At 34.0% G+C, this 106,867-nt stretch overlaps 3 protein-coding genes across 3 annotated transcripts in view; 2 read left to right on the forward strand and 1 right to left on the reverse strand.

Annotated features, from left to right (window-relative positions):
- Positions 1–13,557, reverse strand: part of LOC136029269 (viral IAP-associated factor homolog) — a 21,368-nt gene extending 7,811 nt beyond the window's left edge. Inside the window, exons 1-2 of the mRNA XM_065707515.1 lie at positions 13,403–13,557; positions 3,937–4,298 (exon numbers count right to left, since the gene is read on the reverse strand). Coding sequence (XP_065563587.1) covers positions 3,937–4,298; positions 13,403–13,408 — 368 coding nt within the window. The 5' untranslated portion in view covers positions 13,409–13,557. The remainder of the gene's footprint in view (positions 1–3,936; positions 4,299–13,402) is intronic.
- A 4,886-nt stretch (positions 13,558–18,443) lies between these two features.
- Positions 18,444–60,539, forward strand: LOC136029268 (E3 ubiquitin-protein ligase CHIP-like). Its single transcript, XM_065707514.1, has 6 exons — positions 18,444–18,669; positions 24,508–24,706; positions 32,625–32,752; positions 37,060–37,173; positions 43,156–43,329; positions 59,168–60,539. The coding sequence occupies exons 1-6, from the start codon at positions 18,526–18,528 to the stop codon at positions 59,291–59,293; spliced, it is 885 nt and encodes a 294-aa protein (XP_065563586.1). The 5' UTR covers positions 18,444–18,525; the 3' UTR covers positions 59,294–60,539.
- An 11,865-nt stretch (positions 60,540–72,404) lies between these two features.
- Positions 72,405–99,382, forward strand: LOC136029270 (MAU2 chromatid cohesion factor homolog). The gene is made up of 3 exons (XM_065707516.1): positions 72,405–72,495; positions 90,342–91,819; positions 98,941–99,382. Exons 2-3 carry the CDS (start codon positions 90,349–90,351, stop codon positions 99,273–99,275), a joined length of 1,806 nt encoding a protein of 601 aa, XP_065563588.1. The 5' UTR covers positions 72,405–72,495; positions 90,342–90,348; the 3' UTR covers positions 99,276–99,382.
- The last annotated feature ends 7,485 nt before the right edge of the window (positions 99,383–106,867 follow it).

Genomic DNA, 106,867 nt, shown 5'->3' on the forward strand with positions numbered 1-106,867 from the left:
ATAACCCACAAACAACTTATTTTTATATATATTTATTCATATTTTCTTAGCTTTCTTTTTCTCTTTTATTTTTCAGTTTTTTCCTTTTTTTTAGTTTTTTTCTTTTTTAGTTTTTAGTTTTTTTTAGTTTTTTACCTTTTTATAGTTTTTTTTTAGTTTTTTTAGTTTTTTAGCTTTTTTAATTTTTTTATTAGTTTTTATTTTTTTTGTAGTTTTTGCCTTTTTTTATTTTTTTCAGTTTTTTTTTAGTTATTAGATTTTTACCTTTTTTTAGTTTTTTAGCTTTTCTAGTTTTTTTTTTTCTTTTTAGTTTTTTTTGTAGTTTTTACCTTTTTTAGTTTTTTTCTTCTTTTGTATTAGTGTGAAATAATTCAGACGTCATATGCGAACAAACATGACGTCACCTGATCCACAGATCCACACACAGACAACTTATTTTTATATATATAGATTATATGAAATAGCACAGGGCAAATTGCACTAATTTTATTCAAACGCTAAGTAAATAACGATGAAAACGACACTGCATTTCCACCATGCAATACCTTTAAATCAAACATCTCATAATAGATACCTTAGTTCCAAGTCTAACCATCCTCTACATGTTAAAAGGGGTGAGGTAAGTTAACTATTGAAGTTACATGTAGAATAAACACTTTATGTAAACAATGGGAAAATTTCATAGCTTTCAGCCCTTTCCTCGGGCACTGTGGGGGATTAATTCGTCACTAAGACATATTTATTAGAATTGTCGACTGACTAGGTTGAACAAAATGGCTATTTCAAAAGTTTGATCCAGTGACTTAGGGAAAAAAATGAGCGTCGGGGGGCCTAGTTGCCCTCCAATTTTTTGGTGATTTTAAAAGGACACTAGACAATTATTTTTTAATTTACTTTCAATTTTATTGAAGTTTTTAAAAACTTTTTAAAACTTTTAATTCAAGAAAAAGCAAAAAACAAATAAACACGCATCCATGATCTTTCTTCTGGTAAAAAATACAAAATTCCAGATTTTTACAGATAGGAACTTGAAACCCCTACATAAGGGTTCTCTGATGCGCTAAATCTGATGGTGTGATTTTCATTGAGATTCTATAGCTTTTACAGGGCGTTCCCCCCTTTTTTCAAAAATTAGGCAAAATTCCTGTGGGCCGTAACTTTTGATGGGTAAGACTAAACTTGATGAAACCTATATATCTAAAATAGCATAAAAATCCGATTCTTCTGGTGTATCTATTAGTGTCAAAATTCCATTTTTTGGAGTTCCAGCTACTATTGAGCCGGGTCGCTCCTTACTTACAGTTTATTACCACGAACTGTTTGATTAGCCATGATAATCCCTCAGTTTTACAAATGTAACTTCAGAATAAAGGAAAAATTAAAGATCTGAGACGAAATACATGCAAAAGATGTTTAAAAAGGTCGTTAAAAGTCTCAAAAGTCCTTAGAGGTTAAAAAAGACATTTTCAAGGAAAATATAAAAAAATATACTTTTAAAATCTTGGGGGGGGGGAGGTTGAGTTGCAGAAAAATCTAAGACACTATTAAAGGTTGACTGTATGCAGAATTGGTGAAAAAGAAGTCAATTGACCTTTATTTTTAAGATTTTAATTACAAAACATAACAAGTTATATTTATGTCGCGAAAATTTCGTAAATTGAAAGTAGCAGATTTATTATGCAAGATAAATATATTAACAAATATTAGTCCAACATCTCGGTTAATCAATAAAAGGATTAAGACAAATTGTTATTCAAAAATATGAATTATCAAATTTAAAGTAGTAAATTCCTTTTTTCTTACCCAGGATGTCTTGATAACTTTATTCGGCGAGTCTGTCAATTCGTAAGGGCTATTCAAGTCAATTATTCATTGATTTATTGCTAATCAATAACCAATTTTAGGACCAGCAAAATGAAGCACTTCGAGACATAAAAATGCTCAATATTGGCAAATCGACGTTGCATTTCATTGTTTTAAGCTTTTCAACAAAATTTATGCCGCAACATCAAATATTTTTTTCTTGTCATCAAACGAAACCTATGTGCACCTCAGCCTGGCCGGATAAAATGGCACATATGTGTCTAAGGCTTAGACATGTTTGCACTCACCTAGGGTGCAAACAGAAGAGGGTGGTGTAAAAATTTTCTTTCCCCATAAAAACAATAGTAGTGCCATACCACAAATAATAGGAATGTTCGTCAGCTTTGAATTAAAGCCATATCAGTTAGGGTTCAAAACACTTGTCATTTTAGAGTCCAATCCCACTTTCAACTCTCAGAAAAAACTAATCAAAGAGTTCGTGGTAACGAACTGTAGGTAAGAAGCAAAACGACTTAATAGTAACCAAAACTCTAAAAAATCAAAAGATGTGTAAAAAAATTGGCTTGTTATGCTGATTCCAGATATATAAAATTCATCAAGTTTAATGTTACCAATCAAAAGCTACAAACCTGAGAAAATTTGCCTAATTTGGAAAAAAATTGGGAAACACTCTAGAAGTCAATGGATCTTAATGAAAAGCACATCATCAGATTCGGCGTATCCAAGAACCCTGTAGTACGAGTTTCAAGCTTCCATCTGCAAAAATGTGCAATTTTGTATTTTTGCCAAAAGAGATCACGGATGCGTGTTTATGTGTTGTTTTTTTTTGGTTTGTTTTCCCCACGGGTGATTGTATTGACCCAATAGCTCTAGAATATAGAGAGAGTGCTCATTTGAACGAAAATTCATAGTTCTAGTGCCCTTTCTACGTTTTACCTTTTAGATTGGAGGGCAACTAGTCCCCCTCCCAGCCCCCTTTTTTCTTAAAGTTGCCCAATCAAAATTTTGAGATAGCCATTTTGTTGGAGAGGCCCAATAACTATTTTAGGGTAGGGGATGAATTTTCTACTTGGGGGATCTTCTATGGGGAGAATTTTCCATGGGGAGGGATGTTTTCATGGTAAGGGGTGAACTTTCCAGGGAGGATTTTCAGCTAGAATGAAATTGTCTGAAAAATTATTTTCTGATGAGGGGGGGGGGACTTTACGTGGGATAACTTTCAGTGGAGGGATTGTCTGTGGGGAGAAGGAATTTCCCATGATAGAGGAAAAGGATTCCCGGCATTACTTAAAAACAGTAAGAAATTAAATGAAAATAACAAGTTTTTTCAACTGAAAGTAAGGACCAACGTCACAACTTAAAACAAACCGAAAATTATTACTTATATGAGGGGGCTGTCCTCTTAACAATACCTCGCTCTTTACGCTAAAGTTTCACTTTTTGTCCAAATTCTTTAAGAACAACTCCTGTAATACACGGGCTTTTTATTTGAATAATAAGGATTTTAAAATGTTTGACAAAAATAAACTTTGGCGTAAAGAGCAAGGTATTGAGGAGAGGGCAGCCCCCTCATATAAGAAATAATTTCTGTTCGTAATAATAATAAAATCGTAATAAAATAATAAGTTCTGATGTTGCTCCTTACTTTCTGTCGAAAAAAACTTTTTTTATTCAATTATATCTAAGCACTGGGCCTATGTACATCTCTGGTTATCAGAAACGTGTCAAAAGGTTGGACGTGTTTTCACCTAGGGTACAAACAGAAGAGATAAAAAAGGTAAAGGATATAGCATTAGACTCTACAGTCCCTACTAGTGGTGCTGATCTCTGTTTCTTGGCCCTTCAGCCACGAATTACAATGGGGGGCTGGGGGCCAACAATCCTGTGCTTTCGCACACCCTTCCTTTTAACCTTCCCCAGATTTCTCAGGTACCCATTTAGAGCTTGGTCAACTCTGGCTAAGATTACAGAGTCACGCCACTGACCTCCATCCAGAACTGAACAATTGGGTACACTGGAATTCGAACCCGCGTCCTCTCTGACAAAAGATCCTGAATCCAGCGAGAAGAGACTGGTTGAAAAATCCTTTTACCATTAATAGAATAAAGGTACCTATGTTGATAGAGATGCAAAACCACCCAAACTTCTTCCCCTGCATTATTCACTTCTTCTTTATATTCTGGTGCAGATATTTCTTTAACATCACCAAACTTTGATTTTGCCATTAATGCCTTGATTTCAGCTATTCTCTTATTCCTGTATTCCAAAAGTATTCTTTCATCTTCTTCGTCTTCCAGAAGGTCAAGCTCATCTAAACCTAAATCGGCAATATTGCTTTGGCCATTTGAATGCTTGGATGCTGCTTGGTCAATTAAGTTGACAATCTGATCTTCAGTGACTTCAGCCTCCTTTTTCTGAGGTATGATTCCATGTTTCCTTAGAGCATCATTCCACTGAGTATCTTGATTAGCATCCTGTAAAAAATCTTATATCAGAAATAAAATATAAACCCCAAAAATATCAAAAAACTTAATAATTTTGACAGAAATCTAAATATGAAACAGTGCAATAGATAACATGTGTTGAAATGATCACAAAACCTTTAGTTTTGTTTGCAGTTGTTTCAATGCGTTCACAGACTAGTAACTGTGCAACCATATTCTTCATGCTTAGATTCATACCTTGATGTAGAGAAGGGGCGGGGGCTAGGAGATGCACGTCCCTTAAGTTTTTCAACATCCCTTAAAAAAATTGGTCTATAATGCACTTTTTTTGTGACTACCCAATCCCTTGTCATTGTAAGTATTTTTTCATAAGTTAGGCAGGATTGCTTTATTCAGACGACAAGACTGATACAAAAACTGGAATGAAATGACCCCCCCCCCACCTAAAAAAAAGTTCTAAAAGGCGAAGTATACCAAGGTTACTTAAAAACAGGAATTTGAGTTGAGCAACTTCAACTTAGCAGGAGTCCATATAGTTTATGTAGCAATCCACAGCCCTTGTCAAAGCTATAGCTAAATAGTATATACTAGTTTTGAAATTTACAGTTCCTATTCCAGATATTTTTTTTTTAATAGAACTTTATTTATACTTTTTGGTTCCATTCAAAATTCCAAATCTTTAATAAATCAATTTAGTGTTGATTGAATATTGGTTTGAGGCATAGGCATCAAAGGGAGTGCAACAGTTCAGTGAACCAAAATGTGCCTCCCATGCATTATTTGTTGATCTAAATTTTGCCAAACCACTTCTGTATGGGATTTCTGGAGTTTCAACTTTGGCCATTCCAGTGATATTTATCTTTTCATCCAACAGCATTTTCAAGGGGTATAAGATACTTTTTGAATTCCCATAATTTGCCTTCAGATTTACATTCTACTATTGAGATTAGCCAAAATAATAGCAACCATTCCTTAATCAGCACCAAATGGCAATTTTTTCTCACAACACAATTTTTTTGAAAATGAGATTTTGGTCACTGTAGGCTGTGGTTTGCTCTTTACTTAATTGTATCCACTGCTCTAACGATACTTTGAGATAAAAATTGGTTAATTCTTTCCCCTCCCCCCCCCCAAAAAAAAAGAAACAACTTTAAATTCCCCTGCCAAACAATCCCCTTCTTTCTCCAACAGAGCCTGGAAATTTCAACTTTATTTCCAAGTCATTCCAAAGATGCTGCAGACATGCATTTTCAAAGAACTGTGATATACATAATGTCTTTCAATTTACCTCCCCCCTCCCAAGTCAAAATTAACAGCCAACTTGAGACTCCAACACTCCCTCAAAGTTTCTACTCAACCCCTTAGGCCATCCCCAAAATACTACAAAAAAAAAAGAAAAATAAGATGCACCTAGCATCTTTTAATTTACTAAATAAGAATGTTGTTTCCAGAGTATACTTCTAGGAAACTCAGGGAATTTTGCCCTATGAGACAATTTGTGAGAGTTCATTCAAATACAACTTGTAGGTAACAAACTTTTATGGTCTATTTTAAAACCCCCACTTCCTCCTAAAAAATGAATAATTATCTAAGCCCAAAAACTGGGTGAGAAGAAAGGCCATGTGAGAGGGGCTGGTTACCCTCCAATCGCTTTAGCAATTAAAGAGTACACAAGAACTTTGAACTCCCCATTTCAATGACTTACTTCTGTTTCTGGGATGTAGATGTCCCCACATGGTGTCTTTTACACAGATACTAAAGTTTTAACTTAATACACTTAAAAACACTTGAAATATTGCAGGAGCACCATTTTGACTACCTGAATACACATAGTGTCTTTAGATTTAGTTCAACTTCCCTTCAATGTTTTCTAAGAGTTCCATCTTAGTACCCTAAGACATTCTTGAGAAATTGCAGATTTGGTCTTTTGGCAAAGTGGATGTGCTGAGTGTCTTTTGATTTAACTCAACATTCCCTGAAAGTTTCAACTTAATATATATGACTTTTTTGAACACCCAGGATCACACAAGACCACCTTTACCTTGTATCACACTTGCTAGTGATATAGATGAATCCAGTGTATGCCAGTTAGTGATGATGAGACCGTGGGTCATTGAAATTGGGACAACATTTCCCAATAGTGAAACATGTATGTAAACAACAGGCAACTTGTAAAATTTATAACTATTGCCTCAGTGGTAGTGGAGGATCATGTTATCTCTAGAGGGATATTTATTTGATCTTCTCTTTATTTTGAGAAAAAGACTCAAATGGCACAATCTCAAAATTGTGATTGTAGGTTGTTTGAAGTTAGGGAGCTGGTTCCCTTCCTGTCACTTAACACTATTGAAGGGGCAATAGAACTTTCAATTTTCTACCAAAAGAGTTCCCTCTGAAGTTTCAACATCCACTGTTTCCACACAAAGGAGCCTAGTGAAAATCAAAAATAATATTACCATATTACCCTTTACTTGGGCAGTACTGTTCTGCTGGTAATATATTCTAATTCTAAAATTACTTCTTGGAGAAATTCAAGAAGAGTGTGAAATCCCCCAAAATCAAGTCTAATAGCAAGTATTCCAAGAACTTTATCATTGCCCAGAATCCTTTGATAGAAGCTTACAGTCCCATATCTTGAAAAACAAACCATTCTAGCTCATAAACTTATTAATTCAAAGGTACTTCCTGATCTCTTTCCTCTGGCATCTCAGGACTCTTGTACAAGGGGACATAACTTACAGTTATCTAGGGATTTCTCCTCAAAGCAGCAACATGCCTATTTTCTGACTAACTGTGTTGTCAGCCTCTGGAACAAATTACTGCCAGATACCAATGCTGCCCAAACCAGAAACTGCATTAAGAACCATATTGACAACAAATGGTCAACAAAAGAATGAAAGTATAACTGGGAAGCACTTGAATCAGCAACATCAAACCACTAGTGTAGAATACTCACCTTGCTTTGCTTGCATTAGTGTCTTATTTATAGTGTGCCTTTATTTATTCTTCCTTGTGTGAGTGATTGCTTGCTTGCTTGTACATATCGCTTTTTCTTTTATAGGTGCTTGAGTTATAATAAACAATTAAACATCTACATGGTGTCAGAAGTAACCAAGTAAAGATGGATTCAGTTCATTGCTCAACACCAACGATCAACTGGAATTCACAAAACTTGAAACATGCATGGAATAGATTTAAGCAGCATGCAAAATTAATGTTCAGTGGCCCCCTTAGTGGTAAAGCAGAAACTGTAAAATGCTCATACTTGCTCATATGGGTTGGTGAAAAAGGCAGGGATATATTTAACACCTTCACTATTGCTAACTCAGAACAGAATGTATCTGCATACCTGGCAAAGTTGGACACTTATGTGGAACCAATGGCAAACCCCATTTTTGCCAGATACAAATTTCACAAAAGGAAACAGGATGCTGTAGAGACAGTTGAACAATATGTAACAAGTCACAAGATCTTAGCAAAAGACTGCTCATTTGGGAGTTCAGAAGATGAAATGGTCAGGGACAGGCTAGTTTTTGGTATAAGAAATGACAGAATCAGAGAAAAATTGCCTACACAGGGATCAACACTCACTCTCACTACTGCCATTAACACAAGCCGAGCAATGGAAGAAACCCAAGCACAACTACTAACTATGAATGAAGCTGAGCACAAGACAGCTATCAAACAAGAAGTCGATGTTGTGAGCAAATATCCTGAATGTTATATGTGTGGTGGACAATATTCCCATGGACACAAGCGCCCTGCAAAAGGAAAAATATGCTCCAAGTGCGGTAAGATCAACCATTTTGCTAGAGTTTGCAAGAGTAAAACAGTTCACCAGCTAGGAATTGCAGGAACAAGCTCTGGTTCTCAGGCTATACATGCATTAGACTTCTCCCCTTGCTTGGGAAGTGAGTTGTATATTGATTCAATGAATCAAACCAAATACCATCACAATGATCTGTACTTCAGTACACAGAAGAAGTACATCAGCTTCAAGCTTGATACAGGAGCAGATGCCAACATACTTCCATTAAAGGAATATGAGAGATGTTGTCCCCGTCCCATACTAAACAAAACCAACAGTATCCTGACAAGCTATACCAATGGGAAGTTGAACGTATATGGAGTGTGTGAAGCTGAAATACAATATAAAGATAGGCCTGGACAGAAGCACAAATTCTTCATGGTTGACACTCAGAAAGTGCCAATAATTAGTAGGCAAACCAGTGTTGATCTTGGTCTTGTCAAATTCATATTTGATGCGAAAACAATGCAACCTTGCCCTGATAGAATCAAGATCATGATAGACCAATATGCTGATGTCTTTGAGGGTATTGGCCAACTTCCTGGCATGTGTAAGCTGACGCTGAAGGAAGGAGCAGTTCCTACAGTTCAACTCCCAAAACGTGTACCATTTGGATTTGAGAAGAGATTAAAGGCTGAACTCGATCGCCTGGAACAGATGAAAATCATTGAGAAAGTTACAAAGCCTACTGACTGGGTTAATTCTGTTGCAATAGTGGAGAAAGCAAATGGGAACTTAAGGATATGTCTGGACCCTGTGGACCTGAACAAGAACCTAAAAAGACCACATTATCTGATCCCAACATTCGAGAGCATCACCCAGAGGTGTGCTGGAGCTAAGATTTTCTCCAAACTTGATGCCACTAGTGGATTCTGGTCAATGATGCTTGATGATGAATCATCTGACTTGACAACTTTTAACACCATCTATGGTTGTTACAAATTCAAAAGGTACCCCTTTGGCCTAAACTCTGCACAAGACGATTTCCAGAGAAAAATGGAAGAGGCCTTTGAAAACCTCAATCTAGGCCTAATAGTCGATGACATAGTCATTTGTGGTGCTGATGATAGTGAACACGATGAAAGACTGAAAGCAGCGCTAGAACCTGCACGTGAGAAAAATGTGAAGTTTAACCAAGAGAAATGTGTGTTTGGTGCAGAGAGCATCCCATACTTTGGGCATCTTCTGACCTTGGAAGGAATAAAGCCCGACCCCAAAAAACTCAGGCTATTACAGAAATGCCACCGCCAGAAAACAGCAAGCAGCTTCAAAAACTTCTAGACATGCTTAACTACTTGTCGAGGTACATACCAAACTTGTCCTCATTAAACAAAAGCCTAAGAGAGCTAGCACGGGCTGATGAGTACAAGTGGAAACCAGCTCATGAAAAAGCATTTTCAAAGGTAAAATCAGTCCTTTGCAGCAACTTAGCATACTTTGACCCAAAGTGCAAAAACATAGAGATAAAAGTAGATGCATCAAAGCATGGTCTAGGCACAGTACTAGCAGTTGACAATAATGTTGTCGCCTTTGGCTCATGTTCAATGAGTGAAACCAAGCAGCAGTATTCACAAATAGAGAAGGAATTGCTGGCAGTTGTATTTGGATGCAAGTATTTCCACCAGTATATATATGGCAGAACCGTAACAATAACAACAGACCACAAACCTCTAGAAAGCATCCTTGTAAAACCAATATCCAAAGCACCACCACGGCTACAGCGCATGATGCTGTCAATACAGCCATATAGTTTGAAATTTGTATACAGACCAGGTTCTGAAATACCTGTGGCTGACACTCTGTCAAGGTTGCACACACCTGACCTCAACAATGAAAACAAGAAACAAGCAGAAGTCTTTGTCCATACACTCTTCAAAAACTTACATATATCTAATGGGAAAATGGAAAAAATCAGGAATACAACCTGTACTGAATTACGAAAATTAAGCTAGACTATACTTGATGGATGGCCCCTATCTTGACGACAGTGTGATTCCAGCTGTTTGACTTTCTGGAACTACAGAGACGAACTTGTAGTCAACCAAGGCATAATCTTGAAGGGGACAAGAGTTGTAGTGCCCCCATCCATGCAGCATGAGATCCTTCAATAACTGCATGTATCACATCTTGGCATCACCAAAACCAAGCAGCGCACTAGGACTGTCGTATTCTGGCCTGGTATCACAAAAGATATCACTTCCTATATATCCCAGTGTGATGCTTGCAATGCCTTTCATGACAAGCAGCAGCAAGAGCCACTTAAATGCTCAGAGATCCCAAAGCTGCCTTGGGAACACATTGCCATTGACATCTTTGACTTGCAAAATCGCCAGTATCTTATCACTGTCAACTACTATAGTCGATTCTTTGAGCTTGATAAGCTTGACTCATTGACATCATCAGCTATCATTGTGAAATTAAAGAGCCAATTTAGTCGCCATGGAATACCAAAATTACTCACATCTGATAACGCTCCAAATTTTCTGTCATCAGAATTTGAGCAATTTGCCAAATTATGGGACTTTAGCCACAAAACGAGCAGTCCAAAATATCCACAAGCTAATGGACTTGTTGAAAAGACAGTCCAAACTGCCAAAAAGCTCAAGTCAAAGGCACTAGAGGACAAATCGGATCCATACTTAGCAATTCTTGAATATTGGAAAACACCAATTGATGATGGTCACCACTTACCTGCAGAATTGCTGATGAGTCACCAGCTTCATTCTGTACTACCGGTGATTTCATCACAACTCAAACCAAAAATAGTGCCTTACTTGTTGTTTGAATTCAACAAACAAAAGAAACAAGGAATTCAGAAATCTTACCATGACCAAACAGCAAAATCATTGACTGCATTGAAGGAAGGGCAACCAGTTTGGGTCAAACTTAGTGACAAAAAGAGGTGGGAAAGAGCATTGCTAGTCAAAGTTTTTGGAGATGCCCCCCACTCGTATCTGGTGAAGACTCAAAATGGCTCAACTTATCAGAGGAACCAACAACACATCAGGCCCCAAATGAGTCCAAATGATGATCCTCTAGGGACCAAAAAAGATAATACTCTTCATCCCTCACCAAGACCCATCTCCAATGGCACATCATTTGAAGCTGGAAACGTCTCACCATTTGGAACCACACCTTTGCCACGAGTACTCTTGGATCCATCATCTCCAGAGCAAGCATTAACATCTCCTCTTGCCCTTAGAACTCCAGGGCCTATAGCTGTACCTCCACAGAGCAATGAGGATGTCTCTACCCAGATGCTGAGAGATACCAGACATACCACTTGTTCTGGTTGGTTAGTCAAACCTGTCATTCCCTTGGATCTTTGAAGTAGTAGCTTATAAAGAAGAGGAGATGTAGAATACTCACATTGCTTTGCTTGCATTAGTGTCTTATTTATAGTGTGCCTTTATTTATTCTTCCTTGTGTGAGTGATTGCTTGCTTGCTTGTACATGTTGCTTTTTCTTTTATAGGTGCTTGGGTTATAATAAACAATTAAACTTCTACAACTAGTCAAGTAGGCTATACATATTCAACTATGTGTCAAGAATTATTGACTCTGGAGTTTCTACAAGGAAAAATCCTTAGATTGCTCCAAGAGCTGTAATTTAAAGTAAGCAAGCCCACTTTACACATTTTTATTTTGCCCCATGGAGGAGGAGGGTCAACCAGAAACAGATACACTTCTAGAGTTAGCACTTCTAAGTGCTTTAAACTGAAAACTATGCTGCTATACAGCATAGTTTCCAGTTTAGAACACTTGGAACAAAACTAAACACTTACCTCTGAATACTCTGTTAAACTAGATGTTTACTTGATACATTAGCCTAAGAAGCCTAGGCTATTTTCATTTTTTTTAACTGTTTGCATAATTGGTAAAATTCTAGTTAATTGACTTCTTGCTATCTTGGAAAGGGTTTAGGCTAGGAAAATGAAACTTTCAGGGATGAATCTACAGACTAAAGTATGTCCTGGAAAGGTATTTTGAAGCAACTACCTCTACTCCTTCTCCCTGTAGAGGCCCCTGACCTTTGATTACCTTTAAGAATATGTGTGTTATAAAAGTGAAACCTTGCAAAATAGGTTTTCTGCTTAATTGAAGTACAACAAAATTGTTTTAAGCTTCATAACTTTGCTCAATTCTACTTTATAAGGTTTTAAAGATATCCAAATGCATTTCCTAAATTAAAAAAAAAACATTGATAGGGCTCAAAATTCTACTCAGATAACAGGAATTGTATTTTCAGAACTAAAGACAGAGAAAGGGCAGCTGGTAACTGAACATTATGGAAAAATGTTTTTTTGTCAAAATTTCAATAGGTAATAGACCTGTCATGTAGGCAAATTTCAGGGCCCTCTACAGGGAGAAGGAGTAGAGACGAATAATTTAAAATACCTTCCTGGAACATCCTTTAGCCTGTAGACCATCCCTGAAAGTTTCATTTTCCTAACCTAAACACTTTCCAAGATAACAAGAAGTCAATTGACTAGAATTTTATAATGTTACTTTCTACGAAGGAGTGATTGAGGTGAAATTCTAGTTAATTGACTTCTTGCTATCTCGGAAAGGGTTTAGGTTAGGAAAATGAAACTTTTAGGGTTGTATCTACAGACTAAAGTATGTCCCAGGAAGGCATTTTGAAGCACCTACCTCTACTCCTTCTCCCTCTAGAGAGCCCCAACCTTTTATGACCTTTAAAAATATGTGTGTTATAAAAGTGAAACCTTGCAAAATAGATCTTCTGCTTAATTGAAGTACAATAAAATTGTTTTCAGCTTTGTAACTTTGCTCAATTCCATTTTATAAGGTTTTAAAGATGTGCAAATACATTTCCTAAATTTTGAAAAAACACATTGATATGGCTCAAAATTCTACTCAAGTAACAGGAATTGCATTTTCAGAACTAAAAGCAGAGAAAAGGCAACTAGTAACTGAAAATTAAGGTGAAATGTTGTTTTGTCAAAATTTCAATAGGTAATAGACCTGTCATGTAGCCATATTCCAGGGCCCTCTAGAGGGAGAAGGAGTGGAGGTGAGTACTTTAAAATACCTTCCCAGGACATATTTTAGCCTGTAGACCCATTCCTGAAAGTTTCATTTTCCAAACCTAAGCCCTTTCCAAGATAGCAAGAAGTCAATTAACTAGAATTTTACCGTGATTGAAAATTAGTACCACCAAGCTCCTTGGTAAAGCTCCAAGCAGCAGCAATCACTATATTTGGAGAGCACTGGAGGGAGAATCTTAAGATGGACTTATTTTTCTGTCTGATTTCTACCATGTAACACCCCTTTTCTAAGATTTGCTGGTCTTATAGATACTATACCTGCATATTTAGAAAGCAATTGGTTTGATTACAGCTAATCTATTGAGGGTGTGTTCCAGCTGATGCTTTTTCAGTAACTGCAGTTACTGCGCGGTAACTGCCCATTTCTAACTGCAGTAGAGCCAGTGGGAACGGCACAGTAAGCTGACTAGCAGTAGCGTCATTTTCGAATTAAATGCACGTGTTTAAATTTAAGGGACAGTTTAATGCTGATTAGTATAATTTTTTTATTCCTTCTGTTTCAGAGCTTCCCTGACTTCTTCTTCTTTTGTTTCAGAAATCAACGGTTTTTCAGTGGAGACTATTCAGCTCTTTTCATTTTGATTCAACGTGTGAAATGAACAGAGCTACTGATTTGGTTTTATAGATAAATATCTATAACCTGCTCAGATTTCTTTCAGCGGATCTTTTGACTCCAGGAGTTGAAATGTAAGAAGATAAACACTGATTTCTAATCTCTGTGCGTAGTTATTGTCAGATAGACTCTTAGCTGATAGTAAGATTTTGTGGTGGTTGAAGCACTTTAACAGTTTACATCGCAGGATACTCTATGCAGACGTCAGCATATTACTTTCAAATAGGCGATAGTCAAATGTTTCATTTTTTAATTACACATACCTGCAAAGAGGGGAAGAGGGAACCTAAGCCACTTGAATTAGGGAATTGATATGAAAACGCCTGAAAATTTAGCCAATATGAGCCAGACCGAATTCTATGATAAATTAAAAAAATGCTTATTGGGGAAGGGCGATAAAATTGGATTGAGAAGACAATTGGGAAGAGTCTCTGATTAATAACTTTTATTTTTTCAAAAATTAAATTACATTAGCCAAGTTTGATATATGGCACAGGTTCACATGGGTACTTAAACAACAATAATACTTTACAATTTTGACTGACAAAAATAGCGCCCAAATACTGACAACTTAATTTTTAAACACTCATTCAACAAGATTGAAATACAATGAGATTTTTCAACTGACGACACTAAGCGCTTGATTAAATAAAAAAAAACAGTTTTTTTTAGCTGAAAGTAAGGAGCGACATTAAAACTTAAAACAAACAGAAATTGCTTCATATATGAAAGGGGCTTTTCCTCCTCAATGCCACACTCTTTACAATAAAATTTGACTCTTTCTCTCAACTCTACTTTTTAAAACATTAAAAAACTTTAGCGTAAAGAGCGGGGCTTTGATGAGGAAGGAGCCCCTTTTATATACGAAGGAATTTCTGTTCGTTTTAAGTTTAATTGTCGCTCCTTACTTTCCGTTAAAAAAAACTTTTTTTTTTTATTTAATTTCTGAACGTTTTTGAATCAATGCATGGTTTAATTTTGATTCTCTGTAAATGAATAATTGAAACGAAATTGGAATATTTATGTTTTTGGCTAAATGGCTTTCTCATAGTTTTGATCGAATGATTTTAAGAAAAAAAGAGCGGGGGAGGAGGTTTAGTTGCCCTCCGGTTTTTTGGTTACCTAGAAAGGCAACGAGCACTTTTAATTTTTTACGAATGTTTTTATTAGTAAAAAGATACACGTAACTTATGAAATAGCTTAAGTAACAAACTTCTGTATTTTCATGTTTTTATTACATATATGAGGGGGTTCACTCCCTCGTCAGTACCTCGCTTTTTACGCTATCTTGTCCCAATTTCTTAAAAATGAACCCTGAATCACAAAAGCCGTAGAATAAATAGTTGGAATTACTAAAATACTTTAGTGTAAAGAGCGAGGTATTAGGAGGAGGAGGTGAGCCCATCATATGCGTAATAATTTCTGCTCGTTTTACGTGGTTTTAATTCTGCTCCTTACTTTCAGTTGGAAACTTTTTCATATTTATTTTTTCACTGTTTTTCTAAATAATGCAAAAAAAAAAAATCCTGCGCTCCCTTCGTGGAAATTTTCTTCCCCCATGATAAATTCCTCCAAGGAAGGTTCCCCTAACATATCCCCCTCTTTTCAACCCTCCCCCCCAAACCAAACAATCCCCCTGAAAATGTCTGTACACTTCCAAATCACCATTAATATATGTAAGCACTGGTCAAAGTTTGTAATTTGTAGCCCTTCCATCGGGGACTGTGGGGGAGTAAGTCGTCCCAAAAGACATTGTTATAAGGTTATTCGACTACGCTAAATACAATGGCAATCTCAGAATTTTGATCCGGTGACTTTGGGAAAATAATTAGCGTGGGAGGGGAGGTGCCCTCCAATATTTTTGGTCACTCAAAAAGGGCACTAGAGCTTTTCATTTGCGTTAGAATGAACCCTCTTGCAAGATTATAGGACCACTGGGTCGACACCATCACCCTTGGAAAAAAAAACAACAAAAAAACAAACAAATAAACACGCATCCGTGATCTGCCTTCTACCAAAAAATTCAATATTCAACAATTTTGTAGATAGGAGCTTGAAACCTCTACAATAGGGTTTCTGATACGGTGAATCTGATGGTGTGAGTTTTGTTAAGATTCTATGACTTTTAGGGGGCGTTTTCCCGTATTTACTTAAATAAGGCAAATTTTCGCAGGCTCGTAACTTTTGATCGGTAAGTCTAAACTAAATGAAAATTATATATTTAAAATCAGCATTAAAATTTAATTCTTTCGATGTAACTATTGTTATGAAATTCCATTTATTAGAGTTTTAGTTACTATTGAGCCAGGTCACTCCTTACTACAGTTTGTTCCCACAAACTGTTTGATACACATTAGTAGAAAACTGACAATTCTATTTCAGCAGTCAGTAAATCTACAAAACAGCTCATCCAAGTTTTAAAACATCTAAAAAACACCGTACAGCCACAAAATGTAACTATTATGAGTCCAGCTAGGTACGCTGAGTTCATACTTGCAGTACCAAAAGAACAACAATCAGATTTGCATTTTGTCAGAGGGGGAGAAAAGTTTCTGAAAAAGATGCTAAAAAACATATAGCGCAAAAAAAAACACGTTATATAGCCATGTTATGAATATGCAACATGTTTCCTCATTAGGGATTTATTTTTATTTAACCAGTCTGAAACCGTTTACATCACTTCGTCAAGTGGTTTACTTCAAACTCTTGACATTCCTATTTGCGATTTTTAGCTACGTTGATTACCTCTTGTGAATAATTAAATAAAAAAAACTAGTTTTTTTTATTGAAAGTAAGGAGCGACATTAAAGCTTAAAACGAACAGAAATTACTCCGTATATGAAATGGGTTGTCCCCTCCTCAATGCCTCGCTCTTTACGCTAAAGCTTTTAATTGTTTTAAAAAGTAGAATGTGGCAAAGAGTCAAACTTTAGCGTAAAGAGCGAGGGATTACGGAGGGGACAACCCATTTCATATACGGAATAATTTCTGTTCGTTTTAAGCTTTAGTATCGCTCCTTACTTTCAGTTAAGAAAAACTTGGTTTTTTTTATTTAATTTCTGAACGTTTTTGAATTAATGCATGTTTGAATTTGGCTCTCGGCACATAAATTATTTTAATGAAATTTGTATATTATTTTTTTGGCTAAATGGCTTTCTCTTAGTTTTGATCAGACGATTTTGAGAAATAAGGGTTGGGAAGGAGGCCTAGCTGCCCTCCAATTTTTCGGTTACTTAAAAAGGCTACTAGAACTTTTAATTTTTAACGAACGTTTTTATTAATAAAAAATATGCGTAACTTAAGAATTAACTTACGTAAAAAACTTTTATATTCTTATATTTTATTATGTGTACGAGAGGGTTTGTACCCTCGTTAATGCCTCGCTCTTTACACCAAATAGTAAATTTTGTCCCAATTCTTTAAGAATGACCCCTGAATCAAAAAGGCCGGAGAATAAATAGTTGAAATTACTAAAAAATACTTTAGCATAAAGAGCGAGGTATTTATCGCCTCCTAAATACTTCGCTCTTTATGCTAAAGTATTTTTAGAACCCCTAATATGCGTAATAAACTCTGTTCGTTTTAAATTTCAATGCTATTCCTTACTTTCAATTGAAAAAACGTTTTCATGTTTATTTTTTCATTGTTTTTTTTTTATAGTAATACTAGAAAATCCTGCACCCTTTTCATTGAATTTTTCTTCCCCCATGACATATTCCTCCAATGAAAGATCCTCCCACATAGCCCCCTCCCATCAACCCCACCCCCAAACCAAAAAATCCCCCTGAAAACGTCTGTACACTTCCCAATGACCATTACTATATGTAAGCACTGGTCAAAGTTTATATCTTGCATCCCCTCCCCCAGGGATTGTGGGGGAGTAAGTCATTCTCAAAAACATAGTTATTATGGTTTTCAACTATGCGGAACAAAATGTCTATCTCAAAATTTTAATCCGTTGACTTTTGGAAAAAAATGAGCGTGGGAGGGGGCATAGGTGCCCTCCAATTTTTTGATCACTTAGAAAGGGCACTAGAACTTTTTATTTCCGTAAGAATGAGCTCTCTTGAGACACTCTAGGACCACTTGGTCGATACGATGACCCCTGGGGAAAAGAAAAACAAACAAACAAACAAATAAACACGCACCCGTGATTTGTCTTCTGGCCAAAAATATGAAATTTCACATTTTTTTAGATAGGAGCTTGAAATTTTTGCTATAGGGTTTTCTGATACGCCGAATGCGATGGTGTGATTTTCGTTAAGATTTTATAACTTTTAGGGGATGCTTCTCCCTATTTTCCAAATAAGGCAAATTTTCTCAGGCTCGTAACTTTTGATGAAAAAAACTAAATTAATTGAAACTTATATATTTAGAATCAGCGTAAAAATTTGATTCTTTTGATGTATCTTTTAGCATCAAAATTCCGTTTTTAAGAGTTTGTTTACTATTGAGCCGGGTCGCTCCTTACTACAGTTTGTTACCACGAACTGTTTGATTGTTTTTTAATTATAATCAAAATACATCCATTTTATCTTTTTGAAAACAGGCTCCAAAAAATAAATGAAAAGACACACAATCGTTCATAACGGCAGTCAAGGAATTTGCCCCATTCTTTATGTTCCCCTTTGTTTCATTTAAATAAACTTCCGGAAATGCACCAAAAAACGTATTTTTTCTTTAATTCATAACTGACAGTTTTAGCATAATATTTGAACGAGTCATGTCAAAACCTTGAAGAATTTTTGGAAGTGGAAGAATTAATGATATGAAAGAGAAGGGTCCCAAAAGTGAATCACCTAAAAGAAAAAATGTTAAGGATATGAGTGACAAGGACTTGAAAGAACAAGGGAACAGATATTTCCAACAGAGAAAATATGAGGATGCTATTTCCTGCTACTCAAAGGCTATTGTAAGGAACTAAGCCTAAAGCCCAATTTTATATTGCATGACATCCTGTTTTGTTTTGGTTGTTAAGTAAAAATGGTAGTGATAAGTTTTTAGGCTTGGTAATTCCCTTTAATTTGTTATTTTTCATAAGTTTGTACATTTCATCACAACCTAGATCATATTTATCTAGGAAGAAAGTGAGTAGACCTACATCACTTCTAGCTATTCTTGGTCAAAGCTTTGAGTAGGGGCTATTGAAAAGGAAAATCTCAGGAAACCAATTCTTACTTTATAATATAATTTTAGAAGCTACTTTATGACTACAGATACACTATATTTTAATCCCAACCTCATCTAATCTGGAAATATGTAGCCCAAATTATATATTTATCATGGATTCTGCCAAAGCTTAGATTTTTTTTCAGCCTATATACCCATAAATTGAATCAATTATGACAAAACTAGAAAAATAAATATGCATTAGAGTATGCATAGGAAATATATAATTTGGGATAGACTATACATTTGCACATGGGGGGGGGGGAGATAAAGTTCAGTGGAGCTGCAAAATTTCATTCTAAAATTCATTTTGATTCCTTAAAGGGGATGAAAACAGCTTTTTATAACCTATTGGTAAGATTGTGAAATTATGGCTCTTCCAAAAGAAAAATATAATCAAATTTAATATTATCCTACCATTTGATTCCTTTGCAATTGTTTAGTTTCATCACAAGTTAAACTAGAAACTATGCTGCAAAGCAGTATAGTTTCCATGGTGTAGCACTTAAAATGCTAATTCTAGAAGCATATCCATTTCTGGTTGACAGTAAAATACTACTTTAGTAACTTTTGGCTATCTTGGAAATGGGTTAGGTTGAGAAAATGAAACTTTTGGGGATGGGTCTACAGGCTAAAGAATATCCCAGGGAGATATTTTTGAATAAACTCCAATAACTTTCACAATATAATTTAAGTTCAGTCAACTTATAATTCTTAGTTATTGTTACATATTTAATCTGCTTTAGATGTTCACTTGTTAACAACTGAATGACTACTGAGTATGAACATAGTATGTTCAGATTCTGATTCCTCAACATTTTCACAAATTTTCTCTTCAATACTCTCAGCATTGGTAGTACTCAAATACATGAACAGTGTGAAAGTAGTTTTAGTAGATGACATAGTAGCAGTAGTGTCATGAAAATATTGACTTTTTGGTCAGTTGTTCATTCCTGTTACCATTTCCTGAAAGTTTCAAATTAATGCATTGTCTTTCTTGAGTTATGCACTTTTGACAAACCTTATGGTCATAACATGCCTTGGTTTAGTTCACAGCCCCCTCAGTATTCTCTAAAAGATTCACCTAAACAACCTTTGTTTTTTTGGACAATAAAGGTCAACATGCCAACCTTTCTCAATTGCAAATGCTATATGTAAACAAAGGATCACAAGACACCACATCAGGGATATGGTATAGTGGATAGCCCAAAAGACATAGTTACTGGACATTTTAACTATACTGAACAAATGAATATCTCAAAATTTTGATTAGATGTGTTTGGGGAAATGATTGGTGCAGTAGAGGACAATGGTTTCCCTCCAATCACCTGCCATTCTTAAAAAGGGCTAAAAAAGGAACTAGAACTTCAGCCTCCAATCAAATGAGTCCTGTCTAAAGTTTTACAACCAACCCCTCCACAAACACCCTCCAATATGTTAATGATAGGCAACTTGAATAAGTTACAGCCCTTGCCCCTGGTGCTGTGGGGATTTGTTAAGGCCTGAGTTATAGTTTTTTTATAGTTTTGGGCTTTTTGAACAAAATAGCTATCTCAGAATTTCAATCAGATGCATTTGGAGAAAAGAGGACATGAAGATACTGGTGGATAGTTACCTCCTGATCATTTTTGACTCTTAAAAGGGAACTAGAACTTTCAATTTTCAATTAAATGAGCCTTCTCTAAAGTTTATACAATCACCCCTTCCATAAAAACCTTATGTGCCCCTTGGGCATAACTTACAACCATTGGGCCATGGCTCAAGAGGGGTGGGTGGTTTGTCCACCCAAGAGGCCTTATTAAATGGTCTTTGAACTGTTGTGAACAAAATGGCCATATCAGTATTTTCATTGAATGTATTTGCTAGGAAGGCTAGTTGCCATCTTATCACTTTTGATTCTTAAAAAGGGCACTTAAAGTTTTTGATTTTTAATTGAATAAGCCCTCTCAAAATTTATGCAACCACCCTTTCTATTGAAAACCTTATATGTTAACAATTTCCAAATAGCATAACTTACAGCCCTTGCCCTGAAGACTTGGGGGAGGTTGACATCCTCAACAACAACATAATTATTCAATCACTCAATTGTGCTGAACAAAATAGTTATCTGAATTTTTTGGTTGGATGTTTTTGGGGAAATGAAGGGGGGGTGTTGGTCTGCTTATCCTTCAATCACTTTAACTCTTAGAAAGGGTACTAAAACTTCCAATTTCCAATCAAATGAGCTCCTTCTGAAGTTTTTATGGCAACTCTTTTAATACAAAATGCTTTGGTTAGAAAAAATTCATTGTCCCTACTTTGCTCTTTACTTAGGCAGCACCCAGAACCTCTGTTTGCAGGGGCAATGGGGGCAGTTGCCCCTTGCCCCCCAATAGTGTGGAGAAAAATTATTATACATCCCATGTCCCTTGACTTTCCAGATATGGAACCCTCTTCCCCCCACCCAACACAAAAGCTGGAGACTGGCCCCTGGCAGCTCATTTGCACCATCTATGATGTAGAAAGTAAAGATAGAATTGAAATTATGCTTGTAATAAAACAAGACCTTTCAGTCTGGCCTGTGAGCAATTTTGAATAGCAACCTACAATACAGTACAGTAGTAAGATGTTTTTGTTGATGAGGGTAGACCTGATCAGGCTACAAAGCAGTCTTGATAACACTAGGGAGGGGTCAGCACATGACAATCTGCAATTTTGTCTAATACTGTTTTTATTGCAGGAGGATGGCCTCAAGGAGGATTCATGTATTGTCTTGTGGGTCTTAAATTCTCTTTTTTAATCTATAAGTACTACAAGTCAACTGAATTTTTTATATATAATGTTAAAGGCAAAGAATAACTTGTTGCTACCTTATTTCACAAATCAAGCACTTTGTAACTAGAAGCTTGCAGTTGGATTGCAGCAAATTTTGAAATTTTAGCCCCCCCCCTATAAATCGCTTGAATCCTTAAATTAAATATGGAGTTGATTGGATAGCTAGTATATACAGAGGAGAATCCATCAAACAATTTTTTTTGGGAGGTGGAGGAACTGAGGGGTGGTACTTCTACCCAAAAAGAGGATGTGAGGAGACTGGTTGATAGTTACCTCCTGATCATTTTTGACTCATAAAAAGAAATAGAACTTTCATTTTTCAATTAAATGAGCCTCCTCTAAAGTTCATATGATCACCCCTTCCATAAAAAACTGATATGCCCCATGGGCATAACTTTCAACCATTGCGCCATGGTTCCAGAGGGGCAGGTGATGTGTCCACCCAAGAGACCTTATTAAATGATCAAAAGGATAACTTAAGTTTTTAGAATATAAGGTGCATTCTTTATTGAGACAACACATTAAATATGTAATTATGTAATAAAATCAAGCCACCTTTTTTTGATGTGGGCTAGTTCATGTAAAACTTCTTCTACATTGACTAGAATATCCCTGCATAAGGATAATAAGGCCAATCCATTAAGTTGTTCTTGACCTGAGGCACTCCTGGCATAATATTTTGTTCTTCTCAAGGTAGAAAATGATTGCTTGTGCGTAGCTGTAGTTACAGGAATTGTTGCACCAATCCTCAAAAATCAATGTAGAGTGGGGAAAATGTGTCCCGACTGTATCCATATTTTCCCCCACTGAGCTAACTCAGCTTCCAAGCCTCCCCTATATCTGCCTGCATCAAGATACCAAAAACTAGTCAGAGTATCCAATATATCCTTTGTTTTTTCTTCTTTGAAGGAAATACAGTGCTGAGGAAGTAGGTATTACGGTGACTCTTGCAACTTTTTGTGACTAAGGCATCTCTGATACAGTTGCTGCAGGAAGTAGTCCATAAACAGGATAAACACAGAAAGTCAATGATATTTTTCAGGAGACTCTTACACTTTCCCATAATTATCCCTATACGTTTGTTTTAGAGTTCATTTGGACACTATAATTCTGATTTCAGCATCTTGACACAGCTCAGTTACTTCAGCAAAAAAAGGATGAAACATATCTTCACACATCTCTCTTATGTCTCTTACCTTTGCTCTTAAGATCATCAGCAAGTTTAAGAAAGTATACAAGGTCCATAATTTCTGATTGCAAAGATGTCAACAAATTTTGTGAAAGACTAAAAACTTTACTGACAGTAACCATAGTTGCAACAACACTGCATCTCTCAATAACAGACAGCAAAGAAGAAGCTTTGCTTGAAGATTCAGAACCTGAATCAGGATGTTTTTGAATGTGCCTCATAACCTTATATATAATTACCAACATCTCTTTAAAAAAAAAAATTTCAATCTGGTTCTTTTTGTCCCTGTGACAGGGTCGCTTCCTTGAACAATTTGTTTGAAAGTTGCAAACCGTTTAGGTGAAATTATAAGAGATTTAATGACTTCTTTCAAATTTCCTTGACAATTCCTTATAACAGGTATGTTGTACAAATGACAAAGGGCTGAAGGAGGCCCTAGACGTTCAATCGTTTTGATAAAATTGTCCGTCAATCCATTGACATGTGCTTCAATCAACAGTCCATTGACCCTTCAATCTTGACAAAAGCAAATATAACACATCGTTTTTGGTTAAATTAATTGTGTCATTCGAATTTTCTATCAATACTGACAACACTTGACTCAAGGGTCAAACAAGTTCCTAGTCAGTCAATGATGCTTGAGTCAGTTGATTGATGGTAGCTATTGATCAAACTGATTGACTGTCTAGGGCCTCCTTAAGTTTAAGGAGTGACTTGCACTGTTCACATTGACTGCATGGAGAAAATATACACAGACTATTGCAGCACAACCTTGAAACTGGATGCTCATAGATGAAGCTCCATCATAACCTTGTCCACTTAAGTATTTTAAATTTATTTCCAATTTCACAAACCAAGGTCGGCTATCAACTAACTGTTTCTTTTTGAAAAAGTCTATAACTGTTGATTTCCATTTTGACATGATGAACAATTAATTAACAAACAGGGGAGTAGAGTTCCATATAAACACTGAAAAAGCACACACGTGATTTAAATGAAGTTCAACAATCTAAAGAGCCCAAGGATACACCAGCACATGGCATACTTGGCGGCAGCCTGACATTCTTCCCAACTATATTTTCACAAAACAAAAGGTTTTGTGTAGTGATCATCATACATTACCTACTTGTTGTGCATACATTCCTTTATTCAATTGGATTAAAACCCATAATAAATTTGGTTAGTTTTTAAGACAGTTTAAACTATGTTTTAAATTTTATTTCATAAAATAGATAAAACATGCATTTTTTATCCTCGTCAAGATAAGATCTGCAACATATATTATCCCTCTATATTATTCCTAAAGCTATAAGAATTTCACTCCTACAGGACAAATTTCATGAATTTTTTGGGGGATGTATCCTCGTGACCCCTGTTTATATTAGGCATCTCAGAAATGTTCCTCCCATCAAATATGTCCAGCATTATATTTATAGTTATCAAATTTCACTTTTCCTGAGGAAGGGAAGATTTTTTTTCTATTTTCAAGTACTCCTTAATAAGTGTAAAGTTCTTCTTATTTAAATGTAGATATGCTACAAGTCAAATAACCTTATTCCTATTCTATTTTAATTTTAGGCAAAGAATAACCTTTTCCCACCTTATTTCACAAATCGAGCACTTTGTAACTTGAAGCTTGGAAGGTGGATTGCAGCAAGCCAAGACTGCAGGCAAGCACTGGAATTAGATTCACTCTTTGTGAAGGGTCATGTGTTCCTAGGTCAGGCCCTAATGGAACTTGAACAATTTGATGAAGCTATCAATCATTTTCAAACTGGTAAGTCAATCGAAAATATAACAGTTCAAAACAGAGATGAAACCTTTTAATCAAAAGTGAAACAAATATAACATTTTTAACTGAATGTTTCGGACACATACACAGTGTCCATGATCAGCAATCGTAATATTCAGTTAAAAATTTTATATTTGTTTCAATGTCGATTAAAAGGTTTCATCCCTATTTTGAACTGTTATATTTTCTTCATGGAAAGGCAGTGTGGCCATTAAAGTTATCTATGGTAAGTCAATCATTTGAGCTTTTCAGAACAGATCAATTAACTTCACTTTCATGATTTTAGAGTCCACTGTCGTAGCACTTGGCAGTCATTAACATATGCCAAAAAAGCCTCTAAGATAATACCCTGTTATTTAAATAATATCAAAAGCCAAAATAAATTTTGGCCTTTGAATGGTACAAATTTCTATCTTAATTGCTAGCTTTTTTAAAAGCAGTCCCAGGTTAAATGAAAATACTTACTCTTTCTTGGTTCTCAAACTCAAAAATGAAAAAAAAATATGAACAATAACCAAAGTGAATCTTGCAATTACTTTGCTATCACGGATGTGAATAAGCTATGTAAGCAAAAAGAAAAAAAAATATATAGACAGAAAAATGGCAGAACCTTGAAAACGAAATATACTTTAAAATAAAATATAAAATAAAAGATGTAAATATAAATAAAATAGAATAATGTAAAATAGCAATATAGTTAGTATAATTTTCTTATGTTTGTTAAATTAAAAGAAAAATTACCAATTACTCCTTGCTCTTAAAAATTAATGGCGATTTCAGTTTCTAATTGGGACTTGCTAAAGGTCATTTACTTGTAGAAAAATACTAGTTTTAAAGTGTATTTGTGTGAGATAAGATAAGAAAATTTGTTAATTAAAGAAGGCTATAGCAATAAAGGAATTTCTAATTTGCACTTTTTGGTATATATAAGAAAAGAGAAAAAAAAAATTGTCACTGACAAAACTCTTTTGCCAATATAATAAACACTAAATAAAACCATAGAGTATTAGAATACACAAAAATAAAATTATTTTCAACCTAATAGCAGTGACATAGTGACAATTGATGTGTCCTCATGCACTATTATTTAATGTCTATATTTTGCATCCTAATCGTATAGAAAAGAAGGTCGTTGAAAATTGGGAAAGGTCTCACTCAATCATACATCAACAGTTCTAGTGCTCAATTTATGGCACAGTCCAAACAAGGGCTAGCCCTATGCCCTTTAAATGCCCCAAAGAATCCCGAAGCCTTAGGATTTAACATCACATGTAATTTCACGAAGATAGCCATTTTGATTGAAACGGTCAAGAAGTCCAAAATGTGTGTGTTTGGAGTGATGATCTAGTCCCAGAAGTGAAGGGCCACAAAATTATGCATGTATCCCGTATAGAACAAAGACTTCATTGATACATTTCGTCTGCCTTTTTCTGCCTTAAGAATGGTACATGTTCCACGTTATCTCAGGTCCAACATGAGGCTATACCCTGCTTGCGCCCAATCCCCAACCCATTTGACTAACAGTGCGTACGTTCTTTGTTTGATCTCCTTAGGCCAACAGTGCATACGCTCTCTCCCTAATTCTCTTTGGTATACAGTCTACGCTATGTCTTCAACTTCTTTTGATCAACAGTGTGTATGCTTTGTGTCCAATCATTTTTGGCTAACAATGCATATGCTCCATCTCTAACACCCTTTGGTCACAGTTCAAAAACTCTATCACCAACCCTCTTTGGTCAACTAGACTTGCACTCCATCTCTGATCCCCCTTATTCAATAGTCTATGTGTTCTGTCTCTGACTGTTTTGATTAACGGCACTTACGTTCCACTTCCAACGCCCTTTGGGCAACAGCGCTTGTGTGCTGTTTATTATTAAAGTTAGTCGGAAACAAGGAAATCAGGTTAAGTTTGCATTGTTTATTTGCAGAAATGATGATTTTGTTCCATAACACTTTAAGGAAAGATTTACTGAAAATAAATTGCAAGATTTTCCATCAACAAAGGAAAAAATTGTTTATTTTGGAAAGTCCAAAAACTGCTCAGCATCTTGAGAATCTAATCAGATGGTGGAGAGCTTCCTGTATGTAAGATTCAGGGATGCCATGAGTGATTCAGTATTGATGTGTTTGAGCATTCTTAGGCTTCATATCATTGAGCATTCTCAAGGGCGTAGAAATCTAAAGCAAGGATGTTGGTAAATATGATTACTCCTACTTATAATACTGCTGATAAGTGATCGGAGTACTAAGCTGTATGAGGCCTACACAACCGCCCCTTCTTCTCCGCCCCACTTTTGATAGCTTCACTACTTTATTATCTTCCATGAAGTTTCCTCAAAAGCTTTTCATGTGTTCTCTTCTTACCTCATTTTAGGATGTCCATGCTTGACGTCTGTCATTGAAGTCGCTTCTAATATCCTTGTTTAATTCTAATGTGTATCTGCCTCTTCTTCCAAGCCCATTTAGACTGAAAAAAAATTTGTGCACTGGTTACTGTACTCTTTATATTTTCAGTGTATCCACCTTCCTTGCTAATAATTTTACCTAATAACGTTTTATATTCTATTTAATTAATATACTGTATTTATACTGTACTGTATTTTTATTCTATTTGGTTACTGTACTCTTTATATCTTCAGTGTATCCACCTTCCTTGCTAATAATTTTACCTAATAACGTTTTATATTCTACTAGCTGTTGGGGTGGCGCTTCGCGCCACCCCGACACCTAGTTGGTGGGGCGCTTCGCGCCCCCAAGCCCCCCCCGCGCGCATAAGTCGTTACGTGCCATAACATGCAACGTACAATTGTCCATGGGAAAAACAATCAGTATTAAGATCTATACCACATTTTTCTAATGATTGACCTTGAGCTTTGTTAATGGTGGTTGTAAATGCTAATCGAATTGGGAATTGCAATCTTTTAAATTGAAAAGGCAGATCCGTTGGAATCATGGGAATCTGAGGAATAAGAACAGCCTCACCCTCAAAAGGCCCTGTCAAGATTGTGGCCTCTATTAGGTTTTCCATTGTTTTTTTTTACGGCAAGTCGCGTGCCATTGCAAAGCTTTGGTGGGTTGATATTTCTTTAAAGTATTATTGGTACGCCTATTTTTAGTTGTAGCACGTGTTGTGGAAACCCTGAAAGATCCACGGAATTTAAAAATTCAGATGGATAATTAACCGCTTCATTTGGTTCCAAAACTGTGTTGACTGACTTGTAAAGGACTGCCTGGTCTCGAATCTTGGTCAAAACAATATTGTTGATTTCGTGGACGTCTATATTTTTGGGTGCGAGAATCGCTCTTTCACTTAGCCATTTATTATTTTTATAATTTTTTAGAATATTCGGAAATACTTTTTCAATCAATTCATTTTTGGACGTCACTAAATCACAGAAATCAGCAGGTAGTTGTATACGTCCTGAAATTGAGTCTACTGGGAGCTTTCCGTTTCCAATTGCTAGCAATTGATCTGAAAATGTTTGACCAGAGTCATCGTTTTGCAATCGGACACGCATATTTGTAGTTAATTTTAATGTTTTTACGTGTGCCCATAAATTAGAATTTTTCAGGCAAGCATTCATTTCGTCTGCAGGAGTTGATCTAGGTATTATAGGTAATGTTTGCCTGAAATCTCCCGCAAGCAATATTAATGTGCTGCCAAAGGGTTTCGACTTCCCTCGCAAATCTTTCAAGCATTGATCCAGAGCCTCGAGCGATTTTTTGTGTGCCATTGTGCACTCATCCCAAATAATAAGTTTGCATTGCTGCAATACTTTACCCATCCCAGATGATTTGGAAATATTGCATGTAGGAGTTTCTGTAGAATGCAAATTCAGAGGCAATTTCAAAGCGGAATGAGCAGTTCTTTCACCAGGCAGCAATGTTGTGGCTATTCCGGACGACGCAATTGCCAACGCTATATCATTTTTTGATCGAATTGATGTCAGAATCTGATTTATCACAAACGTTTTACCAGTACCTCCTGGCGCATCCAAAAAGAAAATTTCTCCAACGTTGTTATCGACACAATGCATTATCGTATCATAAATGTCTTTTTGTTCCGACGTTAACTTGGAAATGTTATTTTGTACATACGACAATAGATCACTCGTACTGTAACTTTGTTCACGATCCAATTCTACACATGTCGAAACAGCAGCGATACGGTTCGGTGAAGGCATTCCCAAATCCTGAAGAGGTTTGTTGCCATACGTATGCACAAATCTTCTATAATAACTAAAGTGTAGTTATAAATTTCTGATGTAAAATCAAAAGTCATATCTGACGTCTCTAACTGTTTTCGATGGAGTATATCTTCGGACATTTTTGACTTATATTTTTCCCATAACTCTGTAGGAGCTGATGGAGAGCAAGTTGTTAAAATGATGCCAAACAATGCACGAATTTGACTTGGGGTTGACGTTTCGCACGCGTCATTGATGCAGTTATCCCAGTGTTGGTCATTCTCCAATAAATTCAGAGCTTGGCATGCACTACGGTAAGTGGCATGTATAGTACCGTTTACAGTTCTCAAATACTCAAAGGATGTCGGACCGGGTACATTCACCAAAAGCAGATATTTTCGTGGAAAAGATGTTGCAATTGGGAAACGATTGTCCTTTCAACGTTGGGAGAAATTTCGCAACGTGCATTCAATTCAGAATTTCTATCACTGATGAAGTACAATTGTAAAAATTTATGATTCTCGCCTGAGAATGGTAGAAGGGACCCTGCTCTATGATAAATTTGCCCTTTTACTTTGAAAGTAGATATAAATTGATCTGGATTTTCGATTTGGGCTCCAAACGACGTCATTTGGAAACATGAATTATATTTTCTGATTTGTGACAAAGAACGCTTAGATTCTGACGTAGTTCCAGTAAGGAAAGTCTTCAATGGCTCTGGTGGTGCAGCCAATAGAGGAAGTTTAACTTTTCCTGAGGCGCAACACATTCCCATTGTTTCACCATTGAATTTCAAGGCCTTGCAATAGGGACAAATTTTAGACATAGTCCCGATTTGAACTCATCTACTCAAGCTGTAATCATCGACTGGGCTGTACCTGAATGCCAGGCGATAACTTTCAGGTTGCTCTGATTCCTCGGCACGCTTTCTTTTCTTACTTTCTCTATCAGCAACAAGCCTGATTTCTTGCTGTTCTTGTGATTCCTCGGCACGCCTTCTTTTTTCACTTTCTCTTTTAGCAGCAAGTCTGGTTTCATGTTGCTCTGGTAGTTCCTCGGCATGCCTTCTTTTTTCACTTTCTCTTTTAGCAGCAAGTCTGCTTTCGCGTTGCTCTGGTAGTTCTTCGGTACGCTTTCTGTTCTTTCTTTCTCTATCAGCCTCAAGCCTGTTTCCTTGCTGTTCTTTTGATTCCTCAGCACGCTTTCTTTTCTGACTTTCTCTATCAGCATCAAGTTTTTTGGCATAGACTCTTTGAGCATCTTCCTCGGCTGTTGCCATTGTAAGTTCATCAGTCATTTTAAAGTTAAACATTAATAGATTTCTACGTGAACGCATGTCTTAAATATCTTTAATGACGTCACCGTCATAACAAAAATGACGACAACTAACTTCATGATGTCAGTCAACACAAAAACATGACGTCACCTGACAGACACATCCACAGACAACTTATTTTTATATATATAGATAGATAGATAGATTTAACCTTGCTTATATTATATAACTGCATATTGTAATAACCGCATATTTTTATGACGTCATTATTTTATGACATATTTATGTTGACGTCATTACTTTTTGTTTTGTTAAAATATGCAAAGATTCTGCTTCAATATCTGTCGGTAACTGAAAAAATTATTTTGTCAAAAGGTTACCAACTCAGTTATGCATAGATATAACCACTGTATAATTATTTCCGCTATATATTATTGTATAACCTCATAATCTTGCTTATATTCTATGTAACCGCACATACTGATAATAATGTTTTATACTCAATTTAGCCTTGCTTTCCTTCACCACTCTGAGTCAGTACTTTTTATTTTGTTAAAATATGCAAAGATTCTGCTCCAATATCTGTCGATACCATAAAACATCCATTTTGTCAAAAGATTACTAACTCAGCTACGTATAAACAAGTCAATATGTGTTGGTAACTGAACTCCAGAGTTTTGGTATTTTGGTTTTCATCTTTTTTTTTGTCTGACGTCTTAGCAAAAGCTTTAGGGCCCGTTTTACAATTAAATTTTCACTAATACCTTGATTTAGCAAGCAGTAATTTGAGTCAATAAGAATTTTTCAGCTATTAAAAAATTCTGAGAACATCCGATTGACTCATATTAGCGCTAGTTCAATCTCAGTATTTGTAAAATTTTGTTATGAATGGGCTTTAACCAAAATACGTGCACTTTTTCGACTTTTTTCACAGCCTGAAAAATCTTTCTCGTCTTTGTTTCTTTGATTATTATGTCTAACCATTGCGATCTCAGAACTTCAGGTGTCAAAAGAATCTTTATTTTGCTTTCAGTAATTTCAACTTATAAAAATCTTTGAAGGACCCTTATGGAATCATTTGGGAGACTTCCCTATACACTCGTGAAAATTTTCGAATTCGTGAGATATGGTTGAATTCCCCATAAACTCGGAGAAATTCCTGAATACATCAGGGACATGCAGCTAGAACGTCTTTTGTTTTCCTTCACTTTTTTACTAAGTGTCGATGTAACTTATGTTTATTTTCATGATGAATTCAAAATTTTCGACCTACTATCCTCGTCCCCTCTTTTTCTCTCAACAATTACCCTTTATCATAAAGAAAAAAGGGGGGGCTCTGTAGGTAATTGCGTTAAAAAAACTGATAAATCCGCTCTTTGCATGGGGAGGGGGGAGCCTGAAGTGTCCCCTTTTTACTTGCATGGGTTCCTGTCCAAGGACGGCGTGGACAAAGAGTCAACATCAATATTGCTTGCGCAAACAGTTAGACATATCTTTGACCAAACGTTCAAGAGAATCGGTATGTCTTGTCCAACGATTTTGTTATAAACGAGGTACAGCTCTGCCCAATCCCTCTGTAATCTTTTGATCTTGGTATTTTTTCCGTAAAGTTACTACAAATAATCGGTGAGTATCCGGAACTCTAAGCCAGTCACTATTCTGGGACTTAAAACCTCCTGTTTGGGACAGGCTTAGAAAATATTTTTTTTCCAGTCTTCGCAAAAGAGTATAACACTATGCTTTATTAGGTTTGAACCTTGAAAACGAAATATACTTTAAAAGAAAATATAAGATAAAAAATGTAAATATAAACAAAATAATGTAAAATATAAATAAAGTTGGCATAATTTTCAAGGGCAGACTCATTGGCTAGTTCCCAATAAATTCATATGATCTGCCCATTGTAATGGTGTTGTGAAAAGAAAATACTGTGCATTTGCCTGAATATGATTTACTTTATTCTATAATATTTTATAATATAATATTTATATATATAAACATAGTTATATATATAAAATACATGGTTATAATTTATGTAGTTATAAATTATATATGTTACTGTTAATGTCCCAAATTGGTGAATGTCCGAAATACCTTTCTTCTCCTTGAATTTAGTCAGTGTTGCGATTCAAATTTTCAGTTTAATTTAAGGTTTGATGGTGACAGGTTAGTTTAAGTTTTTAACACATTTCTGATATTTATACATAACCCAACCTAGCTTTAAATTTTATCATCAAAACTCGCATAAGACTGAAAAATCTGATTTGCAAAGCCAATTGAATCCAAGTAGAGAAAAGGGAATTTCAGACATTCGCCAGTTAATGTCGACATTAACCAGATTTCGGACATTCACAGTAAGATATATAACAAAAAGTAAAATATATAATACTATAAAGGCAGTTAAAAGCCTTGTTTATTCAAATCTTCTTTGTGTTTTTAGCTCAAGATTTAGCACGCGATCAAAAGCTTCTGTTTGGCGATGATATTACGTCGCTTATTAGGGAATCGAGAAAACGAAGATGGAACGTATTGGAATGTAAACGGGTTTCAGAAGAAATTGAACTTCAGGTAAATTGTTCAATTCCTAGTTTCTGAAAATGCTAATTTGCACATGAAATCCATAGTTACATTCTAGAAGAAGCTGATAGAAATCAGTGACGTAGAAAGGTCTTCTTACACCCGGTGTGTAATTTCAACTTGTCACCTTCCCCCCTTTTTTTATTTATTTTCCCGAAAGTAAGTGTTGAATTGACAAAACTCATTTGAATTGTTTATAATATGGAAATAAAGCAGTTATAGGAAATTTAAATTGTGCAATTCAAAGAATTTGTACTTAAGATTTTAATGTAAATTACTTAATACGTATTAAAGTATAAACAAAACGTAATATTTTTTAAACATAGCAGCCCTATTAACATTATTATAGCATCGGTGCTAGAATAATTGGGATTGCTGTATGTAGAAACTGATTAATAATTTACTAAAGGATGTCTTGTTGATTGATTCTTTGATTAATACCTTTATTTTCGTCAATTCATAACATTAATACAACACTGAAATGAACATAGCCGAATGACCTGCGTGGAGTGGCTAAAAAGAAATGCTAAAAATTAATAGGTAATTAAGTAATTAATAGGTAATTAAGCTGCTACCAATACAATCCATGTTAAAATGAATAAGAGTTGGTAATGTAACTATTTGAAAGCAGCGTTTCTTGAAGATATTCAAACTGACTAGCAAACATGAAAAACAGAGAAAAATCTTTTTAGATTAATTTTTCAGTCACCCTTACAAGGATGACACCCTGGTACGCTCTCCGAACCCCCTGATCCTATGCCACTGATGGGGATACAGGTACCAAGGACAGTAACTAGAAAATTAGATAATTCTATTATATTATTCTTTTTTTGAATTTCTTGAACGAAAATATAAAAAAATGCATTTCAATAAAAATACCAGCAAAAAAAAAATATTTTCAGAATCTAGGGGGCAAACCCCTCCTGATTCCTCTCATTTCCGCCACTATGGAAATAAGAATATTTGGGTATCTGTTTGCATAAGCCCCATTGGTCATGTGACAGGAGGTAGTGTGAAATCGACGAGTAAACTCATCGCACATCTAATTGAGAAGCTTAAAGAATAATCTCATAGCGTGTCTCAAATTACTACTGAAAGTGAAAATGGAATTTTTTTTATTTGATTTTTCAATTTTTTGATGTTGAAACTTAAAAAAGCCATATACATATTAAAAAATTAGAAAAATCCTGGAGTTTTACTTTAATGACAAAGGACTTCATGTAGATTTTATTATGTAGACTTTGATAGCAGCGGGTGCCAAATTAAAAAATAAAGTGAATGAAAACCAAAAAAATATGCCATAAAACAGCTTTAAAAAGGTTTTGTTGTCTATGGGAATCAACAGGTTTTTAATATTTGAGTTTTAACAGATGAAAAGCATTGTTAGATTTAACTAATTGGTTTTGCTTATTTATTTTCACGGATCAACGTGTCAACACTGATGGGTACTACCGTTAAAACTTTATAATTTGAAAATATTACAAGAAAAACTAGAGAAAATTGGGGTGATCAGGTATGAATAGACCTAAGATCAGGGTACCATTTGAAAATATATCAAAGAAGAATATCTGCAAAGAAAAGGAGTACGTTTTTCGGCTTTGGTCATTTTTTGACAATGTCATTTTGACATTGGGATTTTTACCATTTCTAAGACGTTAGGTTTTTTTTATTATACTTGTATATTTTTATTGTGCGTATCAAAAATTTCGTATAAATAGACCTTTTTATTTATAACGTAACCTTTATTTTCTTTTTCATTTATGCAGGTAGCCTTTTAAATGTAAAGTTTACTTATTTTAAAAGGTAACCTTTATTTGTTAATTTATTTTTATGATAAACGTTCTTATTATAAGGGTAAAATAATTAAATAAGAAAATTGCAAGCAACAAATTGAATTGTAAAAAAAAGTAGATCTTTTCGCATAATTAATTTTCTATTAATTTTCAAGATAAATTTTGTAACATTTTAATTAAGTTAGTATATATTGTAAAATAACTTTTCGTATAATTAGGCTAGTAAAAGTACAAGTTAACTTTGTTAATGACGATTTAAACATAGATACCGTTTCTAAATAACCTGGAACAAAAAAAGCCCCGTTCTAATGAGCAAAATATTAAAATAATTTTGCCTAATTTTTGAATCCTATTTCAAAAAGCGTAATTTTTTATACTTGTTTAGTGTTCTGTACTAGAGTCATGGTTGTGTAAGTGTTCTATATTCGTTAAACACAAAAATGAGGAAAATTTGTTATTTTCTGTTAAAAGGGAAGGACAAAAGTTTAAAGGAAGAACGTGCAGATCGCTTGTCTTTTTGGGGGTGTTTCCCCTCTTTTTCCAAAATCAGACAAACTTTTTCAGGCTCATAGCTTTACATAGGTAACGTTAAACTTCATAAATTTTAGTAAATGTATAAATAACATTATAAATTTTGTATTGGGAATTAGCATCAAACGTCAATTTCTTTTATATAATAGTTTTCAAAATTCGTTTTTTTAGAGTTTTAGTTCGTATTTAACCGAGTTTCTCTTTACTTACAATTCATTACCATGAACTTTCTGATTAGGCAAAATCATCTTTGCCTTTAAAGTCCTATGTCAAGGACGTTGAAAGTAAAACCTGGTCATTAGAACTGGTTAAGGGAAAGTTATGCAGTTTCAAACATATTACCAACTTTTTGGTAGCAGCGGGCACTAAAAAAAAGACAACGAAACAAAAAAAAAGAAAGAAAGAAGAAAAAAAAGAAACATGAGCCAAGAATCAGAAAAATAGGCCAAAAGCGTACGTCATGAAACAACTCAAAAAGTTATCCTCATTCAAGATGTGGCTACCTTTGGAATCAATAGAGTGTTTATGTTTGGATTTTTACGCATAAAGCATCGTCAAATTTAACTAATTAAGTTTACTTATACATTTTAGCCATTCAACGTGGCAACACGTACAAAAACGTGGTACTGCCCTAATGCGAAAATTCATAATGCGAATCAAGCAAAAGGAAAACCTTGCAGTTTTCAGATATTAATAATGCTAAGTAGAAGGTTTGTTGAACAAGTGAAAAAGAATTTGTTCGCATTTATTATTTTGTTTTTCCGAATTTTTGGAAAGTTTGTTTGTTTGCTTGTTACAAACAATATAAATATAAAAGAAGAAGAAAAAAAAAAACACCAGAAAAACTAAAAAAACAACAACACAGAAATACAAAAAAAAAACTCAGGTTGAGGGGGGGCTAAGGGTGAAACTAGCTGATACTCCACGTATTGCTGGAGCGCGCAGCGCCACAGCAACGCGTGACAGGGGTCAGAGGGACCATTATAATATTAACTACGAGCTACGAAGATTGGAAGTCCTGCCTAGTCTTTACCCTTCTAACTCTGTCCCTCCTGAGTGTTGACATTCACAGACATAATTTACAAACCAAAGAAGATGTAAACAGTGCTGTCAACGGCAGTACTATTGTGCAATGAAGAAACAATTGGTTCGGATTTCTGTTTTATAACGTTCCGTTATTGTTTGAATCTAGGAATTGTTACCATTATTACATATTACTTATATAGGTAATAATATTTTTACATAATATACCTTTTTACAGCTAAGCTCAACAAATACATGCTTATCCCAACATCCTATTCTTAGGGCTGAAACCCCAAGGAGAGGAATCCCTGCTTTGTCTTCTCCCTTCTAACACTGTCCCTCCTGAGCGTTCACAATTACAGACGTAATTTATAAAGCAGTCAAATTACAAACAAAGCTGTCAACAGCAACGTCATTGCGCCATGGAGAAAAATTTACTTCAAGTACCCGTCGTAGAACGTCACATGAGGTGTACTTTTTTAGAGCTTCCTTCTAACACTGTCAATCCTGAGTATTCACAATTACAGACATAATTTATAAAATAGTCAAAAACAAAACTGTGAATGGGAGAGCCATTGTATTATGAAGAAACATTTACTTCAGGTACCCGTTCTTGAACGTCACACGAACATTTTAAATCAGGGATTGGTCTTATGTTGCCAACATTACTAATTTATCGGTAGATATAATATATTTACTTGATATACTTTTATGGGCGATGTTTAGTACGGGTAACGTACTTTTCCCAAAAAGTCAGTTCCCAGACTGAACTTCTAAGATTTTGGGGAGTGGTAGCCCAAGGTGCACTCCTGTTTAGACACCAATGGCCTTTTGAAAATGTGTCATCTTCCCTTTAACGCTATACCACTTTTATATGTTCAGAATTACAATTCACAATTGATTCATGTTATAGCTTCGTAAAAATATATTGCAAACTTTACTTTTTTTCAGACATATTTGAATCGCTTGATTCTTGAAGATAAGGATAGGCAGATTGAGAATATTCACAATGGAAGAGACTACAGTGAAGTCCAAGATGAAATTGCCTCAATGGAAGAAAAGAGTGTAAGTTTTGCACTCAAATTACATTAAATTTTAAATAACTCGTTTTTCTCAAGTCGCCGACTTTTTTGTGTTTTCGTCAAAATTACAAGACTTGATAGCGAAGTGGTAAAAATAGTTGCCTGTGGCTGAGGTAACCTAAGTTCTAATCTTAGATAAGACACATTTTTAAAGGAACTACAAATTGAATTCGTAATCAAAGTGGTTGCAATTGGAAACTGAGGGGGCATAGTAGTTAGATATATGAAGTGCATAATTGTTTGCATAAGAACGAACACAATTTGATGTTAATGCGCTGACAGACACTTACGCCTATAACCGCCAAAGTGAAGTTTACTATGTCGCATGACGGCAAAAGCTGTCCAAAACGATATGACTGTTTTTAGGCACTACGACAATAGCAGCACAAATGTGTATTTATCGCCGTACAAGTAGAATCTCAGTGTCATGTTTTGAAAACATTTTTTTTGGTTCAAGTTTGTTTAGGTTGAAACCCTGTTATACCCACGTGTTTGCTTTCCACCTGCTTCATTGTGCACTTGTTTATAAAAGCAAGCGCATAACACGTGTGATCAGATTTTTTATTGAATTTATAGTTGTTATTGATACATTCATTGTTTATATAACTACAATGGTAAGTGCTTGTTTATTATTGATGTTACACATTAAACAGAAGAAAAAAAGAGTAAAATTTAGCATTTTAGGTTAGTTTTTTTTTAGTTTTTTACCTTTTTTTTCGTTTTTGGTTTTCATTTTCTTCTTAATTTTTCAGACGTCATATGCAAACCCTCAAACATACAAAAAAACAAACATGCTTTAATTTTTTTTCTTTTTTAAACACAGGGAATATAAATGACGACCGGGACACTCAAAGAGAAATTACAGACTGGGACACCGGGACACAGGGAATATAAATGACGACCGAGACACAGGGACACAACTACAACGGCGACGTCGGGGACACAGGGGGGGATATATAAATGCCGATCGGGATGTTCAAGAGTCGGTAAACCTGACAATCCCGGGACACAAATGACGACCGGGACACAGGGAATATAAATGACGACCGGGACACTCAAAGAGAAATTACAGACCGGGACACAAATGACGACCGACCGGGACACAGGGAATATAAATGAAGACCGGGACACAGGGACACAACTACAACGGGGGCGCCGGGGGGCACAGGGGGGATATATAAATGACGACAGGGACACAGGGAATGTTCGATTAGCAATCACCATCAACAAAGCTCAAGGGCAATCATTAGAATAATTAGGTATAGATCTGAATACGGATTGTTTTTCCCATAGACAATTATATGTTGCATGTTCAAGACTTGGTAAACCTGACAATCTATTTATATGCACAGACAATGGGACAGCGAAGAATGTTGTATATTCGCATGTTTTACGTAGTTAAAAACATATATTTATATCTAGAACATATATATATCTAAGAACATATATATATCTATCTATATTCACAAGTGGGACAAAGGGACACAACTACAATGGCGCGTAACTAATATGGCGCGTAACGACTTAAGCGCGCGGGGGGCTTGGGGGGGGGGGGTTGTGAAGCGCCCCCACCAACTAGCTGTTGGGGTGGTGCGAAGCCCCAACAGCTAGTCTATCTATCTATATATATAAAAATAAGTTGTTTGTCTGTTGACTGACGTCATTTTTGTGTGTCGACTGACGTCATGTTTGTCGACTGAAGTCATTATAAGGATTGAGCTGTATGTCGTCATGAAGTTGTTTGTCGACTGACGTCATGTTTGTCGACTGACGAAATTACAGACCGGGATACCGGGACACAAATGACGACCGGGACACTCAAAGAGAAATTACAGACTTGGACACCGGGACACAGGGAATATAAATGACGACCGGGACACAACTACAGCGGGGACGCCGGGGGCACAGGGGGGGATATATAAATGACGACTGGAACACAGGGAATGTTCGATTAGCAATCACCATCAACAAAGCTCAAGGGCAATCATTATAATAATGAGGTATAAATCTGAATACGGATTGTTTTTCCGATGGACAAGTATATGTTGCATGTTCAAGAGTCGGTAAACCTGACAATCTATTTATATGCACAGATAATGGGACAGCGAAGAATGTTGTATATTCGCAAGTTTTACGCAGTTAAAAACAGATATATATCAATCTTTATTCACAGGTGGGACACAGGGATACAACTACAATGACGCGTAAGTAATGTGGCGCAACAAAGCTAAAAAAAGAAAAAACCTAAAAAGAAAAAAACTTAAAAGAAGGAAAAAAAATAAAAAAGGTAAAAACCCAACAGCTTCCTTTTTTTGTTTTTTTTTGCATTTTTAGTTTTTTTTTCTTTTTTCAGTTTTCTTTTTCTTCTTTATTTTTCAGATGTCATATGCAAACCCTCAATGCAAACATACATACAACTTATTTTTATATATATATAGAAGATAGTGTAACAGACAAACAACTTATTTTTATATATATAAATCTATATTCACTGGTGGGACACAGGGACACAATTACAATGGTGCGTAACTAATATGGCGCGTAACAACTTACGTGCACGGGGGGGGGGGCATGGGGGCGCAAAGCGCCCCCACCAACTAGGTATTGGGGTGGCGCTTCGCGCCACCCCAACAGCTAGTATAGATATATATATATATATATATATATATATATATATATATATATATATATATATATATATATATATATATATATATATATATATAAATAAGTTGTTTGTTTGTTTGTCTGTCTGTCTGTCCGCATATGACGTCTGAATTTCATCATATACCAATTCAAAAACGAATGTATTCAAGCCGAAGTAGCTGAGTTGGTAAAGCGTTATGTTCCAGATTCTAGGTCCGAGAGGTTCCAGGTTCGAACCTTGGCTGTAGCATTAATACAAAAGAAGAAAACAAACTGAAACAGGTAAAAACTACAAAAAAAACTAAAAGAAAAAAACTAAAAAAGGTAAAAACTACAAAAAAAACTAAAAAGAAAATATTAAAAAAAAAAACTAAAAAAGCTAAAAAACTAAAAAAAAAACTAAAAAAAGGTAAAAAACTAAGAACTAAAAAAGAAAAAACTAAAAAAGGTAAAAACTACAAAAAAACTAAAAAGAAAAAAAAATAAAAACTATAGGCCTACTGAAAAAGAAAAAAACTAAAAAAAGGAAAAAAACTGAAAAATAAAGGAGAAAAAGAAAATTAAAAAAAGGTACCCAGGGAATTAAAAAAAAAAATAAAAAGAAAATACTAAAAAACTAAAAAAAGGCAAAAAAACTAAAAAAAGGAAAAACTAAAAACTAGAAAAGAAAAAAAAACTAAAAAAACGGTAAAAACTGCAAAAAAAACTAAAAAGAAAAAAACTAAAAACTAATAAAAAAAACTAAAAAAAAAAAAATTAAAAAAATTAAAAACTAAAAAAGAAAAAAAACCAAAAAAATGGTAAAAGCTACAAAAAAAATGAAAAAAAAACTAAAAACTAAAAAAAAACTAAAAAAACTAAAAACTGAAAAAGAAAAAAAACTAAAAAAGGAAAAAAACTGAAAAATAAAGGAGAAAAAGAAAACTAAAAACAATAAAAATAAAAAAAAAACTAAAAACGTTAAAAACTACAAAAAAAACTAAAAAGAAAAAAGAAAAAAAACTAAAAAGGCTAAAAAAAAGGTAAAAACCAAAAGAAAAACTACAAAGAAAAAAAGGAAAAAAACAAAAAATTTATTTCATCATATACCAATTCAAAAACGAATGTATATACAGACCAGGACACAGGGAATATAAATGACGACCTGGGACGCTCAAAGAGAAATTACAGACTGGGACACCGGTACACAAATGACGACTGGGACGTGTGTGTCGACTGACGTCATGTTTGTAGGTCGACTGACGTCATGTTTGTCGACTATAAATGACGACTGGGACACAGGGACACAACTACAACGGGGACGCCGGGGGCACAGGGGGGATATATAAATGACGATGTGGACACAGGGAATGTTTGATTAGCAATCACCATCAACAAAGCTCAAGGGCAATCATTAGAATAATGAGGTATAGATCTCAATACGGATTGTTTTTCCCATGGACAATTATATGTTGCATGTTCAAATATATATATATATTCTATATTCACAGGTAGGACACAGGGACACAACTACAATGGCGCGTAACTAATATGGCGCGTAACGACTTACGTGCGCGGGGGGTTTGGGGGGGGGCGCGAAGCGCCTCCCCAACAGTTAGTATATATATAAATGTACTGTCCGGTTGTCCGTCCGTCTGTCTGTCACTAAGTATGACGTCAATATATAAAAAAAGATAACTAAAAAAAAACTTAAAAGAATTAAAAACTATCTTCTATAAAAAAAAAAACTAAAAAAAAAACTATAGAAAAAAAGAAGAAACTGAAAAAAGAAAAAACTAAAAAATAAAAAAATAAAAAAAGGTAAAAAACTAAAAAAGAAAAAACTAAAAAAGAAAAAAAAAACTAAAATATGACGTATAAAAAAAAACAAAAAAAAAACTAAAAAAAAGGAAAAACTGTAATAAAAGATAAAAATCTATAAATGACGTCATGTTCGCAACGCGAAACCAGGCTTGCGGCTAATAGAGATAGTAAAAAAAAGGCATGTTGCTGTATTACAAAAGCAATGCGTGTATAATTATCCTACAATATCATCAGAAAGGGGAACACCAGAGCAACGCAAAACCAGGCTTGTGGCTCAAAGAGAAAGGGCTAGATTAGGAATGTCCAATTTACGTCATCAATTCGATCCAAAAATGACATAGTGTTGCCGGGACCCAGAACACAAGGGACAATGAGAATCCATATATAGAAGCCTGCCGCGTGCCATGCTGGGGTCAGCCGGCGAAGCCGCCGGGACCCAGCTAGTAATGTATAAAATTCTTAAATTTAAAACACTGTAATTTCAACAATTACCGGCATTCTGATCATATATTAGACGTTTTTAACATATTCGGTAAATCATCCCATTCTAAAGAGGCTGTACATATTTAATACTAAATCTTGATTTAGTGTAGTAAGAATAAACAGCGGTTCACATATCAAAACATAATTTATAGTTACATAATCATAAATAGATGATGCACATCTATTGCACATATTGTCTGCTGAAATAGAAAATTGTTAAAAATAAAGTTAAAATAACTATATTATTTAGCATAAATCGGTAGAATATATTATTTAACATAAATATAATAAGCTATATTATATTTAACATAAATCGTTAAAAATAGTTAATACTATAGAAAATCTCCTGAAATGTGGTCGCATTATTTTTGCCAGTTCTATTATAAAGCATATTTCAACTGCAATCTGAATTGGTAATACTTGTGTCCCGACTGTAGTCGTGTCCTATATTCAGTTGCTGTCCTAAAGTCTAAGATTGTGTGGCACTTTTTTTCAGGACTGATGTATCGGGGGACTTATATCCCAAGCTAAAGCAAAATTATAAGAGCCATATTTATGCACACTTGAAATACTATAGCTTCTAATAGCTACAGTATTTACTTTGCTATTAGTAAATAACATTTGTGTCCAGAATTTGGTTTTTTTTTTTGAAAATTTTACTATAAAACGAATTTTAGCAGCAGCCCAAAGTGATAACACTTGCGTCCAGATTTTTTTTTTTTTTTTTTTTTGATAATTATTCTATAAAAACGAATTTTAGCCGCAGCCTAAAGTTGCGACACTTGTGTCAGAATTTGGTCGTTTTTGTTTCTTTTTTTTTTTAACAATTTTACTATAAAACAAATTTTAGCCTCGGTTCGAATAGGTAATATTTGTGGCCGAAATGTGGTCGTATTGTTCTAACCAATTTTACTATAAAACCCATTTTAGCTGAAATCCGAAGACCCAACACTCGTAACCAGAATATAGTTGGATCCTAGATTCGCTTGTGTCTCTAAACTATTCTGAAGATTTTGTGGTAATTTGTTTTCAGGATAGATATGTTGGGGAACTTGAGGCATTGTTCAGCAAGGTCGATGAACGTCGAATGAAAAGGGATGTTCCCGACTTTTTGTGTGGAAAGATAAGTTTCGAAATTCTTAAAGACCCGGTGATAACCCCGTCGGGTATCACTTATGATAGAAAGGATATTGAAGAACACTTACAGGTAAGGGAGTTTCCTTTATCGGGCTAGTAAAGAGCATGCTATCATATCATAGTAACCTTGAATTTGAAAACGCTTTTTGAAAAAAAACCGTCAAGTGAGGAATTTTTTTTTATTTAGATGTGACTCAATAGTAATTGTTATAATGTTGGTTTATCCTAAAATAAAAAAATTATTGCGAAAAGATTTTTTGAGAAAAGAGCTTTTAATTTCTCAAAAATGCCGGCAGATCTAAATGAAAAGCGCACCATTGGAATCACAATCTCGGGACTTCAAGATCGTATCTTGAAAAACAAAGAGGATCGCTTTGTGTATGGGCAGTGGTGTCCTCCTGTTCCCGTTCATTCTCCATTTTTTTTTACTATGGCTAAATCGAGATCATGGAAATTTTTAGTGACTCAAGTAAAAGCTACTTCTTCTATATACGTGCTTTTATTAATTTTTATCATAGCTCCAAATAGAGTAAGAAAAAATATAGATTAGTAAATTTATAGAAGAACGAGCAAAATTGAAGATTGCTTCTATGCAAGAAAACTAATCTAGAACTTAAACCGAAGAAGATTCGCTTGATGCGCAATGAGAAAATTTCAATGGGAGTATTATAAATTCTTAGTCAAAAAACTGTTCAGAGTGATTGATGCAGCTTATAATTTAGCTAATATACATCTTTAGATTGAGGGGCCATTTTTAATGGCCCTCTGGGCTATAGTTTCGAGATTTGACCCTATTAAAACTGTGGGACTCCTCCGTCAGAATCTGTTTAAAGCCTCCCTCTTTACAACCTCCTAATAAGTTTCAAATACATTCAAATCCTTCCTTACAACCTCCTACCCGATTCAGGGACGACCTGCTTTTCGTTTGACCCTAGATGGTTGGCCTAAAGGATGATCTTTGGTAATCGGTTATCCTTCATCCGCTGAACATATCATAGCCATCTCAACCTCTATCATTGTAGGCATAGAAAGCTGGATCGAACCATATATTTTGTACATCTTACTGTTTGAAATACGGCCAGTCAGACGGGCATCCGAAACAATCCGTAGGCAATTTCTCCGGAAAACATCTGGTAAATCTTCATCCACTTATTGGAGCGCCCATGCTTCAGAGCCATATTTGACCACTGTACCTTCCGATATTTGATTCTTTTGATGTATCTATCATTATCGCGACTCTGTTTCTTACAGTTTTGCCTACGATTTAGCCACGTCGCTCCTTACTCACAGTCGGTTATCACGAACTGTTTGATTATTTCTTTTCGTTTCAAACTTGGAGTACAATTTCTTGCAATTCCTCTGTCTTTTGGAGCAGCCATGTTTCATGGCTGCTCTTGGCTTTCATGGCTGCTCATGGCTTTCATTTCAGAACCTTACTTAACCGATGTAGCCTTCAATATTCTAATTGTGGTTCGCAGAATTAGCTTCCTATTCTTCAAAACTTTTTTTCAACCGAAAAAATACCCTGGCTATTCGCTTTTAATATCTTCACTGTATCTACCATCTTTACTATCGTTTTCGTTTCATCTTTTCGTTTCAAACTTGGAGTACAATTTCTTGCAATTCCTCTGTCTTTTGGAGCAGCCATGTTTCATGGCTGCTCATGGCTTTCATGGCTGCTCATGGCTTTCATTTCAGAACCTTACTTAACCGATGTAGCCTTCAATATTCTAATTGTGGTTCGCAGAATTAGCTTCCTATTCTTCAAAACTTTTTTTCAACCGAAAAAATACCCTGGCTATTCGCTTTTAATATCTTCACTGTATCTACCATCTTTACTAATAATACTACTTAGGTCACTTTTACAACGACTGTTGGAGTGCTAAGTGGTTATACTTTTAGAGAATCATTGAAAAGAAAAGGAGGGACGTGAGCAAAAAGAAAAAAAACTGAAAAAAAGAGATTATCATGGAAAAAGAGAAAAAAATCTAGAGGCTACTTCATCACGAGGCTAAAGAGGTGTCAAGTTAAGGTGCCAAGCACAGTTAAAATTAAATCCAATCAGTTGAATTGGTTAATAATCAGTTGAAATATCTTAATAATTTACTTCCCTCTTCTGTCGAAAATATTTTATCCCTTAATAGTGATCTCTGTAGTCATGATACACGAGAAGTATCGAATTCAGTACATCAATTTAGAAAAACGACTAGAGCTTCTTTTGTAAAAAGAAATTTTATTACTCACTGTGTATCGGATATAGTACCGGTTGCGATTTGAAATGCAGTCATCTCATAACCTTCAAGATTGCAACCAAAAGATTTTTCCCTGCAAAAGAATAGAATTTATGTATGTGTTTTATGTAAGTAGAATATTTGTTGTATATTTGTGGATTTAGTAATATACAAAGTAGAATAGCATAAAATATTGTTTTTTAGAATATTTCGAATAGAAGATTCCCACCTGCTGCCAACAAGCCTTTAGGGGTTTTCTTGGAAAATGCAGCAAAAATGTTCTGTATTTTTTTTTTCTTTTGTCAAATAAGATTATCTTATCTTAAAATTAATTATATTAAGTTGAAGCTTACGTATGCAGTTATTGGTAATAGCAAGTGCCAAATAAAAAAAAAATACATATATAGCACCAAACAGCTACAGAAAATGTATCTTTTCTTTGGTGATGTTTTGTTTGGGAAATAACAGGTTGTTAGAATTTGAGGGTTGCGGACAAAGAACGTTGTCAAATTAAACGGTTTAGTTTTGATTATTTATTTTCACGGTTCAATATGGCAACACTGACAAAATGTTAGTGTCCGAAAAATTTTCTTATTTTGAAACAACCAAAAGAAAAATCTTTTGCCAGTATGAATAGACCTAAGTTAGACCGATGGGGAAAGAAATGTTTTATTTTATGTTCTAGTATAGAACTGGCCTTCCGAGGCTGAACCTTCACTAAATTTCGTTACAAAAATAAGCATATTTCTTAATAGATCACTACAATTGTTACTTTGCCTTTTTCTGTTCACTGGTAAGAATAGAATTATTTACTAAGCTGTGGCTAATAATTACCTGAAACTTGATAATTGGGTAAGAAATTTTAAAATGAATATTAATTATAAGCTAAACAGCATTTACAGAACGCTATTAATGCGCTCGAACATGCCAAGATTACTTATTTGACGAACCAGTTTGCTTATCCTTCGGGTTTCATGAGACCTAGATGACGTCAGTGCTTCACTGGACGATGGGCATGAAATTATTTAATAAATTGTTGCTTGTAATTAGTGGAAACTTGATAATTGGGTAAGAATTTTTTAAAATGAATATTAATTAAAGGATAAACAGCATTTACAAGACACTATTAGTGCGTTCGAACATGCCAAGATTACTTATTTGACGAACTCGTTTGCTTATCCTTCGGGTTTCATGAGACCTAGATGACGTCAGTGCTTCACTGGCCGATGGGCATGAAATTATTTAATAAATTGTTGCTTGTAATTAGTGGAAACTTGATAATTGGGTAAGAAATTTTTTAAATGAATATTAATTAAAGGATAAACAGCATTTACAAGACACTATTAGTGCGTTCGAACATGCCAAGATTACTTATTTGACGAACTCGTTTGCTTATCCTTCGGGTTTCATGAGACCTAGATGACGTCAGTGCTTCACTGGCCGATGGGCATGAAATTATTTAATAAATTGTTGCTTGTAATTAGTGGAAACTTGATAATTGGGTAAGAAATTTTTTAAATGAATATTAATTAAAGGATAAACAGCATTTACAAGACACTATTAGTGCGTTCGAACATGCCAAGATTACTTATTTGACGAACTCGTTTGCTTATCCTTCGGGTTTCATGAGACCTAGATGACGTCAGTGCTTCACTGGCCGATGGGCATGAAATTATTTAATAAATTGTTGCTTGTAATTAGTGGAAACTTGATAATTGGGTAAGAAATTTTTTAAATGAATATTAATTAAAGGATAAACAGCATTTACAAGACACTATTAGTGCGTTCGAACATGCCAAGATTACTTATTTGACGAACTCGTTTGCTTATCCTTCGGGTTTCATGAGACCTAGATGACGTCAGTGCTTCACTGGCCGATGGGCATGAAATTATTTAATAAATTGTTGCTTGTAATTAGTGGAAACTTGATAATTGGGTAAGAAATTTTTTAAATGAATATTAATTAAAGGATAAACAGCATTTACAAGACACTATTAGTGCGTTCGAACATGCCAAGATTACTTATTTGACGAACTCGTTTGCTTATCCTTCGGGTTTCATGAGACCTAGATGACGTCAGTGCTTCACTGGCCGATGGGCATGAAATTATTTAATAAATTGTTGCTTGTAATTAGTGGAAACTTGATAATTGGGTAAGAAATTTTTTAAATGAATATTAATTAAAGGATAAACAGCATTTACAAGACACTATTAGTGCGTTCGAACGTGCCAAGATTACTTATTTGACGAACTCGTTTGCATATCCTTCGGGTTTCATAAGACCTAGATGACGTCAGTGATTCACTGGACGATGGGCATGAAATTATTTAATATATTGTGGCTTGTAATTAGTGGAAACTTGATAATTGGGTAAGAAATTTTTAAAATGAATATTAATTAAAGGATAAACAGCATTTACAAGACACTATTAGTGCGTTCGAACATGCCAAGATTACTTATTTGACGAACTCGTTTGCTTATCCTTCGGGTTTCATGAGACCTAAATGACGTCAGTGCTTCACTGGTGAGCAGAGAATTATTTAACAAATTGTTGCTTATAATTAGCGGAAACTTGATAATTGGGTAAGAAGTTTTAAAATGAATGTTCATTATAAGCTAAACTGCATTTACAGGACACTATTAATGCATTCAAACATGCCAAAATTACTTATCTGACAAACCCGATTACTTATCCTTAAGGTTTCATGAGACCTAAATTATGTCAGAAGTTAAGAGCACTACTACATGAAACGATTTGGATTCGCTGTTCGGAAAAACCTATACATAGAAAACGGAAAGCGATAGCAATCATGAATGGGACAAACCTTCAGGGATTTGTAATTAAGGAATGTTTAAATTGAAGTGCACGTGATTAAAGTTTAGTCGCCTAGTTGTCTTTAGGGTTTCAGTTGACAAGTTGCCAGGTAATTATGTATTGTAATTTGTACATATTACATCCGAGGAAGTTAGTTTTAAACCGACAAATTGGATAAGGGATGCTTGAATATACTATAGGTTGCTGAAAACATGTGGATTCTGAGGTGTTACAATTTCTCTTTTCGATTGTGTCCTCAATTGACAGGACCATTTACTGTCATCAAATTATCATTAAATGGTAACTTTTAATGATAATAATGAGTGTATTGTTAAATGAAGAACTCAGAGTTACCAGCACTACCACTAATACCGTTATTGTCATTGTACTATCATCACCATAATTACCATTACTACAATTAAAAAATACAATGCAAAAAAAACACCATTACCATATGATAGGTTACTGTTACCCACAAACCCACTCACAATTCGTTTTGTCGAACCGTTCTTACAGGTTAAAAACGTGTTGTAATTTCTCTTGTGGATCGCGTCCTTAAAATTTGCTTGGGGCCATGTACCATTATTTAATTACCATTAATTGGTAATTTGCCAACTATTTGTCTTAGGCTAGTGGTTGGCACGCTAGACTTCGACATTTCTTCTCCATGAGGACATGCGTTCGAGACCTGAGGTTTCCGGCTATTTGATTTGGAACGGGGGTCAGTAACGTGACTCTAAGCCCAGTCAATGGTAACTGGGCTCTAAATGGGTACCTGGAGAAATATGGGTAAGGTAAACAGGAAGAGTGTGCGAAAACACTGGATGGCTGGCCCCTAACCCCCCATTGCACTTCTTGGCTGAAGGGCCATGAAGCAGAGATTAGTACCACCGAAAAAGGATTGTATATTTCAGTGCCGTATTCTTTACCTTTACCAATAGTGATTATTATACTTTATTATTATACTTTACAATTATTACGATAACTACAGCTTTACCATTAAAACCGAATGAAATTTAGGGTGTTACTAATATTTAAATAATTTCTTAGACCACACTGCTTTTCCATTTACGAAACAAATAATTGAAGAAAAAACGGGTTTAATTTTTTTAAATAAAGCAGTGACAACAAAATAAAATAAAAACTACACTTTAACTAACAAAAAATAAAAATACTCCGAATATTTCGGCCCCACCTCCGGGAGCCTTTCTCAACGGGAAAAAAAAACAAAAAGGGAGAAAATTTAAAAAATGCCACGACAACTAAACCAAACTAAAAATATAAACAATCAAACATAAAAGAAACAAGAACTCACATTTTTAAAACAAACACTCCCGCACTTTACTGTAACTTTAGAAAAAACTGCAATAATTGTTTCTATTGGCACTTTCCTCTGCCACAATCGCTGTATAAATGGGGATCTATCAAAAATGAAAAATATAAATACTTGTAACAATACGAAAAAGAGGTCACCCAACCCCCAAATCCAATCAAAATCTTACAGGTTAATGAAACACAATTATGAATTATAAATTGAATGGATTTTTTCATTTGCTATTTTAGCTGCCGTCCGTTGACTTCTTACAGCATTGACCATGCTTTGACCTCCGTTCGCAAGGTTATTACTTGTTTCAGGACAATTATGCAAACCAAGACTCATTGAAGTTTTTGACTGGTCTTTAATTAAACTATTATAAATTGAATTTATTTTAAATTCCCCCTCATCTCTATTGATACTAATATTATGTATAATATAAAAACAGCTTTTAAATCAGGACAAAATATAAGCTCATGGCTAAATAACGGAAAAGATAAAGTTCCAAGAAATATACAACAGGGGGTATACAAAATTCCATGCTCTTGTGGTAAATTTTATGTAGGTAGAACACAGCAGAATTTAAAAAATAGGCTACAGCAACACAAATATGCGATAGATTGCTCGCTAAGACAAAATAAAAAACCTGATACTTTTGAATCCGCTATAGCTGGTCACGTGTATAATTTTCCTCATCATAGTATTTTATTTGATCAGACAAAAATTATTGATAAGTCTGTAGGACTTTTACAAAGATTCAGAGAAATTATAGAAATAAAAAAGATTATCTATGGGGGTATTAGTATCAATAGAGATGAGGGGGAATTTAAAATAAATTCAATTTATAATAGTTTAATTAAAGACCAGTCAAAAACTTCAATGAGTCTTGGTTTGCATAATTGTCCTGAAACAAGTAATAACCTTGCGAACGGAGGTCAAAGGATGGTCAATGCTGTAAGAAGTCAACGGACGGCAGCTAAAATAGCAAATGAAAAAATCCATTCAATTTATAATTCATAATTGTGTTTCATTAACCTGTAAGATTTTGATTGGATTTGGGGGTTGGGTGACCTCTTTTTCGTATTGTTACAAGTACTTATATTTTTCATTTTTGATAGATCCCCATTTATACAGCGATTGTGGCAGAGGAAAGTGCCAATAGAAACAATTATTGCAGTTTTTTCTAAAGTTACAGTAAAGTGCGGGAGTGTTTGTTTTAAAAATGTGAGTTCTTGTTTCTTTTATGTTTGATTGTTTATATTTTTAGTTTGGTTTAGTTGTCGTGGCATTTTTTAAAATGTCTTAAAAATAGTCTTAAATTGTTGTAATTTTCTCCCTTTTTGTTTTTTTTTCCCGTTGAGAAAGGCTCCCGGAGGTGGGGCCGAAATATTCGGAGTATTTTTATTTTTTGTTAGTTAAAGTGTAGTTTTTATTTTATTTTGTTGTCACTGCTTTATTTAAAAAAATTAAACCCGTTTTTTCTTCAATTATTTGTTTCGTTACTAATATTTGTTATGGTCTCATAGTTTTAATCATAGATAGCCTACAATCTAAAGCATAATGCAATTAATCAATATTCATTGTTGCCTCTAGCAAGATTTCAGCAAGACTGGTTATCCGCTTTAAATTGCTGAAGAACTATTAAATTAAAGAGGATCGATTAATATAGAACAGTAAATAGATTAATCATAGAAAATGAATTACTGACTGTATTATGGCTGTGCTATTTCAGTTAAACCAAAAAATTACCAGTATCAGTCCGTAAGTTCAATGTTATACATTAATTCAACGATAAGCAGCCATATCTTGGGAAGTCTCTCGTAATCATTGCTTTCTGAAGAAACTATAATATTTGAAAATGTTTGATTACCATTACCCGCAATCCCACACACGATTTCATTTCACTCAAATCATTTGCAATGGGTTAGAAAGGGTAGTTGTGATTTCTCTTTTGTGTTGTCTCCTTGAAATCTTTTCATAGCCTTGTACCATTGTTAAATTACCATTAGATAACAATTTATAATGGTAAAGCCTCATTATTACCATTAGTGTCATTATTGTCATTATATCATTAATACCATAAATATGCAATTAATCCAAACGAAAGGGCCTTTACAGAATGCTAGTTTACTATTACCTGAAAACCCACACAAAATCCTCTTGAAATCGAACCGCTCTGCAGGTTAGACCAGGTATTGTAATTTTTTTCTGTATCATGTCCTTAGAATCTGATCAGAGCCGTGTACCATTATTAAATTGGCATTAAGCCGTAATTTACAACGGCAATAACGGTGAACGATCGTTATTACCATCATTTTCATCATACCATTAATGCCATAAATATGCAGCTCAATCGAAAAATTACCATTCCCAAAAGGTTCACTAGTAACCCCAAACTTACACAAAATCCTAATTAAATCGAATAATTCTTTACAGGTTAGACGAGGTATTGTAATTTCTTTTCTGTTTCGTGTCCTTAGAATCTGATCAGAGCCGTGTATCATTATTAAATTGGCATTTAAATCATAATTTACATTAGCAATAACAGTTAACGATCATTATTGCCATCATGTTCATCATACCATTAATGCCATAAATATGCAATTCAATCAAAAAATTACCATTCCCAAAAGGTTTCACTAGTAGCCCCAGACTTACATAAAATCCACATTAAATCGAATAACTCTTTACAAGTTAGACGAGGTATTGTAATTTCTACTGTGTATCATGTCCTTAATGTCTGATTAGAGTCATGTATTATTGTTAAATTACCATTAAATGGTAATTTATAAAGGTAATAATGTTGAATGATCATTATTACCAGTATTATCATTATTTTCATTATTCTAAACATGCAATTAATCGAAAAAAAAATGTCATTATCAAACTGGAGATTTTACCTTGAAAAGAATTTTTACTACCTTAAACCCTCACAAATGGCAATTTTACCCTAAAAAGAATTCTGTTACCCTCAAACCCTCACAAAATTCACTTGAAATCGAATCATTTTTCACAGGTTAAAAGAGGTCATATGATGTCTCTTGTAGTTCGTCTGCTTAATGTCTGCTCAGAGTTATACACTGTTACTAAATGTATCATTAATTGGTATTGTGTAATGTTAATAATAGTGAATTACCACTTTTACAAATTAACAAAGAAGATTCGCCTTTAACAAATGGTAGATTACTATTACACTAAAATCTATCCATATTCCACTTTTCCGGATCATTTTTTCACATGTTAAACGAAGTAAATTTGTCTTTTGGATCGTTTCCTTAGCATCTGGTCACAAATCCTGTACCTTTTTAAATTACCAGTTGATGCTAGTTCATAATGGTAATCATGGTAAATGATCATTTTTACTGTTGATACTATTGCTAAGATTATACTATAAATACCATAATTACCATTATTACAACTAAACCAGCTGTATTTCACAATTGTGCTGCTTTTTCTTCATTTTCTCCCTTTTTGTAACGACGAACGCTTATCATAAGCGATCGCCGTTAAAAGGAAGAAAAAGTAAGACTATTGTAAAGTCTAACAGCAATATATAAACTGGGGTATATATTGTTTCAATGGCGTAGGGGAGTGGTTAAATTGAAGTGAAATGCCTTTAGGAATGAGATAAGTAATTATTTCTTATTATTGCTGCAAATTTCTGCATTATTATTGTTGCAAATTATAGCTGCAAATTTCTTAAAATATAAAATTGACAATAAAAATTATATAATTTATATAACTATATATAATATAATTATATATATATATACTAGCTGTTGGGGTGGCGCTTCGCGCCACCCCAACACCTAGTTGGTGGGACGCTTCGCGCCCCCCCCCCAAGCCCCCCCGCGCGCGTAAGTCGTTACGCGCCATATTAGTTACGCGCCATTGTAGTTGTGTCCCTGTGTCCCACTTGTAATTGATATATATATATATATATATATATATATATATATATATATATATATATATATATATATATATATATATATATATATATATATATATATATATATATATATATATGTTGTTAACTACGTAAACATGCGAATATACAAAATTCTTCGCTGTCCCATTGTCTATGCATATAAATAGATTGTCAGGTTTACTGACTCTTGAACATGCAACATATAATTGTCCATGGGAAAAACAATCCGTATTCAGATCTATACCTCATTATTCTAATGATGTGTCCCTGTGTCCCGGTCGTCATTTATATTATACATATATATATATATATATATATATATATATATATATATATATATATATATATATATATATATATATATATATATATATATATATATATATATATATATAAATATATATATATATTTTCTTTTTAGTTTTTTTGTAGTTTTTACCTTTTTTAGTTTTTTTCTTCTTTTGTATTAATGCTAAAGCCAAGGTTCAAACCTGGAGCCTCTCGGACCTAGAACCTGAAACATAACGCTTTACCAACTCAGCTACTTCGGCTTGAATACATTCGTTTTGAGCAGCTTCCTCGGGTGTTGCCATTGTAGGTTCTTCAGTCATTTTACAATTAGAAATTTCTCTTTCAACGGTCTTCTTACAATTAAAAAATTTGTCTTTGAACGATATTCTTAAATACCTGTGTCCTGGTCGTCATTTATATTCCCTGTGTCCCGGTCGTCATTTGTGTCCCGGTATCCCAGTCTGTAATTTCTCTTTGAGTGTCCCGGTCGTTATTTATATTCCCTCTGTCCCGGTCGTCATTTGTGTCCCGGTCTGTAATTTCTCTTTGAGTGTTTTTTCTTTTTAGTATTTTTTAGTTTTTTGCATTTTTTCTTTTTTCTTTTTTCAGTTTTCTTTTTCTTCTTTATTTTTCAGCTTCACTATGAAATACATATTGCCGAACCTTTGTTTTTTTAACTAAAATCTGGTAGGCATTGATGACCTTATCCAAGTCAAAATCCCAAACCCAATCATCATCGCTATCATTTTCAGTTTTGATATGTTTTGACTCTTGCTGTCCAGGTGGATCTTCATCTAACTGCGCGGTTTTGCGTTCTTTAGCCTCAAGCCTGTTTCCTTGCTGTTCTTTTGATTCCTCGGCACGCTTTCTTTTCTGACTTTCTCTATCAGCAGCAAGTTTTTTGGCATAGACTCTTTGAGCATCTTCATTGGCTTTTGCCATTGTAAGTTCATCAGTCATTTTAAACTTAAACATTAATAGATTTATACGTGAACATATATGTCTTAAATATCTTTAATGACGTCACCGTCATAGCAAAAATGACAACAACTAATTTCATGACGTCAGCCGACACAGAAACATGACGTCACCTGATCCACAGACAGACAGACAACTTATTTTTATATATATACTAGCTGTTGGGGTGGCGCTTCGCGCCACCCCAACACCTAGTTGGTGGGGGCGCTTCGCGCCCCCCCCAAGCCCCCCCGCGCGCGTAAGTCGTTACGCGCCATAATAGTTACGCGCCATTGTAGTTGTGTCCCTATGTCCCACCTGTGAATATAGATATATATATATAGATATGGTTTTAACTACGTAAAACTTGCGAATATACAACATTCTTTGCTGTCCCATTGTCTTTGCATATAAATAGATTGTCAGGTTATCCCCCTGTTTCCCCCGGTGTCCCCGTTGTAGTTGTGTCCCTGTGTCCCGGTCGTCATTTATATTCCCTGTGTCCCGGGTCCCGGTCATCATTTGTATCCCGGTGTCCCGGTCTGTATATACATTCGTTTTTTAGTTTTGTTTTTCTCCTTTATTTTTTTCCTTTTTTTTTCTTTTTTAGCTTATTTAGATTTTTAGATTTTTTAGTTTTTTTTATTAGTTTTTAGTTTTTATTTCTTTTTAGTTTTTTTGTCCCGGTCGTCATTTATATCCCCCTGTTTCCCCCGGTGTCCCCGTTGTAGTTGTGTCCCTGTGTCCCGGTCGTTATTTATATTCCCTGTGTCCCGGTCGTCATTTGTATCCCGGTGTACCGGTCTGTATATACATTCGTTTTTTAGTTTTGTTTTTCTCCTTTATTTTTTTCCTTTTTTTTTCTTTTTTAGTTTATTTAGATTTTTAGATTTTTTAGTTTTTTTTATTAGTTTTTAGTTTTTTTTTCTTTTTAGTTTTTTTGTAGTTTTTACCTTCTTTTTAGTTTTGTTAATTTTTTTTTTTACTTGTGTCCTGGTCGTCATTTATACTCCCTGTGTCCCGGTGCTTTGTTGATTGCTAATCGAACATTCCTTTTGTCCTGGTCGCTTTCTCTTTGAGTGTCGTCATTTATTTTTTTCTTTTTTAGTTCTTTTAGTTTTTACCTTTTTTAGTTTTTTTTTAGTTTTTAGTTTTTTTAGTTTTTTACCTTTTTTTAGTTTTTTTAGTTTTTTAGCTTTTTTATTTTTTTTATTAGTTTTTAGTTTTTTTGTAGTTTTTGCCTTTTTTTTTAGTTTTTTGTCCTGGTCGCTTTCTCTTTGAGTGTCGTCATTTATTAGTTTTTTCCTTTTTTTTTTTAGTTTTTTATTGGTTTTTACCTTTATTTTAGCTTATTTTTCAGTTTTTTCCTTTTTTTTAGTTTTTTTTTATTTTTTATTTTTTTTAGTTTTTTACCTTTTTTTAGTTTTTTTAGTTTTTTTAGTTTTTTAGCTTTTTTACTTTTTTTATTAGTTTTTAGTTTTTTTTTGTAGTTTTTGCCTTTTTTTAGTTTTTTCAGTTTTTTTTTTAGTTTTTTATTGGTTTTTACCTTTATAGTTTTTTTAGTTTTTTAGCTTTTTTATTTTTTTTATTAGTTTTTAGTTTTTTTTGTAGTTTTTGCCTTTTTTTAGTTTTTTCAGTTTTGACGTCACCTAATCCAGTTTTTTCAGGTGACGTCACCTGACACATCCATCCACACATCCATCCACACATCCACAGACAGACAACTTATTTTTATATATATTTTAGCTTATTTTTCAGTTTTTTCCTTTTTTTTAGTTTTTTTTTATTTTTTATTTTTTTTAGTTTTTTACCTTTTTTAGTTTTTTTAGTTTTTTAGCTTTTTTACTTTTTTTATTAGTTTTTAGTTTTTTTTTGTAGTTTTTGCCTTTTTTTAGTTTTTTCAGTTTTTTTTTTAGTTTTTTATTGGTTTTTACCTTTATAGTTTTTTTAGTTTTTTAGCTTTTTTATTTTTTTTATTAGTTTTTAGTTTTTTTTGTAGTTTTTGCCTTTTTTTAGTTTTTTCAGTTTTGACGTCACCTAATCCAGTTTTTTCAGGTGACGTCACCTGACACATCCATCCACACATCCATCCACACATCCACAGACAGACAACTTATTTTTATATATATAGATATATATATATATATATATATATATATATATATATATATATATATATATATATATATATATATATATATATATATATATATATATATATATAATATTAATTATTTAATTATATATATATATAATTATAAAATAAAAAATATAAAAATTATAACTTATAAAATAAAAATTAATTAACATATAAAATTTTATGATTAAGGGAAAAAGAATGCGTCGTCCCTTAAAATTTTTGGCATAATATTATAGCTGTAAATTTCTTAATAAATTTAATTTATAATTAATTAAATTCAATTAATTAATTAATTTTTTTAAATATAAAATTTTATGATTAAGGGAAAAGGAATGTGTCGTCCCTTAAAATGTTTGGCATAATATTATAGCTGTAAATTTCTTAATAAATTTAATTTATAATTAATTAAATTTAATTAATAAATTAATTTTTTTTAAATATAAAATTTTATGATTAAGGGAAAAAGAATGTGTCGTCCCTCAAAATTTTAGGTTATGTTGTAGCTGACATTTGAAGACGTTCATCGTCCATTATTTCAGCTATCTTTGTAAAAATATTTTGAGGGGGAAAGAAAATAATAAACAAAGTAGTAAATCTGAAAACTAAAAATGGATTTTTAGGCGACATCCCTCCTTCATTCACCTAATGCAGTTTATAAGTTATGACGGAGAAAAAAAACGTACAAGTTAAAACAATTTCATATGGAAAGCGTCCCTTCCAAGACATGGACTGTAGAATAATTATGCAAAGCGCACCGAGACTCGAATTATTTCGCAAATCGGGATTACAACCTTCTGGGAAAGGAGACTCGTGTAAAAACTCGAATTGCAAGTTTGCATAGAACATTTTTCAAAGAATTCATCTATTTTTTTATTTTTTACTTTTTTTTTTGAATGACTTGACAGCCATATCCCCTAATTTTGAGGAATAATTCGGTGGCGAAAAATGCTATTTTTTGCTGTTTACTAGAAAAACTGCCAAGATTTGCCGATAATATGCCAAAAACTATTTACCGAAATACTATGGTCAACAAGAAAAACACTTTGATACAGGTGGCAGCAAGACTAAAAAGCAAAAGAAAAAGAATTAAATTCGTTTTCTAGATTCATACCATTAAGCTTCTGTTGATTTTTCAAAAATCCATGTTTTGCTTAAAGGTTCAAGACTTTGCATGACCTCTCATATCTTTTATTCTAATCAAATTGCTTTAATCATCCTCTCAACTACTTACAATTCAATATTTTGTCTGAATTCTACAAACTATCTATATATATATTATTAATAATAAACAGGTGTTGTTCATTTAACTATTTCTTTCAAATATTTTCTAGTTATATACGTAGATTTGTTTTATTATAGTTTTGAAAGAATATCCTAATTTTTTTTATAATATCAGATCCAATTTTTTTTTGCCATATATGTATTTATTTATAATTAACATTTACGTTTTCAGAGGGTAGTTCACCTTGATCTTGTTAGCTAGTTCCATTGACTCAGGACCATCTATACCCAGTTTTGTCTGTAATATTAGAGTAACTGTGCTAAACCGAATAATAGAAATTCATAATTCTAATATTAAACAGTAAAATAACTATTTCTAATATTCTAAAATAACTATATTTAAAAACTGTATATATAACTATATCTATTTCTAATATCTAAAATAACTATTTCTATATTTAACTGTAAAATAACTTGAGAGCAAATATTCTTTTTAAGATATTTATTAAAAGAGCTTCAATGCAAAGTTATGAACAAAAGCAGCATTTTACAGATGCGGCTAAGTATTATCCATACACTTGACGACTGGAAGATTTAAGTGAGCCAGCCAGCCAGGACCGACAAATCTGGAAACGATAAATAGTTCTATGGCCATAGACCCGTTTGTCGTTTCCAGATTATTATTTATTTTTTTGTCATGGCTGGTCCTTTTACTACCTACCTCCTTTTTTCTTCCTCCTTTTCCTACCTCCTTTTACTATTCTTACCTGCTTTTACTCGCGATGTTAATTTTGTGCCACCGTGTTTCGAACGTTTTCTTGTGCAGTGTGGAAGAAAAATATAAATATATGAATTAATTTTGTAAGAAAATGCTAATAGAATGATAACTAACTTAATAGAATGTAACTAGATGATTAAGTGTCGACTTTACTTTCGCCTCCTCATTTATTTATTCTATTTATTCTCTATTTATTTTCCTATTTATTCCTATTTATTCTCTTTTTCAGAGAGTTGGTCACTTCGACCCAGTAACCCGAGTTCCATTAACTCAGGATCAGCTGATACCCAATTTTGCTATGAAGGAAGTTGTTGACGCCTTCTTAAGTGAGAACGAGTGGGCCATTGACTACTGACAAATCCGGAATTGGCATCCATATTTTTAACTTTCTTGTAATGTATTTACGTTCGATTGATTTATCCGTTGTTTTATTCAAGCCACTGTTTTTAATCAAGAATTTTTTTTTCAAGAGCGACATGATTCCGCAATTATAATGCTAAAAAAGGTATTTTTCAAAATCTCAGAGGGGGGGAGCATCGATTAGATAAGGTTTGGATGGATCAAATTTTTTATTTTTAAAATGGATTATCATTAGCTCACTTTGACCAAATTCGTATTTCGAGGTAAAAAAAAAAATTCACGAGCTTTAGATGATTTGAAACAAAATGCAAGTAAAATTGCTAAAAATTATATTAACAAATAAAATCTCTAACGCAAACTTAATAATTATTCTTTGAATGTCAGGTAAATTCTTCATTTGATGAATTTGATGCAGAAAAGAAAATATGTATATTTTAATCGAGAACTATGAAAATCTTTAAGATCCGTTACGTGGTTTAGGAATAACATTTCTAGCTAAAAACCCTGTTGTATGAAACTTGTGCCTCCCCAAAATATAAATTCTAGATCCCCTTGCCCCCCTTCAAAAATAAGTCTTGAAACTTCTAACGCCATATCCCAGCCGCGAAAAAAAAAACAAGATGCGATTACTAAAACACAAAATTCCTATAATAAAAATGCTTCCTTGCCATTAGGCATCGGGTACCCGTCACTTGATGTACACCATCACACAATATTCCCATATTAATGATTGCCTGGGACTCGTAGACAATTAGGGCTACATCCAGTAAGACAATAGAATTATAAGGTGCGGGATCACGTTCCTTCTTGCTTTTTGCTGGAAATATAACTGTTAGTATAAACTGTTTATTCAATTTTAATTTGTTCTATCCTGTTATAAAAGTTCAAGTAAAAATATAAGTATATTTATACTTGATTAGAAATATAAGAATATATTTAAAATATAACTATATTCAAAACTTAATTATAATGTCACAGAATGAATGGGTGACTGACTGTTGAAGAAGCCGGAGCTAGCTCAAATCCCCACCGCGCTTCTTTTTTTATTTTTAACGTTCAGTTAGCTTAAAAGCCCAGTTTAAGTTGTTTTGTAGCTAGGGTTATGTAGAAAAGTACCAAATTAATTCGAGGCTTGAACTGGTGAAAACATCACAGTGATTTTTGGCCCAAATTTGATTTGAATTTTCTAAATTGTTTTGTATTGAAAATGTGCAAATAAATGTGAGATAAAATTTAAAAAACTAAGTTAATTTAGTCTAAGCCTTGAAGAGTAGTTAATCCTTTTTTGCAGAACACTTTTTTGTTCACTTGGCCCGACACTGAGCAGATACGTTCAAAAGAAAGTATTTTGACCGAGAGGAATTCATACTCAAAATGAATAAATGAAACAAAAATCATTATGTCTGGAAAACATCTTAGGTCAGGCGACCCCTCACCGCTTTTTAATTTTGCCTTAAGGAAGAAACTTACATATGATACTTAACCTATTTTCCACTGCACACCTTCTTAACTGATTATATTATAAATTTGCAATTTTTAATTTTCTTTATGCATTTTACACTTATTTTGCAGTTTTCTTACTTACACTGTGAAGATTTTTGCCATTATGCTATGATCATTTTCACCAACTTTTCCCAATTTTAGCTTAAAGAAAAAAAATTGAACATTGTATTTAATTTATTTTTCTCTTCCCATCTTTTTAACTGATTGTTTTATAAATTTAAAGTTGTGATTTGTCTTTATTTATCTTACTCATTTTTTCTTACTTTTTATGGTCTATTTTTATTTACGCTATGATTATTTACACTAGAAAATGTTTTCTTTCAATTTTACCTTAAAGAAAAACTTAATTATCATCTCGAAGTTACTTTCCACTTCCCACATTTCTAACATATTATATTCTAATGTGTAATTTTAACCTACAACGTTTTTCTTTCTTTGCATGTTTTATTCTTACTGATGTTGTGAACATTTGCGTAAAATGTTTCTCCAATCTTACCTTGAAAAAGAAATTAGAATATTGCCTCTAACTTGTATTCCACTTCCCACCTTTTTACCTGATTATATTATGTTATGTTACGAAGTTAAAATTTTAAGTTTTCTTACTTACGCTATGATTAGTCACGACTAAGTATATTGTATCATTTTTTGGTGTTGAATAATTATTTAGGGAATGGAATACTGATACAGGTTTAAGCATTTGGTGAGTAATCATTTAGTTCTCAATATTCCACTGCATTAAAGTTACTTATATTCTCATTTTTTATTTATGACATAATTTGTTTTTCCCTTTCTGTGGTAATTATCTGCTACGACTTCACCATGGCATTTGTTTGGTATACTGGTCTATTGTTGTTGTTGGTTGGCTTTAGTTTGCTCATAATTAATCTTGAGTACCGCTCCCGCCTTCAAATAATTCTCCTATATTGGATGGTTCTAAAGGGGCAGTTTTCATGTCAGTCTGACAATTTTTCGAAATTTCCAGAACTTTTTCTGGAAATTTCCAGAATAAAGATCACGGATGCGTGTTTATTTGTTTTGTTTTTTTCCAGGGGTGATCGTATCAACCTAGGGCTCCTGGAATATCAAAGAGGGCTAATTCGAACAAAAATTAAAAGTCCTAGTGCCCTTTTTAAGCGATCAAAAAAATGGAGGGCTACCTACCTCCCCGGCCACTTTTTCCCAAAATCATCCGATCGAAATTTTGAGATAGTGATTTTGTTCATCATAGTCGCCTTTGCCTTTGGGAATAACATTGTTGGTTGGGTTTAGTTTGTTCATAGTTTATTTTGAGAACCGTTCCCGACTTCAAATAATTCTCTTATACGGGAGGATTCTAATGGTGCAGTTTTCATTTCAATCTGACAATTTTTGTTTGAAATTTCTAGAATTTTTCTGGAAATTTCCAGAAAAAAGATCATGGATGTGTGTTGATTTGCTCTTTTTTTTTCTCCAGGGGTGGTCGTATCGACCTAGTGGTCCTAGAATATCAGAAGAGTTTTCATTTCAATGTGACAGTGGTCTCGTGGGTTTCAGACGATTTTTCGAAATTTCCAGATTTTTTTTTTCCACAGCGAAATTTTACCATTAAAGCTAATGGAAATAAGAGTTGCTGATCCCGAATCAGCTTCAAATGCCGTAGGGCTTAACAATTTTTTTTCTTTTAAAACATGTTTTTAGATTTTTGGATACTACGGGCAACTCGTTCTTTGCTAAGAGAGAGAGACAGAAACATTTATTTAAACAACAATCGTAGCTCAAATGGCTAATTTCATGTTGAACTACAAAACATGTTATTATGCACTATTATATAATGACGTAAAAAAAAGGACGAAAGAGTTCTGGCTGTGGTTTGTCCGAGCACGCACAGGCACAAGTTTTAGGCTTCTGTCTCGTGCCGCTGACTGTCGGGGCTTCTGGGGGTAAAATGTCACGATGAGCAGGGTTAGACAGCAGCATTTTGCCAAACCTTTGGATAAGGTCACCCGAACGGAGTTCCAAACTTTGGAGTTCAAGGGTTGCTAGGACATCGTGGTGGGAAATGTCTCTATTACTCAGGATGATCCTGGTTGTCCGTTTTTGGGCTGACGTGTGTATCCTAGTATTCTGAGGCCTTCCCCAGCACCAATAATAAAGACAGAAATCAGAAATATTCTCGGGACTCATGAGGGATCAGACATACACATGCTCCTCTTCCATTCCAATCTATTCAATAAATCATTTTATTAATACTAAAAACACTATTGCAAACGTAAATTGGTTATTAGGCCCATGAAACTTGGTTGTAGCCTCCCTCTTTACACCCTCCAAAAAGTTCCCATTTACCTTAAATCTTTCTGTATAACCTCCTCCCACTTCAACCACGGACGACTTGCTTTCCGTTTGCTATATACGGTTGGCCGAAAAGGACTATCATTGGTAATCTGTCTTCGTCTGCAGGACGTGCCCTAGCGATCTACTGTTTGAACGTGCCATCAGAACCTACTGTTTGAAATATGGTCAGCCAACCGGATACCCAGAACAATCTGTAGGTGATTTCTCTTGAAAAAATTCGCCAAATCTTTGTTGCTTTTTGGAGCGCTCATGCTTCAGAACCACATGTAACCACTGTCACCACTGTAGCTTCCCACATTCTAATTTTGGTTTGCAGACTTATCTTCCTATTCTTCCGAACTTTTTAACTGTAAAGAAAAAACACTTTGAGCCTTGGCTATTCTTCTTATAACGTCTTCACTGCTCCCACCGTCTTTACTAATAATGTTACCAAGGTAAGTGAATCTGCCCATTTGATCAATCTTTTCGTTACCCGATGTCACCTTTTCATCTTTACTTATTCCTAGTCTTAGTGACTTAGTCTTCTTAACATTAAGCATAATCTAAGTCTAGATTATGCATAATCTAAGTCTAGGAAAGCTTTTCCTCCCCATTTGATTCCACGTTCTCCCATTCCCTTTCCTGTGCTCCCTAAGACAAAGTCCATCAAAATGATCCATATAAAGGGGAATAGAAATCAACCTTTGCTTAACTCCTGATTTAATACAAAACCCGCTACTAACCTCATTTCCTACCTTAACCGTAGCAGTGTTATTCCCGCACATATCACTAATGATTTCAATTTATTTTTCTGGATAAGCCACACAAGGATAAGACCTTTGCTAAAGCTCTTCTATCAACAGAATTGAACCCTTGCTCATAATATATCAAAACCAGGGGTGTTTGACCCTGAAGACCAGGGGTGTTTGATTATTATTTGAAGTACAAAGGTACTTCTCAATTATTAACCTAAGAGTGAAAATTTGGTCGACACATCCTCTACTCTTTCTATAAACGTACAATTTTTCTCTTATAACTTTGTCTACATTATCTTTCAGTCTAAAAAGTATCATATTACTAAGTAATTTGCTACCTACGGAGATCAAACTAATACCTCAATAATCACAACACTTAGTATATCATATTTCTTATTCAGTGATTTAGTTACAGTTTTCCTAAAATTACGAAGTACTTCCTCTTTTTCAAAAATCATCTTCATGATCATCAGTAACTTATCCATAACTTCAGAGCCACCAAATTTGAGAAACTTATGTACCACACTATTAGCACATGGGGCCTTATTATTTTACAATACTTCAATTTCCTTCTATATGTTTTTCCATAACTCTATCTTGGTTTACCACATTTTCAAAATGTTGTGCCCATCTCTCTTTAAATTTTTCGGTATCATTAATTGAGGCCCCATTCTTGTCTTTAGCTGGGACGAGTCCGGATTGACTACTCCCTCTCAGTTTATTAACAGGCCAGTACAATATTTTACTATTATGCCGCCTAGCTGCATCTTCCAGATCCTCGGCAATTTTATTCATGGCCTCCGCTTCACCCAATTCTTTTTGTTTTTCTTATTTTCCCTTTGGGTGCTCAATTTTGCATCTAAGAAGAATCAATGGGATACCACATGAAACATATCATTGACTATACAGAATCTAAAAGCGGGGACCCAATTTATGTTCAATCAAGAAACTTATCTAGATGTAAGATCTCATTGAATTTTTGAATAGAAACTGATTATGTCCAATCTATGCTGTTCTAGATGTATTTTCTAGAAACTTGCAATAGAAACTGATTATGTCCACTCTATGCTCATCTAGATGTAGCTGTATAGATATCATATCTTCTAGAAACTGATTATTTTCATTCTATACTCATCTAGATACAGCTAGTTATTTGTAGTATTTTCTAGAAATTTCCACAGAAACTGAGTACACTCAATTTCTGCTCATTTAGATGTAGCTAGACATTTGTAGTAGGCTATTTGCCAGAAATTTCCCTTATATCAAGTTATGCCCATTTCTGGACCAGAGTTGCCAACTACCGACATAAAAAAGAGTGCAAATCAAGGCCAAAAAAGATTGCAAATTGTTAAAAGAGAGTGCAAGTCAAAAATTTTGCGCATGTGGCTGTCGCCGCGCTCGCAGCTCAATTCACTGTTCTGAACACTCTTAAGCCATTTACGAATAATTGTTAGTTATTCTTTGATCAATTAGCATATTACCTCATAGTTTTTCCAACTGTATTAAAATAAAGTTAGGAGTATTTCCTACTTAAATAACCGTCTCAATAACGCGGTAGATAATAATTATCATTCTTTTTTAGCTTAAAATGTACTGCTATGCTTGAAACTTGAAAGTGTTTATTGTGTTGCGATAGCAACACTTTTTTTTGTTCCTAGCACCTTGATTTCAGCTTATTCCTAGAAAGTGGTAATGGTCTAACCTCTGCGGTGTCTACGGAAAGTATGGACCTTAGGCTGGATTGATGAATATGACTTTGCATTTTGGAAAGCATCGTAGACCTGTTGCCTGGGGCCAAAAAGGATGGTTTTTGCTTGTCCTTGAGCCAGAGCCTATTGTGTTTGAAGTGACTTGGAGTTGTAAAGCCTATGTCAGAGGGAACTATCTGAAGTTACGCAGTCAAGCTTTCGTTTCGTCAAACCATGTTTCTGGTTTCGAGTTCAAAGCTCTGCTCTAGCAGGCAAGAAGGCAGGCACCAGTTTCAAATTGAAGATGGACTAAAAGCTGTAATTGTTCAACATATGCGGCAGTTACCCAGCCCCACAGCCAATATATCTTCTTTGAGTGATAAATAGAAAAAAATACAGAAACAAAAAGTGGGGACTGAAAGTGCTGCCATCTGTTGTTTCTACCTATTTCTGTTCATGATTTCAGCTGAGTTTATCATTCGGTTTTTCGCAGGATTGCGGTAGAGAAATGGTATCAGATGTGCCTCTTAAACTATAAAAGTTATCTCATTGCTACAGAAATTAGAGTTTATCCTTCGCTCCTTTCTAAGTGATGACGTTAGAAACTTGGTCTACGGCAAAAAAGTCAACTTTTGAACTAAGACAGATAGATTTTTTTTCGACAGCAGTCGATAGTTCTTGATGAGCTGATCAAAGTATATGTCATCCATTTTTGGTAGAAAAATTCCTTCTTGAGATATACTAGTTTAAAAGTTTAAAAGGGTTGACAACTTCAGTAGTAAAGCACACACTGAAACCAAAAATAGGCTGATACCAATTGTGAGACATTTAGGGGAGTTTTAAGCAACAGTCAGCTGTTAGCTCATAATCATCTTCGGCAACGAGGGGTTCGTAAATTTTGCTAGTTGGCGTACCTATTACTTGTTTCCGGTGTATTTGATGATAAGAACAAATTGGTTCTAGTAGTAAGACATGTTGGAGATTTGTAAGTAATAATTGGCTGTTAGTCTACAATCATCTTCAGATTAACAATTTCAGCGTTTAATCGAAGCGAGGAAATAAAACTAAAGTGTTGCTCTCGCAGCGCTTTACTCGGCGAAGCCGAACAAAGGTTGCCGCAGCACCTAAACGTTTCCCATGCAACTTAGATCTAGTTTTGATTCTTTGGATCTTTAACTGAACGATAGTTGACTTCATCAAATGTTTAGATAACGTTTTGTCTCCATTTTATCCAAATGTTTTGAAAGGAATATAAGAGGTCCAAATAACTCGTTGTGGACTATAGCTGACTTCACTGTAGTCAATACATGTATATAAATATATATACATATATGTATATATATATATATATATATATATATATATATATATATATATATATATATATATATATATATATATATATATATATATATATATATATATATATATATATATATACACATATATATATATATATATATATATATATATATATATATATATATATATATATATATATATATATATATATATATATATATATATATATATAGGTTAATAATTGAGAAGTCCCTTCGTTGTCAAACACCTTTTGTCCTTAGTTTTATCGATTATGAGCAAGCTTTCGATTCTGTTGATAGAACAGCGTTAATAAAGGTCTTATCGTTATATGGTATACCAGAAAAATACATTAAAGTGATTTGTGCTATGTACGAGAATAATACTGCTGCGGTTAAGGTAGGAAATGAGGTTAGCAACTGTTTTTGTTTTAAATCAGGAGTTAAGCAGGGTTGTGTTCTATCCCCCCTTATATGGATCATTTTGATGGACTTCGTTTTAAGGAGCACAGGAAAGGCAATTGGAGACTATGGAATCAAATGGGGAGGAAGAACGCTCCTGGACTTAGATTATGCTGATGATTTAAGCATATTATACGAAAGTGTGAGCAAAATGAATGAATTTTTAGAGGTTTTACGAGTTCAGGGTGCTAAAATAGGCTTGAAAATTAATGTTAAGAAGACTAAGTCACTAAGGCTAGGAATAAGTGAAGATGAACAGGTGACATTAGTGATACAGGTGAGCTTCAGTTACCTTGGTAGTATTATTAGTAAAGATGGTGGGAGCAGTGAAGATGTTAAAAGTAGAATAGCTAAAGCTCAGGGTGTTTTTTCACAGTTAAAAAAAAAGTTTGGAAGAATAGAAAGATAAGTCTACAAACCAAGATTAGAATATTGGAAGCTACAATGATGACAGTGGTCAAATATGGCTCTGAATCATGGGCACTCCGAAAAGCAGATGAAAATTTACTAGATGTTTTCCAGAGAAATTGCCTACGGATTGTTCTGGGTACCCGGCTGACTGACCGTATTTCAAACAGTAGGTTGTACGAAAAGTGTGGTTCAATCCCGCTTTCTGGGGCTATAATGAAAGAAAGGTTGAAATGGCTAGGCCACGTTCTACGGATGAAGGATGACAGATTACCGAAGATTGTCCTTTTTGGCCAACCGTCTGGGGCTACACGGAAAGCAGGTCGTCCTTGTCTGGGTTGGGAGGATGTCATAAATAAAGATTTAAAGGAAATGGGAACTTCCTGGGAGGGTTTAAAGAGGGAGGCTTTAAATATATTAGGTTGGAGGAGGAGCGTGCGTAGCTGTGTTGGCCTCAGGCGGCTTGGTGCTGCAGTGAGTTCTTAGTAGTAGTATATATATATATATATATATATATATATATATATATATATATATATATATATATATATATATATATATATATATATATATATATATATATATATATATATATATATATATATATATATATATATATATATATTTCCTTTTCTTGTAAATTTATGTCCACGTTCTATACGAAATGAGTAGTTTTCTGGAAAAATCCCAGAAGCTGGATAGCTCCTTGTTAGGCGACGGTAGTGCTTTGGTCTGATAGGCTACATTAAGTTTGAGAACATAAATTAATGTGAATAAATGCGAAAGAGACAAGAGTGCTGCGAAAAAAGATCATGTGAATCAGATAAAACGGTCTTTCTGGGTTGTTTATTCCAACAAGCCAGAAGTGCAAAATGTAAATTATCTACTATAGAAAAACCACATCAATAGCTTACAAAAATTTTGAATGATATAAGAGACATATTATTTTAATTTCATGCGTTGGCAGTGTCGATTGAGGAGAAGTCGGAGCCCATCAATAGTTACACAGAATTTCATAAGAAGAATAAAGTTAATAAACCAAAATTTTTTATTACATCTTCAAAGAATAGTTCCCAGCGCATAAACAACATTAAATCATAATTTACTTCCAGCTCCTTTGACAGCTACAAGGATAGTAGTTGTAAACAACTACACTTTTACCACTACAAGCATATGCTACCTTATAGAATAAAAAAAAAATGGAGGGTACCACAATCTAGTGAAGATACATCCTCATGTGTGCAAATAAAAAAGATATACAAGCAGAACTTCAATCAATCAGTTCGTGGTAATGTTTACTTTAGAGCGACCCGGCTCTAAATTTTGATACCAATAGTTACATCAAAAGAATCACATTTTAATGCTGATTTTAAGTATTTAGATTTCATCAAGATCAGTTTTACCCATCAAAAGTTACGAGTCTGAGAAAATTTGCCTCATTTTAGAAAATAGGAAGAAGCACCCCCTAAAAGTCATACAATGTTAACGAAAATCACATCATCAGATTCAGCGTATCAGAGAATCTTATTGTGGAAGTTTCAAGCTCCTATCTACAAAAATGTGGAATTTCGAATTTTTGCCAGAAGACAGATCTTTTAATAAAAAACATATGCGGAAATTAACTTTGAATCAGTACAAAATTTCAAATAAAGCACCAATTAAAAAAAAGTAAACAACAATTAACCATAAAAAAATCATAAAAATCTTGGGATTTTAGAAGAAGGGCAGATTTTAATATAAAATGCTCCTGCACTCTGTGCATGACTGCTTATCAGATTACTATCAGTAGTGAAGTTTTTTTAAGGAAGAAGAAACAAAACCGATTTATTATCCTTCAAAACAGCATACAAACTACTTGTAGCTTCCAACTTATATAGACAAATTAACAATCAAATGAGTTACAGAATATGTAACAAATGGAACACACTTAATCTCTCGTATTCATTGTGTTTACAACTGACACACAGTGGACAGTAATCAAGTCTATAAAACAGGCAAGTTAAAAAAAAAAATACCATATTTGCTTATGCTTTATTCCTATGTAAAAAAGAATTATTTTTTACACTATAATAAATTCATCCAGTTGAATAGTAGGAAAGCAATTCTCGTACAAATTGAATATTAAATTCAGATTCAGGATTTAATTTTCACTATAGACGTAAGTTTGAACTATACCCCCGCTCCCAATGTACAAATATATACCCTGAATTGGTATATAGGAGTGGGGTGAAGTGGATTTACGCCAAGAGCGATTATTCTATTTTGAAAGAGCAGAAGGAAAGGCATCGAGTGGTATATTTATTTTATGGATAGGTCAATAATATGAACTGCTCAACATTTACCCATTTATTATTGACATTTTCAATATGCTTGAATTTTTTGACCCTGGATTCATTTCTGAGTGTCGTTCACCTGGCTCAGCTTCTGTCCAAGATAGCATGGAGTGTCTAAACTAAAACTTCATGCTACCCCATTCCCTTCTGTACACTTTTGTGTCATTTTGATAGTATGGGTTCCACCCAAATCAAATTCTTGGAACCTGGGCTGGTAAGTTAAGTTTTTTTCAGAAAAAATGGCTATCACAAGTAGAGACAGGTCATTCGTGCTTTAAAATGGTGCATACGTCTAAAGTCCTTGCAGAATTTTATTGTTTAAGAATTTTTAGTTTGAGAGTAGACTTAGAAAAGGTTTGGTTTGGTTATTTTTTCTCCATCGCTTTGCTGCATGTTGTATACTAGCTTTTCCATTTCCCAAAAGAATGGGTAGCCAAATAAATAATTTTTAACTTCCTTGTATAGAATTTGATGTTGAATCTATCTCGTTTTGTTGTTGCTGTTTGGAGTTTGACGCGTTCGACCAATAGGTCATATGTGTTCGTATCACTAGGTTGATCTCTGCCTTCTGTTATCACCTGCTTGCTTGGGTGTCACTTAAGTCAATATTTACTGGACCAGAACGGTATCACTTAACTTGCTAATGGAGGAGGATTTTTCGCCTGCAGCAACTGCCCGCGTTGAGAAACAGGAATCAAAATACTGCAACTATGCATTGTAAAATAGCAATTAAAGTACATGTACAACACAATTTTAATAATAATAAGATTTTACACATTTTAAAGATTCTCATACAACCAAATATAAAAATTTAACCAGATAAAATATATCCAAAATGATAAATAGGATAGCTCTAAAATCACTATTATATAGGTGAGAAAAAGTTTTCACCTGTTATTTATAATTTGGTCTGCTTCTTCGGAAATGGTTGAAAATACCAGAAAGACGCATGAGAGATGGCCCAAGCAGTAACCTCACAGGTCATACCGGTTATCTGTTGTATCTTTTGCACTTAAATAGTTGGATTCAAAGTAGTTTTTTTTCGCTAATATCTTTTTGTCATCATTTCGTTAAAGAGTGCAAAGAGCAAATAATGGTCAAAAAGAGTGAAAATCCAGTCCTTAGAGTGCAATGACAAAAAGAGTGCATTTCACATGAGTTGGCTACCCTGTTCTGGACTCATTTTCATTTCCCATTATGTTCAATCTATTCTTATCAAGATATAGCTAGAAATTTGTAGTATATTCTAGAAACTTCCTATCGAAAATAATTATGTCCAGCTACATCTAATGAGCGTAGGCCTATCTAGATGTAGCTGTCTAAATTTAGTGTCTTCCATAAACTTTCCATAGATGCTTATTATGTCAACTTTATGCTTGTCTAGATGCAGCTAGATATTTGTAGTATTTACAAGAAACTTCCCATAGAAACTAATTATATCCGATCTCTGCTCATTTAGATTGGGTATTTGTAGTATCTTTTGATTTTGGTCACCATATTTAATGGACAAAGGAGAGTAATTAATTGTCTTGCATCTGGTTTTCTCTGAACTCACTCGCAACTTAAGATGGTTAGTCTTTACCGTTACCTCATCTTTAATTCTTGTGGCAAGGCTAACACCGTCTTTTTCCTATTATTAAGGGAAGTTAACTGCGTTTGGTTACTGTTTTCCAAGTATATAATATAAAATAGTTGGAAGACAGTTTTTCAAATCATAAGGCAGATAGGAAATATAACGTAGTTGGATAATAGTTATGAAAACAGAAGAGGGGTTGGTAGAGGTAAGCCAAAAGAATATTGGTTATCTGTCCGTATTACATGCCTGTCATCATTTAATCAACTACTTGTCTTTATTAATAGCATTTAGTACAGCTATAGACTCAATAATGACTTTAGAAATATCTGTATCATCAAACTTTGTTCAAGCTCAAGTTCAATTTATTAATATAATACAAATTAAGGGCAAACCTGGAACGATTTATGAAATAATTCCTTAACACGCATTATAATTGATTAGTAAAATATGAGTGATTTTAATGAGCATAATATGAAAAATATTAATAGGGATGTCTTGGTTCTTTAAGAAATTTCATTACGATAGTTTATTTCCCTCCATTTTTACTAATTTCGTCGTTCTGAAATCGTTATATTAAAAATGTTAGTTAATCGTATTCAAAAAATACTGATACAAAATTTAATACAGAGTTAGTTTTCAGTCGCCACAGCATTTAATTCGCTCTCGCCTGGAGCAGAGAATTTAAGTTTAATTGATATTATTAAATTTTTGTGGAGCCTGGAACCGTTCTTGTCAACGCTGAAACAGAACTTTTTAAGAAGAAGGCCAATAATTTATTCCTGAGAATCAAAAGTGAAGCAAAAAAGCTAAATCTGAATAGCCCTCGTTTGCTGAAAAAATTGAGTAGGATTATATTTTATAATGATTGTTTACTTTCAGTTGTTTTTGAAAATGAATGAAATCCTGGATGAAAGAATTTTTTTCATTGTAAAAACAGGTAGCCTAGCCTAATTGGGTGAGTGAAACTCACCCAATTAGAGCTTGAATAATCAAATAGGAAGGCATTTTTAAATTACTCCTCCAAAGAACATTGACCAGCCCAATGCAGGGACTTTAGTAGTGTTAATCTAATACATACATTGACTCTTGATAGCCTTTTGCAATATTTTTATTCCAAAAATGAGGCACAAGGAAAGTGTTTTAGCCTCAAAAGTGATTTGTAAGATTTTAATGATCCATAGGTTATGGAGAATTTTAAATTACTGACCTATCTAAGCTTTAAATTAATGACTCTAAAGACAAATATTTCAAGTCAGAATTACATTTTGAATCCTAATATAGACCAATATTCTTTCCAGTGGAAGTAAACTTTATACCCATCCCCCCTAATGCACAAATATAGTCTATACCCTGAATTGTATACACTTAATGAACTTTTTATTAGGCTATTTGGACAGAGTGTTAATTCAATTAGAGAATAGAGAGACTCACAGAGATTTCAATGTCCTTTTACAATTCAGGATGTATACTGACACATTAGGGAAATAGGGATAGGTTCATAATGACATAATAACATAAATGACAGCTATATTGAGATTCAAGATGCAATTTGGACAAGGTATGTCATTTTCCATGTCAGGACTTATTTAAACTTTTCAATACCTGTTTTCTAAGATTATACTCAAACTTTAAATGTGTATCCAAAAATAGGCATCTTTATTGTCTATCAGTGTATTTGAAATAGTTAGTGTTTTTATAGCCTATAGTTGAAATACTAAAGTGATTCCCCTTCATTTTAAGAAGATTTGACATACCTAATGGTGAAACAGGCCAACTTTCTTGGTGGTATCATAGATTTTTTTTTACGTTGACCTGAATGAATGATTAGCTGTCTGACTACTGGGTATATTACCCTAGGGTAAGACCCCAGTACATGGGCAGTGCCTAATCTCAGAGATATATCTTGACTACAATACATACATAGGCCTACATTTTAAGACATAGACAATAGGCTTATAATTTTGTGCATGATCTATGTAGATTTAGATGGCTAGGATTAGCCAATGAGAGAAAGTTTGCACAGGCAATTTTTATGGCTTCTGGCTTTTATGTCTTTTCTTAGTGGCCTCTGGTTTAGTTTATGGCTGTTTTCCTGAAGAACTTTTGAAAGGGCAGATTTTCTATTTTAGCTTTCATCTTGAACATCCAAATGGTGCTCCTCAGTTACATACATCTGTATGACAGATCTGGCAGCTTTGAGTTTTTAGATGGTCTTTATATGGCTTCCCTTTTAGGCCTGACATCATTCTGGTTGCTCTATGTTGAAGCTTTTCCATTGCTATGCAGTCACCAATGTAGGATGGACCCCAGGCTATGTTTCTGTACTCAATGATTGTGCAGACTAGAGTTTTGTGCAACCTTTTTTCAAGATTGGGGATACTGTAGCTGTCTTCCAATCAGTGGGTAGTTTCCCGTGTTCTAGCAAGAGCTGAAATATGTGCAAAAGGGGCTCTTTAAGTTCTTCTTTTCCTTTGGTTAGCCATTTGGCATGGATGCCATCTGGTCCAGGAGACTTGTTGGGCTTCAGTTTGTTCAGAGCATTTGCTGGGGTAATTTGGATCTCATTCATCTTGGGGCTATTTCTGGCAGCTGTCTTTGTTTGTGTGGCTGTCTGGGAGGTGTAAACAGAGCCAAAGAAGTCATTGAGGAGTTGCACTTTTTCTTTGTCCTTTGATACAGTGCCACCATCCTTGTTGATCAGATCTGGCACCCCTTGGCAAGAAGTGATTTTGGAGTTTACATGCTTACAAAATTTTTTTTGGGGCTCTTTTGGCTTCAGATGCCATCTTCCTTTCAGTTGTGCTTGTTATCTTTCTTGAAGAACTTTGAACCAAATTTTTGGCCTCTTTGTGTTCTTCATGGTTTGAGATTAAACCAGTCTTCCTCCATTTCTTGAACTTTTAGATTTCCTGTTGATGAGCCATTTCATCTTGGAGGCTAGTCTGGGGAAGGTGTTTGGAGCAAGTCTTTTCTTCCATTTTGTTGCAGACTTGATAGACCATGCCATTTTTTCATTGATGCTTTGTGTAACTTTGACTATTTTCCAGTCAGAAGTTTGCATTACTTCTTTATACTTTAGGAAGTCAACACAGGTGTATTACCATTTGCTACATTGGAAGCATTTGGTTGAGGTTGGCACACTAATTGTTGTCATAAGACATCAGTGATCACTTATCCCAACAGGAGGCAGGTGCTTTATGTCTAGTATGCTACCAGGATTTGTTGACATTATGGTTGTTCAGTTGTGCTTGTTATCTTTCTTGAAGAACTTTGAACCAAATTTTTTGCCTCTTTGCATTCTTCATGGTTTGAGATTAAACCAGTCTTCCTCCATTTCTTGAACTTTTAGATTTCCTGTTGATGAGCCATTTCATCTTGGAGGCTAGTCTGGGGAAGGTGTTTGGAGCAAGTCTTTTCTTCCATTTTGTTGCAGACTTGATAGACCATGCCATTTTTTCATTGATGCTTTGTGCAACTTTGACTATTTTCCAGTCAGAAGTCTGCATTACTTCTTTATACTTTAGGAAGTCAACACAGGTGTATTACCATTTGCTACATTGGAAGCATTTGGTTGAGGTTGGCACACTAATTGTTGTCATAAGACATCAGTGATCACTTATCCCAACAGGAGGCAGGTGCTTTATGTCTAGTATGCTAACAGGATTTGTTGACATTTTCAAGTCCAGTATGTTTTCAGTCTGACCCTCTCTGTAACATGTTGGTTCAGCTACATGCTGTGTCAAGAACATATCTTTTATCAGTTAAACAAAGGGGTGGTTTGGGCTTTCTGTTGGGGTCAACTTCAGTTCAGGTAGGTTCAAATCACCCATACAGAGGAGATCTCCCTTTGTGCTGGCATTTTCTCTGAGAAGGATATTTATGTCTGTTACTGAGATGGCCTGGCTTGGTAATCTGTATGAATCTGGCTTTGGTGATTGTATTTGTCTTTGGTGTGTTCAGTTTTTGTGTAGCTAGGTCATTTTTAGTGTAGATGGAGTAGCCTCTCCTGTTGTCTTCTAGATTGCTATAGAGGCTATAGCTGTCAATATATATTTCCTGCCTCTGTAGCTTACATTGAGAAAACTTCAGCTTAACTTTGATTAGCAAGGCCATATCAGGATTATGCACACTCATGGTTAATTTCAGCTTGTTGAAATTTGACATAAGCTGGTCAACATTTGAATGCATAACTTTCAAATATTTTTTTTTTTTTATTGTCAGATGATACATCTTGCCTGTAGCTTGATTTATTGCATTGCTTTGCATTTTTTTTCTCAGGTTCACCCAAACTTGGCTGTTTGTTCAAAGCTGTCTTGGTCCTCTGAAGCACTTGATGATGGGTTGGTATGTTGGGGCCTGTTTGATTGTGGGTTGGGGTGGGACCTGTCCATGCTGAATTTGTCTATATGTCTGTGATGCATCATTTCTGAAGAATATGTTTAGGTTTTCCCTCAATCATATGATTTGTTTACAATTTGGTTTCTGAGTTGTTTTTGTCCAGGTGCAAGATAAATCAGTAGTGGACAGTACCTGCCATGGCTACTTCTGACTTTTATCTGCTGTGCTTCTTGGGCCAAGCCTGATTACTCTGATAAGTCTTGGCCCAGCTGTTCTCAGGCAACTTTTTAAGAGTTTGTATTTCCAGTTTGTCACTTTGTTCAGCTGTAATTTCCTCACTTACTGCCTGTTCTGGCAGATTTCTTACAATTATGTTTTCCTTTCACTTGTCTTTTTCACGAACTGCAAGGATTTCATCTTGGACCAACTATTTCAGTTGCTCAAAAGTGGTACCTGAGCTGGATGAAGCATGTTCAAGTATCTCAAGTCTTTGGTGAGGGTCAAGACATGGTCCATCAACATAACCTTGAACATCATCTATACTTGGTTTGATGTCAAGTTTGCATCTTATGTTGGCAAGGTCCAAGGATAGTTATTACATGCTGTCATCCATCCTTTGACTAGGTCATGCACAGCTTGAATTTCAGGGGAAAGAGCTACTGCTGAGATGGGGGAACTTCTGCCATTATTTGAACCACTGGCATTTCCTTGTATTGCACTTATATTTGTTGCATTCCTGTCTACTGTACTGTTATTAGGCTTTTCCTGGCCCAGCAATGGGGGCAAGGGAGTGGTAGCTCTAGGAGTTCTTCTGAAATTCCTAGTGCTTTATGTGTTTGGTGGCTGCCTGTTCCTTGGGTTTTTGACATGCTTGGGTTCAAAACTTCAAACTCTTGGATTAGTAAAAATTGGTGAAATGAATCACCTAGATTTATAACAAATTTGTAAACATTTCCTTTCTTGAAATGACTGGGACTTGGTTTCCACTCTGGATCCTTTTCAGCATGTGTTTGGTCAGTTTTCAATGCACTTATTTTTGAATGTTGCCTTTAGTTGACACAGCTATATTTTTTTCTCATGCAAAGCTCTTCATCTTTTTGGACTGAGGCTTTATATGCACCAAACTCATCTAAGGTTCAGCTGACAGATGTCAATTTGTCTTAGCGTTTTCAGAACTTGGGGGGCGGGGATTTTGGACCCGCGAGGATTGCAGGTACTCGAATCGCCTATCCCCAGCATTTTAAGGATGTGCAGATTGTAAGAAAGAATTTGGATTAAAAGTTTGAGATGACTTAGAGACCTTGAAGATAACATTCTGCTTTTAGATTGTTGCCATCTTTGTTGATAAGAAGCTTGAAACTTTTCCTAGTTGATGTTTTTTTTTTTTTTTTGCAGATCCTTTGTATCTGACACATTTGAGGGTAAGAATCTGTACCACTTCTAGCTTTAAAATCTAACCACATTAATTATTACAACAAAATCACAATTATTACATTAATTACCACAAAATCTAAACACATTTGAGGGTAAGACACATTTAAGGATGTGCAGATTGTAAGAAAGAATTTGGATTAAAAGTTTGAGATGACTTAGAGACCTTGAAGATAACATTCTGCTTTTAGATTGTTGCCATCTTTGTTGATAAGAAGCTTGAAACTTTTCCTAGTTGGTGGTTTTTTTTTTGCAGATCCTTTGTATCTGACACATTTGAGGGTAAGAATTTGTACCACTTCTACCTTTAAAATCTAACCACATTAATTATTACAATAAAATCACAATTATTACATTAATTACCACAAAATCTAAACACATTTGAGGGTAAGACACATTTAAGGATGTGCAGATTGTAAGAAAGAATTTGGATTAAAAGTTTGAGATGACTTAGAGACCTTGAAGATAACATTCTGCTTTTAGATTGTTGCCATCTTTGTTGATAAGAAGCTTGAAACTTTTCCTAGTTGGTGTTTTTTTTTTGCAGATCCTTTGTATCTGACACATTTGAGGGTAAGAATTTGTACCACTTCTACCTTTAAAATCTAACCACATTAATTATTACAACAAAATCACAATTATTACATTAATTACCACAAAATCTAAACACATTTGAGGGTAAGACACATTTAAGGATGTGCAGATTGTAAGAAAGAATTTGGATTAAAAGTTTGAGATGACTTAGAGACCTTGAAGATAACATTCTGCTTTTAGATTTTTGCCATCTTTGTTGATAAGAAGCTTGAAACTTTTCCTAGTTGATGTTTTTTTTTTTTTTTTTTTTTTGCAGATCCTTTGTATCTGACACATTTGAGGGTAAGAAAATTTGTCTTTTTGAAGTTATAAAGAAATATAAATAGAAATACATTACCATACTGGGTTTTACAATTATTATAGTAAATAGTAGCTACAGCAATATGATTTTTAAAAGTTTGGGATAGATATATAGTACTAATTAGGCATTATAAGAAGATATTCAAATTTCTAACCTCTAATAATGTCAATGAGTAAAGTCCTGTGGTGGCGCAGTGGGTTTTACCTTAGCTTCGTAATATGGGACCCAGAGATTGAATCATGCTGCAGAAATGCACTGCAGGGCCAACACAGGGACCTTAGTAGTCAAGAAGCGTTGTTAATCTAATACAGTACAATCAATGAGTAAAAAGGATTAGATTTTTCTGGTTACTAAGGCAATATATACTTTTTGAAATCAATTCTTATACCATTCTCATCTTCAATGATGAGGGGTTGGCATCTTTTGCCAGGCAATTAGCCTATCACTGACTTCTGATGCATTTGAGGGTATGACAAATTTGGGTCCATGCCTGCTACAAAGAGTGACATGCAAGTAAGAATATAATGTTAAAGGACATGACTTTAGAAACTTGCGAAAATTAATTAACATTATCTGTGTCTTGGCTGGATTTGACCTTGGGGAGAGGAGTTTGAGGCAGTAGTGCCATACTCTCACCATTAAAAATTGATCAGTAGTACAAGCTGAGCCCTGGATAATCTGATAATAATGAAATATTAGATAGACTACTTGTGCTGATTTGTTTCTGATAAATTTAGGGTATATTACATATTTACATTTAAGGTTCAACTGGCTGCAAAGTGAATATAGGCTAATATTTTTAAACCCTTTATCTATTCCTAACATAAGTGTTGCTCTTGCTATTTTTTTGTTGGTAAAGCAACAAAGGGTTGCTGCAACACTTCATGTTGGCTAGGTAATGCAAATCTAGTTTTAGAATATTTACACTGCATCCATTCTTCAGTTATTACTACAAACGTGTTCTTTGAAAAAAAATAAGACTTTTGTTCTCAAAGTTCGAATGTTAAGCTGTTATCACCATATGAGATAGTTAAAAGACCTTAGCATTTACAAATAAGATTGCTAAATCTTTCTTGTAGTAACTTATGCAGAGGAAATCAGAAGTAGACACAAAAAACAATGTTGATACCAGCTTTACATTGTTCCTTAAACTATTGGGTATAGGCAAACAGAGTATCAATACTACAACACTTTTGTTAAGTTTGTCAGCCTGTCTGACTCTCTGAAGGATGTCTAGTCAGATAAGCTTTAAATTATCATGTATGTTCATTTAAAAGAGAGTTGACAAATTTTTTGGCTATGGTGATGGGGTTTCAGTCCTTCAGATGATAGTTTGGCATGAAGCTATAATGCTTGTAAACATATTTATCACTTGTGTTGATGTGGCAGAGTCTGAATACCAGCTATTTAGCAAAATATCATTAAGGCTGTCTTCAACATTGAACTGCACTGTAACCACAATGTTTAGCAAACTTTATCAGAGAACATGAAAATTGTGTATGAGTTATTAATATCAGAACTATGTGTAGCCATGTACAGACAACTGGAGAAAGTAAAATGAACACTAAATCCTATATTAAAGAAAGTAAATTAAATTGAATCAAAATTGCAAGAAAATATAGACCTTAAACTCAAAGTTGGTAATGAGTTAGATAAAAGTCTTATTTATGTTTTTATTTGTAAATAAATCAATTGAACTTGTTAAAACATATATCCAAGGGATACTACAAAGAGATAAACATTAGAAAACACGTAATAAAAGGAAATAGCTCTTGCAAAAGTAACAATGAAAAGGCAACTGGAAAAAACAATGCTGTTTGGCAGAATTAAATTTCCAGTTTAGATTGATCTCATATGAGTCTCTCACAGACTATTTAACCAGTATTTTAGAGGGGACTATCTGAAGATAAACTTCTTAGAACTTTCTGGCTTGCTGTTCATAGTGGGGAGGAGCTCATATCAGCTGAGGAGCAGCAAGAACAATATCTTTGTTCTCCATAAGTTATTTCTTAGGCATTTGCCAGCTCTATATGGCTTTGCTTCCCCAAAAGTAGCTTAATTTATATTAAGCACTGCAAAAGTTTGGTTATATTTTAATTTAGCTAGGGTATTGGTGAAGAACTTTTGTGCCATATGAGCACCTAATGGGAATGTATGTGGAGATTATGACAAGGAACCATTCATTTTGCAGCCATAATTTAACACGAATTACATTGACTTCCTTTTTGCACTCTTTTTCCTTTTTGCTTTATTGCTATATATTTTCCTATATATTTTCATTAACTTTTTCCTTTTTGCACTCTTTTTCCTTTTTGCTATATATTTTCCTTTTTGCACTCTTTTTGTTGGATGCCACAGTGTCTTATTTACTGATTCAAAAATATTGCAACTCCTTTTCTGTTAAAAGGTTCTATATATTTTTAATTGCAATTGCCCAGGAGAATCAACAGAGGGCATTTTGTTAAGATATGTCTCTTAATTGCATATGACATCTGTTATTCTTATCTTAACTTCATGAAGCTCTAAAAAAATTTGACAGGTCCCTTGTCTTCCATGGTAGAATTTGTATGCTGTGTGGGCCATTGACAGTCATTCAATAAAAAGTAGTTTAGTGCTTGGTGTGTCTTACTGCTGTCAGGTTGCATTGGCATCTTTCATTACATTTTCTTTGACATACATTAAACCAGTGTCCACACCAACTAGACCAACAGGTAAAAACATAGATAGGGGTAGCCTATCACAAATTGAAACCCCACGGGGCGTTCCAGCACAGCTGCACTGCAAAGAAGAGAAGGCAAAGAAAGGAACTCTTGGGGTACCAAAAAGGAAAGGGGTTTTGCCAATGACGCAAAGCTGATTCCAACAAGCACCAGGAAATGTAATTGGCAAACCCTCAGGGACAAAGATATTGTTCTTCTTATGAAGGCTGTTGAGGCCAGAACTGTTGAAGGCACTCTGGATATTCCTACCAGTGTTGCCTTGATAAAATTAGAGTCCGGTACATAGAAGGTAAGATGCAAAGATGAGCGGATGGTATCATGGATCAGGCACCTGGTGAATGCTATGGGTCAGGGATGGTTAGCTCTTGCCCAGAAAACATCCCAAAAAAAATCTATTGAGGACTGAAGGTTGGGCCAATAAAGAAGCAAATGTAGGCCAATGTTGATGGCCTACATTTATTCATCTCTGAGGAGAAAATTGAGCTAACCAAAATCTACATAAAAGAGGGAAACGAGTAGACACACACATGTTGCTGCTGATACTGATCTGACTAGGGGAATAAAGGCGCAGAACTTTCCTTTCTCATCTGGAATGAGGGGACTTACACTTCCTAAACCTTTCTTTAAAAGAGTGGCAGAGTCCACACAGGAGGGCTTGAATATCAATTGAGGTCCCAAACGCTCAGAGATTGACAAGTAGTCATAGAGCTGAAAGGAGTCAAATTATCAAAAAGTGCCTATAAAGGTTCCAAAACTATTTATAACAGTTTCCTCCCTACAGGGGGGGGGGATTAAGTTCTCCATATACCGTATGTGGAATCTTTTATTAATAGACTGCTAAGCTTTTTAGAAAAGCAATCTGGACAAACCCTGATGTATGCTGATAATCTAGTATCCTTACTGCAAAGGAAAATTTTGCACTATATATATATATATATACATATATATATATATATATATATATATATATATATATATATATATATATATATATATATATATATACATATATATATATATATATATATATATATATATATATATATATATATATATATATATACTAGCTGTTGGGGTGGCGCTTCGCGCCACCCCAACACCTAGTTGGTGGGGGCGCTTCGTGCCCCCCCCCAAGCCCCCCCGCGCGCGTAAGTCGTTACGCGCCATATTAGTTACGCGCCATTGTAGTTGTGTCCCTATGTCCCACCTGTGAATATAGATATATATATATATATATATATATATATATATATATATATATATATATATATATATATATGTTTTTAACTACGTAAAACTTGCGAATATACAACATTCTTTGCTGTCCCATTGTCTGTGCATATAAATAGATTGTCAGGTTTACCGACTCTTGAACATGCAACATATAATGGTCCATGGGAAAACAATCCGTATTCAGATCTATACCTCATGATTCTAATGATTGCCCTTGAGCAATTGTTGATGGTGATTGCTAATCGACCATTCCCTGAGTCGCCATCGTCATTTATATATCCCCCTGTGCACCCCGGCGTCCCCTTTGTAGTTATGTCCCTGTGTCCCGGTCGTCATTTATATTCCCTGTGTCCCGGTCGTCATTTGTGTCCCGGTGTTCCAGTCTGTGATTTCTCTTTGAGTGTCCCGGGCGTCATTTATATTCCTTGTGTCCCGGTGTCCCGGTCGTCATTTATATCCCCCTGTGCCCCCCGGCGTCCCCATTGTAGTTGTGTCCCTGTGTCCCGGTCGTCATTTATATTCCCTGTGTCCCGGTCGTCATTTGTATCCCGGTGTCCCGGTCTGTATATACATTCGTTTTTTAGTTTTGTTTTTCTCCTTTATTTTTTTCCTTTTTTCTTTTTTTTCTTTTTTAGTTTATTTAGATTTTTAGATTTTTTAGTTTTTTTATTAGTTTTTAGTTTTTTTGTAGTTTTTACCATTTTTTTAGTTTTTTTAGTTTTTTTTTTTTTACTTATGTCCTGGTCGTCATTTATACTCCCTGTATCCCGGTCGTCATTTGTGTCTCGGTGCTTTGTTGATTGCTAATTTATATTATATTTATATTTATATTTTTTATATTTATTAATATTTTTTTAGTTTTCTTTTTCTCTTATTTTTCAGTTTTTTCCTTTTTTTTAGTTTTTTTTCTTTTTAGTTTTTAGTTTTTTTTTGTTTTTTACCTTTTTTTAGTTTTTTTAGTTTTTTTAGCTTTTTTAGTTTTTTTATTAGTTTTTAGTTTTTTTTTTAGTTTTTGCCTTTTTTTAGTTTTTTCAGTTTTTTTTAGTTTTTAGTTTTTTACCTTTTTTTTAGTTTTTTTTTAGTTTTTTAGCTTTTTTAGTTTTTTTTGTAGTTTTTACCTTTTTTAGTTTTTTTTCTTCTTTTGTATTAGTGTGAAATAATTCAGACGTCATATGCGGACAAACACGACGTCACTCGACAGACAGACAGACAGACATAACCCACAAACAACTTATTTTTATATATATTTATTCATATTTTTTTAGTTTTCTTTTTCTCTTTTATTTTTCAGTTTTTTCCTTTTTTTTAGTTTTTTTCTTTTTTAGTTTTTAGTTTTTTTTTAGTTTTTTACCTTTTTTTAGTTTTTTTTAGTTTTTTTAGTTTTTTAGCTTTTTTAGTTTTTTTATTAGTTTTTATTTTTTTTGTAGTTTTTGCCTTTTTTTATTTTTTTCAGTTTTTTTTTAGTTATTAGATTTTTACCTTTTTTTAGTTTTTTTTAGTTTTTTAGCTTTTTTAGTTTTTTTTCTTTTTAGTTTTTTTTTGTAGTTTTTACCTTTTTTAGTTTTTTTCTTCTTTTGTATTAGTGTGAAATAATTCAGACGTCATATGCGAACAAACATGACGTCACCTGATCCACAGATCCATAGATCCACAGACAACTTATTTTTATATAGATAGATATATAAGTTGTCTGTGTGTGTGTGTCTGTCGAGTGACGTCATGTTTGTGTGTCGACTGACGTCATGTTTTCGACTGGCGAAATTACAGACCGGGACATCGGGACACAAATGACGACCGGGACACCGGCACATCTATCTATATATAAAAATAAGTTGTCTGTCTGTCTGTGGATGGATCAGGTGACGTCACCTGAAAAAACTGGATCAGGTGACGTCAAAACTGAAAAAACTAAAAAAAGGCAAAAACTACAAAAAAACTAAAAACTAATAAAAAAAATAAAAAAGCTAAAAAACTAAAAAAACTAAAAAAAGGCAAAAACTACAAAAAAAAACTAAAAACTAATAAAAAAGCTAAAAAACTAAAAAAACTAAAAAAAGGCAAAAACTACAAAAAAAACTAAAAACTAATAAAAAAAATAAAAAAGCTAAAAAACTAAAAAAACTAAAAAAACTAAAAAAAGGTAAAAAACTAAAAAAACTAAAAACTAAAAAAAACTAAAAAAAAAGGAAAAAACTGAAAAATAAGCTAAAATAAAGGTAAAAACCAATAAAAAACTAAAAAAAAACTGAAAAAACTAAAAAAAGGCAAAAACTACAAAAAAAACTAAAAACTAATAAAAAAAGTAAAAAAGCTAAAAAACTAAAAAAACTAAAAAAACTAAAAAAAGGTAAAAAACTAAAAAAAATAAAAAATAAAAAAAAAATAAAAAAAAGGAAAAAACTGAAAAATAAGCTAAAATAAAGGTAAAAACCAATAAAAAACTAAAAAGAAAAAAAGGAAAAAACTAAAAAAAAATTTCATCTAAAAAACTAAAAAAAACTAAAAAAGGTAAAAACTAAAAGAACTAAAAAAGAAAAAAATAAATGACGACACTCAAAGAGAAAGCGACCAGGACAAAAGGAATGTTCGATTAGCAATCAACAAAGCACCGGGACACAGGGAGTATAAATGACGACCAGGACATTGGTAAAAAAAAAACTATCTATATATATAAAAATAAGTTGTCTGTGGATCTGTGGATCGTGGATCAGGTGACGTCACCTGAAAAAACTGGATCAGGTGACGTCAAAACTGAAAAAACTAAAAAAAGGCAAAAACTACAAAAAAAACTAAAAACTAATAAAAAAAATAAAAAAGCTAAAAAACTAAAAAAACTAAAAAAAGGCAAAAACTACAAAAAAAACTAAAAACTAATAAAAAAACTAAAAAACTAAAAAAACTAAAAAAAAGGCAAAAACTACAAAAAAAAACTAAAAACTAATAAAAAAAATAAAAAAGCTAAATACTAAAAAAACTAAAAAAAGGTAAAAAACTAAAAAAAACTAAAAACTAAAAAAAACTAAAAAAAAGGAAAAAACTGAAAAATAAGCTAAAATAAAGGTAAAAACCAATAAAAAACTAAAAAAAAAACTGAAAAAACTAAAAAAAGGCAAAAACTACAAAAAAACTAAAAACTAATAAAAAAAGTAAAAAAGCTAAAAAACTAAAAAAACTAAAAAAACTAAAAAAAGGTAAAAAACTAAAAAAAACTAAAAAAAATTTTCATCTAAAAAACTAAAAAAAACTAAAAAAGGTAAAAACTAAAAGAACTAAAAAAGAAAAAAATAAATGACGACACTCAAAGAGAAAGCGACCAGGACAAAAGGAATGTTCGATTAGCAATCAACAAAGCACCGGGACACAGGGAGTATAAATGACGACCAGGACATAAGTAAAAAAAAAATTAACAAAACTAAAAAGAAGGTAAAAACTACAAAAAAACTAAAAAGAAAAAAAAACTAAAAACTAATAAAAAAACTAAAAAAATCTAAAAATCTAAATAAACTAAAAAAGAAAAAAAAAGGAAAAAAATAAAGGAGAAGAACAAAACTAAAAAACGAATGTATATACAGACCGGTACACCGGGATACAAATGACGACCGGGACACAGGGAATATAAATGACGACCGGGACACAGGGACACAACTACAACGGGGACACCGGGGGAAACAGGGGGATATAAATGACGACCGGGACAAAAAAACTAAAAAGAAAAAAACAACTAAAAACTAATAAAAAAACTAAAAAATCTAAAAATCTAAATAAGCTAAAAAAGAAAAAAAAAGGAAAAAAATAAAGGAGAAAAACAAAACTAAAAAACGAATGTATATACAGACCGGGACACCGGGATACAAATGACGACCGGGACACAGGGAATATAAATGACGACCGGGACACAGGGACACAACTACAACGGGGACACCAGGGGAAACAGGGGGATATAAATGACGACCGGGACACCGGGACAGGGAATGGTCGATTAGCAATCACCATCAAGTAGCTAGTAGGGAATATAAATGACGACCGGGACACTCAAAGAGAAAGCGACCGGGACACAAGGAATGTTCGATTAGCAATCATCATCAACAAAGCACCAGGACACAAATGACGACCGGGACACAGGGAATATAAATGACGACCAGGACATAAGTAAAAAAAAAGTAAAAAAACTAAAAAAAAAGGTAAAAACTACAAAAAAACTAAAAAGAAAAAAATTAAAAACTAATAAAAAAACTAAAAAAGCTAAAAAACTAAAAAAACTAAAAAAGAAAAAAAAATAAAAAAAGGAAAAAAATGAAAAATAAAGGAGAAAAACAAAACTAAAAAAAAATAAAAATAAAAATAAACTAAAAAGAAAAAAAAGGGAAAAATACAAAAATTTATTTCATCATATACCATTTCAAAAACGAATGTGTATACAGACCCGGACACCGGGACACAAATGACGACCGGGACATAGGGAATATAAATGACGACCGAGACACAGGGACACAACTACAACGGGGACGCCGGGGGGCACAGAGAGGGACACAACTACAACGGGGACGCCGGGGGGCACAGGGGGATATATAAATGACGACGGGGACACGGAATATTTGAATAGCAATCACTATCAACAAAGCTCAAGGGCAATCATTAGAGAAATGCGGTATAGATCTGAATACGGCTTGTTTTTCCCATGGACAATTATATGTTGCATGTTCAAGAGTCGGTAAACCTGACAATCTATTTATATGTACAGACAATGGGACAGCGAAGAATGTTGTATATTCGGAAGTTTTATGTAGTTAAAAACATATATATCTATCTATATTCACAGGTGGGACACAGGGGCACAACTACAATGGCGCGGAACTAATATGGCGCGTAAAAATTACGCGGGCGGGGGGCTTGGGGGCGCGAAGCGCCACACCAACAGCTATTGACAAATAAAAAACACTGCTCAAAATAAAAATTATTTTCCGTGATCCAGCACATAAAAGCCATAGGGGATTTTAGCCCTACTCCTGTTTGGGGAATTCCATGTTCATTTTATGTTTATTTGACTGTTCATTTTAATTTCTGTTTGTTTTAGGTTTCCTTTACTCATCAATAGTGATTCCTGTTTGCTTTAAACTTGAATTGAATTAAAGTGAGGAACAACATTATAACTTAAAATGAACAGTTATTATTCTGTATACTAGAGGGATTCCCCTTCTCAATACCTCGCTCTTTGGACTAAAATTTTATAGTACTTTAAAAAGCTTCATATTCTAATTAAATGGCCCTTATGTTTCAGGAGTCTTTCTTAAAGAATTGGGATGAGAAGTCAAACTTTAGCGTGAAGAACGAGGTATTGAGGAGAGGGTAGCGCCTCTTATATACAGAACAATTTCCATTCGCTTTAGATTTTCACGTAGCTCCTTCCTTACTTTCAGTTGAAAAAAAAAATTGTTTTTAAGAATTAACTTTCAATTACTTTTAAATGATGCCAAAAATTCAGTTTCCTTTGATAAAAAATCCTTTGATAGGGAAAGTGCCTCATCCATAAGCCTCCCCCCTTTAGAAAATTCCCCCAGGACAATTCCACCCTCTTGAGAAATTCCCCCTGGAAAACTTATTGTGAAGGATTCTACCCAAAAATTCTCCTTAGCATACTTATATTAAAAAGAAAAAAATTCTTATTGTTTTTCAAGTCATAATGAAAATTACCCTCCACATAAAACTTTCCCAGGATATCCCTCTTACTGTAAATTTCCACCAGAACATGTACACATGTAAACTTAAAATGCTAAGAGAAAGTAAGACACATAAAAAGAATTCAATATAAGAATTTTGGCAGGTTCCCCTGGTGTAGAATTTCTCTGGGAAAGTTCCCTCCTGAATAAATCCCTCTTCACAGAATCCCCCCTAAAAATGTTTGTATGCTTCCCAATAACAGATATTATGCATGAACATTGGGCAGCTTTTATAACTTACCCTTTTCCCATAGGCTCTAGGAGGTCATGCTATCCCCCAAGGCATAGTTATTGGCTCTTTTAACGGTGCTGACCAAAATTGTTGTCTCAAAATTTTGATTGAACAACTTTGACGATAAAAGGGACAAAGGAGGTAGGCTATTTGCCCTCCAATCTTATTATTCAATTAAAAAGGGCACAAAAATATTTCTTTTCTGTTCAAATGAGCCCCCTCCTGATAATTTAGGACCACTGGTTCAATACAATTATCCCTGGAAAAAAAACAATTACCACACATCCTTGATTTTTCTTCTCGCAAAAAGCGCAAAATTCAATATTTGCTGATGGGAGCTTGAAACATCTATACTATGGTTCTCTCATATGCTAAATCTGATGGTGGGATTTTCATTACAATTCCTTGACTTTTTGGGGGCATTTCCACTCCTTTCCCAGAAATATGGTAATATTTTTCTCAGGCTCATAGTTATTGATTGGTAACACTAAACATAATGAATATTACAAATTTGGAATCAGCAAATCAATTCTTTTGAACAGTTTTGGTTATTACTAAGTCAAGATTCTTCTTGCTTACAGTTCGTTACCACAAACTATGTGATTATAATATGAATTTATTTTTTCTCCTCTTTGGTTTAATATAGCCCTTTGATTTTCTTAAAAAACTTTATTTTTCAGTTTTTTCTTATTAATGGCATAAGAAAGGCAACTAATAATCTCTTTCTTAGCTTTGGGAATCCCCATTTGATCAGCTAATTCACATCAGAAGTCCACCAAGTAGGCTCTCAAAACAGGTAACAACAAACCACCAGATTGCCACAACGCATCTCAAATACACTAGAGAAACAAGTCTTCTCATTGGCAAAATCTAAAGACCAACATGTCTACTTAGAAATACATTCATTAGAGCAGATTGTGGAGCATTTGACAAGGTCATGGTCAGAAATGTCATAACAGCAGTTGAATCAAATCTTACTAAGTACACTCTAGCTGTAATGTCAATTTCACAGAAAATCATAAAAGATCATGAGCAGCCTACCATACCTCTTTTGGACTATAAATTTTCGACTTCTGCACATGATAAAGCTACTTCTAGATTCAGATCAGGATGCAGCCTCAGAGAGGTTTTCAAAGAGCACTTTCAGCCGTCACCTATGCTTTGCCTTTCAGTGTTTATTGGATGCACATGAGATTAGTTACCATCTAATTAGGCAGCCTTCTGAGTGGTCAAGTCTGGGGCCTTCTTGTGATGGTGGCCACAGACATGAATTAGACCAAGTTCTATTCCCTGTATCCTTTCCCTCAATCTTCATCTAGAGCTTCACTCAGGAAACAGGTCCCTTCATGGCCTACTTACACCTCAGTTATTCTAAACTCAGCAGTGTTCCTCACTCTTCACTTCATTGGTCAATATAAGGTCAAAAATGCCCAAATATTGGAGTGTGGTTTAAATTAACTATACTTGGTCCTCAAGTAAGGGCATAGGGTGGCCTCAAAACATTTCAATATGGACTCAGCGTGAACCTTTCATAAACTGCTTTTCAATAGTTTTCTTTTAGGTTTAAATTTAGGGCCGATGGGGAATGAGAATGTGGAAGAAAAGACAAACAAGTGTTCTCGAAGGGATAGAAAACTGAAACAATGCACAAGAATATGCATTCACCTCTGCCTTTTTTTCATCGTAAATTTTTAAGAATGTCGGAATTTTGGTATCAACTCTTTTATTATGAATATCATTATAAGCTTTTCAAAATAATTTCTCTTTTGTAGACTGCTGTCATCCAAGTTTGCTCAGTTTTTTTTTTTCTTTTGAATAATTCTATTTCTTTTTTAGCTGAGAGATGGGTATTCAGGATTCATGGTACATAGTTATCTTGGATTAGCTGAAAACTTTTGAACATCCAATTACCCTGTTTTAATATACAGTTCTTACAAGCCATATTTCACTTCAAACCACCAGTTTGAGTGGAGAGTCATGCTCACCTCCAACTTGACACAGTATTATATATCACACCGAGAAATTTGATATGATGTCATTACCCAATATATTACGTCACACGAGGGTGTAAAGAACTTTAGTCAGTTTAATGATTATATTTAATAATTCTGTTTCTTTTCTAGTTAAAAGATGAGCATTCAGGATTCGTGGTATATTAGTCTTCTTGGATTAGCTGAACACTTTCGAACATCCAAACCGCCTTGTTTTAAACAGTGTATACAATGCTTACAAGCCATATTTCATTTCAAACCACCAGTTCGAGTGGAGACTCGTACTCACCTCCAACTTGGTACAATATTATTTTATCATACTAAAAACATTGACTTAGCTAGAAATCATTTGGAACAAGCCTGGCGACTGTCTCAGAATATTACTTCATTTGATGATGTCAAATTTGAGATAGCTACCATTCTAGCTGAACTTTATTGTGAGCAGAATATGCAAATGCAATGTGCTAAACCTTTACTTCGGCGTGCAATTGAAATATCCCATCATAGCCCCAGTTGGCATTGTCGTTTTCTATTTCAACTTGCTCAAATTCATGCAATTGAAAGAGATTTAAGTTCTGCATCATCTCTATTACAATTTGGAGCTGAATTTGCACTGAATATGGCAAAGGCACAATATGTGGGGACGCTATTTATACTATCTCGTGCTATGCTTTTGCTATCTGTAAAGAAAACACAGGAGGCGTTGCCTTTGCTAGCCCAAGCCAATCAAATTGTTGAATCATGGCAGGGGACACAGCATCAAAGAGAGCATGTTAAACTGTTCATGCTAGTGCTTCAAGTTTGTCATTTACTCAGCTGCGGTCAAGTAAAGACAGTGAAACCATTTTTGAAACAGCTCCAGCAGAGTGTCCAAACAATATCACAACCTGGATATCCTAGCGATGAGGAGTGGTGCATGGCTTCACAACCAGCAGACCAGTTTCTTTGGCTATCTCGTGAGCAACTGTGTATAATTGTGTATGTTGTATCAGTAAAGCATAGTATGCACTCTGGTTTTATGGACAAAGGTTTAAAGTATGCAGAAAAGGCGTTATCTCAGATACAGAATCGGGTTAGTTCTTCTAACTCTTTGTTAATGCCCTTCTTGCAGTATCTGCTGCTAGAACATCAGAGTCTTTGTCATCTTGTGATGGGACAGCGCACTGAGGCTATTAAAGAGATAGGCCAAGCTTTGAGTTTGTGTCGTAGTGCTCCCAGATTATATCCAGTAAGCATAGCTCAAGTGAGAACCCTTATAGGTTTATATGCCATGAGTATGGATGCGTTAGATTATGCTGAAGCGCAATTTCTCGCTTCCCTTCAAGCTACTCAAGACCCTGAGCTTGCTACATTCACGCGTTTAAATTTGGGGATTCTCTACTTAAGAATGAGACGGAACGAAGACTACGTTCGATGTGCAGAGTTGACAAATCCTGAAAATTTGCCGTCGCAAAGTTTTAGCCTAAAAGCAGCATCATACTTTGTGCAAGGAATGCAGTGTTTCTTCCAAGGGAAATTGAACGATGCTAAACGCTGTCTTAGAGAGACCTTGAAAATGGCAAACACAGAAGACCTGAATCGTCTGACGTCGTGTTCCCTTGTTCTTTTGGGTGAGTAATTACCATTTATAATACCCTAGTGAATTCAGGCATTGGGTTTGAAGCTTGTTGAGCAGGTTCGACAAAGATCCTTTTCAGGTTCTCCGTTTCACCCTAACAAAACTTTAAAGTGTTTTCATCTTACTGGCTCCAAGCGTGTTAGACATGGATTCCTCAAATTTTAACATGCCAGAATAACATAATTGAATATGGGTTCTGAAAAGACATTTGCCTGAGGTTGAACACGATAAAACACTGTACTCAAAATTATAATCTGTACAACCCGTGTTGAACTCCGTGTTGGATGTGGGTGGCCTGAAGACAAGGCTATGGTTAATTCAGACGTTAATGGCAACCCTTAATTAAACAAACTGTTTGCTTAAAACATTTTTAAGAGTTATTTTTATTCATCCCATATCCCGAAAGGATATTTCTTGGCAATCCCCTTTCACCTGTTCCTTAATACGATTTCTCCCCCCCCAAGAACGTATATAGGGGGCCCATGGACAGCCGCTCATCCCCAATTTTAGATTTTACATAATTTTTGGGCAATTTTATTCAAATTGTCTAATAACATCTTTTTTGCAAACTTGCAGTCACGCAATGGGTTCGATCTCAGCTTGGAAATATGGAATCCAGAGTTCGAGCCTGGTTGTAGCAACACACAGCAGGGCTGACACTTGTAAACACACAGTAGAACAATGTTTATTGTGTCCTTAAGCATTGATTCAAATGCATAATTTTTTTCCCTGCAAATTGTTTCAGGTTGGAAAGAAAACCGTTCAGATGCACAGATCTTAGATATTTTAAAAATTGCTTCTATCTAGGCTTTTACATCTTTTTGGCTTCAATATAAAGTCTTGTCCTTTGTCCATTTAAAAATCTAATTCATATTTTTAATTGAGTTAAATATGGAAAAATGAGTTGAAATGGGAGTTCTGAAAATGTTGCTGTTATGAAGGTTTTAACCATAATCAGCCACTTATTCTGTAACAATGTTTTTCTGTCATTGGATGTCTGCTTAAGCACCAATTCAATATTTTCTACTTGAAACCGTTTTCACCCTCCTAAAAAGTACTTAAAGAACTCTTTGATGTACTAAAGTCCCGAGAACAGTGTAAGTAAATCCTGATTGTTTAAATTTTACTAAATGATAATATACTTGGTAAATTGGTAATATAACAGAAACTTGCCCAGAGAGCATAGCCCTTAAACATAGATAGGGACAATGAAATTTGATTATTTGAATTGGTTACGTAGAAACTTACACAACCGTGCGTTATCTTAAAAGTTTGGGAAAATCGTGATTTTAGCTTTTTTAATGAAGACTGTATTTTTGGTAGTAGTAGGCACAGAATTAAAATAAGAAAATATGATGAAGATATGAACGACGAAAAATCGACTAAAAATATTTGGCGCCAAACAGTTAAAAAAGTCGTAGCTTTAACGTTTTAATATGTGGGGATGAAAATTGTTGTCAAATTCGACTAACTAGTTTCGCATATTTATTTTAGAGACTTTATTCAGCAAAACTGATGAAAATATGATACTGCAAGTTTGATTTTTGGAACAACTTGAAGCAAAATCTTAGGAAATCGATCGTAGTTTTCAGGTATTAATCAATCGAAGATGAGTTGATGGGTCAAGATATTATAATTTTGATATCATGGATGTGATACTTTTTTTTTATATTTTTCTGTTTCAGCTATTTTATTTGATTCAGTTGTAATTACAAAAAACATTAACCCAAAAAATCTCTTCATGATCATAATAACAAAAAAATTAACTTGGCTAACCAAAAAACAACAAAAACATTAAAACAACAGATAAATTCTGGGCAGGAGGGGCGTCGGATGCTATATCCAATATGGATTCATTAAGACAGGCAAACGCCAAATACAATGTATTATAATTGAAAAAATAATATATATTATTAATTTATCTTTAAAATTTTATACTTCGACTTATGCTTGTTAATTAATGGTATTTGATACCTAATTGAAAATCTAGACCTTTTAAAACTAACAAAATAAATTATTAATGTTTTACAACCACCAAGAGTCGAAGGATGGGGCAGAATCAATAGACATTTGTCATAAAAACAAGGTTTTTGCATTTAAAAAAGAATATTTTGTTTGAAAATGCCATTTCGAATATGAAATAAATTCAAGAAAAAATATTTCAAGTTTCTGATGCATTTTCAAGCTTCGATTGTCGATGTAAACATTTCTGTGTCATTTCATAACTCGATTTTGTAGTGGTGACCTGTAGTGGTTTTATATGCGGTCAAAAGATGCCAAGATAAATAGATGTGCAATAATTCAAATAAGAAACAATTAACAACATTTATTATCTGTATGAAAATAAGCACAGAAAAAGATATATATATATATATATATATATATATATATATATATATATATATATATATATATATAATATATATATATATATATATATATATATATATATATATATATATATATATATATATATATATATATATATATATATATATATATATATATATATATATATATATATATATATATATATATATATATATATATATATATATATATAATATATATATATATATATATATATATATATATATATATATATATATATATATATATATATATATATATATATATATAAATATATATATATATATATATATATATATATATATATACTAGCTGTTGGGGTGGCGCTTCGCGCCACCCCAACACCTAGTTGGTGGGGGCGCTTCGCGCCCCCCCCAAGCCCCCCCGCGCGCGTAAGTCGTTACGCGCCATAATAGTTACGCGCCATTGTAGTTGTGTCCCTATGTCCCACCTGTGAATATAGATAGATATATATATATGGTTTTAACTACGTAAAACTTGCGAATATACAACATTCTTTGCTGTCCCATTGTCTTTGCATATAAATAGATTGTCAGGTTTACCGACTCTTGAACATGCAACATATAATGGTCCATGGGAAAACAATCTGTATTCAGATCTATACCTCATGATTCTAATGATTGCCCTTGAGCTTTGTTGATGGTGATTGCTAATCGACCATTCCCTGTCCCGGTGTCCCGGTCGTCATTTACATCCCCCTGTTTCCCCCGGTGTCCCCGTTGTAGTTGTGTCCCTGTGTCCCGGTCGTCATTTATATTCCCTGTGTCCCGGGTCCCGGTCGTCATTTGTATCCCGGTGTCCCGGTCTGTATATACATTCGTTTTTTAGTTTTGTTTTTCTCCTTTATTTTTTTCCTTTTTTTTCTTTTTTAGCTTATTTAGATTTTTAGATTTTTTAGTTTTTTTATTAGTTTTTAGTTTTTTTTTCTTTTTAGTTTTTTTGTCCCGGTCGTCATTTATATCCCCCTGTTTCCCCCGGTGTCCCCGTTGTAGTTGTGTCCCTGTGTCCCGGTCGTCATTTATATTCCCTGTGTCCCGGTCGTCATTTGTATCCCGGTGTACCGGAGTTGTTTCTTTTTTAGTTCTTTTAGTTTTTACCTTTTTTAGTTTTTTTTAGTTTTTAGTTTTTTTAGTTTTTTACCTTTTTTTAGTTTTTTTAGTTTTTTTTAGTTTTTTAGCTTTTTTATTTTTTTTATTAGTTTTTAGTTTTTTGTAGTTTTTGCCTTTTTTTTAGTTTTTTTAGTTTTTTAGCTTTTTTATTAGTTTTTAGTTTTTTTTGTAGTTTTTGCCTTTTTTTAGTTTTTTTAGTTTTTTAGCTTTTTTATTTTTTTTATTAGTTTTTAGTTTTTTTTGTAGTTTTTGCCTTTTTTTTCTCTTTGAGTGTCGTCATTTATTAGTTTTTTCCTTTTTTTTTTTAGTTTTTTATTGGTTTTTACCTTTATTTTAGCTTATTTTTCAGTTTTTTCCTTTTTTTTAGTTTTTTTTATTTTTTATTTTTTTTAGTTTTTTACCTTTTTTTAGTTTTTTTAGTTTTTTAGCTTTTTTACTTTTTTTATTAGTTTTTAGTTTTTTTTGTAGTTTTTGCCTTTTTTTAGTTTTTTCAGTTTTTTTTTAGTTTTTTATTGGTTTTTACCTTTATAGTTTTTTTAGTTTTTTAGCTTTTTTATTTTTTTTATTAGTTTTTAGTTTTTTTTGTAGTTTTTGCCTTTTTTTAGTTTTTTCAGTTTTGACGTCACCTGATCCAGTTTTTTCAGGTGACGTCACCTGACACATCCATCCATCCATCCATCCACAGACAACTTAGTTAGTAAATATTTTCTTTTCGCTTTCATTCGTTCTATAATATGGTAAATGAAATTGCATTCTTTACATGTATTTTGTTCTTGAGTTTCGAGTAGCTCACAAATAGCTGGTCATGTTCTCAAGCAGACGATCAAAATTCTTGTAATAAAAAATAAAATGTTTGTTTTTCAATTAACTTGAATCTAATTTCGACATGTCCCCACTTAAATTTAACTCATTCCTATTGCACCCCACACCTTCTAAATCGATGCTAGAAACCATAGTTTTCACGCCCCCGTCGACGATAAAAGAGTTTCTTCAAAAAGGCAATGAATTCAACTAAACTAGAATAGAATCAAATAATCTAGCTAAGTGAAGGAAAGCTATATAGTGAATATGGAAAAAATGGAATATTCTGACAGAAAACTTTGAATTTATGAGTATCGTTGATCGTAAGCATTTTTATTCCGCGATTAAATTTTGCTTTTATTCTCTCTATAATAAGCAATAGCAAATGAAAATATGTGCCACTTTTTCACGATTAACCGTAAGCCACCAATTTGATCAGAATCTAGGTAACCCTCCTCAAAATCATAGATGTTTAATCATAACTCGCCAAACTGATAATAAAAAATTCTAAATTGCGATTCGCTTAGAATATCATAGTGTTCAAATTTACCGGATGGTAAGAATGGACCCTTTCACTTAACTATCGCAAGATCGGCTGTTCGGTTTAAGCTAACCTTTACCCTAGTGGTTGTGTAATTAACGGTTTTTAAACACATATGTCAGCTTATAGAATTTTAGCCCGCTGATGGAATACGCTTGAAAGCGCTTTAATATAGGAAATGAATTTAGTTACAAAAAATAAGGTTATTATATTTCCGATAAAACTTTTTATGCAGGAGAGGATGGGGTTTTTAGATGCTATTCCAATATAGAAAATTATATCAGCTCAATTTGGGCATGCCCATTTTATTTTTTGGAAGGGAGGTGGGGGTATATAAAAAGAGACTCACAAGCATGTAAGCAGAGGTCCATTACATTTTCAAATTTCTGTTAGCATCCATTTTAGAAATCTTGATGTTTCACTTTCAAAATCTTGTGTAAGACTAATAGGAAAGTTAGTTCTAGTACCCGTTTTATACCCCCAGGAGACATTAGAAAATGACCCGGTTCCCGTCAGAAGAATATTGGATCACGTGATGCTTCTCTTTCCTGGAAATAACAGTACATCCTATGTTTACCAACAAGCCTTTGTTTTATGAAAATCAAAAGATGTCTAGTCTTTATAACGGTTCAGGTCATAGTAAATTGCGATAAAAATCCCTTGTTTACTGACACAAAATGGCGAGGTGTGTTTGTAAAACATGAAAACATTGGGTAATGAAGGATTGGGTCCGGGTTCTTACTTGAGGAGGCCCTGTAGATTTTTTCCTGGTCCTTTTAAGTTTTTTATAGGATCAGAGAAACTATTATGTAACATACAAACCATACTAGATAACAACCAAAGAAATTCTGATTTGACAAGCCCCTGAAAAAAAAACTATATTAGGTAACATTTGTATAACTAAACAGTCCCTACTATGTAACAAGCAATAGTAAACTTTCCCCGTTATATAGGTGTACTATACCGTTACAGGTACGCTGTAGTATTGTGTAAGACCAGGTGCACGCAAAAGTATCGCGAGGGATTAGTAGCTCCATTTATACACCCCCTATGGGTGCTTTTAAAGTCATTATAGCGCCACTACTTTGAGCTCAATTAATAAAACCCTTCACAAGCAGAAAATTTTGATTTTGCCCTTGGAGAACACATATTTAATCACCCGGAACATACTATTTTATTTAATAAAGCTAGTCTAGTTTCACATCACAAAGATATTGTCCAGCACTACTGGAAAGCTGTTGAAATTTTTAAATACTAATATTTAGGTCTAGCTTTGTACATATATTCCGGTGATTTAAAAATAAAGGATTCTTATTTCAGTTTTCTCAAAAGAGAAGACGATAATTCAGTAATCCCTGAAATACCCTTGAACCACCTTACCCAGCACATAATAAACCACGTGAACAATCGCTTAGATCTTAAAGAGTGTCTATAAGGAATGCAACTATTAAAATCAGAAATCGGATGACATAATTCTCGAACTTATTTAATCTCTGGTTTGTTTTGTTTTGAGTGAATGAAATTTTTTCTTCTATTTCTCAGTTATTTGTTAGTATCCGTCGGTGGGAATTGTAATTTTTTTTTTGATTTTTGCAAGTTATGGACATTGACAAATGAATCGCTTTATGGTTGTTAGGTATTTGGTTTTGATTCTTATAATTTTTGGCTCTTATTGAATTTTTTTTACCTTTTAATTTCTTTGTTTTTTCATTGTTTTTTTTTTTTTTCACATTGATTTTCCGCGTTTGTTTTGTTGGTTTTTCTTCGGCATTTTCCTTGAACATACTATTTTGTTTGTGCTGAAAAAGATAGGCGGTTCTCCTCTCGAAATATTCGCTTTCCTTTTTTTAAGTATTTTCGTTTGGCCTTAAAAAAATCATTTTTAATTGTTTTCGTTTTATATATATACATATATATATATATATATATATATATATATATATATATATATATATATATATATATATATATATATATATATATATATATATATATATATGCCAAAAAAAAATGAAAAAAATGAAACAATCTCGGAAGGGATCTGAATAATAAGAAAAAAAGACAAATTTTATTTTGGTAATATTGAACTATAATTATGGAAAATTTTTTAAAAACTTAGGATTTTTGAGGGCCCAGAGGTCTTCCTCTATGTACATCCCTGATTACTGGGTGCACAAGAATTACCAGATACAAGATGTACAATATATTTTTTTAAAGCCTGTTCTCTTTGGTTTCACATTTATGATATTTAATTCAACCATATTTTTCAAGGTCACATATTTTTGGCTCTACAAAACGGCCGCGAAGCAATGAACATGGTAACACCAGCTATGCACTTAGCCTCAAAGATACCTGACAACCATGTTCAACTTTGGGCCTCTTTAATCTTGAAAGAGCTATATGGCCAGTTGGGAGATCAAGTAAGAGAGGCGGAGGCATATCAAATGCATGCAAATTATGCTCAACTCCTTCTTGGTGATCAGAGTTCAGCACAGACTCTCAATGAGCACAATTTGATACAGTGGCTTGATCAGCAAATCCCTTCTTTTATTCCTGCGGGATTACCGAGTATATCAACACCTTCGACAAGTACCAGTGCTATATAGTGATGTAGTTTAGACTGTAATTTTATCTTTAATATTGTTTTTATGTTGTGTTTAGACATGCTGACTTTCAACTATTTCTTTATTAAACTAAAAAAATGCAAAAACAATATTGTGTTCCAACAGAGAGCAGAGCTCGTAAGGCTGGAACAGTGCAAAAATATAGAAAAAGCATCAACATTTCATCATAATAATAATTTCAAAATTAAACATGGCAAAAAACAAACAAAAAAAAAGTTCAAAATTGAAAAGATGAAGTTCAGACACGCTGAAAAGATGGTCTTTGGGGCTATAGAAACAGTTGCTTTGTCTGGAAATTTTTTTTTTTCGACAAGTACTCAGACTGTTTTGACTTTAATTTTATCTTTAATGTATTTTTTTAAGGTGAGTCCAGTTAGGCTGCAAAGCTGCCTAAGTTGAGGCTTTGAAAACAGCTGCTTCGTCTAGGGAAAACTTTTGTTTGTCGTATTTTCGTTTACAAAATAGAATTAAATACAAAAAACAAGTTTTTGTAACGGAAAGTAAGGAGCGACATTAAAACTTAAAACGAACAGAAATTACTCCGTATATGTAAGGGGCTTTTCCTCCTCAACGCCTCGCACTTCACACTAAAGTTTGACCCTTTCTCTTAACTCTATTTTTTTAAACAGTTAGAAACTTTAGCGTTAAGAGCGAGGTCTTGAGGAGGAAAAGCCCCTTTCATATACGGAGTAATTTCTGTTCGTTTTAAGTTTTAATGTCGCTCTTTACTTTCCGTCACAAAAATTTGTTTTTTTGTATTTAATTTATGGACATTTTTGAATTAATACATGTTTTGATCTTGGCTCTCCGCACATAAATAATTAAAATGAAATTTGCATATTAATTAATTGCAATTAATCGGAAGATTTTGAGAAAAAAAGAAGCGAGGAGGAGGTCTATTTGCCCTCCAAGTTTTTGTATTACTTAAAACAGCAACTAGAACTTTTAATTTTTTACAAACGTTTTCATTGTTAAAAAATATACGTAACTTACGAATTAAATTATGTAACGAACTTCTATATTCGTATGTTTTTATTGCGTATATGAGGGGGTTCAACCCTCGTCGATACCGTGCTCTTTACACTTAAGCTTAGATTGTGTCCCAATTCCTTAAGAATGACCTATGAATCACAAAGGCCATAGAATAAATAGTTGAAATTATCAAAAATTACTTTAGCGTAAAGAGTGAGATATAACGAGGAGGTAAACCCCTCATATGCGTAATAATTTTTGTTCGTTTTAAGTTTTAATGCTGCTCCTTACTTTCAGTTGAAAAACTTTTCACATTTATTTTTTCATTGTTTTTTCAAATAAAGGTAGAAAATCCTGCGCCCTTTCATTGAAATTCTCTTCCCCCATGAGAAGTCTCTCCATGGAAATATCTACCCACATAACCCCCCCTAAACTAAAAAATCCCCCTGAAAACGTCTGTACACTTCCCAGTAACCATTACTATATGTAAACTCAGGTCAAGGTTTTCAACTTGCAGCCCCTCTCACTGGGACTGCGGGGGAGTAAGTCGTCCCTAAAGACATAGTTATTAGATTTTTCGACTACGATGAATAAAATGGTTATCTCAGAATTTTGATCTGGTAACTTTGGGGGAAAATGAGCGTGGGAGGGGGCCTAGGTGCCCTCCAATTTTGGTCACTAAAAAGGGCACTAGAACTCTTAATTTCCGTTAGAATGAGCCCTCTTGCAAGATTCTAGAACCACTTAGTCGATACGATCACCCCTGGGGAAAAAAAACAAACAAAATAAACACGCATCTGTGATCTATCTTCTGGCAAAAAATACGAAATTCCACATTTTTGTAGATAAGAGCTTGAAACTTCTACAATAAGGTTTTCTGATACGCTGAATCTGATGGTGTGATTTCCGTTCAGATTGTATGACTATTTTCTAAAATGAGGCAAATTTTCTCAGGCTCGTAACTTTTGATAGGTATAACTGATATTGATGAAACTTGTATATTTAAAATCAGAATTAAAATGCGATTCTTTTGATGTAACTATTGGTAGCAAAATTCTATTTTTTTAGAGTTTCGGTTACTATTGAGCCGGGTCGCTCCTTGCTACAGTTCGTTACCACGAACTGTTTGAAAAAGTGAGTTTATTGAGTGAGCTAAAATGCGAGTTTTTTCATCCATTTGATGTTTTTTTGTGTTGGGAATAGCTCTATTCCGAAACTGGACAATGCATAATATTTGATTAAGTATTGGAAGGGACAGAGTCCCTAGTCACTCCTCCATCCTATCTGTCCCCTCTCATCTCAAATACAACCTATTTATTCTTCGAAATCTAAAAGTGCAGTCACAAATTTACGAAACATAAGATTTAAAACTCTTTGAGAAATTTGCTCGCCTAGTTTAAAAAAAACTGAGCGTATAAGCTTTTTATTTCCCTTTCCCTAGAAATTTTGGGAATATCCAAATCGAAAATATCCAAATTATAAATAGTATACTGAACAGTTAACAGTAATAATGTTTTTTTTACCATTAACAAACAAAAACAATAACAAAAGTATGATTGGGGTGTTGTAAAACATCCTAAAATTAAAGATTTTCAATGATTTTCTTAGTGATTAACAGTAGTATTTGGTATTTAATGAAGGTACACTATGCAAAACAACTAGTATACTGAAAAGATCTACCACTAATAATGCATAAGGATTACTTGCGCTTGTTGTTGGGAACGGGCATGCAGCATTAATTCCTCAACCTAAAAAAGGTATTTTTGGTGTCAAATTTTCTACCAGATGAGTTTTAATTTTCTTACTATTTGCTCGGTGGTATAAATCATAATTAGCGACAAATTCCTTAATTATAGAGGCCATATTTTCAAAAGTACAAAACTGTCGCAGTTTCTGTAACGTTCTTTCATAGCTGGCATGGCTACCCGTCAATAGATGATTATGAAGTAATTTTAAGATGCCTGGAATCATGGCTCTAGGCAAAACTATCTGAGTAGATGGTTCTACACGTGCTTTTTGGTTTAGCCTAGAATGTCAGTCCGGAGCATGCTCAACTCTATCCAGAACCTCACCTATTAAAACTAACTTTTGAATATTAGGAATAAACCATGAAGAGACTTTATCAAATATCTTTTTTTTTCAATATCCTTCAGTTATCTTGGTAGTATTATTAGTAAAGATGGTGGGAGCAGTGAAGATGTTAAAAGTAGAATAGCTAAGGCCCAGGGTGTTTTTTTACAGTTAAAAAAAGTTTGGAAGAATAGAAAGATAAGTCTACAAACCAAGATTAGAATATTGGAAGCTACAGTGATGACAGTGGTCAAATATGGCTCTGAAGCATGGGCACTCCGAAAAGCAGATGAAAATTTACTAGATGTTTTCCAGAGAAATTGCCTACGGATTGTTCTGGGTACCCGGCTGACTGACCGTATTTCAAACAGTAGGTTGTACGAAAAGTGTGGTTCAATCCCACTTTCTGGGGCTATAATGAAAGAAAGGTTGAGATGGCTAGGCCACGTTCTACGGATGAAGGATGACAGATTACCGAAGATTGTCCTTTTTGGCCAACCGTCTGGGGCTACACGGAAAGCAGGTCGTCCTTGTCTGGGTTGGGAGGATGTCATAAATAAAGATTTAAAGGAAATGGGAACTTCCTGGGAGGGTGTCAAGAGGGAGGCTTTAAATAGATTAGGTTGGAGGAGGAGCGTGCGTAGCTGTGTTGGCCTCAGGCGGCTTGGTGCTGCAGTGAGTTATTAGTAGTAGTAGTAGTAGCATATCATCAAAATGGATAATGCTATAGATACTAAGCACACTATAGATTGGCCAATCTTTCTGAATCCCTGGTTCACACCACATGACAGTGTGGGCCAGTATCCACTTGTGACTCAGCGGGTTGGGCTTATCATATATGGAGCTCCTCTCTTGATTAAGGTGGTCCTCCGACACACCCGGCTCTTTTAATAAATCAGTAATAAGTCTTATCTTGGGATCCCGTAATTGTCCGTGGCTTAATTCCTCAACTGCCAGACCTTAGTAATCTATATTAGGATTATTAATTAAAAAAGCCCGTTGCTAAAAGTTCTAGTTCGTTATAAACCAGATATAAAGTCTGACTGCCGTCTTATCTCACGACTTGGTCTCGATAAGATTTTAGTAATCATCTTAGTCCCGAGAATATGTCTGTACATATATAAAGGATTATCCATCAGTAATGTTGCTTGGTACATCTCGCTAGAGAGATCCCGGTGTTTACGTAAATACTCTAAATTTTTAGCATCCCTAAATAATCGTGCAAAAACTTTTCGAATTCTGTTTTAGGACTAATAATTAATTTATCTCCTCCGATAATTGAGACATTTTCTATTGCAACTAACTTACAATCTACGCCTATTTTTTAGCTTACCAAAACTTAAGCAACCAACTAATCCTGTTTGAGGGAACTGAGCAAAAGCCAATAATTTCTTTACTTACGTGTCTTTGTACCTGTTGCTCAAAAAAAAAAAAAAAAAAATAGCCTAAGGGTAGAAGCAAGCAATGAAGGAGACGATGTTAATTTTAGCATAATGAAATTACGAAAAAGGTTTCTAATCGAGCCTCCTCTTTCAAAAGTAAGCTTAACGTTAAGAAAAGAGGTGTATTGTTTACAATAGAATTGCGTCGCGTTGCAACTGCTACCATTTATAAGGGGTGGGGGATTTCACGGCGATGACTCCATGTCTAAATTCAGTCACGAGACTCGACTACTCCTAATTAAGTCTCGAGTGAAGGAAATGAATCAATTGAGGGACAGTGTATAGCAAAACAATTATAAATTCTACTGTCGTAATAAAATTAATAAGACCACACAGGTATAGAAAAAATAAGATATTATTAGCAAAGAAGAGGATCTTCGCCAATTGATATTAGTTATTTCATTTTAATTGAATATTACAGTTTAAGAAATCAATTCCAGTTTTTGTGTTGGTTAGAAATGAAATTTCATTATTATTAAAGAAAAGTAGGTGTTCTAACTGATATGGTAAGGCTAACATGCTCCTGCTTGAAAGAATCTAATAATATTATTAAAGAATTGGGGTATATACCCCTTTACTAGGATTTATTATAATTCGTAGTAAGAATTCGCAAGGGACACATTAGACTTACATTCTATAAGCGTGCAACAAGCTTCAGCAATGCTATAGCCTCAACCGACTTTTATTTGCCATTGTATTTCTATATAAAACATGTCTCCTCCTTATTTGCCAAATAAACCAAGCTAAATTCAATAGTCCTAAGAAAGATTGTGCAGATTAAAGGGTTCCATTCAGTGATTGGGTAATCTGTTTTCAGTGAGATGTCGAGTAAACTCCCCCCTTCGCCATGTCTAGTGTGGGACCATGCTTTCATAATCCTCTTAATCATTGGGGAAAACTCAAATGTTCAACATTGCTATTAACTATAAAATAAGGATAAATATAGTACCGAGCCCTGCACGGCGACGCGGCAGGCTTGTACGCATGGATTTTCATTGTCGCTTGTCTTCTAACCGAGGTTGTGGTGAAGCAGTGCGTTGATTTACGTCGTTCTCCGCTTTTGAAATTTTCATGTAACCTTTGGCATAATTGTTTGTATCTCCCGATGTTTCTTCATATATATCCATTGGGTTACGAGAGAGCACATAATTTAGGGAACGTGCAAGGTGTTCTTCAACAGTATAATCAGGGTATAAAAATTACGTTTTAAAAAGACCAGGTTTTCCGTCTAACCTGATGTTTCTTTCTTCTTCACTTTCATTTTGACTCTTTTTGATTCTCTCTGTTGCTATGTTTTCTAGTCGCAAGTATTTTTATTCTTCACTTTCATTTTTGACTGGTTCTGATGCTCGGTGTCGTAAGTCTTCTAACCGCATTTTCTTTCTTCTTCATTTTGCACTCTCATTATTTCAGACAATTTTCAATGCCCTTTGCCTTAGCTATTGGGATTGGTTTTTATTGCCCAGATTTTTCATTTTCGGCCATTGGAGATTTATGTTTTTCGGGTCGCCAACTTGATCTTGTAACGTTCTATGATTCAAAAGTTTATTCTCTTTCAAACGAATTATGATTTTTAATAATTTACGTTTTTTGGGTCGTCCTATGGGCATTCTTTTACTTATTACTTAAAATTAGCAACACAATAGGAAATCCTTGCTGTGAAATAGGTAGTATTCACAAGACAAAGATATTGTCCAGCACTACAGGAAAGCTGTTGAAATTTTTAAATACCAATATTTAGGTCTATCTTTGTACTGATATTTTGGTGATTTAAAAATAAGTGAGTCTTATTTCAGTTTTCTCAAAAGAGAAGTCGATACTTCAGTAATCCCTGAAATAACCCTTGAACCACATTTTCAATCACATAATAAACTCACTTGTATAAAATTTCATCCAGTCACCGGTATCGGGGCAGATGCCTCAAAATGTGCATTTTAATGCCAAAACATCATAACTCTCATTGAGCTTTCAGATAAATACATAGTTAATTTCTAAAAAACGGGGGTGGAGTTGTAAATTCATCGATACTCTTAATTTGAAATAAATAAGCTAAATTTAATCTGTTTTAACTTTTCTAAAATTAACGTGCTAAACTAACAAAATGTTCGAATATTTAAAGGGTCAATAGAATTTTTTTTGCAGTTTCCATATTTTTTGCAGTTTCCATAAGTTATGTGAGATTAAGAACCTGATCAAGGGTTTTTAGGCAAGATAAATCTCCTAAATCCAAATGTCTTAACAAAATTTAGTCTGGTCCATTTTTTCTAAGATTAACGTGCTAGTAATATAAAATGTTCGAATGTTTAAACGGTCATAAGGAAAATTTTTGCAATTGCCATTTTTTTATAGTTATCGTTCCAGATTAAGAAACGATGGAATATTTCAAGAGTTTTCTCCACTGTCCTTTGACTCCTTGCACGATACAACCAATCCTCTAGCAAGAATGGCGTATTTATGCTATTGAAATATGCTCATAAATGTGGCTTCTCTCAAATATTTTTTTTTATCTCCAAAATTATGGCTCTCTTATCAAAGTCGTGGCGTATGTCGATTGTTTTTGTCAAACCTGAGAACCTCAAATTATATATATATATATATATATATATATATATATATATATATATATATATATATATATATATATATATATATATATATATATATATATATATACATATATATATATATATATGTATATATATATATATATATATATATGTATATATATATATATATATATGTATATATATATATATATATATATATATATATATATATATATATATATATATATATATATATATACATATATATATATTTATAAATGTCATAGATACGTGATTGACGTAACCGCACTGGATCCACTCTCTTTGGGGGAGTTAGGGGGTTTTGGGGAGTTAGGGGATGGGGTTCAGTGCTTTGGCGAGTTTGGTGCTTCTGGACGTGCTAGGACAATGGAAACTGGTAGGCGTGTCTGGGAGCTGCACAAATTGACTTGATGAAGTCGTTTTACCCGATTAGACCATCTGGGGGGCTGAAGGGAGAGCAAAAAGTAGAAAAAATAAGTTATTTATAACTTACGAGTTGGTG

The sequence above is a fragment of the Artemia franciscana genome, chromosome 7 (assembly GCF_032884065.1).
Source record: "Artemia franciscana chromosome 7, ASM3288406v1, whole genome shotgun sequence".
NCBI lineage: Eukaryota > Metazoa > Arthropoda > Branchiopoda > Anostraca > Artemiidae > Artemia > Artemia franciscana.

Excerpts from the sequence above, each read along its gene's own strand:
- LOC136029270 (XM_065707516.1), top strand. The coding sequence starts at position 90,349 with ATGAGCATTCAGGATTCGTGGTATATTAGTCTTCTTGGATTAGCTGAA. Across the intron at positions 91,820-98,940 it reads GTGTTCCCTTGTTCTTTTGG|GTCACATATTTTTGGCTCTA; the intron begins GTGAGTAATTAC and ends ATATTTTTCAAG.
- LOC136029268 (XM_065707514.1), top strand. The coding sequence starts at position 18,526 with ATGAAAGAGAAGGGTCCCAAAAGTGAATCACCTAAAAGAAAAAATGTT. Across the intron at positions 24,707-32,624 it reads TATCAATCATTTTCAAACTG|CTCAAGATTTAGCACGCGAT; the intron begins GTAAGTCAATCG and ends TTGTGTTTTTAG. Across the intron at positions 43,330-59,167 it reads ATATTGAAGAACACTTACAG|AGAGTTGGTCACTTCGACCC; the intron begins GTAAGGGAGTTT and ends TCTCTTTTTCAG.